The 144,179-nt window shown below is 35.8% G+C and overlaps 9 protein-coding genes across 12 annotated transcripts in view; 5 read left to right on the forward strand and 4 right to left on the reverse strand.

Moving 5' to 3' along the window:
* Positions 1-2,290: 2,290 nt before the first annotated feature.
* Positions 2,291-30,253, forward strand: LOC144438558 (la-related protein 1B-like). Its single transcript, XM_078127638.1, has 20 exons — positions 2,291-3,183; positions 7,278-7,348; positions 9,288-9,359; positions 10,183-10,357; positions 15,336-15,530; positions 16,391-16,522; positions 17,518-17,671; positions 17,900-17,954; positions 19,094-19,183; positions 19,701-19,884; positions 20,499-20,680; positions 21,124-21,248; positions 21,676-21,898; positions 22,470-22,626; positions 23,107-23,294; positions 23,478-23,584; positions 24,020-24,168; positions 24,515-24,769; positions 25,408-25,535; positions 26,171-30,253. Exons 1-20 carry the CDS (start codon positions 2,943-2,945, stop codon positions 26,444-26,446), a joined length of 3,159 nt encoding a protein of 1,052 aa, XP_077983764.1. The 5' UTR covers positions 2,291-2,942; the 3' UTR covers positions 26,447-30,253.
* Positions 30,254-32,402: 2,149 nt separating this feature from the next.
* On the reverse strand, positions 32,403-39,624 carry LOC144438579 (A-kinase anchor protein 17A-like). The gene is made up of 4 exons (XM_078127664.1): positions 38,570-39,624; positions 37,692-37,840; positions 36,444-36,684; positions 32,403-34,579 (listed from the first exon to the last, which is right to left on the reverse strand). Exons 1-4 carry the CDS (start codon positions 39,338-39,340, stop codon positions 34,280-34,282), a joined length of 1,461 nt encoding a protein of 486 aa, XP_077983790.1. The 5' UTR covers positions 39,341-39,624; the 3' UTR covers positions 32,403-34,279.
* A 274-nt stretch (positions 39,625-39,898) lies between these two features.
* On the forward strand, positions 39,899-54,077 carry LOC144439513 (arginine--tRNA ligase, cytoplasmic-like). Of its 2 annotated transcripts, XM_078128808.1 has the most exons (15): positions 39,899-39,942; positions 41,376-41,528; positions 42,074-42,262; positions 43,635-43,724; positions 44,733-44,958; positions 45,288-45,424; positions 46,043-46,172; positions 46,625-46,729; positions 47,444-47,622; positions 48,134-48,243; positions 49,650-49,755; positions 50,467-50,580; positions 51,225-51,283; positions 51,700-51,947; positions 52,485-54,077. In XM_078128808.1, exons 1-15 carry the CDS (start codon positions 39,901-39,903, stop codon positions 52,592-52,594), a joined length of 1,998 nt encoding a protein of 665 aa, XP_077984934.1. In that variant the 5' UTR covers positions 39,899-39,900; the 3' UTR covers positions 52,595-54,077. The 2 variants fall into 2 exon arrangements, with proteins under 2 accessions (XP_077984934.1, XP_077984935.1); XM_078128809.1 differs by lacking the exons at positions 39,899-39,942; positions 41,376-41,528 and adding an exon at positions 41,208-41,328 and having other exon boundaries at positions 52,485-54,075.
* Positions 54,078-55,663: 1,586 nt separating this feature from the next.
* On the forward strand, positions 55,664-61,142 carry LOC144438999 (uncharacterized). Its single transcript, XM_078128238.1, has 7 exons — positions 55,664-55,777; positions 56,726-57,727; positions 58,296-58,455; positions 58,646-58,873; positions 59,313-59,414; positions 60,002-60,217; positions 60,577-61,142. The coding sequence occupies exons 2-7, from the start codon at positions 56,828-56,830 to the stop codon at positions 60,858-60,860; spliced, it is 1,890 nt and encodes a 629-aa protein (XP_077984364.1). The 5' UTR covers positions 55,664-55,777; positions 56,726-56,827; the 3' UTR covers positions 60,861-61,142.
* Positions 61,143-62,292: 1,150 nt separating this feature from the next.
* Positions 62,293-66,770, forward strand: LOC144439125 (uncharacterized). 2 transcript variants are annotated; one of them, XM_078128391.1, is made up of 5 exons: positions 62,293-62,445; positions 63,220-63,382; positions 64,523-64,612; positions 65,078-65,269; positions 66,390-66,770. In XM_078128391.1, the coding sequence occupies exons 1-5, from the start codon at positions 62,434-62,436 to the stop codon at positions 66,500-66,502; spliced, it is 570 nt and encodes a 189-aa protein (XP_077984517.1). In that variant the 5' UTR covers positions 62,293-62,433; the 3' UTR covers positions 66,503-66,770. The 2 variants fall into 2 exon arrangements, with proteins under 2 accessions (XP_077984517.1, XP_077984518.1); XM_078128392.1 differs by having other exon boundaries at positions 63,300-63,382.
* Positions 66,771-75,600: 8,830 nt separating this feature from the next.
* LOC144438904 (CWF19-like protein 2) lies at positions 75,601-87,867 on the reverse strand. The gene is made up of 15 exons (XM_078128130.1): positions 87,778-87,867; positions 87,153-87,257; positions 86,261-86,377; positions 85,352-85,480; positions 84,052-84,171; positions 83,264-83,473; positions 81,759-82,715; positions 81,061-81,285; positions 80,337-80,477; positions 79,210-79,422; positions 78,619-78,735; positions 77,928-78,083; positions 77,425-77,505; positions 76,408-76,509; positions 75,601-75,837 (listed from the first exon to the last, which is right to left on the reverse strand). The coding sequence occupies exons 1-15, from the start codon at positions 87,865-87,867 to the stop codon at positions 75,691-75,693; spliced, it is 2,910 nt and encodes a 969-aa protein (XP_077984256.1). The 3' UTR covers positions 75,601-75,690.
* Positions 87,868-87,945: 78 nt separating this feature from the next.
* On the forward strand, positions 87,946-95,530 carry LOC144438638 (malignant T-cell-amplified sequence 1-like). Of its 2 annotated transcripts, none has more exons than XM_078127751.1 (6): positions 87,946-87,999; positions 89,107-89,259; positions 90,043-90,140; positions 90,503-90,636; positions 91,305-91,372; positions 94,137-95,530. In XM_078127751.1, exons 1-6 carry the CDS (start codon positions 87,989-87,991, stop codon positions 94,210-94,212), a joined length of 540 nt encoding a protein of 179 aa, XP_077983877.1. In that variant the 5' UTR covers positions 87,946-87,988; the 3' UTR covers positions 94,213-95,530. The 2 variants fall into 2 exon arrangements, with proteins under 2 accessions (XP_077983877.1, XP_077983879.1); XM_078127753.1 differs by having other exon boundaries at positions 87,968-88,011.
* Positions 95,531-96,052: 522 nt separating this feature from the next.
* On the reverse strand, positions 96,053-109,734 carry LOC144438406 (ATP-binding cassette sub-family E member 1-like). Its single transcript, XM_078127424.1, has 16 exons — positions 109,610-109,734; positions 107,661-107,779; positions 107,144-107,229; positions 106,614-106,711; positions 105,298-105,415; positions 104,815-104,952; positions 104,312-104,381; positions 103,717-103,813; positions 102,436-102,525; positions 101,894-102,015; positions 101,311-101,460; positions 100,605-100,739; positions 100,167-100,336; positions 99,425-99,567; positions 98,266-98,388; positions 96,053-97,788 (listed from the first exon to the last, which is right to left on the reverse strand). Exons 2-16 carry the CDS (start codon positions 107,767-107,769, stop codon positions 97,629-97,631), a joined length of 1,809 nt encoding a protein of 602 aa, XP_077983550.1. The 5' UTR covers positions 107,770-107,779; positions 109,610-109,734; the 3' UTR covers positions 96,053-97,628.
* A 10,056-nt stretch (positions 109,735-119,790) lies between these two features.
* Positions 119,791-144,179, reverse strand: part of LOC144438520 (cyclic nucleotide-gated channel alpha-3-like) — a 44,296-nt gene continuing 19,907 nt past the window's right edge. Inside the window, exons 3-4 of the mRNA XM_078127580.1 lie at positions 123,125-123,351; positions 119,791-122,576 (exon numbers count right to left, since the gene is read on the reverse strand). Of these exons, the coding sequence (XP_077983706.1) occupies positions 121,162-122,576; positions 123,125-123,351 (1,642 nt within the window). The 3' untranslated portion in view covers positions 119,791-121,161. The remainder of the gene's footprint in view (positions 122,577-123,124; positions 123,352-144,179) is intronic.

Below are 144,179 nucleotides of genomic sequence, written 5' to 3' on the forward strand. Positions count from 1 at the left end.
CAGTACAACTTCTGACTGTCTATGGCCCTTAAGGAGAGATATCACGATGGATAAATTAAGTCAAAGGTGAATCTTCGTCAAATACTACATTTACACAGCCTATGCACAAGTTTTACACCTCATGGAAAGATGTGGTCAAACAAGAATTTTTGTACAGTGTGATAAAGGTAGGGTTGGTATGGCTAAATGATATGTTCCTCGTCAATTTTTTTTTTTTCAGTATTTCCAAACCCTTTTTATTACTAACCTTAATTTTACGTTCTATTTTACATCACTGATATCAAAGAAGAAATTTTTTTTAACATAGTGAAAGCTGATGTTGTATTTACAGCATGTTAAAAGGTACTTGCGCATTATTGTAGCACACACTAGTAACCACCACTTGCAATTGACTGAACTCAGACCTGGTATTAAGATATAACTTATAAATGATATGATGACGTAATTTAGGATACGTATCAAGAAATGTTCCCTACAATGCAGTCAACTGTTCTAACAATGCCAGAAGACAAGTGTAATGTCATCGAAGGCATGCATCGCCATTAACATTATAACATATACAAATATTAGTTTAATCAAGGGTAAGTATTTTCACTTGAGTAAAAAGTTTATAAACTCAGCTTGCCACTTTAAGACCTATGGCCCTAGAAATCACCTCCGTCTATCAACAAGAACAACTTTTGAATATTGTCATTAAACTACCCATCATTGTTGCTATCTTTGCAACAGCTGTTGCTATGGAGATGGCTGTGGTTACTCTACACATTTGCATTTTTTGCAATATTCATTCACTTGACTACCCCTCACCTTTGTTATCTTTGCAGAAGATTCTAGAATTTGGTTATTGCTACTCTAGAATTTGGTCATTGCTATGGGTGTGTCCATGGTTGCTTGGTATATTTGAATCCATCTCATTAAGTTGACTTTACCCATCAGTTTTGTTATCTCATAATGCAATAAACACTTTGATTTTGCTGTTGCTATGGCTGTGGTCCTTAGGTTTCTAGGCAAACTGTTTCTTTTTGAATCCTTACTATCTACCACTGCTGTCATCTTTGCAACTGTCATTTGGTTGTTGCCAAGGGCAATGGTAATTCTGTCAATATGTCTTGAAAATGCCTTCAACTAGATACTGAGCCTATCAAAATACAAATTAAATCTAGTGCATATGTAATAGAAACATGAAAAGTAAATTTATTTGATCACATTTACTGAGAAACTGTAAAATATGTTGTGTCACTCAGCCCTCAATAGCCTAGTTCTTAAAGAGGTTGGTCTAGGTGTGAGGGCTGCATCACATATTGTACCTTCCAGACTATTTACTACAGTGACTGGTTTTCAGTTGGCCTAGGTGTGAGGGCTGCATCATATGTTGTACCTTCCAGACTATTTACTGATTGTCTGTGACTGTGATTTTCCAGTGATACTTCTGGTCATAATCATCTGATATAACCTTTGTACACAGTGTATAACCTTTGTTAAATTTTTGTGTTATTTTAATTAAACTTTGTTTAATTCTGTATTTGTAAATTAATTCATCTTCGCCCTCTGAAAAGAAGTCCTTTTACCTATCAAAAGGTTGTATTTTATAGCCTACATGTAGAATTAGAATTTAACGACTATCGCTACTGCACTATTCTGCTATATCCTAACTAACTCACATTGTTTTGTTTTTGTTTTTTTCACTATCACTGCGAACGACAGCAAAAAATCAAAATTTAAGTTTGGATAGCAGACTCAGTGTAGTAGCAAAAGTCGTTCAAGTCTACAGGTAGGCTATATTATAAATAAAAGATTTTTTTTAAATTGCCTGTTATCAAAATAAATTTAGATTATGCGAAATTAAATAAAACACGCCATGTACAATTTGGACTTACATTTTCCGTGATTTTATGATCGATGACATTTTAAACCTAATTGCTAATACAATGTACATAATTACTGATAATATGATATATAATTACTTGACAAGATAAAAATCGCTGAGTAAACTGACGTCTGTTATATCCCTCAAATATATTATATATTGTTCGCACCGAAATGTGTCCTTTATATAATTTGCGTCCATCCCATGGACCTCGACGTAGAATTCCATGAGATACGACATTTCCCTCCCCCTTAATATGAACAAAACTTCAAAAGCAGACCCAGCAAAGAAGCCCTACGAATCATGACAATGCTAATCAGCTGTTCGGGTCAGCGTGACTTTAACCCGCATGGCGTCACACAAATCACGTGATACTATCATTGCGCATGTACACCACGATTTCTTCTTGCAGTGTGCTATCAATGGCGACATGTGCGTGGCCTCACCGTGCTGAAATCAACGCCTTGTCTTGCCGCTTGACTGTCTGCCAACGTAACACAAGTTTGTCTTCCATGTTATCGTTACAGTAACTGCCAGTATATCTTTGGACATTTCGTCGTATTGCCTTGTTTCCGAGAAGCAGTCTCGCATTTACACGTGGTAAAACTCGCATATTTTATTTGCATAGGATACTGAATGTCTAGCGGCATATTGTTGAGTGTGTGTTTCGTATTTTCGTCAATTTATCATTCTCTTGAGATGTAAATGTGATCACAATATAATACGTCACAGAGGTTGGGAAATTCGTTGCAATCCGTGGAGAATATCTCCAGCCAAACACTTTTAACAAACAGCCGGCGTGGTACTTTAGTGTGGCCCTTTACGTGTACATCGATATCGTATGACCTTTCGTACCTTCACACATCACTGCGAGAACATGAACAGCATATCTGTCCATATGGAAGCACATAGCTGCTTCGTATCACATTAAGTGGTCGTAGTTCACTAGTTAAACGTTAGTGAAAAAGAAAGCTGCTAGTTTCGGGGAAGTTGTGCCTTCTTACGCTTCTCCCGGCTTGTACATAGCGTGCACGCGCTGAAGGCGAACGCGAGAAAGGGAAGAACGTTGAACAACATGGCGACCGAAGTGGCTCAACCGCCAAGTCGGATGTCAGATAGAGACGAGGGATCTCGAATTGAGCACACGGGTCAAAATGACACCGTAAGGACCAAAGATACTACAAACTCATTACGGGAACAAAATACTGATGTAGACAATAAAACCAAACTTGCAGAAAAGAGGAAATTTGAAGAAGCACCATTACCAAAGACAAACCCATGGACTAAAAATGGAAACTTTCCCACAACAAATGAAGGTTTGTACATATTAATTTTTATTATTGAAATCATTTTACTCTACATCCTGTCTGAAAGGTGTTTTAGTAGTAGTGGTAGTTGGAAGAGTAACATCTTATATATTTTTGAGAGATACAGTGAGAAAGGACAAATCACTGATAAGAATCAATGGATGATAAATTCAACGAATTTCTTTCGCATTGAATTCGTACTCTTATCACCTAAGTAAAGAAACTAAAGGCTGCATATAAATTTATAAAACTGGACTAAATAGTGTCATCATTTTGGGGTGGAGGTGTCAGTCTTTTGTACTGAAGGTAAACTTGTGCTTTCCATCCACCACATGCATACACCAAGACTAAATATGGACACTCAACTTTAACAGGTGCAATACGAACTTTAGCTGGGGGTTTGATATGTGATTAATATTCATGAGATAATGTTTGAATGAACTAAATAAAAGCACAGTATTGCCTCTAGTACTAAAAAGAAAGTCCACAAAGCTTACAAGAAACCGTTAATTAACCCACATAACCATATCTTCTCATAAAACATTGTTTCCTACTGATATCTGAAACCAAAATCATAGTTTCAATGCATAAGACATTGCCCTGTGTAATTTCTAATTAGCACTTTATAAGTGATTAGTAAAATTACTATTTCCAGTTATTCCAAATAATACAATTTTAATACAATCAGTCACCATATGTCAATTACCACTCACCTGTCCATCTGTCGTGTCTGCTAAAAACGTGCATGCAAGTGATGCTTTCAATAATAAGTATGGCCTTGGTACTTTCCATTAGGTAGTTATAGTGTGCAGAGCAAGACTGCAGCACTGCTTTGTAGCCTGTCTACTGGTTGAATCTGTGACTTACTAGTACACTAGTTCACTTCTAGTTTATAAGAAAGAGGGCAGGAGAGTCACAGATTCAGTTATATATACCTAGGCAAGCTGATTTTACAAGGGCCAGGTCGAAATTTAATTTGTCTGCAATCTCATCTGTGATTTCATCATAGGCTCTATTCATTTAATATCTTTGTAGATAGTCCCATAACATGTTCTTTGGTAAAAGAATTTGCCAGTAATTTGTCATTGTTGTAAGTGAATATTTCAAACGTTCAGTGATGCAAATGATAGGATATAAAGTAATGAGCACTATATGAAGTGCGTAAGGGTACAAAGTTGTGAATTTGTTTAATAAATGACAAATGTGTGTGGGGTGGGGGTGTCATTTTTTGGCAAATCTGCCATTTCTTGCACTTCCTGCATTCCAGGAATTTGACACAAGGACCCTCCCCATTCGGAAAAAAACAAGGAAACACTTGATAAAAGTCTGGCTATTCAGTGTTTACAATTGAAATATTATGGTATTTGTGTCCATCTGTTCAGTAAAAAATACTGCAGTGAAATTAGCTGTACAATTAATGCAAATTTAGTGACTATTTTTGTTCTGAGGGAGGTCATCATTCCTGGTTTAGAAACAATCATTATGTAACTCCACTTAGTCCACTGTGAACCTCAAGTCATTTAGGCCTCACCAAATAGTATTGTTGCCAAGGCAGGTCAACTCACTGTCCTTTGTTAGTTTACAATGAAGAAAGGTCAATGTTATTGGTGAACTGAACTATTATTGTTTCACAAACTGGGTCATTGTCAACTACAGCCAGTCATGGGCAGCCATTTTGAATATATTCACCTGATTTTCATTCACTGTTTTGTTATCAAAAGAGTGTTTGTTGTCAGATATTAACTTTAATCATGATATGAAGGTGGAGGGAAATCTGATGCACATCTAATGGCTATGATCCAGTGTGGCAGTGTTTGCACCATTGAACCAACAACAGGAAGTAGAAAACAAATTACAACAAACAAAACACTGCACTGCAATGAAGGCCTGGTTAGAGATAGCCAACACTGCTATCTTTTGCTGCCCTGCCTACTAATGTTTGCACTGAGATTGACACCCACCACCACCACCACCACCACCATAGATAGCTTACTTGGACATAAAGTCCTGTGCTGTAGCAGTTATTTAGTGTTTTTGCAACATTATTGAATCCTGGTAACACAGATGGACTATGTACACCTGGTAAACCTGCAGTTTGATTTGTCATACCACCAGTCTTGTGTGGAGTCAATATGAAATGACAGAGATAAATGGGTGAAACTTTGGTCTATTTTACCTTGTTACTGTTTTTGGTAACAAAACAGTGTTATTGATTACTCTGTAAAAAATATCTGCCGCATGTTTAACAAGGCCATTTAATTACCAGTAGTTTAATTATGTTGAACTAGGGTGGAGAGAAACGTCTTTATGCTAATGATTTCAATCTTATGCTAATGATTTCAATCTATTTAATGACATACCTTCTAATTCAAAAAGATAATTCGGATTGACCTTTTGTACATATTGTCATGGTCACTTGGTGCCACTAGTTTAGAAGATGTCTAGTTTTATGCATTGCGTATACCAATAAATGCCTGTTAGTCCTGGGGGTTGATAATAAGCAATTTTATTAACTTTAGATTGTGCATTTAACATTAAAAATGTAATCATAAAGTGAAGATTATTAAATTTCAATTTGTGGCTATTACTTGACACAGTGAATTGTTTTCCCATCATGCATTACAACATTTATCTTTGTGTCAGTCGGGAATATGACAAGTTTTATTCTCCCAACCGAGGTGAGAAATGAATATGTACCACAGCCCTCACACAATTTACATAAAATTATGTTCCTCTTGATCAATCCTACAACAACCATATGCAGCAACTAGTTTATAGACACATTACTTTTGGTAGTTGTAAATTTCAGTCACACTTGCATGTAAAATTGAATGGCTCAAAAAGTCCATAAAATTGTATAGTGCTATCCTTTATTTGTTTTCATTGCTTGTGTAGTCCATGATTCTATTCATATAAAAAACTACAACAGGTGAAGTAAATATGGGTCAGGATTTTTGACAAACACACCATATGGTTGCAGAGATGATGATGATAGTCAAAAGTCTTCCCATGATACATTGCAATGTATGCAGGATGTACAACCCATAACACCAAAGTAAAGTGTTTTGTGTGTATATACCACAATTGTTTATAGCATCCATATCAAGACATGTAAAAGTATACTGTTTCATTTGCTAATTGACCACATTAGAAAGGCCACTGCTGTCGTTGCTAGTAAAGAAACCAATCGATACAGAATACTTTTACACTTGATATGAATGCTATAAATGAGTGTAGCACATAGAGAAAGTGCTTTACTTCAGTATTACATTTTGTACTTGTATAATAGTTTTAAGTAATTCATGAACTTTATTTGATTGTATTTTTTATTCCTGTTCAGTGCATTTTCTCATTTTATTCAGTGAATTGTCAAAAAAAGCAAATTTTGAATGGAAACCTGTAATATCCATATTGACTGCAACTCAATATTGAGTTTGCTTTGAGTCTAATAATAAAGAGAATCCAAATTTGAAATGGATGAGGAGACTGGTGTAACATATGCCCACAATAAATATTCTAACAATGATTTGACAATTGTTACCATACTGGCCTGTGCTGCAACAGATTGTCTGGCTGATGTTCATAGAAAGTTGTTTATATTATTTATGCAGTATTTTTTGTATAATATCACCACCCACTTGTTAGCCTAATTATTATCATTGTTGTTGTCAAGTGATGGGCCATAATCAGTGTATGTAGCCATTTCCTGTGGTCTAGATTCCAATAAACTATCGAAATGTCATTTGATAGAGCCCAACAGAGGTATTTTTAACGAGGTGACAGGTCTAATTATTCAGTGTAAATTCATACAAGGAAGGTGTTAGTTACAATTTAATAAGCTATTACCATGAATAAGGGCAGTCATAATTATGGATGTTTTTGTCAAAATATTACAATTTGTGTGTGGTTTGACACCCATGGTATAATATACACGTATGGATACTGTTCAATAGTTATTCAGATTTTTTACCAGTTCCATTCAACATGTATCTATTGTAACCTCACACAATTGACCTTTAGAGTTACTCTGCAACCTTTTTTTGAGAGACTGTATGCAAATTTATTTCACTCAATTTAATATTAATTTTATCATTTCGTTTTAGTTCCAGAGCACACACCGGCACCAGTAACAACAGCAACAGTTATACGAGCCAGTGAGAAGAAACCAGCAAAAGTAAGTTTGTTAAAAAATGACTCGTCGAATTGATAATTATGAAGTGAAGGTTTAGCTAAGAAATGAAATGCATTACACTATTTCGGTATTTTTTTAATTCATGACCTTATCGGATAGTCATTCAGCAGAATTCAAAAAATAACTATAAACCATGAATCAGGCAGTGTACAAAATGCTGGACATCTTTCACCTCGTGTGTTAATTTTAGTAAAACTACAAATGGTTGTCTCACTAAGGTGACATTGTACAAATAGACAGTGTTTAAATTCTGTGAACCTAGTCAGATCTTTTCTTTGCTTTGACGAGGCCAGGTCAAAGTGTAACGATAGCATTGCATCGCTACTGTACAGTATTCCATATATCATGCCAGCATACTATTGGTCCACCCATGGATGTATTAGTGAGACATCTCACTAATACATCCATGGTCCACCCAACTGTTGACTGTAAACTAAACAAGACACAACTTTGCTAACCTTGTTGTTTGTTTGCAGTTTAGTATGAGATCATGAATTAGAATAACAATAAGACAAGTGTTGCCAGATTGTTGACTACATAAAGCCATGTGGTATTGACATCATCCAGAGATGGACTGAGACTGTGTGTGCCCTAGTAATAAAAAGCATTGATTATTCAATTACTTGTCCTTGATAGATGTAGCCATTGAATAGCAAATTTAAACAGATCCAATGGAATTGTCTGTACCTACCAACCCAACTTTGTATTACTTCTACTAGTACTATACCCCATTCTAAATAGTGAAATGACAAACTCTGTGAGTGCAACTAATGGTTTTGAAATTTATACTTTAAATGCAGCCTTTTACAGTATTCACTTCCTAAACCAGTGATTTTAAGTTAAGTGAGGGTCAGCTGGAGTCTTATATAACCATTCACAGTATTGAGTCCAGTCAGTAGAGGGTTTCTAACTGTCTGACTATTTTGTTGTATTCTCCGACTGTATTAAGCATTGCCGCATAACTTCCTCAAATTTCAACGCAAGGTCAAATTCTTCAGATTGTTGATTCCTTCAAATACTCCCTCCCATTCATGTGTCCAACAACTGCTCTCCTGCCACAAAAATATTTGCTGCCAACATTTAAAGTGAAGTGATCAGGAAACAATGCTAGGGGGGGAAACACGATGACCTATCAGCTGATAAGGGGTCAAGGTGGGTGAGAGACTAGAAAACAACTTGTAATACAATGCTCATGAATTTCATTCCCCTTAAAATATATATTACCCCAAAGGAGAGTGGAAAATTTAAAAAGCACTCGATGAAATGTGCTAGGAAAAGCATGGTTTGTTAGGCATTGGTGAAGTTTTACAGTAAGGGAAAATGCAAAACAATATGTACACATAACTATCTCTCAAGTAAATAATTTAATTGTATCATAGAGCACAATAGGAGCTGGTATAGATAGAACCATAGGGACTGTGTACACAATACAGGACAAAAACACCTATAGCAATATTCAAGTAAGCACAAAATGCAATCAGGAAATCTCAGACTTCATCAATACCTACACAGTGAGTGAAACTATTCAAAACATTTATCAAAAGTGATTTAATGTGTAGAGAAGAAAAGGCAAATGTGTAAGGGTTTGAAAATGGCGATGGTTTTACCTGCTAAATTTTGACCATGTACAAATCATGATATTACAGATTTCATGATAAACTTTTGTATATAACTCAGTCTCACATGATTATTTCATATCCCCATTGTCCCATTATCGTCAACTTTTATTTACCATTAGGACATCAGTCCATGACACACAGTTTAAGTTAAGGTGAAGGCTCCTGTAACTTGTTGTGATACTTTGTGTAACATTAGCTTTTCTGCAGGGTTGTGTATATTTGTATTATTACCAAATTTAGCTTCTTGATGGAAACTGAGTTAATTTCGCCCACTATATATGTATTTGTGTTTCTATTGTCAGGTGGCAGATTTTAGTGATGTTACTAATTGGCCAACACCCAGTGAACTTCAACAAGAAGTTAAAGACAAAGACGTAAGTATTCTCACTTGTTTGATTTGAAGTTTGTAAAGTTTGATATCTGGGATTTTGAGACTGCACTCTTTTCGGAGATGTAGGATGAGTCACCAAGGAGTGCCTGAAGTCGTAACAAAAGGATGTCAAATAAATCCTCATTTGTACACATTTAGATTCAATAGAGAACATGGTATTACAGTCCCATATTCAGTCATCTTGAAATGACGTAATGTACATAGGAAGGGTTTGAATAGATAGTTGTGGTCTGACAGCAGACAAGGGTGTAGAGTCACAACACAGGGACCAATTATAGTTACCAATGTTCTTGGATAAAAACCCTAGTGAGATTGTTTGTAGCTGCTCTAACTTTCAGTTTTCTTATTGTGTTGCCCTTATCCTCCTGATAACCAGAAATGTTGGCGTGTACATAACAGAAGTTTTGTGTCTTTGATGTGCATGGTTTACTTGTACCCAGCATTCAGCTGTCATATTGTTGAGCCTTTACTTTGTGCTGAGTGCAAGGAAGTTGTACAAAATATGACGGATTTTCATGTCCAAGTTTCATAATGGATATACACAGACCAGAATTGCATCATAACTAACTCATATTTTAGTGCATGTTTCAATACGTTTTTTCATCACAACATGATATTTGGCTCAGATGAACTGTGTTTAGTTCGGTGGAAAATTCACCCTACCTAATTATTTCTATAGTGACTTGGTCAGATAAAATAAAGAAATTTGTGAGCCATGTTACATTGCCAATATTATAATAACAACCATGAGACAGACAAGATGGAACTCATCACTGATGTCATGACACTTGTCTTCCTCTCCCCAGGTGATGCTGTCACCCAAGGCATCACATATCACGGTGGTAGTAGATGATGATGCTGGCAAAGAAAACAAAAATACTACCCTACCACCATCACCCCCACCACCGCCACCACCACCACCACCAGTGACACCCCCAAGCAATAAAGAAGACAGTTACCATCTGAAGAATAAAAAGAAAGGTAAGTCTGCCCGTGACAACAAACATTTTATCCGGTCCTACTAAACAGTTAACCCTCTTCAGTGTAAGTTCATGTAAAACAAAATTGCTGTGGTGGGATTAGGGTTAATCTGGATGCATTGCAGTATGGGGGTCTGTGTATAACACAAGCATTTCATCTAATTGTTGTATAAAGTTAATTCAGATGCATTGCAGTATGATTACTTTATAACAGGTATACAAAGTATATAATAGATACATTCAGATAATGTAAATATAGCCTTTCTTTTCTCCTGCGAGTATGTGTATTCAGTATAATCTTTTGAAAGCAAGGATGAGGATAAGTGATGCTCCCCCCCCCCCCACAAATAAACTAGTTAGGTAACAGACAACCAATTTGACATCCTGATGTAACATGATCAGTGAAGAGTCCAGCCCATTTTTATGTCTTTTCTCCTGACAGTCGTTAATTTTGTCAGTGAATGGACAAAACCATACCTGCATCTATGTTACATGTCTGCATCCCTACTATTTAACTACCACCCACTCCTTGTGTAATTATTGTGCCATCTTTAAAAGCTGCCTCCCACACACTATCAATTCCACACACACTGCCATTCATCTTTTTTGTCATGATGTGTTGCCTTCATGATATCCTGACATCTTTCCATATGGATAGCAATTATTGGATGTGCTACATATTATAGATAATTTCTTGCTTTGGCAAATGTATCAGTGACTTAGTGGAGTCAAATTTGGGCAGATTGAATTTTTTTAATTTTTTTTTTGACAGCTGTTTTAGATTATTACATCATCCATTTCATGATGTTGATGACATTTTCATGACAGTAATTACAATATAGCTCTGAAATTCATTTCACAGTACAAATGAAAATTGCTAAAACTAAAAAATATTTCTTGGCTGTGAAGACTCGACTACAGGAGTGTATATCAGTTTGATAACTTTTAGTTCTTGGTTTTTCCATCATATGTTTGATCAGCTGCAAGATAACCTGTGTAACAGAAGTAGGACATGGCTTTGTGGGGTTTTATGAGTAGCTGGAGGGAGGCGGTGGGGAGGCATACTTCTGCTGTTTGACAGGACACTTTTTAGTTGTGCACGAAAGCTTTCTCGGAGACAGAATTGTTTATCGTGTTATTTCCCATTTTGATGACATTCTCTGTTTTTAATTGTCCATTTCTCAAGTATTTTAATCAGGATGTTTTTGATATAGTTACACTTCCGATCAGTGTATAAGTTTGGGAAAATTAACAGATGTACACAGATAAAGGCGTGCCAAGTCTTATCTAATTTGTGATTGAGAGGTAGATAGGTACAAATCAACTTTGCTTTGTATAGTATTATCAATTCCCATTCATCGCTGGGTTCTCTTATCTTTAAATGAAGAAAGAGAGAGACATGCCACGCCACGTCCATGCCAAATGAAATATATAGAATTAGAGCTTAACAGAAAACTGGATTATCGCAACAATTTCATCTTTATAGGTATTTAGTAATTTCTGACTGACTTTCAACTCGTTCACAGAGCATCATCATCAGGTCAGCAATGAAAAAGATTTTAAGTATTCGAGTCGGTTAGCTATCTAATTGTTAGTGCTGTTTTTGTGTGTAGGAGTGCACTGAGTGTTATCTCTGACAATACAAGTAGGGAATACTTAATTACACATTCAGGTGACATACCAACGTGTAGATCATGAGACGATGACTTGGCAAACTAATAGCCCAGAAGTCTATTTCAGAATTGAAAAGGCTTTTTGGATATTTTTAATAGACAGGAAATTACCTGTTCAGGCAACCAAATGTGTCAGTTTTTCTCCCCTTTAATGACTATTTTAGTATTTACTCAAAATATTGCTTGCTGTTTGTACTTTGTAGCTTTTGGGGTCATAGGTAAATCGTCCAGCTGTAGTGTGAATTATTTACCCAAGTGTGAACTTTGACCTCTTAAAGAAAACAAAATGGCAGCTATTGTCTTTTTAATTTGATACAAAATAAAGTATCATGTCTTTTCTATATGTAAAATGATAGAAACACTGCAATCAACCAAAAAAAGAGGATGTATTTAGCGGCTTCCTTTGAACCTTTTTATCAGCATTTTGAATGGTCTTCATATTTTTATATTATTGATTTATGTGATAAATTAACAGATGTGTATTGAAATTTAGTATTAGTATAATAGTCAGATCAGGTCAGGAAGCCCAACATATCGAATACCAAATTGTATACAAATCTCCTCAAACTAACTAATGCGTTTTATCACCATATTGTAACCATTTCTAAATTTCAAAACATTACTTTCCCTATTTTCATAGTAATTATCAACAGTTGGCGTGACACGTTGAATGATTAATTACCTCCATTGACATTTTTTACAAGCACAGATTGCCATGACAACAAAAGTACATAGCGGATTTTTGTCACAGAGAGCACTGCTTCAAATTTGACTTTTATTCATATGTGATGTGAAATGGGTTTTAGTGTGCGTGTCTACATCATAAGTATTTTGTCATCACGTTCAATGCGAAGAGCATAGAAAGTGGGTTTTAGTATGTGTGTCTATGAGTTAAGTATTTTGTCACCACGTTCAATGCGAAGAGCATAGAAAAGTGGGTGTTAGTGTGTGTGTCTACGAGTTAAGTATTTTGTCATCACGTTCAATGCCAAGAGCATAGAAAGTGGGTGTTAGTGTGTGTCTATGAGTTACATATTTTGTCATCACGTTCAATGCAAAGAGCATAGAAAGTGGGTGTTAGTGTGTGTCTATGAGTTACATATTTTGTCATCACATTCAATGCCAAGAGCATAGAAAGTGGGTGTTAGTGTGTGTCTATGAGTTAAGTATTTTGTCGTCACGTTCAATACAAAGACCATAGAAACCAACTATTAAGTCAAACAATAATGGTGATTTTATGTCAGATTTGACGTCAGTGTACTTGGTGATACAGTTCATGATGTAGAAAACTTTAAATGAGTTGAATAGATAATTCCCGTAGTTGTTGTACAATGGCTGATATTGTACAATTTTCTCTACTTGTCAACCAGAACTATAGCTACGGTAGGTTGTCATAGCTATCTGATTACCTGATGTAAAGTGTTATGTGATGTTGTAAAGGCAGATTTATAATCCCAAGAGTAACTCTGTGTACCACCTTTTTGTAAGCATGTGTGTCAGTGAATATTACTAAATGTTCTGTTTATTTTGTGTGGACACGTTTATCACTCCTCTTCAAGTTAAGTTGATGGAAAAGAGAATGGCTGTGTCTGGATTAGGGTTAATCCTGTAGTATGGATTTTGTCCATAGTCAGTCATCACAAATTACTCTGTGTAATAGTGTACATATATAGCAAACCCAATTGTTACCAAAAATTACTCTCATGTAAAATGACTAGAAATAATAAAACATATTTAGTTGGGAGATATTTTGACTTGCGTGAATTTTCAAAACAGAAGTTGTATGAATGTTGATTTCTAACACGTACGTATTCACGGATGATAGCCTTCAAACCCGTACCATTTGATTTGATGTATGTAATTGGGAGGTAAATAAAACTTCAAGATCTTAATATGGCCAGCAGTGTCATTTCTCCTGAGTGTTTAACCAGACAGCAAATACTATACTCAAACAAAATAAAATAGTGTTGATAAAAGTTCTTTCATAGAAAAAGGAAATTGATCTATAGAATTTGATGAGGGGGAAAAATATATCATTTTTCTTTTCAGAAGTAGTAATTTGATATGAACTGATAACTAGTGTAATAAATATGAGGTCGACCAGTCAGTTGTCGTAAAAACATTAAAAAAATACACTTTGTGTTATCATATACATCTGTAGCAATATTAATCTACTGGTTTTCTTTGTAGCAGTTGCTGAATACACACTTTCAAACTGCTTTCATAATTCCAACCATATGGAGAGTCGGTCAGGATATGTAAAGTATCCATACTGTGTGACCTCTTTACATATATTTTTAATATTCCATACTGCATTGTTGTCCCGTATATTGCTGTTCCTATATTCCACTGTGTGACCTCAAAAGCATTGCCACCGGGTACTCGTTTGGTGAACCCATGATAAAAATTGTGAGCTAAATAATTATTAAGAAAGGTAGTGTTTCAGTATTAGTGACGCGTCTAATTTATTCTATTGAAATACACAAGATGAAAATTAGGTTCTCGACTGAGCTATACAAGATGACATTTCAGTGAAGGAGTAAATTGTAGGTGTACTACCATCATAATTTGTTTTCATTATGTGACATCTAGAAATAGTGTGGAGTTAAATGTCACACTGTCAAGGATTGATGAGTTGGTGTGTAGCAGAGGAAACTAAACAAATGAAATACTTCCCGGTTTAAACTGCCCATATTGTTTTCTTACACGCATTGATATTTCTACAGGGTCTTTAATATTACAAACTTGTTTAAACAAATTTATAATAGCTAGCCCATAAACATATGAGCTTTGGGATATAAATAGAAAGTCAGCTATTTGATTGTGACAAGCATGAAAAAGTCTTGTTGTATGGATCAAAATGAATTTTGTTTGGACATGATGCAGTCTTGTTGTCATAAAATAAATGTATTATGGCTGTACCCAGTGATATTACAGTGGATCAATTTGTCCTCTGATAAGAGACCATGTTGGTCAAAGTGATGAAAACTTCTTTTTGTGCGCATCACACAGTAAGGGATAGGGAACATCAAATTTTAGTGCATCAAATGTAATTGCTGTGTGTCAGCGGTGTGTCAAATTGGCTATGAGGGCACACTACAGTGGATTCAAAACTTCCACTTACACACACATTATGCACGCATGCACACACACACACACACACACACACACACACACACACACACACACACACTGATAAAGCATTTCAATTTTGTTGCCTGCGTGTCCAGTAAGTATAATTTACCCATTATAGTGACAGTATGTTAAAGTAGTAACTGAAATTATGTTCATTATTCATGGCTCCAGGTGGAAGACAAAAGTGGGTACCTTTGGCATTAGACCCTGAACCAAGTAGAAAAGATGATCGGAGGCATCGGTCACCCAAATATGACAGAGATCGAGAATTTGACAGTAGGGATAGGAGAGACAACAGGTTAATTAGGGACCGGAAACCAAGCCACGAATATAATGATAGAGGGAGTCGTGATGATTCGTACAAAGGTAAGCTTGTGTCAAATAGTAAATGGATATATTATGAACGACATGTGTGTGGTTTGTGTTTATTGAAAATTTCATCAATGAATGAACTTGGTATTGAAAAGCCTGTACATGAATCGAATGAATAGAAAAGTGAATGCGTTCAAATTTAGACTTATTTTTATGGCCATTACGTAATGAAATGTAATAACATGTATACATCACCTTTCACTAATCTCACATTCTGATTGGCCGAGAGTCCTGCAGATACATGTAATGACATGTAATAATATTTCTAAGTCTGAAGAGTGGATTAGGGTATTGGAGAACAGAGTTAGGGTCATTGACATAGCAAGCATCAACTAGAGACTAATATAGTGGTTAGCTGTAGCTTGTAAGTTGATATTCTGGAGAAAATAGTCAACCAGAACACACTGAATGTTTAGTGGTATTCTAGTAAGTCGAGCTGCTTTATAACTACCAAGCTGATCAAGTGTGTTTTTGTTGAGATATATAGTGGATGTTTGTTTAATTAACGCAATGTAACATACAAAGTGGTCTGTCGGTGTGGCCACATTTACTAAGTGTTAAGTTCAGAGAATAGTAATGCAATTCAAAAACACTTTGAGAAATGGCCACTGACTTTACAAGTAACTGAAGTGTAAATCCTATAAACTCCTCATGTGTAGACTCTTAGTAGTACAGGATACAAGTGATTGTTTTGAATAGATGCACAATGTAACTTGTTTTTTTGTATTAAAGGCATCCTTAGTATACCTAATTTTGATGTTTTTTCCTAAAGATTGTTATGGAAACTTTACTTGAAATATTGCAATTTTAAAAAAAAATGTAAAGATTTCTAACGTCAAAATGTATCTTCACAGGATCGAATTCTCTTAACTGGAGGCAGGGTTCAGATGTCCGGAGTGGATTCCGGGGTAGAGGACGGGGACGCGGAAGGGGGAGAGGAAGAGGCAGGGGTAACGTTCTTCCCATCAGACAAGAAGTTTGGCAAGGTAAGTTGTGTCAACACTTCGCAGAAAATTGTGATCAACAAATTTAATATGTCATTCTAATTGTCTGTACCTGCAGTAGCATTTTACCTCATGCTAGTGGATCAAAATAGAACGAGAAGGTCAACTTATTCTAATCTCACATGTGTCAATAGTTACGTATATGAAGCCCGTGGAGCAGAAGTTATGATGTTGACCAGGAAACAGAATGTTTGTTGTTTTTATGATGTACCTAGGCAGTAATATTCTATTTCAGGTACCAAGAATTGTCAGAATTTGACAAATAGAATTGTGTATTATTTCATGAAAAAGAGAATTTATTGTTTGGTTTTTGACCAGAATTGAGAGCTGGAATAGTTTTAGAAGGACAGAAAGATATACAGTTGGCATCCCATTTTTCAGTTTTACCCAGCATGCAGTGTTTTAATGATATCTCAGTCTTATATTTTGATCTTGAAGAAAGAATGTATGGTATTGGTAGAAGATAGATATACACTCAGATTATAACAATCTGAGATGGTACTCTAGTGCAGGATATATAACAATGAGAAAATGTTGGCAAATTGGTTGTCTTCTCATCATACATATACTATTACTAGACATGGATTCTTTGAGAAATGTGACAACCCTTACAATGCCATGTCTGCATATATGCAAACAGTCCCAGGCCAAGTTGGCATATATACAGAGTTTACTCATTTGCATAAGCCCTATTTTCACCTCTTCACCTCATATCTGGGTAACTTAATATTCATTTGACAATATATATGTAATGAGTGGATAAAGAAAAAATAGGATTGATTGTATGTTTTATTATTCCTATCAAGTTAAAGTTGATAATTTTAGAGTAGGTAAGATTCTCCTCTGTAGTGGAAAAAAGTCCTTGGCCTAGGGAGTCTTTTGTATGAAAAGTCCTTGGCCTAGGGAGTCTTTCACATGAAAAGTCTATGGCATTATAAAGATTAATGTTGATACTGTTTATTTTAATGTGTTGACAGCACCCCCAGATGTGGCCCACTTCACTCCATACCCTCAGTACTATGACTTTGAGTTCGAATCCTATGGTAACCAGTCTTCTGGTGGGTTTGTCGATAACAATCTCTTCTACCATGTTGATGAAGACACACTCAAGGACTATGTTCGAAAACAAATGTAAGTGACATTTATATGTCATTGGCTTTGAACACTTTGTTTTTTTCTCTGCTTGAAATGATGAATGAATCTTTTTTCCCCATCTTATCGACAAATGAAGAGACTTTCTGTCATGTTTACATGACAAGCCAAACCAAATCTGAACAAGCAGTACTTTACTTGACAAAAATTTCGTTTTTCAAATATGCAGTTTGATTACAACAATTTTGTGAATGTTCTGCATTTCAGCGAATACTATTTCAGTGTGGAAAACCTGGTCAAAGACGTGTTCCTTAGAAAAAAGGTGAGTTGAGATTTCAAAATATGAAGACAGTAAATTTTGTTAGGATGTCAGTAGCCGATGATTATTGTTCATATTTGCTGTTCACATACTTTAAAGGTGTCTTGTACACTTTGAAGAAAATTGAACCTATCATGTATGAGGCTACATGTGGATTTCATAGTTGTGAGATAAAATCTACTTGAATGACACATGAATGAATGTTCATGGGCTCTGGAATCATACAGCTAAAATGCTATTGCCTTGCTGTTTCACTCATGCAATATGACATTTAATACACATCCTCGGACAACTTCTAATGCAAAATAAACAATTACATAGGTGCCACCACAGTGGGGATGTAGTAGTCAAGTTGAAATGGTGATTATCAGTTAGCAGCTAAACAATTGCAGCCATTAAAATCATCAAGTCCATGGGTAATGTTTTCATTAGAAGCCTGTAATGACTGCACTGTGAAAGAGAATAGCAATGCTTATCAGTGTTCAATATGATTGGGCAAAGGATTCTGCTGTGTTTATTGTGTCTCTGTTATTGTTAGTCTAGAGTTGAAATATATCTAGCTGTGTGTCAAAAAACGTAATGTCCCATGAGTGAAACACCTTAGTTATAAATAATCTTAGTTATAAATCAAAATTTCTACTCTCAGAGTCAAAATTTTTTTAGAAGCAAATGTTGATGATGAACCATTGTTGTTGTTGATGAACCATCAGGAGTGATAACAACCCATTGTAGTACACCCCTGATGACACGTGACATCTCTTCAATTTGATTCACATAATCTTCAGTGAGACACACACAACATCCACCCATTGCAGTACGCCCCTGATAATGCTGACAAGATGTTAACAAAAATGGGGGATTCTACTACAAATAATTGTGTTTGACACGAGTAATTTTCATTCATAATTATAATTATACTTGTACCATTCCATATTCATATTTGTTTAGTACAGTGGCATACCTTATGAAGTGATGCCAAAGTATAATCCCTTGCCATCTTATGTACCACCACATTGCAGTTTACAAGTTTTTGGTTGGTTATTGAAAATAACGATAGTACATGTTTGAGGATTTAGATTGGGTTTGATCTAAAAGCAGTGTAGTAATTTGATAAATGACTGGATGGGATTTTACTTTTCTAGATGGACAAGGAAGGTTTCCTACCGTTAAACTTAATTGCTGGTTTTCAGCGAGTACAGACTCTGACGACAGAAATGGATGTCATTCTAGAGGTAAGTTTTATCATTGGGGAAGGCTCATGTGTGTTAGAATTCATGTAAGTGGAAAGTGGAATTCTTCAAATACAAATTGAATTTGGATCAATGGCATCATTCAAAATAACCACATGAAGATGTACATCGATATGTACAAAGGGAATAGTTAACATTGGTTGTATATTTTGTACAACTGAACGACACAAAGTATACCAAATTTTAAACGGCGATTTGTACTTGAGAAATGCAGGCTTCTGCTATACCTTCAAGTGGGACACTGCTGTGGTGTAACTATGTCAGTACACCTATGTATCTGCATTTAAATGTAGAGGAATAAGGCCTCAGGCAGAAACCTGATAGGAAATTTTTAAAAATGTATTAGTATTGCATAGAAACTAGTCGAACGTTCCATCTGTTGTCCATATTTACTACTTATGGCATTGCGTAACTGACGATGGCATACTGCTAGTTTCAATAATATTGCCTATACCATAGGTATTAATCTCCTGTATTGTTTCTTTTTTTCATCATTCAGAGTCTGAAGAACAGTACAGAGGTAGAGTTGTCTGAATGTAAAACAAAAATTAGACCCTTCGTCAATCCACTGGCTTGGCCAATAACAGTACCAGAACCAACTATAGTTGAGCAAAGCACACTGCAAGCAGACTGTCCTGAGTTTGTTCCTGGCAAGCCATATTACCCAACTATCCATGAAACAGGTAGGACCAATGTTCATCCCTGATTTCTGATATTTAGCCCCCAACAGGCATTGGGTTCTGTCTGTCTGTGTGTTCACCCACATATCTCTTTCATGCACCAACTGATTTCAACCAAACCTGGCACAAAGGTAAAATGCTATGCGAGACATATGCTCATCACTTTTGTATTGCAACCAAATCAAATATGGCGGAATGGCAGCCATATTTGTTGTATGTGCATTCATCCTCGTATATCTGGCATGCACCAACCAATTTCAACCAAACCTGGTACAAAGGTATTATGCTATGTGAGACATGTGCATGTCACTTTGTTTTGTGACTGAATCAAATATGGCCGAATTGTGGCCATATTTGTTGTTAAATTTCACAATATGCATCATAACATTGGAGATGTAATACAGTGTCTCCAATCAAGTATTTAAATTGTTTTTGTTTGTGCATGAAGTTTGTCTAGTAGGGTTACATGGCTGTCACTTCCCTGACTAGTTGGCAACTGATAAATCCTTAATCAGAGGTAAGACAGTGAATGAAACTTGACAGTGTATCATTTAGATTTCTAGAGCTCCTGCTAGTTTTCCAAACTGTAATAAATGTATTATGTATTTTGGCTGTAGAATCCGCACCCACCTCGCCGACACAAGTTCAAGTGAATGAAGCCGACAGGAAACAGACAGGTGGTGGCTCTCAAGATGGCTACTTGTCAACCATTAGTGTCGGACTTTCCACCAGTGCACCAGAATTTGATACTGGAGACTGGACAGAAGTTAAAAAGAGACACCGAAGTTCTTCAAGAAAGGTATTTATGCTAATTCATAAAAACAGTATCATTTCTAATATGCATAGACCCTGATAGCTAAAAAGTCTATACTCCACATTGTTTTCAATATTGGCAGATAGGTTGTAGTTATTGTGTGCACATACTTGTTTGAACTTTCAGTCTTAGTTTTGATATAAATCTGTCCTCTTGTGTCTGCCTAGACAGAAAAAAAAGTTGAAACTGATGTTGAGTATGTCATGTTTATGAGAAATATGCTCCCTTGCATTGTATCATCTTGATGTCATGTACTACAGCGCCCTCAGTCAGTATCTGTGCATGAATATTATTTGTGTGTTGAAAATTCATTTCTCAAAAATTTTCTAAAATTTTCGAATCTGTCACTCTAGAATGGTTGTAAAAGTTCTTTACTTGCTATGCTCAAACAAAATGTCTAATCCGTAATAAATGGATCGTTATTTCAGCGTCAGGTGTCAACATCTTCATCACAGCATGATTCTTTTATGGAAAGAGAGCAAGAAGAATTAGATTTTCAGTTTGATGAAGAACTAAAACGAAGCGGTAAAAAACATGTATACAATGAAGATTGGTAAGTGCTGTACATAAAATATTTCCCTGTCAAAAATTCATGAAGGAACTACGTTTTATATGTAAGGTAAAAGTGTAATACATCATGTCAGTGCAGTAAGGTTGAATTTGGCATCATAAATCATGTGTCAGTTTTAATCTTATTGTACTGACACAACTAATACTGTGTACAAATTGTCTTTTGAGTCGTATCAGCCCAAGTTACATGAATCGGTGTATCGTATTTAAAATAAAATTACTTGCCATTATTTTGTTTTCCTTTGTCAAGCCATACAAATGTAAGATTTTAAAAACCTGACTGGATTTCTCTTGAAATAAAAAATGAGAAATGATCGTCTGATGCTTGCAATTTGCTGGTTGTAAAAGAGATTGGATGATAAGACGTAGTATTACTGTAAATCTAACACCTTGCACTTTCCATCTGACAGGTCTGATGATTCGGACTATGAGATGTCGGATACTGAAATCGACAAGATCATCATCGTAACACAGACACCTCCTGCGGTAAACAAAAAGCATGACAGAACGGGATACCATGAAACCAGGAGCAGGATGACTCAGGAACTGGCCAAGATGATTAACGATGGATTACACTATTATGAACAAGATATGGGAGAAGAGTTTTTTGACCTGAGCTATGTCTATCGTATGGTAAGTTTTTTTTGGTTGTTACAATCAGCAGGAAATGAACAACATATCTTACTTTTATTGTAGGTGTCTGTGGTATAACAGACTGCTTACAGAATATTGCAAATCTTGTCGCTCACAATCAGTTTTTGCTTTATTACTTATATTTTAGAGCACCAATTGATTTAGTTATTTAAAAGTCATCTAGTGTAGTGGTAAACCTGCAATGTACAACAGTAGCAAATCATGACTGACACGACCCAAAACTATTATTTTGGCATAAATTTGTGATGTCACTGGAAGTGTAAAAAATTAAAACACTGCATGCCATGTCCTTCCCACAGACTAAAACTACTGTGTGACAGTTGGTGAAACTGTAAATTTCGCCTGTCTAAATGCATGTGGTGAGCTGTCAGTTGTTCCGTCTTACTGTGAGTGTATTTAGGAATGGCCTTTGAGAAGTACATGTTAACATGTTGGTTTTGTTGTGTCAGTATTAACTCAACAAAACTAACCTCACAGCTGTAATGAGTTTTCCACATGTTGGTAACAATTGTACAAGTTGTGCTGACTGATCTTTTTCGTTCTTTATTAGGACAAGTTTAATTACAACAAGATACAGACAATAAGTAAAGAGGAATTTTCTTCATTGGCACCAGTCCCAGTCCATGAGAGGCAGAAAGTACCTCCGGGACCACCTGTGAAAAAGACTGAAGAGCCAGCTGAGAGCATAGACACTGAGACAGAAACAGGTAAACAAGATTGTTTGTTGCCGAGTTTGACGGCTGTTGCCTTTGATTTTGAAAATAGATTATTATGGCCTAAAATTTTTGTAGCATCATCGAGGTGAATGCGTTTTGACATCTTTGAAAATGAAACTCTTGGATTCCGGAATTGTTCAAAGTAAATTCCCAAAATACAGTACTACGAATGTATTGTAGAACAGTGGACCCAACTGTATGATACATACAGATTTGTATTCAAGCTAGGGAGTTTGGATTAGTTAGATTAGAAATAGCAGTAGAGATAGACTTTGATATATCTGACTTGTATTGCCTGCCATGAGTAGACCTTCTATCTATGTGACCAAAATATTGGAATAGTTTCTCCCCCCCCCCTTTTTTTTTCAGGGTATATAAAGTTTGTTTACTCTTCATTATGTCACTAACTGATCAAAACTGGCCAGAACTGACACAGTCACTAACTCTCCACGTGTATTTGTCTGCCATCAGTTGCTGTTCCCCAAACCAAGGTGCCTGACACTTCAGTGGGTGTAGCAAGGTCCTTGCCAGCTAAGGTTCCAGATGTTGGACAGAGAACACCTGGCGCTAGCTCAAGGACACCTAAATCAAGGAAAGACACACAGACAACTCCAAGGTTTTATCCTGTCGTCAAAGAAGGCATACCATTGGATGCTAAGGTATTTATGGAATGTCAAGTTCAAGTAATTCTGTTTGTTGAGGGATATTCTAAAATTTGAAGTTGGTACCAGTTTAAAGTGCACTTCATGAGAGTCACTCAACATTCTTTAAAATTGAGAGGAAAATGATAAATTGTAAAGAAATTAATCAACACTTTTCTTGTGATTTTGTTACATGAACAGAGCCCAAGAAAACAGAAGACTAAACACAGTAAGAATCCTCCAGTCGAACACCACGTTGGTTGGGTGTTAGGAAACAGAGAACACAGACCCAGGACAGCTTCCACCAGGTATTACCCCTGTAGTGTGATTGACATTAGTGGTAGATTTTATGTCAACAAGAGATACCAGTTTGTTTGATTTCAGAGACACCACGAGAACATCTATGGCTGAATAAAGCATGCAGAGAATAGTCATTTATGACATACCTTGAAATCAGATTGTTAATTGATTATAGACAAAAGCATAGTTTAGTTATAGACTACGGTATATCTAAGGTCTATGATTTAGTGTAGTCACATCAGGAGAACCCCCTGAAGGCCTAAGAGCATTCAGATTTCCAGTCTTTGGAAGGAACTGATGTCTTACTATGATGTGCTGTACATCAGTTTGCTAAGACTTAAATATTCTATTACACTGCACTGAAAAAAAAAGTTACTTTGAAATGACACCAGCAATTAAACGTGCAATGTTTCAATTTTTTTTTCTTCCTCTCATGTACACAGCTCGCCATCTGAAGGTGCTCCAATTTCCAGTAGCTATGGCAGCACTCCACAATCCTTCCCTAAATTTGAACATCCATCACATGAACTCCTAAAAGATAACAATTTTACTCAGCATGTCTACCACAAGTACCACCAGAAATGCCTCAAAGGTAAGAGTGATTGGCAACTAATTGTATTCATATGTGATACTCGGGATAGGTCACTGGTGCATCTAAAATGAACATTAACAACCCTTGAAATGATTTCTCTTTGCATAGTATCTGTAGATGTAGATTCCCACTGCACCTGTCAAATAACTGTATATACTCTTTTTACCAAGAAAATGTTATGTACCTTGTTCCATTCATCCACTGAACTTTCTGAATAATTTTGTCCATTTACGGCAAAGAAGTCACTTGGCTTCATTTGTTCATTGTGTAAAACCTGCCATGAATTGCCATGAGTTAGATGTGGTTCCATAAAGTTGTGATTTTACACTCGTCTCTTTTCATGCAGACCGCAAAAAGCTTGGTATCGGGCAGTCACAAGAAATGAACACACTCTTCAGGTTTTGGTCTTTCTTTCTGCGAACCAACTTCAACCGGAAAATGTACCAAGAGTTCAAACAGTTGTCCGTGGAAGATGGCAAGGCCGGATACAGATATGGCCTGGAATGTCTGTTCAGGTTCTACAGCTACGGACTGGAAAAGAAATTCCGGCCGGATATTTTCAAAGATTTTCAGGAAGAGACGAAAAGAGATTATGAGAGTGGTATGTAGTGTCTGGTGTTATTTTATAGATAGTGTATTCAGTGTAATGAAAAGGCAGAATGTTTGTTTTATTAGCACAACTGAACTTCTTAGGTTCAGTAGTGCTATAGGCATGGAAAAGTAAATGTGTGTGTGTGTGTGTGTGTGTGTGTGTGTTTGTTGGTGTGTGTGTGCGTGCGTGCGTGCGTTCATGCACAACTTAAAGTGAAAACCGCAGGACCCCAATTGCCACGATATTTGGTTGGTATATTACCCGTAGTTGGGAAATTGTTCAAATTAAAATAATCTTATCACCAGTGTGTGAATCGGTAAAAAAAAGTGATTTTTGGTCAAAATAACTCCAAAAATGTACATGACAAATATTAACCACATCAGAAAATGTACAAGATGACGAGTTTTTGGAAATTGTGGTCATTCTTCTATACTTTGTCAATATGCCAAGAGGCCAGACTTGCTGACTTGCCTACAAGTCTGTTGTTGTGCAAACTTGTCCTAAATATTGCAAAGTAATCTTTCGGTCTAAACTGTATTTGATGCATCAAAACAAATGCGGTTATTTTCATCCAATCAGGATGCTATGTTTTACCAGTAACCATTCTTAAATATTGAGTGATATAACACGATTATTAATCATTACAGGTGAACTTTATGGTTTGGAGAAATTCTGGGCTTACCTAAAGTACTCCAGAACAAGGTCTGGAGATGTAGATCCCAAACTGAAAGAAGTCCTTAGTAAATTTAAAAGACTTGAAGATTTCAGAGTTATGGTGAGTTATCATATGCGTCAGGTGGGGGTGGGGGGTCATATTTTTATGTCCATCTCATGGCTTCTTGCTTTGAATGTAGTATTGTTGAATGACATCCTCAATGTGGTTTCCTTAACCCCTAACCTTTGTAGAATGTACACATTTTGTTAATTTCAGCAAACATTGCATTATACACCTGATTCCTGTCAATATCACTTGATGGTATAGAACACACAAAAGTGCACATGTTCTATTAGCTACTGTACACATTTCTGGCAGACTTTGTCACATTGCTATTCATTCATTCATTGTACTTAGTTTAACATGTGTTGGTGGAGAGTGTCAACAAATGTATAATGCAAACAGAATTGTAAATTTACGTACAATTATATATATTCTCAGTGGATGTCACGAAAGAGCTGGTCAGTATTTCGTATATGGAGCAAATAGTGAAATGGAATTTTAGCACTTAAAGAAGCTTGTTGAACTGGATTTTGCTGACCTGATACATTGCTATTCTGTGAACATGATACAGGTTTTTAAAAACGTATAGAACTTTGATTAGTTGAAAATGCTTAGATTCCTGTTTGTTCAGAATATTGGATTTGTTATCTCGCATAGTTTCTTATTTTACTTTTTTTTTAAATCCAATGAAGCCCCCGAAGGAGGAGGAAGAGCAAGCGCAAGGAGCAGAAGGAGGAGCAAGTCAGAGGCCAAGGGAAAGACAAAGGTCTGGTGGTATGAGGCACGAGAAAAGAGGATCTGGCGATACCAAACAGAAATCTGACAGCAAAGATGTCAAAACATTGCCAAAGACTGAGAAAGCATCAGCTGATTCCATTGCAGAAGAGAAGTCAAAGGCAAAGAGTGCCCCTGCTGTCAAAGAAGAGGAAAGTAGCAGCAGTCAAACAAACAGCTCTGAAGCATCATGATATTTGTGAAAAAACAACATCAGCCTTGTTTATAGAATCCATAGCTGGTATTGTGATTACCATGGATACGGCAAATCTATAACAGGGCATTTATTTTACTGACCATGCAAAGTCAAATATCATTCTCCCAAATTTGTCATAGTGGATATTTTGTGGATTTTGATTAACTAGGTGGGTTTTTTTCAAATTCCTCTGCTGTTCATGAATTCAGCAATTGTGTTGGTACCGGTATTCCACAAATATTCCACAAATTTGAAACATTGTTGTATCAGATTCATTCCAGTGAAACTTTTCGATGTTTTCAACAAATAGATGTTTGGAAAATGTGCTGCAACACCATACAATTTTTTGCATGGTCAGTTTTCACACTTACGGTGCTTAGCCAGTAAAAATTTAATGAAAACTGAGAACTCTGAAATGAGACGACAAGAATCTGACAAAGCATAATGTCAGTGTCCTGAACTGTGTATATATATACCTGCTAAGGTTTGTCTGGATGCAATAGGTCAGATCATTGGAAAAAGATTGACATACGACAAACTTAGGACAAAGCAGGGTAACCCTTGAGTTCCAAATTATACTAAAAAGTAAAGCCATTGTTTTTAAAAAGGAAAAAACTGAAAACTTACAAGCAAATTGTCAGAGTAATGATTATAGGATGTGAAAACTTACAGCAACTTTCAGAACGATTATAAGTTGTTGTACATGAAGCTGCAATTTGATTTACCCTAAATGATCAGCATACCATGGTTATGTTACTGCCCGATGAATTTTCCAATTGACAGCCAAATATTACAATGATTGTCTTGAGATTATATTTACATTATTGACACATTGATGCCACCACACACGTCATCACACAGGGAAATAATACTCTTTCTCTCGATGACTACCAAGTACAGTTTCCATATTCTGCTTTCGATATTTTGTTATATATTTTAAAAAGTGAAAAAAAAAAGTTTAAAGGGATACTGACACATATTAGAAATCGTTCTAGATTTGAGAATTGTCGTTTCTCAATTTTTTTTTCTCCTTTTAAAATGTTTCCATCCTCATCTCCCAAAGTAGAACTCTAAAATCCCGAAAAAAATTCTTTTTTTTTTTTTTTTTTGAAATAATGAAATCTTTCAGGGAGAATAGAGGTGATAAGGTTGAAAGCACACATTCCTGACGAACATAATATCAGAAATTTCTCTTGTATTTAGTTTTTAATCAATAGGTTATATGATTATGAAATCGTTTGGGGTTTTTAAGCTATACACAGAGGTTAAAATTGTTTTATAAGATAGATGTTCTTTTAGTATTCCGTTTTGAGGAGCCCAGGCATTAGTTGCAGTTTTCCCGCTCTCAGCATTTTTATGTTTTGCCAACTTGCATCACTCAAGAGAAGAAAAAAATATTAAAATGAATTCAGTATATTTCAATGTTCAATGTTTTCAATTTCAATATTGTTGGTACGATGACAAGTAATGGTTTGTGCTAATAATAATTAAGTATTATATTTTGATGGCATTTATTTGCCCAAGAGATTTCTGTACGTGGTTGACTCGCAAACGGGATTGCCATTTTTGTACACGCGTTCTGTTTCATACATACTAATAATTTCTCTCTGTGCCAGATGGTCACATTTTTTTCCAGCTGGGTTTTGTCAACTGATTATGCTGCCTGGTGATTTGGTTCACGCACACAAGCACGTCTATGGAGATGACAGTATCTCCCAATAATCAGATATAAGACCACCAGTTCAAAATGACTACATTCCTTCATGGCTGTTACAGAGAATAGTATCTGATTTATTTGCAAATCACCAAGCTGTCAAATAGTGTGTACAAATTATCATCTATTGAAACGTATCGTCTCTTCCATATGATATCATCTTGACTCTGGAAAGGATTTCTTTACAGATCACTTTTCGCAAGACATTTATTCTATGACTTAAATTTCATTAATGAATGTCAATAAGTCCCTTACTTTCTATGATCATTTTTCCAGTCCTATTTGATTATTGTGTACTAGTATTTAAAAGTCAGTACAAAAAAATACAACTTAATCGTTGCACCAAAAAAAGAAGAGAAATGATTGCACATGTAAATATTGAATATGTAAGGTAACGCTTGACCATTTACTTCCTACAAAGTCTGATACTAAGAGCTATATACATGGTTGTGGCTACGTTCTTACCTGTCAAGGTAGTAGTGAACTTGAAAATTTGGCAAGTTATGCCAGCCAGCAAACGTGTGGCCGTGGCCATGGCCAAGGTCTTGGTTGCCACTGATAAAAAAAATGAATTTCTAGGAGTGTGTCGATGACTTACGCACTTGACAATGGCTAGATTCACGGTAGAGTTCTAATGAACTTGAAAAGTTCTAGCAATGAGCAAACATGTAGCCGTGACTAGGTTCTTGCTTTTCAGAGCTATAATGAACCTATCTCAAGAAGTTCTTGAGATGCAATGGTTGAATAGCTCATCATGAGATTCAGATGAAAAAATTGCCCTAAATTATTCTATGAATAGAATAGAATAGGCCATGAAGTACCACAACACTTGGAGCTTGTGCAGAATACAGCTCATTGTGTTTGGCAATACAGGCTTGCAATCGATGGTTGCCAGGGTATGTTGTCATGGAAACATGACAACCAACTAAGCATGGCTGCATGGCAATTTCTGTTCATATTGTGGACTATTTTCCCCGCCCAAAGGGATGAGGAACCATGTCTTGTAGGAAACCGTGTGTGATGTTTGGTACATGAATTATGTTATAGCACAGTTAATGGTCAAAAAAGTACCCCCAAAAATTTAAAAAGTAATAACATCTGAAATATTAAATATCAATATTTTTCTCATGAACTTGCTATTTGCAATATATGTGTGTATTTTATTGTTACGTTTGAGTTTTACTTTTTGTCTAGTCCATAGACGGACTTACATTGTAATTATGAATTGATGTAGCTCAGATTACAGAATATATTCAATTTTTTTGTTTCTTATTTCCATAAAGTTATTTTAAGATCTGTCAAATTAGTTTTTAAGCTGGTCTTAGATTATTTAGCTGTAAGACTGTTTTTGGTTTCATTTCATTTACTATTTCAATGAGAATATTGACCAAAAAAAGGAATTATAAAAAAGATTACATATTTTATCATAAAAAAAAAAGTCTTTGAATTCAGTGTAAACTCTCGTCTTTACAGCTTAGTTAACTTTTCTTTGTGTAATTATCATTCTGAATATTATTTCTTTAAATACAATAATATTTTCAGATAATCACTTTCAGTGGTCAGGGGTTGCCATAGATGGTTATATAGGTTACATTTTGCTGTTTTCTGGGTTGGGGTATATATGTTCTTGATTTTTTGCTGCATACATTCAGAGCAGATATATAGGCAGTAGCTTTAAAAATGTTTTTTTGGTCTTTTTGAATAATTGAAGAAAAAAAAAATAGCTTACATACTGTGGGTCTGTACTTCAAAGTGCAACAAAGATGCATCGGATTGGTGCATTTCAATGTTGACTTCAGCCAATCAATGTTCAGCATGGTACACTGCTTGCCAATCACAGTGAAAGATGGACACAGTGCAGTGATAACATTCAACAGGAAGTGAAATGTACATGTGTATTAAAGTGTACAGAATTTAGGTCACAGGTCATAGGTTAGAAGTTCACACCTACAGTGTATTGATTGATCATGTCAGAGAATGATTTTATTGTAAAGCACCTTTGCATTTGTTTTCTTGTTGCTGTTTTTAGTGACTTTTAAAAACCTACTGTAGTTCTCATAGTTATAAAGAGTGGATTAAAAAAAGTCAAAAAGACCAAATATTTATGTGTTGTGTTTTGTTTTTTTTCCAGTCTAGCATTGATTATCAATCTGTCACTTTTAAAGACATGTACTCGTTACAGACGCCATTTGATGTTATTCCCCAATATTTTTCATTGTTCAACCAAGGAAAATACAAGTGAACTAAGGGGCCTTTATCTAGCAACTCATAGTGACAACCCTTAGGTCACTAGTATTTTCTGGATGAATGAAGAAAAATATTGGAGAATAACATAATTATACCAGTGGTAGTAATATCAAAGAAAAATTGGGGGGGGGGGGGGTAATGGCAATTTTGAACGTTTTGACTTATTTCGAATACAGCAGAACCAGTGACACAGACATTCATTGTGACATAGAACGACCCAAGTATATATTATATTCCATATTTTTTGTTGAACTTGGCTTGTGCATGGTACAAAGCAAAATGTCAAGATATGTAAGAGTTTAGAGTAAATAGCTTAGATGTTAAAACTAGTAGTTCAATGCAAATGTACTGTACTGTTCATGGTGGACTGCGTTGCTGTGTATGACAAAATTGGTAGCATCGCAATGGAAAATATTTTCTGAATGATAACAAATGATGCATCATGCAAGTAGTTACTATATCAATGGAATGTTATACTGACAGTTTCTACGTAAAGCAATTTGAAAACAGTTAAAGGAACACGATAAATGCTTTAATTCTAAGCTAATAAATATTGCAAGATTTTGTATGGTACATATAGGATTCTGAATGTTACAATGAATGGAATATTACTTGCAAATGCTCAAATAATTTTACAGGTTTGACAAGCACTACCTTTGTTACCCCAGCTCTGGGTACAGGTTCTATGCATTAACAGGCAGCCATATTTGATAAAATGGAAATTAAAATATGGATTGGTAAAAAATTACGTCCAAATATGATACAATTAGAATCAAATCATGTGCTCCAGAGATATTTTTGAATTCTATCTCATTCAATCTTACATATAACTTGTTATTCAACATTCTTGCAAACTAGAGCTGTTATTTCTTCCGCGACACCACAAAATAACTGTGTGTCTTGGACGGTGCCGTAGAAGAAGATGTTGTTTATGATGATGGTTATTCAATAGTTGTATATAACCAGTATATGTGTATTTTAATTTGATCAAAAACAATGTAGCATATGGGTATATTAGAATCAAATATGAAAGGTGGTTGCATACCTTTGAATTGTTATACCATTTTATAGTTAACACTGCTGGAGCAGAGAACATTGGATTACAAAAGCCTGTTAAAAGTTATTGTGGCACAAACTGAGTTTTCAAGCTATTTGAGTCGAGTGAAATACTTGCATAAAACAGTAATTACATGAGAACTATACTTAGTATAATGTTAGTGTTGAGGAATACCTTTGATGGCACTGAAAATAGTTTTCTGGTGTTCTTAGCACACTTAGTAGCATGTTAGCAGATTCCTCAACATTTTAGTATACACATATCATGAATTATGTCACCAAATCGTTGTTATATTCCTAAATATCAAGTTTGAGTTCCGACAATAGCAAGTGATGGTTGGATATGCATCAGTTATTAGAATACAATAGATATCAATCAATCAGGAAATTTATAGAGCACCTGTATTCAATACGAAGTAGAGTTCAGAGGCACTGTATAGTTAAATATTGAAAACTTTCGCAAACAAGTATGTTTTAAGGTTCTTCCTGAAGGCATTGACTGTGGGTGTCTGTCGAACCTCCAGTGGCAATTTGTTCCAAAGACGCAGTGCAGCACACGAGAAAGCACGGCCACCAAAGGAATGATGTCTGTACTTGAGTTCAAACAATAAGTATTTGTCCGATGACCAAAGTGTGCGGATATTACGGATATCGTTTAAAAAAAAAAAAACTACACCTCAAAAAGTCTACTTGTGTCCCATTGACACGTAAAGACATAGCAAACTGGAAAAGTCATGATGTACAGGGCATTCTATTCTACCATGTCTGTGACTGGGTTACAGTATACAAGGTCACTCTATTCATATATATCTCCTGTCAAAGGAATAAATAAACTGAAAGTTTATAAGTAAAAAGGAACACTTTTATTGTCCTATGATAAAATAAATACAACAGTATCAGAAATAAGAAAACGACATTGAAATTTGGTGACGGTTGCACAAAATCTTGCACATAACTTGAAATTCAAATCTTCAAAAATATTCTTTGTACGTCAAAATCTAAAATAAATGACCACATGTTGAAGGAGAACGCCAGTCCAGGAAATAGAGACATTTTCATAAAACATGGGTTCTGGCAAATCATTTCTTATCATTATTTCAGTGTTCAACCATTGAATAATGTGCTTCTGCTATCTCCCATGATGCAATAGCCCAGAGCAAAGATACCCTATAAATACACAAGATCAACTTAATGTTTCTGTGAAATTGCAAGTAATTGTAGGTGATGTAAAACTGTGAAATGACTATCCAGAACCTATTGTTTATGAAAATGTCTCTTTTTCCTGGAGTTAGTTCCCCCTTTTTAAAAGCAACATTCAATCATTAGACTAGGTAAGATTTTGGCTTACAAAGATTGACACAAACTAAAGCTATGTTTGTGACATGTTGGTATAAGTTACTGAAAGCTGAAGTACTTGTTTACTAGTCATTGATGGTACCATATACACACAATTGATGTCTGTGTGTAAACAATCATGAAAGAGGTATGGACCACTTACTTGTATTGTGTACAGTGTCTTCATGTCAGTGTGTAAACAATCATGGAAGCAGTACGGACCGTTGTGTATACAGTCTTGATGTCTGTGTGTAAACAATCATGAAAGAGGTATGGACCATCTACTTGTATTGTGTACACTGTCTTGATGTCTGTGTGTAAACAATCATGAAAGCGGTATGGATGGACCATTTACTTATTTTGCCAACTCAGAATACACCAAAACTTTACAAGAAACGCTTCAATTATTCTAATTGGTAGAATGACTTGTTTACGATGGTAGTAACAAACAATCTGGATCTTTCACTCGTTTGCCAACAAACTGTAAATTTGTGTGATGCTGGTTTGATCACCCAAGTAATCATACATGCTTCAACACATTGACTATGTGAACACAAAGTTTGAAAACACTATTTGTGCAGTTGCAGCACCTGGTCTTTAAATCAAAGTCTGGGCATTTGTAGATCATGATTGTAGTTAATTTTTATCACATGTGTTCTCTGTCTGTCTGTCTGTCTGTCTGTCTGTCTGTCTGTCTGTTTGTCTGTCTGTCTGTCTGTCTGTCTGTCTCTGCATTTTGGTACCTTACAATATACTGCTAATAAAAATAGAGGCACCATTCCTATACAAACATGCATAGTACCTCAGTCATTGATTTCACTTTGAAATATTGTAAAGAAGCCCTGGTCTACAAAGAGAATAGGGTATTTGTGATGTCATCACCAGGTTTTCCCATAAACCCTTGCAGGAAGTCCCCTGAATGGCAGAACACACGTGTCACAAAGTAGGGCTTCATTACAGGATTTCAAAGTCAAATACGTTACCAAAATGCTATGTTGTCACACAAAATCATATGGAGGTTGATAACAGTAATCAATACAAGTGTACTAAAGGCAGAAGTAAGTCTGAATGGACTTTACCTTTACCGTAATCCATAGTGGTGTTCACACCCTAAAGCAATGATCTATGATGACTGACTACTAACACTACATAGAAACTCATTTCCTTAGTTAGCACTTGCATTGTGTCTGACTTCTTTTTCTTACTTCTTGCTTCTTGCTTTGAAATGGAAGGCACTTGAGAGGGGTGAATAAAAACATATTTGATCTGGAGAAAAATGTTGTTCTTACATGACACAACCTGGGATGGCCTTGCCTTGGCCTTGGCAATGTGTTGATACAATAATATCATACACACAACAACCAAACAAACTGTCTGACACATTACCATTCACTTCATCATACTTGTTGACATGACAACATCTGATTTCACAATTCACTTTGTAATGCTTGTTGGCATGACAACGGCTGATGTCACTCTTCACTTTGTGGTGCTTGATGGCATGACAACGGCTGATTTCAGTGACTTGCCTTTCAACTGTTGTCTCAAAAGTTCTCTCTGCTTCAAGTCCTCATTTTCCTGTTTCATTTTATAGCTTTTTAAAATTTTCCTCCTCAGATCATCTTCCTGCCTTTTAAGCCGTTCTACTTTTTTCTTTTCTTTAAGTTGCTTTCTTTTTTCTTGTGCCAGGATCCTCCTACGTTCAGCTTCTAGCTGTCTTTTCTTCTCCTCCTCTACTTCCTGTAGCCTCCTTTCAACTTCTTGTTGCTGTTTTATCACCTAGAAAGAGGCAAGTATTGTTTTAACCTTTGTTCAATAATGTTAAGGGGTTCAGTTAGCATTGGAAATGAACAGGATTAAAATAAGACCCCTTAACTTGTACCTGATTTGCAACCACAGACAGACAGACACTTTTTATTTGCCTCCAATCCCATGACAATGATATGATATGATATGATATGATATGTGTTTTATTGTCATATATATACTGATACATATATAATGAAATGTGCATTGATTTTGCGTGTAATGAAAAATTTACAAAAACAATATTCTGTAGAGGACTCCTAACACGAAATTGATGCGTCAATAGAGAACTTAAATTGATTCATTAAGAGTGCGGACTGCAGTTGGGTAAAAGCTAAACAATGTGCGATTAGAACCTGATTTGATCGAACGGTACCGCTCGCCTGAGCGCATAAGTTGGAATAAATTACGTGCTGGATGGAAATCGTCTTTTACAATTGACTGAGCTCTTTTCTTTACTTGAGCGTTGTACAACTCATTAAGAAAAGGAAGTTGACATCCAATGATGCTACTGGCAGTGTTAACGATTCGATTGAGACGTTTCCGGTCATCAACTGTGGCATTGCCCCACCAAACGATGATTGACAGTGTCAGGACACTCTCAATCACCGCTCGGTAGAACTTAATCAACAGTCCCTGGCTGACACGGAAACTTCTCAATCGTCTTAAGAAGAACAGTCTTTTCTGTGCTTTCTTCACAATATGATCAGTATTGATTTCCCATTTCAGATCGGCTGAGAGGTAAACACCGAGAAACTTAAAATACTGCACTATTTCAACCTCTGAGTTGTTGATGACTAGAGGAACGATATCAGATGGATTCCTTCGAAAGTCCACAATAATCTCTTTGGTCTTTTTGACATTCAGTTCAAGATTGTTTTCAGAGCACCATGTTATGATAGAGTTCACTTCATTACGATATGATGTTTCATCGTTTTTTATTAATCCGCCCACGGTGGTGTCATCAGCAAATTTGATGATAAAATTATTATCAGACACAGTAACGCAATCATGGGTAAATAATGAGTATAACATTGGCGACAAATTACAACCTTGAGGTGTACCAGTATTAAGAACTAGAGATTTCGAATAATTATTTCCAATTTTAACAACTTGTGATCGATCTAATAAAAAATGTAACACCCATTTACATATACTAGCAGTAAGTCCTAGCGATATTAGTTTGTCATATAATCTAAAGGGTGAAATTGTATTGAAAGCTGAGCTGTAATCGATGAATAAAAGTCTGGAATAGTTAGGTATTTTCTGGTCAAGGAAGCTCGTTACATTGAATAATGCTAATGAAATTGCATCCTCAACTGATCTGTTCTTTCTATAAGCAAATTGGTATGGATCAAGAGACGGTGGGAGTTTAGATCTAATGTACTGACTTACTAGAGTCTCTAAACATTTCATAACTATCGATGTTAACGCAACTGGACGGTAGTCGTTCAAACATGTAACCGGTGAACGCTTTGGCACAGGAATGATGATCGCTTGACAATAATGATTATATCATAACTGAGTTCATACTTTTCATAAAATCACTCATATTTTCTGGCTTTTCACAAATTTTTATGATTAACTAAGTTACTATGAAATCACTTTCCGAGTTTTTATGATATATTTCACTTTAAAGACATCTATTTGATTTGTTACAACAACGGGTATACTTATTAATTGATGCAAAGATCCATCATTTTATACCTGTTTATTTTATAAATTTTTTTTACATCCCAGATTTTCCTGGGGTGGTGTCAAATTCAAGGACTTTAAAATGATTTTAGAAGTCCAAAATTTAGGAAATCCAGTACAAAATAAAAGTAAGACAATTCACCTTTGCTCTCTCTAGAAGTTCTGTCAGTAATCGCATGGATTCTAATTTTCTCTGAGCCAAAAGTATTTTCCTTTCTTCAAGGGCTATCTTTCGATGTAATTCACGTTCAGCTGCAAGTCTTTTCTTTTCTTGTTTTCTGAGTCTTCTTGCTTCCTCTCTGGCTTTCCGTCTTTCTTCTCTCCTTTGCAACTTTTCTAGTCGTTTCCTTTCCCTTTCTTTCTCCTCATCTTCAATTTTCTTTCTGTAACAAAATGACAACAACCACATAATCCTTACAATTCATATGTTTTGTAAACTATCAAGGGTTGGTAGAAGTTATAACGAAAGTTGAATATCACATAGCTAATATACATTAACGCCATCCCATCCATTCTTACTGTGTGAAGACTTTTACAGGAATCACCTAGTGTAAAACCTTAGTGGATTCCAACCTATGGACCCTTCAAAAATGATGTCTGCATAACAAGGAATTTATGTTTCATGTATATTTCTTATGAAGCTATCACTACATGTAATTTCAGTTCAGAACACTGCTTTGTATAAACTTGAATAAATGTAGCATTTCCCTTTCTTTTCACACTTAAAGTACACTCTACATAGTTTACACAATTTTGCATTTTGCATGATTAACGAAAACTGAAATAACATAGAATAGAAATTGATACCAGATGCCATTAAATGTCTATTTTAGTTAGAGATAAAGTTGAACTTTTGGAATTGAGTTTGATGTGAATATGTACAAATGTAGCTTTCATCCAAACCACTCGGACATCATCAACATAAAAATAATTAAGCCATCTGTTCAATTAGTGATCGCCTAGTGGAGTCACCTGACAGTAGAGTTTTGAAACTGGTGGAAGGTTGTAGCCACAGTCACGGTTAAGTGACAGACGATGTTCTCAACTTTCAATGGATTCACATATTTCCTAAATATCATTAGGGATGATTGCACAATGGTCACACAAGCTCAATAAACAAACTTTGTTAATTTACGGGGAGGGGGGGGGGGGGTCTTGTGACAGTGTGATTGCTGAACTTCATTTTCACACGACTAAATTTCGCAAACATTGTTTGTCTTAAATGAACAAAGTTCATTTATTGAGCTTGTGTGACACTGTGCAATTGTCCCTTACACTGATAACATCTGAATGTTTGTTTGAGCAAAAACTTACATAGTTGCTTCAAACTAGATTGTACAAAGATAACTTTATCTCCATCAACTGACTACATGGAGTTGCCAAATCATACCTTTCTTCATCTTTAATTCTTTCCTCTTCCTCTCTTTCTTTACGGATCCTCTCCTCTTTCTGTTTTTCAAGTTCCATCAATTTCTCTCTCTCAATAGTTCTCTTCTTGATGTTTTTATCACTGAGATGTTTTGTCTTATCAAAATCCACCTGATGACAGAATATTCATTAAACTTTTACTAAAATTTCTCAAATGTAAATATGATGTTGAGCCAGCATGATTTAATATATTGAAAGACAGACAACCATGAAATGCTATTTAAAAAAAACACTTTATGGTAGTGTTTCAAGAAAGCTTTTCTGGCTTACCATCCTAAGTAGGTGAATGTGAGAAAATGACAGAACCCCATGATACATGATTTAAAGTCAAAGAGTGGTGTGCTCGTGGTATTTGCATGAGTGCTTGCACTGTTCTCTGTGGCCATACTTTCACAACGCAAAGCAAGGGATAGTGCTGCAGAAAACAGAGCACAGGCATGAGTGCAAACACCATAGAGTACCCATACTGGCACCATAGACCCTCCACCAACGGTTGCTGGAGGGTTTATGCAGGCAATTAGGCATCATAGGGTTCTATTATAATATTATGTATGCTAATCCAAAACAGCAAATTACCATGAACATCACACCCTAAAATCACATGATTCCTAATACAGAAAATGACTGCACCCTCATTTGCATACACGTATGCAATACTGTAGTGCAAATACCACTAGTATGCACCTGCACTGGTGCAAGTAATAACTGGTACTAATTATGTTGTCCTTCTTGTTCACTTTCTCCTCATGGTAAAATGATACCACTTGTGCCAAAAATAAAAATATAATTTTCAAACCAAGAAACAGTATGTCTTATGCATCTAGATAGAATATTACTAACCTTTATGGTGGTAGTGTATGCCTTGCCATCATCTGCTTGATACAACAGTTTCATACCCTTGAAAGAAGTCATAGCCTTAACGAAACCAATATACTCTGTAAACTGTACATATGCATCAAAGTTAAGATGTCCACCAAAAGTGAAAGTTTGAAAATTACTGGCACCACCGATATAGTTTTCCCTTCGATATGGATCCAACATCGGAATGTCTACTTGGCGTACATCTCCATACTGTTCAAACACTTTCTTCACAATAAACTCACTGGGTTTTTCCGGGTCTTTCTTGGTTGCAAACCATCTACAAGGAAGGTTTTCCAAGTGAATTGTGTCTGGTCTCTCTCCTGGTTTATTTTCATTCATGTTCTTTGCATCACGGAAGAAACTATCCCAGAGATGTCTGGTAGGGAAGGCTGTCTTTGCTTCAGCTGCACGAACCCGAAGAATTTCAGAGAATCCACTTAGCTTGATGTTTTTGCCATCGAGGCGTGCAATCAAAGTTTTTATTAAGGACTTGGCTTCCACCTCACCTTCAAAGCGAATAAACTCTAGTGAACTTTTTGAAACTTTGAGTACTGAGAACTGGTCGGGTTTGATCATTTGTTTGATCTTCTCCATCACCTCCCAATTACTAATAGATTTACCTGGAATCTTCAGTTGCGGTAAAGTCACAGAAATATTTAATTTGGCTACAGGTTTCAGGAACAGTCCTTGTTCTGCTAGCAGTTCTTCTGCTTCTGAAGTGTCCGAACACAACTGAGTTGCGACAGACATATTGGAGGTCTGTCAGTGAATGGAACAACTTCAAGAGCTGAATCAGGTACCTTAACGTTTACCTTACGTTCTGTGGCTGATCACGTTGTAAACAACACTGAACACACATGATGCAGAGCCCGATCGTGAATCATTGCAACATCCAATTGTTATGGGGGTTCTTGAAGACGTACAAAGAATCTAATAAAGACAAGCCTCTTAGTTTGAGTTGAACTTTTAAGACGTACAATATCTATCCGAATAAAGCCACCATTTCATAAAAAATTACATCAAAACAGACACTCTCTTCACTTCTCGTACAACGACAGCGACATGTTGACTCTAGCATTCTGGGAAAATTGTGCAGAAAGTTTCTTTTTTTTTACCAATGTGCATATTTGTACTAGAAAATTAGATGTCATACACACCAAAGGAAAGTTCCAACAGAAAATTAAAATATGTAAGTGTAGACATTCATCTAAAATAAAGAATTATGCGGTGCAATGTCTGAAATTTGAGTATGGCCATACTATAATAATCCTCGAACGAGTGTGAGGTCAACCTTGAGGTCAAAGACTATCATGGAGGCCGTTGGAGAATATACAAGGCGCTGTCAACAGCAGGTAAAATTCAAATATGTATTTCTTTATTGATATTAAATGAATGACATGTGGAGGATTTACAGTGGAGATATTTGTACATTTCTTATAAGAAAGGAGAAGGCGGGCGTCGTTTATAAAACGTATCTTTCACGAACCAGACGGCTTCATGCTTACACGTGGTAAAGTGTGTGAATGTGCATGCCATTGCCGGTGGACACAGAACAGACTGAACATCGAGAAAATTTAACAAATGCTGGGCTCCATCCTTTTAATGCTTTGAAAAGGGAGAGGGGGAGAACAGGAATTTATTTTTAGTGAAATTTTATAATTTTGGATACACTGCATGATGCAAGAAGAGGCTAGCTAGCTGTGACTTCATGAAATCATCAGCCACTCAGTGCGCCCTCAGTTTCTGAGCTGAGTATAAAAAAACTGATGACTGATGTGAAACTGAAAGCGACTTCACGTCTTGAAATTCCATGGAATCTGATGTGTATTACTTGGTAGACTATAAATTGTATGCCAACAATCAGTCAATAGACTTTTGTTGTTGTTTTTAAGTTAATTACACATATGGAAGATATTTTGGCACTTGTTTGGAGTACTTTGAGAAAATATTCTAGTTCAGCAGTAGCCAAAAAATGTTGAACCAAAAGTCTATCAAAAATCTATCTCTGTGGTGTTTTACTTTTTCACATTTTCTAACAAATTTTTTTTGCATACATATTTTTCATATACAAATATGTATTTATAGAACAGGTAATACTCGTCTTCATTGTCAGAAAGTGAAAGACCCTCTTTGTTTTATGTGCATGTGTTCAAGTGTCTCTAGTGATAATCTATGCTTCTGTATATGTGAGCATGTATGCGTGTGTATGTTCATGTACTCTGTTACTGCAGCTGTCAGTGTATGTGTGTTTTGGTCCACATTGTGTATTAAACCACACTTGAAATACTGGAATGGGTACGTGAGAGATAGAATGTACTGAAACTGATTTGTCAGTTTATTAAGAGGACTGTGAACCCAAACACCCACTACTACTGTGCAGTGTGTAAAGTACTGGTACTAATGATCAGCATACAATGGTGACCTTTGACCTCTGCAACCTTTCAGAATCTGAGCCCTAGTTTCTCTTTCAGTGATGTATTGTTTATAAGTTGTAATTCCTCGAACTCTACCATGTGATACTAGTATTTATAGGACATTACTCATACCAAGGACCAATAGCAATCACGGCAGCAAAGTATTGCCTGCGCAACTCTTGATGTTGCATCATTTTATTTCCACTCGTGGTCAGAGTGGAGTTGACATCAATATAATTCAGCTCCATATAGCTAAGGAAGGCAGATCTTTCTTGTTGTGTTCGTGTAACATACATCAAACTCACAATGGCAGAAATTTTTGAGGTATGTTTGGTTTTCCTATCCTTATGAATAATATTTTTTACACACAGGAATTTGAGATCAAGTCACTGACTGAAGATATCGAGTGTCTGAAGAATGGTGAACTTCCACCCGATATCAGTCTTGAAGCTGTCTCTCCCAATTTAGCCAAGCTACGATCAGAAAATGAAAAACTGAAATACCGGCTTAATATCTTACAGAGGGTGAGAACAAATCTGTCTTGTAGGGCTTAGAAGCAAGAAGGAAATAGAAAATGAAAACAGTTACATGTAATTGTGTCATTTGTACAGTTAGACAAAATTTTAGTCAAAGGGTGCTGATAATGAATTTTTTTATCAGTTGTACAGAAAACTTGGTAAATGATTCATGTTATAAAACATGATCATAACATTTCTAAAAAAAAATATTTTCTAGGTTTTACAATGTACATTATGACAATGAAACCACAGTTGAATAATTGTGTCTGATTGCATACTAAGCATTTTTATGTTGATAAGCAGGCTCACTTAAAGTCCAAAGAAACTTCCTTTGATTAGTAACTTTTCTCTCTCAACTTCTCTTTCACCTTCACGAGACTGTGGTATGTAACCTTTGACCTGAAAGCCCTGTAAATCATGCTAAAATAAATGCTCCAAGTTTGTGAGAACTGAAGAATTTCCATTAAAAGTGTTTGATAGTTTGATGTAATTTGCACCATGAATGGGTGTTTTTAAATGTCCACAATATTTTCTGTTCTGTTATAAATTAGAGTGTAGCCGAGCAAGAAGCCAGGCAAGAAGAAAGGATGCCTAGTTTGGTAAAGATTCTGAATGAAATCTTTGAGACAGCCATCAAGAAAGCTGTACCAGAAATGGAAAATCCACCAATAACAATCACACAGAGTACAGGGGAGAGGTTTGGTGATTATCAATGCAATAGTGCTATGAATATTTCACAGGTAAGAAAAGGTCATGTCACAATATTTGGGGCATTTTTTTTCAAAAATTATTATAAGAACAAAGGAAACACAGAAATTTATGAAAATAATGAAAAAGGATTTCAACAAAATCGTAGAACAAATATAAAAAAAAGGAAAATGATTGATTTCAACAAAACTGTGGTTTTGTAGTTGTCACCCACGTCACCTACAGCCTCACCAGGTCAGCAAAGGTGGTGGAATTGTGTTACTAATTATTTCAACTATTGCATCATTCTTTGTTCTATGTTTATCTTCATAGTTAGGATCAGTGTAGAATAGTATCCAATAACCATTGTTCAGAAGTAAATCTTTAAAATCTAGATGTTAGCAGTAACTTACTAGTATATAATTTGTTTGAGAATGAAACAGGTGTAAATTTGAAGTGAAAAGCAAATTAAACAATAAGAAAGGAAGTACAAGTACAGGTGTTTGTTTGACCACTTGATACCGACAGAGGTTGGCAACACAATAATGTATATGGATTTTTATAGTGGGCAGGTCATTTAGTCGTGTCAGGTGGTGGTGGTGGTGTCAGACAACAATTATCAGAATTACAATGCACTGATTCATTACATATTATCAACCTATTATATACCCAGTATCGATTCCAATGCAATTCAATGGAGAGCACACATGTTGAATCTGGGCAATGATTTTCTGTATCAATAATTTACCAGCACGCTTTGCCCAAATATGGCAAGTGGTGCGCTCACCATTATCCATTCATTCAGTGATTTGACTTTGTTCACTATTTTCACAATTTTGCAAATAAAATTTCACTGCCAATTTATGTGATTATCTGATTGAAATGATGTTTCCCTGCCACTACATAGGGTATATGATAAAACCTTTACTGGCTGGATATGGGTTTTACGGACCTTGGTAGTACAGCTTACAGGCCCTTCTGCCATACACCCTCAGTCCACAAAACTCATATCAGGGCCGTAAAGATTACTAGGTCTCAGAAAAGTTTCAATTTCTTAGTATTCACTCATAATAACTTGCATGCTATTTTGTGCATTATCTCTGAAGAGATCTGGTCTGCAGATAACCCAAATGTCATGAAGACAATGTTGTACACTACTACCTGTATTTATTGTGAAATGTTTTATCAGTAATGGTATCACCAAGCCCATATAGAGTAGTAGAATCGACCAGTGATTTATTTTAAAATGTCACATGTTATATAATGTTTAATATGCAAATTAGCAAAAACTCTGCCAATCATACGAGAACAATGTTGACCTGAATTATACATTTTACATTTTTTTTTACCAAGGAATGAATTCAATGAATTCTTGTAGTAAAATCATTATCATGTAAACTGTTCACTTTTCTTGAATGTTAACAGTTCTTGAAGTCCAAGGACATTAAGAAGAATCCCAGGGAAGTTGCAGATGCCATTGTCAAGTCACTACCAGAATCAGCAGTGATTGAAAAGGTAGATAGAAAATATATAATAGACTAAAAAAAATATCAAAAACATCAAACAATGAGGTTTTGACTAGGGATGGTTTTTTTACATAGCTTTTACACAGTAATCTACTTTCACTTTCAATATATGATATGTAGTTATTTCTTTGTAGAAAGTCTATATAGATCAATGACTAAGGGAAAAATTCCCACCCACATTCTACATATATCAATGACTAAGGGAAAATTCCTACCCATGTTGTGATATTGGTACAGAGTGTCTGCAATTCAGAAAGCAAGATTCATACTTAGGTATTGACTCATATTAGCTTTGTTAAAGTTTTACTGAGAAATGTAGGGGACTTTCCATCAACCCACCCACAATGTTAATATATGCAAAGTGTCAGAGTATCTGTAATTGACAGATATACATACAGAGTTAACTTGGCAACCTTCCTACTTACAGTGTTGATTCTGATTATATGATATATGGCTTAGTCACTGCATATGCCTTAGTCACAGTCATGCCAAAGAACTTTCACTTTTACTGAATTAGGTGTGGAAATACTGTATAGAATTCAGACTAGTTTTAATTTGAATGTCTGTGTAGTAAAAAGAATACATGTAGTATGAAATGGAAGAAATATGTATGTTAAAACTTTGATTTAATAATTTCCTTTATCTCATGAACGGATGAATCTGATATATTTAGGATGTAAGATTCCTAAGAATAATGTCTACTTGCTAGTAGGTACAAAATATGAATATTTGATTTCAATTATACAAAGGTATATACCCTGTAACAGTGTCTGCCTTTCTCCAAAACAGAGAAATGGACAATTTGATAAAACTTGCATAGTTTCATGTATGTTGTACCTTTAGTTTGGAAACGAACCCCCTAATTTGCATAGGAAAGTGATTTGGCTGGCTGGTTGCCCTTTGGGCTTCAACAAAAAGTTTGCTGTTTCCTGGCTGCTTACAACATTGAGAGTTATACCTGGTTTTAACTCTGCATAAACTTTTATCACATTTTTAGACTGAAATAGCAGGACCTGGCTTCATCAATATCTATCTGAAGAAGTCATTTGTTGGAAAGACTTTGAATGACCTGTTAGTGAAGGGTGTACGACCTCCACCGGTTGGGAAAAAACTACGATATGTTGTTGATCTTTCTTCTCCTAATATCGCCAAGGAGATGCATGTTGGTCATCTGAGGTCAACCATCATTGGAGACAGTATTTGTCGTCTCTTGGAATACCTAGGTAAGAATCGATGGCCGAAATACTTCAAATGTTGTAGAACTATATCTCTTTAATATTAACTGGACCACAGTCAAATGATACTGGAAGGTTACTTGAATACTGCCCTCTTAATATCAGTGTTGTATCCTCTAATGAAGGATAATATTTTTCATTGTGGGTCCAAATTATAGAAATTCTGTTTTCTTCTGAGTCACCCCAGAATAAATTATAGGGGAATCATACATTCAATTTTGGTAGGTTACAAGAAGTTGCTGAGCGTCAGTGATATGTCAAATTGGTATACATTAGAGGACATAGTCCTCACAATGTTCTGTTCTTGTTTTCTGCAGGTCATGATGTACTGCGTCTGAATCATGTTGGAGATTGGGGCACTCAGTTTGGTATGTTGATTGCCAATTTAACCGATAAATTCCCCAACTACCTTGAAGTGTCGCCACCCATTGGTGATTTACAAGCCTTCTACAAGGTAATCTGATATTTTGTTATGATAAATATACTGTTCTCACTGCTGTACAAACTTCTGTCAGATTTGTTTGGAATTCATTTGCAATGAAAATAGTTGACCATCTTGATACTTAAAATTGTGTTTTTTTAAATTAAGTTTCATTTCTATTACATGTTGTGTTCTTTACTTTTTACATTCATAGAACAGAAAAATCTGAAAAAGATTAGGAATCTGAGAAAGATTTTTGTAACATTTTTTCAGTACCCAAACATAATTTCTTCCATAAAACTGAAGACAAATATAAGTTAGTAGATGAACATGTTGTGCAGACTGTATTGTTATAGTAAAAAAAGACCTGGTTTCCTTTCTGGAATACGATTTTAAAACAAAGTGACAACAATGAGGCAAAGGTATGAAGATGTACACGGAAATAGAAGTAAATTGTTGCCATTTTACATTTTTGCAAGCAAAAAAATGTTTAGGGTTGGGGGACTTACTCAGGGTTGGTTGGGTTATTGGAAACACACTATTTATTTTATTTGGCGTATGAAAATTTTGAACATAGTTCTGGATTCATTGTTAATTTTGGCAAATGGGGAAGCCAATTTGTTCATTCATTCTATATGCTGTACTCTACAGGATTCTAAAGTACGATTTGATCAAGATGAAGATTTTAAACGTCGTGCCTATCAATATGTAGTCAAACTACAAGGTGGAGAACCTAATGTAAGGAAGGCTTGGAACCTTATCTGTGAAGAATCTCGTAAAGGTATGTGTAGGGATGCTAGTGTGCTTCATACATTTGACCTTTGACCCTGTAGATGTGATTTCAGATAGATTACCTGGTATATAAAAGTAATATTAACCTCAAAATTCGCCTGAAAACCATCTACAACTTTCGACTGCATAGCAGGTACAAACGGAACTCGTTATAGACAGGAAAAGTAAGCAAATGAATGGGATTAATAACCCTTGGCACAACATGCTAAAAGCACAGAGACATTGAGATTTGATAGGAACAGTTTTATAGCCTCTTGAAATAGCAGTTAGATTTAGAATGAATGTCAAGTGTTCGCCGTGACCATGCATTGTCAAATTTTATTTCAATCACCAATACTGTGAGGATTGTTTTGGTCCAACTTAAAAATTATTACAGGGAAGGACATAAATTGAGGTGTTTATGATAACCAATTGAGATTCAAATCTTACATTTTGTTGCAGAATTTCAGAAGATCTATGATGCACTTGATATCAAGCTTATAGAGAGAGGTGAATCATTCTACAATGACATGATGCCTGGTATTGTCAAACAGCTAGAAGATGGAAGTAAGTATCAGTTGTGATACATCAGGTATCATGACATGGCATTTATGCACCAGAGGTATTGTCATCCTCGGCTTTTGATTGGCGACCTTCTGCACGCAGATCCAAGTCTTACTACAAGACTAAATCAAGAGTAGAAACAGCCCAAGTTCAAAGTCACTAAAGTTCTTTCTTGAATGTATCATGTACCAAAATATATTGCCAACTTTCCCTGTTACGTAAACAATAAGTATGCTTGAATAAAAGGATAAAAAAAAATGAGCTGCATATTTGCATCAAGCATGCATTATAACTGGGTTACTGTGACCTCTGATCGATCAACCAGTATTGAAAGGGGAATGCCATTCCAGGAAATAGAGACATTTTCATAAACTATGGGTTCTGGAGAGTCATTTCATAATTTCTATCATGACATTTTTTCTGCTGAAGTGTATATCATTTTGTACTCATGAATATTCATTGAATATTTTTTTTCTGCCGACTCCCTTGATGCAATAAGTCTATAGCAAAGATACCCTATAAAAGAACAAGATCAACTTGATCAACTTTAAATCATAAGTAATTTTAAGTGATGTGAAATCATGAAATGACTCTCCAGAACCCATATTTCATGAAAATGTCTCTATTTCCTGGAGTGGAGCTTCCCTATAAAGTGTTTTAAAATGTTGTTTTAGTGATACAATACAATACAATACGTCAATCTTCTGTTCCTAATAGATCATATTAAATTGGATGAAGGCAGGAAGGTGATGTTTGTTCCCGGCACTGACGTCCCAATGACAGTTGTCAAGTCAGACGGAGGCTTCACCTATGACACCTCAGATTTAGCAGCTATCAATCATCGACTCAAAGAAGAAAAAGCTGATGGTATTCTGTATGTTGTTGACGCTGGACAGGTGAGTTGTGAAACAGTTCCTTGAACTGGTAAATCACCCTGACTAGTTTAGATCAAGGGATGGAGAACAGTGTGCCCTCTAATGATAGCCAAATTTTGTTGTTGTGAGTCAAAGTGATAAAAACTGGTATTTATTGTGAGTCACCACATAGTAATAGAGAGGGGTAAACCAAATTTTGGTCCGTCCCTAGAAATTGTGTGCAATAGTGGCATGTCAAATTGGCTTAGAGGGTACACTGATGGAGAATGATGCATGTAAGAGAAGGCAGGTGATATGGTCATGGAGTTACAAGGCTACTACCCACTTCTGAGCCTTACTTGTATACCAGAATACCAGGCTGTAGTTGAGTAAAAGTCACTCAGTGTTTAAATTTTTGTAAGAGATGATGGCAGCTTCACCATACTTTAGTTTTAGAAAATGTTTCTTTCATACACAGTGACATCATGTCAGTGTCACTCAGTGGTTGCTATGGTAACTGATCTGACAGTATTTACACCCATTGTCGTTTCAGGCTCTCCATTTTAAACAGATATTTGCTGCTGCAGAGAAGGCTGGCTGGTATGACCCATCAGCTGTACGTGTTGAACATATTGGTTTTGGAGTAGTGCTTGGTGAAGACAAGTGAGTAGACCGTCTTATTTACTCTGAATATTTACTTCATATAGTTTAATATTTGTATATACGAATCCCAAAATATATGTATATATATGTTAAAGTTGATTTTATATGTCCATACATACATCAGGTTTTACAACTGCCGACATCAGACCGTGGACGAATGGAACCTGTTACAAACAGGGAAAGTAAACATATGAATTGGATTAATAACACTTGGCACAGCTTGTTGGAAATACAGAGACTTGTATTACATTCCATCATTTGATAAGCACAGGTTTATGGTCACTTTACATAATAGTTCATTTTCACAAACAGATTTTCAGTTCCCCTGGCATTTCCTGTACACATACAGAGGCCATAAAACTGTCTGTATCAAGCCACCTGTGTAATACAAGTCTCTGCCGTTCCAACATGCTGTGCCAAGTGTTGTTAATCCAATTCAGTTGTTTACTTTCCCTGTTTGTAACAGGTTTCGTTTGTCCATGGTCTGATGTCTTAAGTTGTAGATTGATGTCTTATCACAAGCCTATCTAGTAGACTATTTTTGTCAAAGTATGAATATTATACTAAATCAGAGAGGAAGCCTTCTAAGGAACAACATAGCACCCTCTATGTTACAGCTTAGAGAGGGAAACCTGGTAAATCTTGCATAGCACACTTTATCATACACCATGGGCACGTTCGGTAGACAAAACGCCCGCGGACGTTTCAAAACGTTTAGTTCCCGAACGACCAATTGTCATAGTTTTTCGCGGGTGACCTGGGACGAAGGAAGGCGGAAGAGTGAGGTGACGCGCCAAAAGCCAAGATGGCGGCCATGAATTCTAAATTCATCAGCGAACTTGAGTTTTTGTGTAGGATTACTAAGTGTACACTAGTTTTGATTCAGCACTGCACAAAAGTTCATGGAATTGGTCATTTACAATTGGCAACGGTATTTAGAAATACGAATACCGGCATAATGGTACGATCGATTTGACGTACATTGAGCAATGCAAGATAAACTTGGGGTCAGGTCACAGGTCAAAGATCACTTCGTTAGCGTAAGAATAGTGTATGCATAAATAACAGGCCTTTTTTAGGCATTCTAGCATCCTGACAGTACTGCAAAGGAGTGATTTAACTATGTGCATCGTCTTTTCAGTGATGAGTGCTGAATGTACACAAAATGCGACAATCTTCTGTTTGAATGTGCCGCCATCTATTGTTTTTCACGCACAACATGCGATATACAATTTGGCGCAGGGCCAGGGCACCCTGGCCAAACGATGACAAAATGTTTTGACTACCGAACACGCCCCATGATTTTATTGGAACCAAAGCAAAATGGTTACCACTTCAGAAAATTTGAACTTTGACTTCATCACCACTCTTTTTTAGCCACCAATTTTTCTTATCCTAAAACGCAGGAAAAAATTCAAGACCCGTTCTGGTGCCACTATCAGGTTGGTTGATCTATTAGAAGAAGGATTGAAACGATCAGAACAAAAATTGAAAGACAAAGAACGAGATAAGGTAATAATTGCAATTTTATTGCCACTCTCAAGATTACCTAGTTTGCCAAGAAAATTTATGACAGAACAAATGCAGACATGGAGTTTCTTTTGTGTGAAACAAGATATTTCAGATATACAGTGAAACTTGTTATTGTACACGTATCAATGGAGAGACACAGTGACAAAACCCAACTTCTGTTGTACATACTATCACATTATCGTACATGACATGCTTTCTTAAATGAACTTAGTAATAAAACACGGGCCAATTTATATTTAATTGGACACCAAGACATGTTATAAATGATTTCATCTAAATTTATAGATGGTCATTTGTTGATTTTATGACCATTCACACCATTCTTTATACACAAAATATTGTGTAAACTGAGGAAGAGAAATAAACGACATTCGTGATTTGTTTTTAAAAAGTTTAAGTTTTTACGTATACAGCAATATGTAAGTTGCATTTTTATTAAACATATGAAAGATATGCAACATTATGATTTGTTTACGAAAACAAGAATGACTAACAGTCATAAAGTTTGTTTGTTTGTGACAACTAGTATAGTCAAAAGAATAGTAGAAATAACCTAGGTACAAGAGTGTTGCCAAACTTATCTATCATGATGTACCGAGTTACAAGATGACTAGGGTGAACTCCCAGGGCACACTCGCCAGGCTAAAGTCATATAGTTTTAAAGTAAAAATCAACCAATTTGTATTTCAGCATTTGACACCAGAAGAATTGAAGGCTGCTCAAGAATCTGTTGCATTTGGTTGTATCAAGTACAGTGACTTGAGTCATAACAGAGTGAATGACTATGTCTTCTCTTTCGACAAGGTAAAGTTGGACGACATTGAATTTCACCTAAGTATAAGTACACTCATTAGAATGACACCCATGGTGTTGATTTACTATCATAGATACACTAGGTTCATATGGCAGTGGAAAGTCTTGAAAGATGTTAAATTACTTAAAAACTCCAGAAATTCAAGAAACGAATTGTAGCCATAGAGATGAAATCACCTACTATGAGTGAAAATTTAAACCTTACTTTGCTAAGAGTTAAATGACAATCTGTTGGTATCACAACAAATACAACTCTGGTAATCCAGCCATCAGTTTACTAAGATAGGCCCAAACTAAATCAATTGTTCTTCAATGTGGTAGATTACACAAGTGGGAGATAGTGGTTCTGTTCCTCTGTTGTGCGATTCTAACCACCCTGTGATATTGTAAACATTGGAAGTCCTAAAACAGTACACTAAGTTCATAGAACTCTGCAACACCTCCCTTCTGAGACTTTAATTAAACCAACATCCAATCAATAGCTTATCACTGTTGTATCAACATGTTGTGACAATAGTTTTAGTTTGTCCTATCTTAGTAAGCAGGAGGCTCAACTACCAGAGTAACACCTCCTGTCGTCATCACATGGCATTTATTTTATATATACTAATGTCAAATTTCATATTTATTGATAGATGTTGGATGACAAAGGCAACACGGCAGCATATCTACTATATGCATACACCAGGATAAGGTGAGTGGATTTAATATCTACTACTATGGTCATTGGTTTATCAGAAGGTATTACATGTAACATATTGGAAGGAAGGAATGGAAGAGCTGTTACTCAGAACAGAACTGGATTATGAAGTATGAGATTTATTGATTCGTATGTTTCGTTCATTGTTGAAAATTTAACGTTATCTCGGAACAATAATAGGAAAAGTAAATCTGTATGCGTGTGTTTATGCATTTGTTTTTTTGTTTGTTTGAATATATATGTGGTGTGTGTGTGTGTGTGTGTGTGTGTGTGTAGAGTAAAGAGTCCTACCTGTGTATGTAAACATAAAATTGAATATGCCACTGTCAGTTTACTTCAAGTTTTCTATGAGAAAGCCTAACTGACTACCATAGAAAGCTTACTCCATGTTGGATTTTGTTGTTGGACAGGTCCATTGCTCGTCTTGCTAAGATTGACCGGGAAACCCTCAAGAAAGAAGCTGAGACAACACCAATAGCACTTGACCATCCCAAGGAATGGAAACTTGGCAAATGTTTACTACGTCTTCCAGAGATTGTGCTGCGTATTTTTGATGAACTGTACATGCACTCTTTGTGTGAATACCTCTTTGAAGTGGCCACAACATTTACAGAGTTCTATGACAACTGTTATTGTGTTGAGAAGGACCGACAAACAGGTAAGGATATAATACAAATTATGACAACTGTTATTGTCTTGAGAAGGACCGATAGACAGGTAAGGATATAATACAAGGTGGACAAATATGTACATGATGTGTAGGCAGTATGATCCTCTTTTGTTCATGATGTTCTTTTGTTCGGTAAAAGTTTATCAATAGTTCTTTCTAAACTTCAGCATAAATGTAGGGTAGATATATATTTTATTTTTATCAATTTAATAATCATCATTTAGGATGAATTTAGTACACTACTGTATCACTTGCATGTTTCAATAGTTAACAACCCAGATACCTTGGAAAGGATTTAAAACTTATACTTCATGGGTTTTTACGTAAAAATAAAATCTCTTACGTAAGTATCAAATATATTGAGTATTTCGGGAAAGAAGACAAGAGGACAAAAACTGGCTTCATAACTTTGTAGTTTCTGTCTAAACTTCAGCTGAATAAAAGCAGTTGAATTTTTACATTTTGTCGTTCAAAATCCTAAAATCTCTCAATTTTATAATTCATATTTCTCCCCTTCTAATATAGGAGAAGTAGTGAAGGTGAATATGGATCGTCTGTTGATGTGTGAGGCGACAGCTAATGTGATTGAAACAGGGTTCCAAATCCTTGGTATCAAACCTGTTGAAAAGATGTAAATAGAGTAAACTACAGACATAACGATTTGCCAGTACCTAGATAACATACATGAACCACCTTATCAAAGTTTTCCTCATGTCCAACAATATGTCACACAGATTGTAATCCTGATTGGTTGGAAACAAATGATGTCATGCAAATACACTATCATGATTGGTTCAAACACAGTGATGTCATACAGATACTGTAAATCTGATTGGTTCAATACCAATGATGCTCTACAGAAACAACAATAAACCTGATTGGGTTACTTGAAACCAATGAAAACTGTGATGTCATACAGATAGAACTGTAAAGCTTTTTGGTTGGAAAGCAATGATGATTATTTTCATTCATGATGGGTCTATCTCTTCCCAACGTGTAGTTACAAATAAATTAAATTTTTCAGATGCCAGTTTGCTAGACTGAGTTGTAATATTGCACTTGACACCTGTATCCATCCATTTTATGTTTCACTTTACCTAGCAATGCATTCCATTAATTAAATGCATCATACAGTGACCAGCATAAAAGTAGTAGACACAACTGTGATTTTCAAGATAAACTCAATTGATAAGACCCCTGTATACAAACAATTACAATCAATGCCAAGTGTGGTATCTTGAAAATCTCAGTTGTGTCTATTCCTTTCACGCTGGTCAGGTGAAGTTCACTGTAATTTGCATATTAAACTACACACACCTGTCCTGTGCATGACACATTAACTACCAAGTTTTAGTTCATTATCCCATACCATATACTCTGTGTTAGTGTATGCAAACCAGATGTGTGTCGTTATCCCCATACAAATCCATTTCATATATTCTAACTGGCCAATAAAATGCCAAATTACTATTATGTTTAGTTGTAAATTTACTCACTTACTTTACTGATGAATTCTAAATATAGGTAGCCATCTTTCAGAGCACATAACTAGTCTCTATCATGGTTTATGTATGAAAGAGGAAAACAGGTGTACTCCCAAAAAAGTGGAAAATATACCAAGCAGTATAACAGCTAGCCTGTACTAGATCCAACATACGTAACACATTATCAACTATCACTCAGAAGTCTGATAGGGTTGAACGACACTACATATCGTAAAGTTTATATAAAACAAAATCTTTTTATTGAGTGTACCTGTACTGATACTGGTATATCACTCAAGAGCCTGATGGAGCTGAACAACATGACGCATCTTACAGTTTATATAAAAACGAGATCTTTTATTTAGTGTATTGGTGTCAAGGGTGCAATCCAAGATGGCTGCCTTAAATCTTGTATTCACTTTTTCACAAACCATGTAATGATATCAATACAATATCTTAGAAATGTTGGTATACTAAGAAAAACTTACAGTATGCCACTGTATAATACTATAGTTTGAACTGAGCTTCCATACTATCAATTATTGTAATTCTCTTATCTTTAGCAAAGAAATAGATGTGAAAGTAACTATTTACATAGATTTTTCCATGTATCTCAGAATTTAATAACTGAAAATAAAATACAATACACAACCAAGATATGTTTTCGCTATGTTTTTTGTTGTAAATATTTGTAGAGTAAATTTGGAATTATTATATGTACAGATTCAATTCAAAAGTTGTAACTGTACTATCAAATATTGTATCTTCCTGCTTGTACTATTTGATGTGATTTTGACCTTTGAGTTTGAGGTCATATGTCAGCATTTGGCCATACTTCTTATTTCTCACCTTTCGTTTATGCCACTCCAGAAAATAGAGACATTTTCATGAAGAGTCATTTCATGATTTTACATCACCTACAATTACTTGCAATTTCAAAGAAACATCAATTTGATCATTTATAGGGTATCTTTGCCATGGGTTATTGCATCGTGGGAGTCTACGGACATAATGTATTCAATGGTTGCACACTGAATATTCATAAGTTCAAATTGCCTGTACCCATCAGTGTAAAAAAATCTCATGAATATTCAGTGTGCAACTTGAATACATTATTTCTGCTGACTCCCATAATGCAGTGTCCCACAGCAAAGAAGACACAAGATCAACTTGATGTTTCTCTGAAATCACAAGTAATTGTAAGTGAGTTGAAATCATGAAATTACTCCAGAACCCATAATTTATAAAAATTACTTCTTTTCCTGGAGTAGTGGAAACTTTCTGGTACTTGCATTTAAACTCATAATAAGTGCACTATATAAAGAGGATTATGGGAAATCCATTCAAATGCGAGAAGTTCAAACTAAAATAAAGAGCATCGACTTCGAGCTCCTGTGCTCATCTGCTTTTGTGTCAAAAAAGAGCAATGGGTGTCATATTTCATATATATTATATCATCGTTATCATCTATAAAGATGGAAATGTACATTGCATTGTCCTCACATCACTATGCATGCGTTACAGATGTTACCTTTCTTATTATATTCAGTAACAACAATACAAGGACGACTTTGGCATTGTTATAAACAATTCCATTACCGGGATGCAAACTACAGTGTACGGTAGTTCTCATGTTTAAGTCAACAGGGCAATATGCTTGCACCAGTGTTTCAATACAGATTCTACCTTGCTTATTCTATTCGGTACAAACAATGATATCTCAACAAAGACGACCCTGACATTGCTATAAATAATTTCATTACCAGGATGTAAACCACACCAGAGTTCTCGTTTGTTTCAAGTCATCGAATTGTTATATTGAAAGTGTTTCTATCTATTTACTATTGTTTTATTGTCATTGATACCTTCATTAATTATACCTGGCTAAATCACAATCGCGACACTTCTATGAAGACTTGGAATCATTAGTCTCGAAAACAAAATAGTTTTACAGAGTAGAAATGTTAAACCAGTTTGCCAAATTTACCAAACTTGAGATTATGGAGAGTGGAGACGTGTAGAGCCATTCTATTTTGATAAATACACGTGTATGGGAATGCGTACCACGTATAGCAAACATTGCAGACCTGACACTACAAAGATACAATAGAATAGAGTGCTGTGACAATAATTCGATGCCGTTGTGGTGACCTCAATAACACCGTCTTGACAACACAGCATATGTACCTGTCGCTACAACACAACCCAACCACATCAACAGTCTTTACTATGAGCACAGCCTACGGTGGCCCCTCGTTGCATTGCTTTCTGGTGAACAGATCTATGCTCACTGCAACTCCGAATGTCATAACCAGGTATAAGGAGATATTACAGGCAAGTACAGGATGCTTGACACCACTAGGTTGAATGGTAGCATACATGTACCTTGGAGTAATTATACTGACGTATTATGACCCAGTGCTCTCAACTGATTACGACAGTGTCAACATTTATGAAAATGTCTATGGATAGTCTTACGAACATGTGATTTCTACAATTAGAGATATAGGCAAATAAGTAACAAACTGGTGTAATATGTGACCTCAATTTCGCCGATATGATGATATGCTATCACATCCTTAGGGTGACTTGTATACAAACCAGACCTGTAAACTTTACAACCGTCTGTAAGGGACGAGATGAATAGTTCAATATAGGATAAAAAAAACCTAAATTCTTACAATTGTTTCAGACAGGGTAAATTCACTTTCACATCAGTATGTAGTAGTACTATGTTGCGCTATGAATACAAAGCAAGCGCGTAGTGAAGAAAAATACAACGTGGTTCTCTGTCAACACGTTAATGTATTTAAGTGCCATACATTTACTATAGCGAAAATTCTTCTTCCATTTCTCAATTTGACGACATTTTAAAAATAAATATTTGTATTTAGGGTACAAAACATTCCATTAAAAGTAAAATCGTTCTTGTAGGATGAGAATAACATGGTTCAACTCCCCCACCCCACCCCGTCTTTTATCTTTCATTGAACTATTGATCTCGGCCCTAAGTTCCATGAACCGTATATATGAGAGACTAATTTTTTTTATTTGACCATCGACCTTATAAAATAGTATCCATTTATTTAATATCCATAATACCCATATGCCCAGAAAGTAGTTGTTCTTCTTATTCGTGCATTCCCTTTCGATCACCCATCTGTCAATCAGATACCAATGTTATATGCTTACAGATTTCTTATATTATCTACTATTTATTGATAATGTAAATACATATTATATTATGTTCATGACAACCGAGTCATTATTTACCTCGAACAGGCTGTTGAAAAGAAATGCGGAAGGCTTAGTAAATTGGAAAGATTGGAGGGAGATGTCGCCAGGTCGATTTGAAGGTGTTACGTCGTAAAATCACGTTGAAATATGGGGTGTTCTCCAAGTTCGACAAAGTCACTGAATATCACCACACTGAGCGCCGAGGAATTAGAAAAACCTGTTGCAAAGATGGAGGAAGAAAACGAAACTAAGGTGTTTGATTACAGCTTAATAAAAGACGACATTGACAAGATTAATGACGTCATGAATTTTCTCAGAACTCAGACAGATTTTACAAATGACGTCACCGAATATGAAACAGCGAGTAAGTTGATCCAGCTGCTCAATGACTACGATTCGAGTATTGGCCGGGAGAAATATGAACAATTCTCGAATTATTTAGCAGAACAAAATTACCAAGATTTGTATATCAAAATGCATCACCAATTACATGCATCCGTACATGGCGATCGTCAAAGTCAGATCACTTTCCTTACTGTTGTCGGAGCTCTGGACACCGCCGCAGCTCTCCTTGGAAACACGTGTGACTCGTCTCCGGAAATGTGTAAAAGGGTTGGAAAGGCGGGAGTGATTGGTCTCTTGGTTGACGAATTAGAAGAACTGAAAGAGTACGCCGCTACATCAAAAGAACGAGATGATCGCAAAGACAACTATATCGAAACAGTGCTGTCAATCTTGCATAATAGCATACGTCTCTATGACAACAATCGGCCTTACTTTCGCACTGATGGGGTCGTTGAACTATTTCAGTACTATTTGGGTCTTGAAACTATCATCTTTAGAGCCCTAGCCTTGTTGATTTTACCCTACATTGTTGACGAAGAAGAAAATGACAAAATTAATACTGGTAACGAAAATATAGAATTTCTCGTCACTTTATTAATGTCAGCTGTTGATACAGAGAACCACAGGGAAACGGATTATCAATTTCACGTAACAGAATTAGTTGATGGAATGACGAAGCTGGCTGTCAATGATGCCAATAAGGTAGAAGTACATTGTATACAAATTCAGCCAATTCGCTGATCCTGTCTGTCTGTTTGTCTGTCTGTCTGTCTGTCTGTCTGTCTGTCTGTCTGTCTGTCTGTATGTCTGTCTGTCTGTCTGTATGTAGTATGTATGTATGTATGTATGTATGTATGTATGTATGTATGTATGTATGTATGTATGTCTGTCTGTCTGTCTGTCTGTCTGTCTGTCTGTCTGTCTGTCTGTCTCTATACTGTATATATATATATATATATACACACGTATATACATACATATATATACATACCTTTCTAGTTCATCTATATTTATTTTATTTATCTGTGTTGTATTTCTATCTCTCTATCTCCTCTTCTTACCGCTCACGTCTTTCACATTTTACTCGTGACAAAATAATTTAACGACCTTCAATACAGTGACTGGGAATGTTTTCTTCAATTCATTTGTAGACAACATTTGGAAATGTATTAACTTTAATTATACAACAAGTGTGTCGTTTTTTCAAGAAATCAAATTTGCACGTTTTTGTGCCTTGAAGTTCTATTTCTGTTGTTCCTCCGACTTTCAGGTAAAATTCGTGGAGTTAGGCGTTCTACCAGCCCTTGTTAAGTTACTACAAGCAGACTGCAGTCTCGAAGAACAGCGTCTCGCTGCCACGGCACTTTGGACATTGGCTTTCCACAAAGATAACAAGGAAACGATAAGGAACGAAGCAGGCTGCCTCCAAGGTACATTAAACATACATCTTTCACTCGGTCACTACGTTACTGAAGCAAGTTGACACCCTGGGTTTCTAAGAAATTGATGAGGAACTCGTGAAATTGTTTCACGTGGTACAAATATCCAGTTTAACAACTTGCTACTAATTTTATCTCTGTTGTCAGTTTGATCAAATATCATGTTATTCTTTAATTTCAGCGCTTGGAAAGCTCCAAAAATCTTCGGACAAGACTCTGAGAAAGGCATGTAATGGTGCATTGTGGGAACTGAGAGGAGCGGAAAATGACGAACTAAAGTCACATCAGATAGGTCGTAAAGGTCACGTGATGATAAGTTACAGTTGGAATGTCCAGGGACGAATGATTCAACTTAAAAGGAAACTTACAACGGCTGGATACGACGTTTGGATGGATATCGAGAAAATGGGTATGTATCAAAACAAGGTTGAATATTTTAGGGTAACTCACTTATGCTATTATGATTATGGTGCCACAGTTATGAATATCCAAATCCCCCGACCCTCTCCTCAATAAGCTTATGATTAAAATCTGGCTAGTAATTATTTATCTATTTCACTTCTACTATACTGTACTGTACTGTACTGTACTGTACTGTACTGTACTGTACTGTACTGTACTGTACTGTACTGTACTGTACTGTACTGTACTGTACTGTACTTTCATTTGAGTTTCTTTTGTTGGATACAGCGGGAATTTGCATCATCCTTTTCTAAGTAATGCGTATAGAGAGCTTACTCCATGATTGTAAATTATCGTTTCATATTTATCGTTTTTCTTCATATTCATGTTGTAGATCACATGATGTTACAAACGTTCACATATATACATCTCATTTTACGCAACAGGTGGTTCTACGTTAGAAGCAATGGCCGACGCTGTACAAAACGCAGATGCGGTACTTGTCTGTATGTCGGACAAATACAAATACAGTAACCCGTGTAGATCAGGTAAGGTCACTAAACGTAGTCATTTTAATGACCCAGTTCCGATTAGCATTCACGGTATGAAAACAGTTGCCTGGTATATAACTGTTTGAAAAATTTGTTCCCGAACATAAATGACCCAATATGTAATCCTTATGGCTCCTCTGATAAAAAAAAATATCCCTTATGCGAGAACCTGGGACTGAAACCCTGGCCTTTAAGTGGGGTCTATAATGGATAGCACCTTTGACTAATCCAATCAGAACGCGGCTCAAAACCAGCTTATGAGTGTTACGACTACAGTTGACTCTGGTCCTCGTGAAGTGAGCGTAGTACATGCATTTAAAATTTATATTCTGAATCAGTAAAAGTCATCAATTCTTACGTAGCCAGTTTGAATATTATGATCAATTACAATTTCCTATCCTGTTTTTAATCGATAAGAGCTGACGTTGCAATAGTATGTGAGGTACGACACGACGAATCTCATAGACTAACGTTGTAAATGTTCTTACAATCTGTTTTATGAAAACGTCATTCTATATATTGTCAGATCGCGTACGCTCTTGTGTCAGTTTGCTGATATTCAAGTTGCGTTGTTTTAATTTCAGAGGCTGAGTACACATACAAGTTACAGAAACCATACATTCCTATACGAGTCGAACCGAACTATTCTCCAGACGGATGGTTGGGGATACTGGTCGGAACAAGGTTATATTTCGATTTCAGCTCTGATGAATTATTAGAGAAGAACTTCGATAATTTAGTCCGAGAGCTCGGTGAAAAGGGGAGACTTGGCGATTCTGTCGCCGTGGCAAAGAGTTATGGTAAGTCACCAAAGTAATTGATGATGACCTTAAAACGTTTGGTTTGACAGGCACTATGTGGGCGACCTAAAATATTTTGATATCATAGAAGTATCATCCACGTGATACCCACGTGATACTTCCATGATGGCATCATCATGCATTTGGCTATCATTGTTGGATTATGGATTCAAGCAACACGCACTCACATACTTTTCCAGTCCTGACAATTTATAAATATTAAAGCAAAAGTGTGACCCAAAAAAACAAGAAATCAATAAAAATAAATCGACAATATAGCTTTCAACGTCGAATTTAAGAGAATATCAGATGATGTAAGATATTCGATGTTTACAAAAGTGTTAATTTCATGTTTACAGATGTAGAAGTTGGTGCCACGCCACCTAGTACTAGTACCAAATCTCGGAGTAAGCGATCTGTTGCATCATGGGAGAATGGTGACGTCATAGCTTGGTTGCAAGAGAAAGGGCTGGTCCATTTGTCTTCTAAATTTAAAAGATACTCAGGTCGTCAGATCTTGTCTTTACGGAAAATATCTGTTGAAGCACCCGAGTTTTTCTATGCATTTCTGAGAAAGGATCTTGGTTTAAAGGATTTGTATGACATTATCATTTTCAAAGAAGCTTTAGAGAATCTTGAATGAACCAGTTTCGATGAAACAAGTAATATAGATACCGTTCGAAGACACATATTGGTAAACAACAATCAAAAATGGTCATAAGAGAGGAGCTAACGGCTGGTTAGAATTTCGGCCCAAAGTACATTAACAAAACTGTACAATGATTATTCACGTGACGTCTGACAAAGTCGTAAGAATTTCAATGAACATTTATTATGTACTTCGTAACGCGCGAGAGATGAAATCCATGTATGTATACATCCATCCATCCATCCATCCATCCATCCATCCACACACACACGCACGCACGCACGCACACATACATACATACATACATACATACATACATACATACATACATACATACATACATACATACATACATACATACATACATACATACATACATACATACATACATACATATGTACACGCACTCAGTTATGTTGTGTATCCTTAGTATAGACCCCCAGCAAAGTGCCCTATGGTGTATTACAACTTATATGACAGTGACACATCATTACAAATTTGTCTAATTTATAACACTGATATTTACAAATGTAATACAACTATATTACAAATTACTCCATTATTATCAATTACTGCAATAAACATCCTCGTTGATACCAATCTTCTTTTTTCATCATTAAGAAGCAAGTGCAATATGAAATAATATGACATAAACCTATAACAATATAAACACAACCCACATGATACTATGGATGTGGACACAAGACTAGGGGAATACCCAAATGGCGGCACAAAACAAGTAGAATTGGTGTAACTGTACTGTATGGCCCAAACTGGAAATTCCGACAATATATTTTATCAAGTCTCACCTCATGTAACTTTATATAGGAGCCATTCGTGTATTGAGTCTGATTTGGTAAACAGGTCAATAAATAAAATATCATTGATTAACCACCCCACCCCCACCCCCGATATAATGAAATCGTTTGACTTGTCAGTCAAAAACACAGCTCAAATGTTACCCGTACAATATATATATATATATATATATATATATATATATATATATATATATATATATATATATATATATATATATAACTCGGTGAGTATCAATCTGCTAAGACAGTGCTCTATACTGCAGTGGCAGAGCGCAATAGTTATATATATATATATATATATATATATATATATATATATATATATATATATATATATATATATACATATATATATATATATATATATATATATATATATATATATATATATATATATATATATATATATATATGGCATGAGTGTGCATATATGCATTATTGAGAGTGAAATTGTTGTCATGCTAGATTCAAGTACTTTACGAAGACTCAATAGGCCTTGTAGCATTACTTTTTGTGTGCTGTCACTATGTCACCTTGTGTGACCTTGTTTGAACATATTACAATGTAATGGCATGCTTGGCAGAATATAAAAGAAGTACCTCCATGACAACAGTGAATCAATACATGAAACCCTTCCACGTACATTTACAATCAGATTACGGACACCATGCAAATTATGTGTTCCAGATTTTGAACTATAGAATAAGTTGAAGAGTTCTGGATCCAAGATTTCCGTGGATACTGATATGGCCTCCACGGTTTGTACATTTCTATCAAATCAGCATGCATAAGTGTGTATATATTTTTATGTTATGCCGGATTCCTTAGCCTTGTATTATCACGTAAAATCCGCCATCTTGTTTCGCCAAAAAATCGATATACTTTATAAGAGCTACCCTGACCGATCTTCAAAACGAAGACGTTTGCATAGAATTTGGCACAGTAAAATGTTTCAAGTCAAGTTGCCATGCCAACATATATGCCCTTCATTTAAAAAAAAAATCTGTGTAATTTCCCGTTCAAAATTGACGAAAAGACCATCACAAAATATCTGCCTCATACCCTTTTCCGGCAGTACATGATGTATACCTTGATACGTGAATACAACCCAATGTCTTCTCTACGTGTTTGATATTATTTAGCTGTTCAGTACAACTTGGTGTTATCAGAGATAATTTTCTGCAGACATGAAGAATGTTGTTACTGTTCGCTTTCGTTTAAAGACCACTCTCTTTCAATGATATCCTCATAGTGGTTTTTGCTAAGATTCTAGAACCTCGGTAATTAAACAGGGAAGGGAAATTTTGTAATATTTCTGTCATGTTCCATCATTTTGATTGGGAAACACTTTTTTACATTGTAAATTCCTGGGAAACTCATCTAGATTGACCTCTTTTCCACCGACTCTTATTTGCCACTCATTAAGTGGGGAAGTTTTACAACTTTAAACAATATATTTTCTTTCCAACCTTTTGAAGAGGTTTAACAATTAACTATCCTTTCTCCTGCATTGACAATTTACAACCATATAGTATAACACTTCGGAACCTGGTCCCTTTGGATTCCAATCCCAACGTAGCGGAGAAAGTAACATCGCCATATTATATTCCAGGGAGTACATAGACAAAATTTCCAATTTGAAAGATGGTCTTAAAAGGGAAGGTTTCAATGTCTGGATGGATACCTCGGAAGCTGGTAGGTAAACTCTGGGTAAACTAAGATGAAATAGTATAGACAAAATGTTTATATAAAAATAAACTTCTTCTTTATTTTTGTGTGCTTATTTTTAATGATAGTCAACACAGTTGTACATGCAAGATGGATTTCTGGGAAATATGACTTTGAAGTTGTTCTCCGATTGAAACCTTCTGAAATCATCTGAAACTGTCGTCCGATCCCGACCTACCAATAGCCCAGGCACTTATCGTTGGATTTATAATGCAGCCTGTTGGGTATCTGGGCAATGGCTAGACTGGCACCACTCTCATGGACGTTTTGTTGTTGTAAAGTGTCATATTCTTCAACTGTTTCGAGTTTATCATTCGTTGTTAGTTTTGGAAAAGTCATTTTTTTAAAATTAAGCCTGTTACTAGCAGTCTCAGGGGGCCTCTACCCATTCACCCGACTGTTTCACAATCAGACAGTCAGTCATTAAATCGATCAACCAATCAATCAATCAATCAATCAATCAATCAATCAATCAATCAATCAATCAATCAATCAATCAATCAATCAATCAATCAATCAATCAATCAATCAATCAATCAATCAATCAATCAATCAATCAAATCAATCAATCAAATCAATCTGCTCAAGCTTATCGTTGCACACAATAGAATACAGTTGTCTTTTTAAAAAACATTATTCAAAATATTAAATAATGAAAAAAAGCCTAGAGACTTTGACAAGTCTAAGACCCCCCCCCCCCCCCCCCGTAATAAAAGTAGTCTGGGTCAGCAGGCAAATCTCCCGTCCACAGTTTGTCTTTATGTCGGCCAAAGCTATATTCTTGTTATGTACTTGGCTAATCAGAACTAGCCTGTCTACGTACGTAGCCCTGCTTGCACGGCGTGGTGGGTCACTCGACCCCCTCACCCCCTCCCATTAGTTTGAGTGCAACGTACGCTATACCCATACAAGCAGGGCTACCTATCCACGTTGCTGGGTCACGAGTGACTACTCTAGCACTTTTCTACCTAATGTGACGTGCTAGTATAGTGACATACCCAAAGACATAGACCGGCTAGATCGAAAGCGTTCATATATGAAATACTATCACACGCGTACGGTATCATCGTTTAAAACACACCAACTATTATCTGTTTCGTTCCCCAGTGGACGTAATGGCAAATGCTGTAGAAATGGCGGATATCGTCCTCGTGTGTTACTCAGAAAGCTTCTACAAGAGCCACTCGTGTAGAACAGGTACAGTAATGTTAAGCTATATAATTTCCAAATATTACGACAAAGTCCAAAATTAGACAATGCATTGTTTTTGTCACTTACAAGTATCATTATCTGTACGTACTAGCTGCTTTGCTATGAGTCGTCCATTTATAAGACACAAACCTATTACGAACTTTGGTTTTCCATTCATTTCAACGACATGACACGATGTTGCAACCGCGAGATGAATACTGAAGTAACTGAACCATGTTACGACACCAAAAAAAAATGATTCATTAAAATTAATCAAAATAGAGTGTAGTAGCGCCTCCTTCCAATTCCTGCAACTAATATAGGGGTGGTGACCAAGACCAACACGTGAACATATCAATTATAATGAAGAGGCAGTATTCAAACAAAAAAATAGTCACCCACTACATTGAAGTTTGGTCAGATTGGAGACGACGAATTGATTATTTTGTTGTTTCATCTTCTCTGCTTTAGGTGCTGAATATGCTTACAAAATGAAGAAAACAATTATACCTGTTAAAATGCAGCAAAACTATGAACAAGTGGGTTGGCTTGGAATACTTATCGGCACCAAACTCTACTTTGATTTCACTACAAACGATGCGATGCAAAGAAATTTCAGTGAACTGGTACGAGAAATCAGGCGTCTAGGAAAGAAAGGAACAGGTGAGAAATTTTGGATCATGGGAAGACAGGAAAATGGAAAATTATATATAGGGATCATAGAAAGACAGGAAAAGTGAGAAATTATGTCTCTCGGAAATAAAGGAACAGGTGAGAAATTTTGGATAACGGAAAGACATGAAAAGTGAGAAATTATGGCTCTCGGAAATAAAGGAACAGGTGAGAAATTTTGGATCATGGGAAGACAGGAAAATTGGAAATTTTGGATCATGGAAAGACAGGAAAAGTGAGAAATTATGGCTCTCGGAAATAAAGGAACAGGTGGGAAATTTTGGATCATGGGAAGACAGAAAAATGGGAAATTTTGGATCATGGAAAGACAAGAAAAGTGAGAAATTATGGCTCTCGGAAATAAAGGAATAGGTGAGAAATTTTGGATCATGGGAAGACACGAAAATGAGAAATTTTGGATCATGGAAAGACATGAAAATGTGAGAACTTCGAGGTCATAGAAAGAAAGGATAAGTGAGAAATTTTGGATCATGGAAAGACAGGAAAAGGCAGAACATTGAAAATAATATATGATCCTAATTTCACGTTGATGTGGTAGTTGGTAGAAATTTGTACAACAAGGTGCATTAAGCTCTCGAAGAATGTTATGTCACATTGCTCTAATGGGCATTTTGTGAAACTACAAAGACAAAAATATGTTCTGAGCACCTACAAAGTTATTAAAGGGATACGGACAATTGGTTTCCGATAACATGACTTCAGAATATATATATATATAATGAAAAATCTACCCATCCCACCTATTCTAAAATTGAGCGTAATCGGAACCTCGCAATTTTTTTGATTTTTTTGTTAGACGTTACCTGTGTGCTTGCAAAAAATGTTTAGGGTCGGGGGCTTAAACTAGGGTCGGTCGGGTTGTCGTAATTTGAACGTTTTTCTGTGTTATTTGTTTACATTTTTTTGGTGAAGAATTATCTTTGTTATTGCACTAATGTAATTATGTAATCATAACTAGGATTACTACTGGTTATATTTGTTTTCGTAAACATTACTTAGTAACTATAAACCAAGCCCACTGTAGTTTAAATTGCTCTGGTCTATTGCCAGTAGAGATGAGTCATAACTGTATTTCCTTTCACGATTTCAGGCACTCCGACTTTGACGAAGGTCACCACAAAAACAACTAAACCTGACAACAGACCACGTGCTAAAATAGACAAGAGAATTGTTTACAGTTTATGGGGAACCTTTCTGTACTAGTATTGGATGCAGGAGTTAGGTTTCGTGTTTGGGGTCAAAGGTTTTTGACATCGACAGTGACATCGAAAAGAGCATTGGCCCATGGTGAAGTGTTGCTTGCTACTGATTACTATGCATTCGACAGTTTGATAGCATGGATGAAAGTAGCGCATTGTTATTAGATATAAGATGGAGAGCCCAATTGAAGATTGCCATCAGTGCAAACATAGAATCTATAACACTATACCTAGTTTCACTTATTAAGAGTCAATTGAGTATGTGCAATTTACGAGCATTTTAACTTTGAATAAAATCATCAAGTTTTCGATTTCTTAAACGAGAGTACATCTTTTGATATACATGAATGATATTGCAGCTAAATTATAAAAACATTACCACCACCACCACCACCACCACCACCACCACCACCACCACCACCACCACCACCACCACCACCAAAGGTATATTTGCCGTTTGTTCTGAGTTATATGTAAATCCGAAAATCATCACTAAAAGTACTGCTTAGAAACACTTTCACAGTATTAGAATAAAATAGGTTGACCAGATGATTTTTCATGACAATAGGATTGTTTAGACTTGAGTCACACAACCCCGTTTCAAAATGAACCCCCCCCCCCCCCCCCCGGTACATGTGGTAGTCTATTTGACGAAGAGATATGTATCATTACACTTCAACAAACTAAATGAACTGATGACTTGGTTTCACAGTTTTTGTATGCATCCAGAATTTGTCACTGACACCAGGATCGTGGAGAAATTGTACATGTGTCGATTTGTATAGTCTAACGAAACTATAGCATGCCACGTTCAAAACACGACAAGTTGCACCGCCCTATCAGATATATCACTTAATATATCTTACACAATATTATACTTTATAAGTTATGGTTTTAAGTTTACGTTTTTAAGATCATCGACTAGATCTATTTTGATAAAGAAAACGACTTATTCTCAAGTTAAACTATATGTGGTTATGTACATCTTGCCTACAGGGTAGCCTGGGAGAACAGTATTTGTACTAAACACTGAAGTGTTACTCTATATTTAGCAGATGAATGAATAAATAAATCATAGATATATACGATGAAATTCAATGAATACATAAATAAAGTGACTAAAACTGTAATCTAAAAAAGGTAAAATTGTCTGATTATTTGAACAATCCCAGCAGCTATGCAGAATCCTTCAGTTTTTCCGAGAGATTACATTCTCGCAAACCAGAGCTGTTACAATTGTAATAGCGCTGCCAAATAACGAATTGGAGGTGCCGTAAAAGAGGCTGTGGTTTACGACGATATGTTATTACTACGTGTACATGTAATAACATGTGTGCAAGTAACCAGGACAGGATCGTAACAATAGGTCTTTGTTCAAACTTGCACGTCACTATACATAGCCATACTGACAGGTAAACAGTGTATGACCTTTGACCGTGGAAGCAGAATCAAGGTATGTATACAGACCAATGTCTTGCATAGCAACATGAGAAAATCACAACTGTCATTTAATCGACATCTTTTATAAAGGTACATAAACAAACTGATGTGTAAATGAAGTGACTTGTAGAGAAATAATCATTGTGTTAGTTTCAAGGGAATGGGAAGAATTGTGTCCGTCAGAGCTTATACAGGATTTAGCGTCGTAGAAAGTGACGAACATGTTGAAATTATTTCGGGTGTAGTAATGATCCGTACACTGTAATGGAACTCGCACCGTCACTTCTTTCGGTAACTATGTAGTTGTCCGGCTTTCAGTTTTGTTCTTGTTCCTGATTTTTCACCTAAAGAGTTAATTGATCGTACAGTAACACAGAGAGTAAATGTGTCCGAAATTTTAATATGAATGAACAACGCCAGCCTCCATAGCGGGACGCATGTGTAAAAGTAGTGTTACGCATGGTCAGTTCAGTCCTAAACGGTGGCACCGGACCATATGTTGTAATTGCTGTCTATGGCTTTAGATGATTACATTGGTGTGTAATAACATAATATGACTGAAAATACAATACTTGTTGATCTAAACTCGTTTGTTTTACATGTAAACAAATTTTAAAAAATCACATAAACCCCAGGACTTTATATTCACAGTATGCGATATTTGTAGGTTATTACTGTATGACTTATTGTAAAAAAACGTAAAGGATCTAAACATTGCTCCGTTCTGCGTTCTGTTAGCTTTACACGGGTTGAAAATAAATTTCTGGTATTTTATGACAAATAGTTTTTTTGCTATTCAGCGATTTACTCAGTGGTCCGTTACGGACTTACAGCAATGCCATCGAACAAATAACAATAGAATAATAGTTATGAGGTTAAACACAGATATTAACGGAAATATATATATATATTCTGCTTTTTAAAGTGTTTACATTTCCCAAAGTTTCGTACACGTGTACCCACGTATCCTTAGACATAGGGAATTCACTTCAAATGCAATAATAACATTTTCTTCATTTCCAGGGTCTAGGTACGTGACAGATAGCCCAGCGCTTCTCATCAAGGTATAAACTGAATATGGCTAAAGATCTCGGCAAGGACAGAGGTTTATAGTTTTCCATAGTTTTATTTTCGTCATGGGTAATGTTTGTGGTCTGGGTTGTACTGCCACCCGGGTAGGTGTACTTGATGAATACGATGGTGACTTGTTTGGGAGTCCCGGGCTCAGTTTGGAGTCGTTGTCCAGTGTGGACTACGGCGTTGTCGTCGACATCATCAATGATTTAGAATCGGAAAGCGATTATGCCTCCAAGGATGTTATCAATGATGAGTTGATGCAACTGTCTTTTTTCTTTAACCCGGATAAAGAAACGAAAAAGGCGTGTCAACTCGGGGATAAGTTAGCTGATCGTTATCCGAAGGTGTATAAGAAAATTTACCACCAATTACACGACACGTATGACATACTAGATCCTAAAACACGGACAGACAATGATGGACTGGAAGCGGCTTACAGGTCAACACACTTTCTAAGGACAATGTGTGGCGTCTCTGCCGAAATGTGCCGAGGAGTATGCGAGTTTGGACTTATCAGTTTGATAGTCAGCGATTTGGAGAAGTTGACTAGCACTGTCGGAACGGCTTTGATTGGTAAACGTAAGCACTACAAAGATCTATATATACGAACTTTGCTTAGCACTTTACACAACGTAGTCCGATTACATTTTCCTGGCCGTGGGTACTTACGAGAAGCGAATGCCGTAAAGATTCTACAAGAGTACACGGAAGGCGAAGAACATTACCGGTTTTACGCAACAATAATCTTGACTTTTATAATGAACGATGAAGAAATCGAGAAGGTCGTCGCACAGGTGGAAAATATACAATTCCTTATGGTAAAGTTGGAGAGTGCAATGCTAAGAAAACAACACATGGTATCAACGCCGGAGATTTCGTTTCGTGCTACTGAAGTACTTGAAAGCATAAACATGTTGATTGTGAATGATACCGCTAAGGTAAGCTATAAGACTTAATATTGAGTCCAATATTTCATGAAAATAGCAGAGTATGTAAGTGTGGTCACACTTATCAGTAAAGTCAGCAATATAAAGTGTACGTGTATAACACATTCAGCAGCAAAAATAGCATTTGAGACACGAAGAACCGGTTTCAAGTTGAGGACGAAAACATGAAATTCAGAAGATGACATAAATATTTAGTGGATATATACGGAGATTGAATTTTACTTACCAGTCTGTTACCGAAATCGTGAAGAAGCCAAACTAGATTACTATCTGCAAACGCTCATGAACGTACAGCGCCCACGACATGACTCTTCTCACAACAAAAGCCCAGAATGAGAATATTAATTGGACATGTGTTGCACAAGTGTAAGGTGACTGAAATAAACTGACCAATCACTGGCCTGCTGCTCACAATGACTTGCTGATTTGTGAGCATGTCCTCAAACCCAATTGGTCAATTTGTTACCAAACACGGGTGTGTTTGATATCCATTCAAATCTTCTAAATTCTTTCAGTGGTGTGAGGTTTAAGCTTCACAACAGGGGTATTCAGCTGCTTTTACAAAATGAAACTATATTGGCCCGAAAAAATGTATCTTTACTCCGAGATACTTCACAGGTAGGGCTCAGAACTGGGGCTCAGCTAGAACTGCCTAATGAATCTGGAAACGATGAAAATCCATGACGTAATGTAAACCTCATAAAGATTACCATCAGTAGAAATAATTTATTTATATTTTTTGACAGGGGAAAGTTATGGAACATGGTTTTCTAGTATATCTAGTGAAACTACTTCAATCAGATTCAACTGAAAGAGAAAACATATTAGCAGCTACATCGTTGTGGACACTGGCGTTCAATACTGAGAATAGGGATATGATTCGTGGAGATAAACGCTGTATGAAGGGTACGTAGGGTTATGTCAATCACGAACGAATTTTGCAACGAGTCGTTTCAAATTTGTCATTTTCAAACTTATTTATTACGATCGACATCATATCTACTATAATTAATGTTTGAAATACATACCACGAAGGTAATCCAAGTAGAATCGTGGCGAAGGACAGCACTAGTAATTTTGCTTATTTTCATATGGCACTGCACGTAGTGATACATGGTCAACATTATATGATGCAAACAAGTTTATCATGCGTTTATTTAGCTTGGCAGATAAACATGCACAAGAAAAACGAGAACACATTTTATACACACTACACTCCCCCAGAAAATAAGGCTTATGGTATTCTGTGAAACGAAACGAAACGACAGAAATACTGAAAATAACACTCATTTTATCGCATAGTCGCGCACTTGTACACAGAGCCATGCGCACCAACTACACTGAGAGTGCCAGGGAGTGATACTATAATAATAGATAGTCTATATCATTACAGCACTCGGAAAACTTAAACACTCGTCAAGGAGAGAACTGAGTGAAGCGTGTATCGGGGCATTATGGGAACTGGGAGTGAAAGATGAACAAAATCTAGTTGTGACGTCATCGAAAGCGACCAGCAGTCGTCATGTGATGATAAGCTACCAATGGGATGACGAGAAATCAGTTATGAAGTTGAAAGAAGAGCTTGAGGCTGCAGGTTACAACGTATGGATGGATATGAACAACACAAGTAAGTCAGGATGAAGTAGGGTAAAAAAAGGAGATACTTTATATAAAAAACAAAAGTCTGTTTTCATTTTGTCGTACTCTGAATGTAACATTTTCAGGTCGAAGTAATTCTGCTTCTAAATGATATGATACTGTAAAAGGCTCAAAGTAATTGTCACCACCTAATTTAGTTCTACGTCATCTAAATTCAGTTGGAAATGTTTATTTTTAGGTAGGTCATTTTCGACACTGAAAGCTATACCAGACACCCTCCAAGAAGCTGTTATTGCTGCTGACGTCATCATCATTTGCATATCTGAAGGATACAAGTTCAGCAACCGTTGCCGATCAGGTGAACATTTTTTTTTCTCATCACTTTTATCGATTGTAAAAATTTGTTTTGTTTAGCCATGTGCTGTTTGACAAATTAATGCCAGAACCCGTCAGTGCCAGGAGTATGGAAGTGTCAATCCAACCAAACATGCACCTATACTCCATACAAACAATGATTGAAAATAGCTGTTGCACATCTATTGCGTAGAGCGAAGAGTTGACAAACAAACCAGTTTCCCAATAGTATCATATCATATCAAATTACAGCTAAAAAAGGCTAATAGTCTATGAGCACTGAAAGTGTCCAAAAATCAGTCAATCGCCAAAAAATACATTTAGTAACAAAGTGTGTGTGTGTGAAAAAGTTCATGGTCTGAGTGTTCATCACAAAGTCCAAGTTTTTCCTTTGCAGAGTTCAAGATAATAATCACTTGTAAAGTTCAGATTGACAATAATAACATATACAATTTTGAACTGGGAGTTGGTAAATAAGATAAAAAAACACTGGGTCCGTTAAATATTGATTGGTTTAGAATTTACACGCCTATTTTATTAAAGTCAAAGAAACGCACTGAAATATACTATATCGTGTCTCCACCACCCGGACATCTAACTGTGTATGTTTCAATTCTGATCACAGAAGCTGAATACATTTCAAGGTCCAAAAAAGAGAGTGTAGCAGTCAGATTCCAATCAAACTATTCCCCGGATGGTTGGCTAAAACGAGTGGCTGGGGAAGAAGTCACAGATTTAAGGTTTGAAAAGGACTTCGAAAAGAATTTTACAGAGTTGGTTAAAAAACTTGGTGAGCAGGGCAAGCAGATTAAAAAAGGTAAAAATGTATTTATATGATAATAATGGCGATTAAGATTTAATATCATGAGATTGATTTACATTAACACAAGTTTAGATACGAATATTATTACTTACAGCGCATGCCCCGCTATTTACTGTGCACAACTGTGCTGTTTGGCTGATTTTGTACGTATGTTTTGAGTTTTACATGTAAAAGAGCGCCAACAACGATGAATCTTTGACTAGTCGCCAAATCAGAGGTACACGTATGTCAAATATACATAAACCACCCTGCCTATCCGTTTCTTGGAGTGCCGTCACAACTATCCAAAATCAGTCCCATTGATATGCAAATAAGAAGTACTTCCTTGAAGAAATTATTTTGAATACATGGCCGATAAAGCTATCCAATTATTAAACCTTGGACCACCACACGTCTGAGTCCAATGCAATCCTCATTTTTTCTTACAATAAATTTTACTCAACAACTTCTGACTCAATCTTATTAAAAAGCCTGAATTAAAGGAACCAAGTGTTCATTATTTCTTTTTTATAAATATTAATAAGGATATTTTTATATACAATTTTGAAAAAAAAAATAGATACGATCGAAGACACAGGCTCGAGTCCACCAGGAAGAACATTGAATAAACCTGTTGAATCATGGGATACAGCTGACGTCACTAATTGGTTGAAAGACTCGAAATTGGACCATCTCGCTGAAAAATTCGAGAAATACAGTGGTAAAGATTTATTGAATCTTCGGAAAATGTTAAACAGGGCTGCCCAGTTCTACTACGATTCACTAAAAAATGACCTTGGACTCCATCAAACACATGATATCGTGTCCTTTACTTCTGCTTTGGAATCCCTGTCCGATACTCAAACAAATGGGTGAACCACTAATAGTCCATTTATGCGGGCGTTCGGTTATTTTGTTGCGCCTCCAAACTAATATCTGGACATTTGTGGGTTTCATTCTTCTGCGCGATCCACAGGACAATACCACTATGCATGAAACATATTATAGCTTGTGTCTGTCTCTTGCAAGATGGTGATTTATATATATATCGTAATACAATACTTACTATGTGTCTGTCTCATACAATTACCACCACAAACCCGACATAAGCATGGTTTCTCATATACTCTATGTACAATCATGATGTGATGTATTTATTACAGGAGATGTGTAGGTCTTTCATGTTTTTAAATCCTCGTCAAAGAGAGACACATACAACTATTGTATTGTGATGTATATGCAAGAGACAGACAATTGTACCTTTAGTGAGCTGACTGTCGATTCTGCACAGCTTAGTTTCTTCTGCTGTATAGTTGTACATCAACATAGTGCATTCCTGTGCAATCCAGACTGAGCATGCTCAGACGCAAAGGACTATGGGATTATCTGTGGTTATCGTAATATCTAATCTGGAGCTACCGAAAAAATAAACCTCCCACAATGGTCAGGGTAACTATGAATTGATCATTCGTGGTTTCAAACAATGTAGCATATTGTTTACAATACCAATTCATTAGTATTTATTATCATATTTCCCATGATGCAACATTCAACATGGCGGGTTTGCAAGTTCCCTATTTGCCAAGTTTTTTTTCCATGATATAGAAATTTTGCCAAAAAAGAGAACAATTCTTCAAAATTGTTTCATTTATGCATTTAACTTCAGATATAAGTGCTATGTTTAAGATTATAAATTAACTACCATGTATGTACCTGCACGTGTCAACATTAATGTTCTATCAATCAATTACCATCGCTGTCAATATTTTAGACCACCTTCAGCTTGTACGAATATTGTAAAATTATTCTTTTTATCTAGGACTGCATCATTTTTTTAATACTCTAAGTGATTTCAAGGATATTGATATGTTTGGTGATTTTAATATTTTCAGAAACACTTTATGTAACTACTTATTCATTTTACCAGTACTTTCCTGTTATTATGCAAGTGTAATTATCTCAGACTTTTATGTGTATTGTAAATAATTTCATTTTTAATTTTTATTATCATTACTTTTATTTCAATGAACCTATAATTGGTGCAACCAGTTGGTTCATGAGTAACTAACTAAATAAATAAGTAAAAATAAATTAATTTTTTTTTTCCCCCCATATAATTTGTATCTGAACTCTACAGTCTTACGGCTAATTCAATATGGCTGCTGGTGATAGTAGAGTTGTCATGTGTAGTTATCCTGGAAGCTGTGAGGGTTGACAGCTGTAGCTGCTTGGGATTGAAGTTTATACACTTGGTAGTGATGTGCTCTCTTGTTCTGGATGTTTGCATTATTATCATTCATCTAACTTCTTTAACTGACTATCATATACATTTCAACAAATATTGTAAATCACAGGTCTGTAGTCTCTCTCTATAAAATAAAACCTTTCCTTTATATTCTTGTGTAATATTATCAAATCAAGTGTTTTGGCAATCTTGTGGTTATGACTGGCAGAAAATTAAAAAAAAAAGTTTCCTGTTTTAAGATGAATACAGTAGTCATGTTGAAACTCAGAATAACTGATTTCTTTATTCATATATAAACTGACCAATATTTATTGAAATATTAGAATCCTGAAAGGGAGGGGCCTGAAATTAACCATTTTTATGATCTAGTTTTCTAACTAATCAATGTGACAGGGACAGTATGGGGGTGGGGGTGGGGTGGGGGTGGGGGTGGGAAAGGAGGTAATATCCAGACTCAGAGTAACTGATTCCTTTATTCAGTTAATTTGACCCAAATTTATTTTTGAAATACCAAAATCTTGAAAAGGGGGTTTGGAATTAACAACTCTCACCATTGAGTTTTATCTGCCAATCCAATTCTTTTATAACTTTGTAGTGAAAATTAGACTGATGATAACTATCATTACAAACTATCCTTTATTTAACTTTGTCATTTTTTAAAGAGTTTCAACTGAAAAAAAATAAGAACATTGTAAAATGTATCAATATTCTGATAATTTTCATTCTCTTTAGTCCCTTTCTATTTTCTGTGTCCAGTCGTACGGTTTCCACCATTCTGCAAACTTCAGTACTTTTTGTCTGTGATCTTCAAAACTTTGTTTTGGTGGATTCCTCCACCGCCTTGGTTCCAGGTCTAATATTCCACCAATAACTTCCTACAAGAACAGAAAATTAAAAAATTTACCTACCTTTGGGATGTCAAATTACAAGTATTTGACGGATGTCATTCCGTTGTTTGTAACAACTGGCAAGTCCACTGGCTCAGACTCATGGCTGCTGGAGGAACTGTGTTTGCAATCGCGAGAAGAACCAAGCCGGTTGACTTGTATTGCCAATTGTTACAGACAATGCAATGACACCAATGAACAATTTTAATGACTTGTATTTTTTTAAAATAGCACCAACTTTTATAAGCTTGCCCTTTGAGAATATAATTTTCAGTGTTTGACTTAAAATTGAGAGGACATGTGCATACTTTAAATCCCCCCTAGATTGTAAGATTCACTGTTGTTGATGTCTCCTGATAATCATCAAGTACACACGGGCAGTGAATGTAGTAAGTAATTTACAAAGGAAAGTACTAATATCTGCCATCAATTTCACAATATCTCCATACACTACAACCTCACAAACAACAAAGAAAAGTACACACAACAAAAAAACATTCAATGGTTGAAACTACATCAAAGTCAAATAGTTGTAAGCAAGTTTATCTTTGGACCTACCTTGCCAAAATAATGTGGAAAGAGTTGATCATCTTCAATAACATGAGCAAAGCCACCTTCAAGTCCAAAGTCAACACTGAAATATGGGAGGCCTTTAGGTACCTGTTTACAACAAACACAACAACAAGAAAGTTAAAGTCTGCCATTCAGTAATCTACATTTTGTGATTTTGTAATTATTAACCTTCTCATGAAATGAATTATACCAATCAGTATTAACTGACAGTCAGTACAATCACAGAGTTTCTCATACAATGTTCCCACTCAGGGTTAGTTGTATGTTAAAATACAGTCACATTAAGCCTGTCCATACTTCAAAATCTGATCCGGATCCAATTCGATTTACCTGTCCACACTTGTGGTTAATTCATATCTAATTCAAATTAACTGATCCAAATCAAAGCCTACTCTGGATGGTGGTTTCGATCCAGATCAAAGTAATTTGAATCAGATCATGATCAGTTCAGCATCGTGTGGACAGGTGCGTACTTCAGTGAATTAATTTGATAAGTAAGCTGGTACGTGTGTGAAAAGCTATGCTAATGTAATTGGAATTGAATCCACCTTTCAATTTTTTAGTGTACACGGAAAGTGGATCAGTTTACTTCAGATTGGATCTGGATCAGATATTACAGGGTTGGCTATTATCTACTATCACAATAAAATTGTGTGTTTTGTGCAACATAATAATTTAGTGTTAATATTTGCTGGTGAAATTATGGCTACTGGTAACTACAAATAAAGATAACAGGGCCAGACAAATAATTGACTTTGACTCAGTCATACAAGAATCTATCGTCATTTTTCAGCTAAAATTAATAAATTAGTATTGGAAATTACATAAAAAAGAAAACTGGACTACCCATCTTCTAGAACTAAACACGATCATGTCAACCATCAGCCATCATATATTCCTCAGTTCTTACTGTGCTCTACCCCCAAAAAACTATAGAAGGAACTCTGTTTTAAATGGCTTACAACCTGAAGTATATGTAAGATTGGTTCTATATTGACTTACAGATCTCCTGATGTCTTTCTGTCTTGTATCAACCAATTTCTTGTTTTGTGACCATTCACTCTCACTCTCCATTATTGCTTTCTGGAATAAATGAGAAATGTTACTATGACAACTGACAGAATGAAACAACAGCTTCACAGATGCATTATCAAAAGACGGACTGTGTTGATCACTGAAAATAACTCTTTTGGACATAACTTGAAACCACTGATTGGATCACTTTCAATTCAACAATTTTTCATCTAGACACCCAAAGTAATGGCTCCACCAACAGCCGGTTTTTGACTTTAAGTCATTTACACATACACACACACACACGCATACACGCACACACACACACACACACACACGCACGCACGCACGCACGCACGCACGCACGCACGCACGCACGCACGCACACACATTTTGTGATGGCTATAGCCCTATTGAATTACTTTAATTTTCAGTTGTGCTAAAAAAAAAATTGTAATTGATAAAGGAAATCTGGTTCTGATGATTCCAACCTTGAAGTAAATATCTGCCATGCCACCTTCTTCTTTAGGAACTGGAATGCAGTCTATCAACATATGTCGTTGTTTTTTGGGATTCATACACGTTTCAAGGAAGATTGTGTCCATTTCTAGCTCTTCAAACATCTTGGTTAGACCTTTACGAAATATCTACAAGATGAATCAAACGACATTCACTAAAATTATTCCTAAAGTCAGACAAACACAGAAACTGATGACATCATAGGTAGATGTAAGCTTAACTTCACAAAATTATTACTAAAGTCATACAACACAGAAACTGATGACATCATAGGCAGACATAATCTTAACTTGACTACATTATTCTTAGACAGACAACACTGAAATTGATGACATCACAGTTGAATGCACACTTGACTACATTATCCTAAAATCAGACTACACAGAAACTGATGACATCATAGATAGATGCAAGCTTAACTTGACTAAATGATGACATCATAGGTATGTGTAGTCTTAACTTGAGCTATTGATGAGATAGTACCAGAAGATAAAGCATCCAATCTGTAACATCACAGAAAGACACAAAGTGACAATTGACATTGTTACAGAGATGTCCGGCTGTATTCTTGTCTGTTTGTGTCATTAAAGTTTATAGTTTATCTATTTTCAAAAGCACCTTTCTAACTATATCTAATGGATTTGTATTCTATTTTATATTCACCTTGATTTCATTCCAGACATCCTCATCAATCATGGTACTGGATACACAGTGCTGCATTGGGATAATCTGGCAGTGACCGTCAGTCAATGATTGGTGGGATGGAAGACATAGGTACACCTGGCAAAGAAAAATAATCCAAAGTTTGTGTTCTGCAATGGCTATATTTTTATCACTCTCTTCAGTGTGAGTCTGATCACATATGTGTATGCATATGGTATACATACACATGCACACACACACACACACACACACACACACACACACACACACACACACACACACACACACACACACACACACACACACGCACACACACGCACGCACACACACGCACACACATACACACACATGCACGCACACACACATACATACATACACACACAGACAGACACATATACAGACAGACAGACAAATACTGACACAGACACAGACACAGACACAGAAACAGACACAGACATACACAGACACACACACAGTCACAGACACAGACACATACACACACAATATAATATAAACATATATATAATACCTCAGATTTTAACAAGACATTCAAATCATGCACTCATCCGGAGACAAACACATAAATTATACCTGTAGACCAATTGCAGCTATGAGGTGTTTGGGCATATCCTTGTTTCCAAAACAATAAATACACTTGTCCAGTTGTTTTGTTTGTCTTCTGTGTTCTGCAATGGCTTTAGCTCTATCTCTTTCTTCAATCTCAGCCTGTGACATCTCCTTGGTTGCCCTGGATACAAACATGTCATCTAAAGTGTAATTATCTTGGTCTGTCTTTTCAACAGCCTGTAAAAAACAAAGAAAACAATATACTGTATGATAGATTACAGTTCATTTGTAGTCTTAACAACAAACGTAAAGTATATACAGCAAATTTTAGCGATTTTACAGTCTTCAGCTAGTTCGCAAAGACTAATTTTGTACTAATTACCAGACTGGAACATTGTGTTCATGTACAAGATGGCATTTTCGTCACTACTTATTTTTGCGTTTTAGTGAAAATAAGTTTTTGTTGAAAATTTCCAGGTCTACAGTATTCTACAATATAATTAGTAGTACTTCCTTTTTATGTCATATTTCTAAGAAGCTAACTATGTGTACATGTACAAACCATACACATTATACCATGCACAAGCCAAGTTATAGTCTTTGATCAGAAAATATGGTTTATATACCCGGTCATTCTACATGGTGAAAACCTGTGTCTATGTTTCTGGTTCTGCATTCTAAATCGTCGTTATTTTTCTCAATTTCTCCTAAACTATGCTTGAGGAGGTATAATTATATCATTCCCTAATGTTTTTCTATTATTCAGTCAGAAAATACTGGTGACCAGCAATTTGTCACTACTTGTCTAGTGACTTGTACTGACAAGGCCCCTTAGGTCACTCATATTTTCTTTGACTGAACAACGACAAATTTTGGAGAATAATATTTATTTACCAAAATCACAACACGTGCACCTTACAAACTAATTTTGCAGTCTCATCCACATGTACACAGCCCATGCACATCAACACATGGACAAACACAGACAGACACACACACACATGCGTACCTAAACAGAAAGATACCTGTGCCTGGGCGCTTTGTCAAATATTTACCAAAAAAACAAAGCTTGGTAAAATGAAAGTATTAGGCCCTTGCTTGTGTGAGGGCGCTAACATAGATAAGTACGGTATATATCATAGAGTACATACTCTGCCAGCTAGTCTTGCAAACATAGCATTTTGATCTTCAGCTGTACTCATTCGTTCTCTCTGAACCATTGATTTCAAATCATATCTGTCATCATCAGCAAAGTACCGTTCTCGTTTGCCTCCAGTATCGTGGGTAGCAACCTGAAATTCAACGTAAGTAATATGACAACGGAATAATGGCAATAATTTGGTAACTTCATTATGTTTGGTAACTTAAGACAGTGCAAAAGTTGCATCAAAAGACCTGAACTCAAATGTGACTTATTGGTGTGTCTCTATTGTCAATATACTGTGACCTAACATGTGACCTGACCCCACAATGACCTCAGTGACACAATTCTCGGTACCTGCAATAGGATTTTACCTCATGCTAGAGGGTCAAAGTAGAACAAGACAGTCAACCTATTCTCACACACATCTATAGTAATGCATGTGTAGCATGTGGAGTGGAAGTTATGGGGTCGACCAGGAAATCGAAAAGTCATTCTTTGTATGACAAACCTAGGTGGTAGAATTCTATTGCAGATACTGAGAATTCATAGTGATCTGACCCCATCATGACCTGAGGATCACCTCATATGTGAGCACAATTGAAGAGTTTATTTTATTATCAATTTAAATATTGAATTATTATTCTGATTTCACATCTCAAGAACCACTTTTACAAAGCAATACATAAAGAAGAATTGAATTCAGAGGTCGTCATCATAATCCATTGTTTTACCTTCTTTTTCCTGCGTTTCTTTCCTCTCCCTTCTTCCCTTTCCATTGTCTGTTGTATGGGCCAACTTTGTCCAGTCCTATCAGTCCTTGTCAGTATCACTTCTGACTCTTCCTCCTCTTCATCGTGATCACCATCATTTCTGTCAGTTCTCCGTGGTATCACTGCCTGAGTTTCTTTAGCCTTCCGTGATGCTTCGAGCTGAGATTTGATCCTTGCTGCTGTTTCCTATCATCATAGAAGTAGAGAATACTGTCATGGAAATTTTTATTTCCACTTAGACATGAATTTCAATTTTTTTTTTATCTCTGGTGTCTTTTATTTTTACAATCTAACTTAGTAAAAGTACCCCTTTACCTATAACTACTATGTGTCTTGTCTTGAATCAGGGAATATTGAATAAAGTACATGATATGAACTGTATTTTGAGAGAAATAATATTCTTTGTGAATGAAATGCCAAGAAGTATCAACAATTAATGACTAACTAAGTCAGCAGGGAGTTGTACCACAAACTTACACTGAGTCATTGAACAATTTCATCCAAATCACTTCTACAATCACAAAATTTAAACATGTTTACATGCCAACCAACCAATCATATCCTATGTACCAACCTTGTACCAACCACATCCCACGTACCATAGTTAACCAATCGTATTCTATGTACCACAGTTAATCAACCACATCACATGTACTAACCTCGTCTCCCATGATTTCTGCTTTCACAAGTTTTGCTCCTAATTCATTCATTTCTTTCTCTGTCAAGATCATGACTGGTGAGGGCGCTCTTTCCTCTTCAGACCCAGAGCTCTCAGAACTATCTGCTGACTCATCACTGTGTTGACTATCATTGTCTTTCTCAGGTGATTTCGACACCTCTGAGGTAGGTTTTAAAAATGATTTATTTTTCCATGCTGGGGCATGATCAGATTTTGTGCTTGTAGTGGGTGTAGCTGACGATTCCATGTCCTCAGATGGTTTCATAAATGTTTTACTTTTCCATCGTGGGGCGTCAGTGTCTCTTGAAAAAGTGTCCCTACTGGATGACTTCTTTGATGATGTAGTACTCTCTTGAACTGAGTCTGATGGTCTCATGAATTTTGTACCAGTGAGAGAACTGAGAAGTCCTTTTCTTCTGTATGAATCACTAGGTTTGTTAGAATCACTTTCACCTTTGGATGAATCTTGCTCTGTTTCCCTTTCTGATCTTGTATATCTATCTTGCCTTTCATGTCTATCCCTTCTCTCATGTTCTCTGGAGTCTCTCCTGTCTCTGTCTCTATCACTGTATCTATCCCTTTCTCTGTAACTGAGTCTGTCTTTATGGCTGTCACTCTCTTTGTTCCCATATCTGTCAGCATCTCGGTCCCTGTAGCTGCCACTGTCCTTATCAATCTCACGATGATCAGTTCTTGGTCTGTCTCTGTTTCGATCTCTATCTCTATCTCTGTCTCTGTCTATGTTGCTATGTCTGTCCATATCTCTATCTCTGTCCCTGTATCTATCTCTGTCTCTGCGTCTGTCCATATCTCTGTCTCTGCGATCCGTCCTCCACTTATCATCTCCCTGTTTGTACCTCATGGCACTATCCCTTTGTTTCTGTTTACCAGACATTTCTTCTGCTTCCTTCATCATCCTTTCAAATTTTTCCATGGACTGAAAAACGAAAAGAGAATACAGTTTCTTTAAACTACAAAACAAAATATCAACGACATTACATGTACCTGCATAAATTTAATCCAATTACACACATCACATCAGAGGACTATTATAGTATTACTGTTAGAATTTGAGTGAACCCCCCCCCCCCCCAAATTCATTTCAATATTGTTTCAATTTGTTCTTGAATAATAGGGATACCAAAGAGACAGCTATCAGTCTTTAATAAACAAGTCCAGAGAAAAGCATGTTCAATATAGCCATTCAGAGTCGTGTTTTATCACCTAAATTTGATACGCTTCGATCTGGCCCTTTACATTGGTAGCGTACAGATCAAAACCAAACCAACAAACCAAGTTTTCTTTTATTCCCACTGCAGTGTGGGTTTTCAGAGATCTGTCCTAATCCTAATTTTAATTGTGTGCTATGAATGTGTCTTGTATGTTATATGTCACTGTGTTTTTTATTTGAATTCTTTGTTTGATGGGATGAATAATAGTTACATATTGACACTAACATTGATATTATTTGAGTAGAATTCTCACCTCATATCTATCAGCTATCACATCTTCTACAGGTCGATTTGTATCCTCAGCTTCCTGGCATGCTCTGTCATATGCCTTCTTCAACCACGACAGACCACCATCTCCTACAGAGACTGGTGCTGATGAAGATGTCCGGTCCGGTTTGTCTTCAGGCATCCCAGTACCACCATCCTTCCAGAATGGATTCAGTTCCCTTGCACTTTGACCTGGCTTTAGAAGTAAAACAGACACATTTATTTCCTCCCTGGAGTCCAACATCTTTAAAGGTGAAAGAACTCAAAATTCTGTATTAAAAAATAACTGTTAGCTGTATCCTACTCCAAGGAAAAAATTCAGATGAAAACCGAACAACTTGATAGACTCTCATACATTTTATTATCAGGCCTTGCAACAGTCTTATAGTTATCATACATACAACTGCCGACATCAGACCATGGTGTATAAAAGTCTCTGCTGTTCCAACATGCTGAGTCAAGTGTTATTAATCAAATTCATTTGTTTACTTTCCCTGTTTGTAACAGATGCCGTTTGTCCATGGCCTGATGTCAGCAGTTGTAGATGTCATTGTTTCAGAACATATTAGTTGGTAAAAATAGTCATTTTTCATTTTCATAGTGGAATGGAAAACCAATGCTGGAATGAAAGTATACTTAAAATATAGAATGGCCCTAAAGCTAAGCAATGTAGGAAATGATGATACAAAGAAGAAACAAAGAATCAAATCTCCTTTTTCTTGCTTGGTTTTTACATCCATAATAAGAATACGCTTACATCATATATATACTTACTTTATCGAGGGACACTTTTTCTTGTTCAAGTTTCTCTTTTTCTTCTTTCTTTTGTTTTCTAAGGTCATCTCGTGTGTACGTGGCAAAGGAAAATGGGTCGTTTTCCATCCAATTTTCTCTCTGCAGAAAACAACCAACAAGAAATGACAGTGAAGATTTTGATGAATGGGTTACTTTACAGAGTTGGTTGTCGAAGAAATGTCTCTGAAAAGATAACATGAACAGTTGGTGCATTGCAATGAATACTACGGTTTAAATAAATCCATTCACTGACAAGTAAGAAACACAACTTGACCTATCCTCAGATTTTGTCAGACAGTGTGTAACTTGTTCCATATTTCTGCATTTTTCAATCAAATATGCTCATTATATATTCATAATTTTGACCATCTCAAACAAGCATGTTTTAAAAGGCAATAACTCAGCTAAATCTCACTCGATTTTCAAGCTGTTTCTGTAGACATTGTCGGCTTCCGATTGAAAATTATGCTATTGGACTTTTGACCCTTACCGATGATGCAGTGTTGTTTAAACAACAAAAAATGATAGTAACGGAAGCGGGACTTCAGCAACTTTCAGTGTAATGTTGAAATGCAAGAGATCCTTGCAGCGTACCCAAGGTTAGGATCGAGCTGGTAATTCCCAAATTAACACCTCGAACAATACTAATCTGTTTCTTACTTGTCTGTGATCCATCATAGAAAATTTGTATTGTCACAGTCCTTCTGATAGAGGGACTGTGTACTGGTGTCAATATTTTAAAGTGGCATATGGATGACAAAGAGGTATTTATTTTGGATTTTTTAATTCAGAAACAACTCTACTATGTTTTACAGTTGAAAAAACAATGTGTAATAACTTATACTAAATCCTTGTTTGTAACTGAAAAAAATTACAAAACATTAAAAATGTTTAAAATATTTGATATTGTACGTACAATAACAATCTTTTTACTTTTTAGCTTTTTGCAATTTATTGATTTACAAACACGGATTTGAGGGAAATGCAATAGAGTTGTCTGAAGAATTAAAAATCCAAATTTTTTAATAAATAAATACCCATTTGTCATCCATATGTTCACTTTATGAACCAATTTTACTGTGAGTGGTATCTCCATGTAAATAACCCTCAAAATAGATGCAGTCTTTCTTTTTTCAGTAACAAAATCAAACTTCATTTCAAGAGAATATGGTATACTAGTAGACATAAACAGGACATAATAAATACAAGAAAACTTTGGAGTCATAAAAGTACTTTGTAAAATAATCCTGAAGTAAATCCCTCTACTTCGGTACTTCACCTGTGGCCCTTTTAGTAGTGCTCCAGGAGGAGGTAGCTGAGGTCCTTTGACTGGGGGTCCTGTAGGAGGGGTATCCTCCTCAATCTTTGTATCAGTTTTAACGACCCATTCCACTTCATCTTCAGAACCCTACCAGATATGAACAATAACATTCATTGTCATAAATATCATTATTTATTTTAATTGTCTCCGTTATAGCAAGTTTTTGTGAGGTCAATTTTCTAAACATTCTACATGTAACATTTGACTTGTCATAATATGGATACAAGGATATGGTGAAAATACTAGGTTAGTTAAAACACCAGGACTGACCCTACCATGCAATATCATAATCTATTTTCTTGTAGTTTGGTTTTCAACACTGTTGTGGGGGTGGTGGTGGTGGTGGTGGTGGTGGGGGGAGGTTAAGCAAACTATGTAATTACACAATCTTCATTCATTTTGATAACCAATGTTGTACATGTAAACATTCCACTAATTTCTGGTTTTGACAAAAAGTGTACTCTGTTGTGACAGAGCTGATAAGTGTGATGTCATTTCCTGCAAGTTTTTCCCACAAACCATTGCAGGATATCCTCAAAATGGCCAAATACAGAAAAGTGCAGTAGGGCTTCTTTACAAGCTTTTGAAGTTAAGTAAGTTACCAAGGTGTTATTTTATCACCCAAAATCATATGACTTATGTTATGTAAGTTGATAGCAGTAATCAGCAGAAGTGTACTAAACCCAGAAATAAGTCTGACTGGAGTTTGCCTTTATGATAATTGCATATAGGTGACTCTTGATATTAAACTTGCATCAACCAACACAAGCTACAATGGTTCTTTTTCTCTACTGAGTGTCTAATCCCACTTGTACTAGACTAAACAAACGTAAGTGTTCTATCAGTATATATATTAAAGAGACTTACAGAACTTGAATTTCCATCATCTCCAAGACTGGATTTCTCTTTCTTGTGTTTCTTTTGTTTTTTATGTTTTTTGTGTTTCTTCTCTTTTTTATGTTTCTTTCCTTTTGTTCTTTCTTTCTGTAATTGGACAATATGACAAGTAGGTGAGGTTGGTGTGACATTAAAGAAAAATATATGACTTATCACATGACTGACATACACAAAATAGGTACTTAAAGAATAAATGTTGGTGAGCAAAAGTCTAGAATATGCCACATAGTGTGTCTTCTACTAAAGTCAATTTGACACACCACTCACAGAAAGCGTTTTCTTGTGTTGTACCAAAAGTTGGTATTCCCTATTCCTTACTACGTGGCAAGCATGACTATATGTTGTTTTCCCCCCTCTCTCTTACTGATTTCAAATTCCTAACCAATAAACTAGATACAGATACTGGAAGTTGAAGATACAGATACAGGTACAGATACAGATACAGATACAGATACAGATACAGATACAGATACAGATACAGATACAGATACAGATGCAGATACAGATACAGATACAGATACAGATACAGATACAGATACAGATACAGATACACTACAGGTACAGGTACAGGTACTGGTACAGGTACAGATACACATCATAAAGAAAACCACACAACCTGGCATGAACCACAGACTCCATGATAACAAATATTCCTATAATGTACCTTAGTTATGAACTTACCATACTTATCCAGGAGAAAATAATCACATCTAGTAGTTCATAAAAATGTCATTGCCTAGTCTTGTGCCTAGTACCACTTTTGCTCATTTGATTGAAAACATATGTACCTATTTCTGTCAAATATTATAATTCCACCAAGGCAATAAAGAACATACACTGAAAATTAAATCTTATACTTCACCTCCGACTCTATCCTTTTATTCACAGATGGCAGCATCCAAACATCATCTCCTCTCTGTCGAGCTTCTTCTTTTCTGCGTTCTCGTTTCTCAAACTTTTCCTTTGCCTAAAATAAATAGCACGCAGTTATATATCTGTACGAATATTTGACTTAACACATACATGTACTAACTTTTGGCTGCAGGTAACACACCACACACACACACTTCACCATGCCCCTCATCATCACTCTACTGGTGAGTTTGTTGTAATTACTATTTCCCTTAGCTGAAATAATTGTTATTTGCAGCTGGTGTCGTTGTTTAGGAATACAATCCCAAATGTAATCCTTTTTTCCATTTTATTTTGTGTGTTTAACATTTTTCTTTTCTTTTCTCGTTTTATTTTCTCTCAGGATGTGCAAAAATAATCCCCACAGTTACTGCAGTTATAATTCCCTGCGATTATTTTGCCGTGCGAGTTTTGTTTTATTGAACGTGAAAAAAAATACATGTATCCAGAAACATCACAATATCTACCGTTCTACGACGTTTTCTGAGGTAAAATGACTAAATGACTAGACGGCAGTGTTCATCTTACAGGATTTATTCTCACCTCTTTCTCCGACTTTTCAATAATGTGCTTACCTTTTCTAGTACATGTTCCCTGGCTTCTCTCAATTCTTGACGCTGTTTTGCTTTCTTCCACGAACTTTCAAATTCTATGGGGGCTGCCATTTTGAATCTCTTGCCGTAAAGTGAACCTATTAGTATTGCGACGATTTGCGACTGTCTCTGTCTACCGAAAAAAGGTACGTCCATCAGTTCATGTTGCAACCCACGAGGAAAACACAACAAAATGTTTAAGAAGTAAGTATGCCGGTACGAGTTGAACAATTTGCGTTTGATTTTCGAGCAAAATGTGTCAATTTATACTGTATTGAATTGCGATTTTGTGACAAGCGTTTTGGTGAATTGGAATGTTTATTTTTCAACTGCTAGACATGATAACCGCTGACGTCTGGCATCAATCGAGTGACATATTGATGAATGTGTCGCAGGTCATTCAAGGTAGTGAATTGTTCTATACGAACAGCAATACATATACATCTACGAAAACTTATATGTTTCATTCCAGGATTGGGCGGCTAATTTTTTGATTGACCCATTGGTTTATTTGTTGGTTGGTGTAAGGATATATGTTTGTTTATATGTTTGTTGAATGAATATTTCGTTTGAATGTTGAAGGATTGGCTATGGAATAGTTGTCCTGCTTACAGATTGAATGAGGCAGGACTTGATGGTGTCTGTCGTCTCTTACACGTGATTCTGCAAGCAGGTCTGTTTAAGTGATCGGTAGCTCTTAATTATCCAAACAAGACAATATAAACTTATATATATATAGTGGCGTGCAATGATGTCAGCAGAATGTCTTAGAGTGACTGAATTTGCAACTCTTCTGTACTCATTCGCTGTCATCAAAAATAGTGAACGAGTTGGACAACAGTACATGTACATGTTTTAATCCTTACAGAATTTCTGTAACTTTAAGTTATTTTCATCAACAACTGAGGGTGGGGTGGGAAATCTGATAAAATTGAAAAGATTTCCATACCTTGTATGATAATTTGATGGGGAACCGTGATAAAATATCTGTCAATTCTGGCAAATTCATTGTCATAAACCACAGCACTGTCCAAGACACACTGTCAAGACACATTGTCTTGATATTTCGCAGTCTCGCAGAAGAAAGCTCTGGTTCGCGGGAATTGGTAGATTTGATGTATTATATGTACTGCCACTGAGTCAAGTAACACACAGAATAAAATAAAAAACATTCTGGCTCTCCAGTGTCTATGTTGAAATAAGTTATTTCGATCTCTATCTACATATTCTTCATTTTAGTTATGATCAAGACTACTGGTATGAGGGTTATCATATAACTGATATCATTTCATTGTACTTTCTTTTTTGTAGATTTGACCCCCAGGAGCATGTCTCCGGAGTGACACCATTGAAGTCTTCCATTCAGAAACACTTGAAACACAAACTAGTGGACATGTATCCAAACATAGAACCATACATTACACAGATATTGCCAAAAAAAGAGACTCTTAAACTCATCAAATGGTAAGTTACACTTTCTGAATAGTCAAATTATGTGTATTTGAATTTTGTTTTGAGTCAAGGCATAGCTGATGTGATGTAATATGCACACACAAAAGTACGTACGTACGTATGTACATACATACATACATACATACATACATACATACATACATACATACATACATACATACATACATACATACATACATACATACATACATACATACATACATACATACATACATACATACATACATACATACATACATACATACATACATACATACATACATACATACATACATACATACATACATACATACATACATACATACATACATACATACATTACATACATACATACATACATACATACATACATACATACATACAATAACATACATACATACATACACACACACACACACACACATACACACATACATACATACATACATACATACATACATACATACATACATACATACATACATACATACATATAAACATACATACATACATACATACATACATACATACAATACACACAATACACACAATACAGGCAGACAGGCAGACAAAAAATTACCAGGAGCTGAGGTTGTAATGGACATAATAAAGTGGATAAACATAGGAAAGTGTGTGTCTGTATGTTTTATAATGGAAGGGAAGGGGGGGGGGCGATGAGGGAGGGGGAGAAGTGGGTGTGTGTGTGGGGGGGGGGGGGGGGCTATGAATCTCCTCATTTCTAATGAATGATTCAAGCTTCCCATAACAATGTCTTGTTTCACTTTTTATCAACAGCCATGAACACATAGAAGTGTATTGCGTTGGAAATGAAGTGTTGTTCTTTAGACAAAGAGATGGGCCTTACTTCCCTTCACTTAAACTTCTACACAAATGTAAGTTTGGTAAATATTCACTGTCTTGAAAACAGACATACATGGTTAATATTTCAATATATTCCATAAATTTGAAGGTAACAAACACTTAGGAGTCATGAATATGTAATAAGTAATAATATTCTGCTATTACATATTCATTTCTGCTGACTACCATGAAGACAATGCATGTCCATTTCAAGGACCTCCACTGAAAACTAAAGAAGGAACAAGATTCAACTCAGTGTTTTTTTGGTGTAACGAATCTCCAGAACCGAAATTTACGAAAATAGCATCCTACATATACAGTTAGTGCTTTCGATACTGCATGCAAATAATCACTGGTACACATGTAAAACTTGTAATTATGGTTTTGTTTTCAGATCCTATTATTTTACCTCAACAAAGAGTAGACAGAGGTGCAATACGTTTTATACTAAGTGGTGCCAATGTTATGTGTCCTGGCTTGACTTCAGCTGGGGCTACGCTTATACCAGCAGAAAAAGACACAGCAGTTGTATCCTTATAGATATCATCACCATGGTAACTTTTAATCATCAAAACATAAGTACATGTACATGCATGTGATAACCTGTATTTATCCTTACAGTTATCGTCACTGTGGTAATTTGTATTTTTCCTATACATGTAGTTATCACCATGGTAACTTGTATTTGACCTTGTAGTTATCATCACCATGGTAACTTTAATCATCAAAACATAAGTACATGCATGTGCATTTCCTTTTTGGATGATTTTGAATATTAGTTACATCTTGACAAAGCTGCTCCTACATGGGGGTGGGTTAAATATAAAGATACAAAATATGGAAGAAAATGAATAATCTGTGACAGAAAGATGCAGGACCTGTTGTTGAATTAAAAACACAAAACTAAACACATCTGCACATATAATTTCAATTTTAGTCAGAGAAAGAAAAACGTACATGAAGGGTTAAATTTCATATAATGATTCCATATATAACATACTCTAAACATAGCCTTAACTATTGGTACTCAAAGTGTTTTCAACTTGAAGCAGATGCTTAAATCCTTGGAGTCCCAAAAAATGGTTTAACTTTTGGGTCCTTTCCAATTAGAGTGTATGGTTTGCAAGCAGTGAGCCCTTTAGAAACGTAGATAATATTTCACACAGTCGTTGAAGTTCCTTGACCATTATACTCAGGCAATTATGGCTGAAGGTAAAGAACATGCACTAGCAGTAGGAGTTATGAAGAAATCAACAAATGATATGTAAGTATACATGTATGCCTGATATAAATTGGACAATGTTACAATATCAAGTGTTATTTATACATGACTTTGTACACTTGATACAAACCATTTTTATGTGCATGCTGAACAGTCTTCACCTTTCTGTGTTGGTTTCAAAATTTCAAGTTGGCAATGTTAACATCTTTCCATGAGATGATAACATTTTATATCATTCATTCTGGTCACTTTATTGTACTTAATGGCCATCGGCCCAAAATACAAAGAAAATTAGTACATAGTCAGACAAAAACGTCACAATCTCAGCAAATAGTGTTTGCTTCTTTTCTCAAAGATAGTGCATGATAAAGAAAAAGAGCAAGTTTTTGGATTGTATCACTGTCTTCAGAACGCATGATTTCAATGAATTTTGTATAGGAAGGAGGAGAGTAAAAGTAATGTGGTATGTACTTATTCCGGTATTGATTGAAAAATGCACATTTAAGTAGGAAATGAAATTCGTCCTCGACCTCATGAAGGTCACAGAGAGTACATATTCTGTCATCACGGTGTACATTATTTCTCCTCCCCAATTCAATTTGTAGCCAATGTGCTGAACACCTAAAGCGTGCAACCATCATGCGATGTTGGCCAAACTTGATTTCAGACAAGTACTTTTCACGGTGTAATGACAATTTAAAATTTCTGTAATGTAAAAGTTTATCAAAAGTTGATACATCACTCTGCCATTTCAAAAATAAAAATATTTTAAATCTACTTACAAAAGTATTTACAAATAAATCAATGTTTTCAACATGTTGCGCATTCCAAACATCTTTCAGGTTACAGATTTCTAGTAAACTTTTAATTTCTCTAACCCAAGTACCCCTAGTACGTACACCAGAGTTCTCTATCTGAAGGAGCATGTCGTAACATTTCCTGGGATATCTTTGACTTGGCATGTTTAAAAGTTTCGCCCAGTATTTGATACATCTTTTTGCTGTTAACAAATAAATAGGGTATCTTCCACAATCCCCTAGTACAGCGCAGTTCGGGGCACTTTTTGATACGCCAAGAAACATTCTACATGCCAACAGCTGCACCCTTTCCAATAATACATAACTCTGGAAACCCCAGATTTCAGAACCATATGTTAAAATTGGTACAATGAAAGTGTCAAAAATTTTAAAGAATGTTTTACATGACAATGTTCCTACTTTTCCACACTTACGCCACATGTACATAAATGATTTTCTACCTTGTTGTGAAAGTATTTTTGTCGCATAAGACCACTTCAAATGACAGGAGAAAAGAACCCCTAAATACTTGTAATACGATACAACATCAAGTCTCTGCCCTCTGAAAAACCATTTTTCTTTTTTCGATATACATCCGCCGTTTTTAAAAACCATTACTTTCGTCTTTGACAGATTTACTTTCATGTTCCACCTTTCACAATAGTTACTCAAAGTGTGTAATAAATTCTGCAGACCAAAGATACTGTCAGAAAACATAACAATGTCGTCAGCAAATAACAAGCATAAAATTTCTATTAGGTCAGGTGCAAGTTGAACCCCCCTTTGGCCAGTACGTTGCACTTCCCTTACTAGCTCGTTGATGAAAAATGAAAAGAGGAAAGGGCTAAGCATGCAACCTTGTCTCACTCCAATCGGACACTCGAAATACTCGGTTTTTCCCTTGTCAGTTCTCACACACGATTTGACACCACAGTACATACTATGAAGTATGCGGAACATTTTTCCCTTGACGCCACCCTTTAAAAGAATATACCAAAGTCGTTGTCGTTCCACAGTGTCAAATGCTTTTGAAAAGTCAACAAAAACGCAATAAAATTTTCCCTTATTCAATGTCAAGTATTTTTGGATTATGGACTGTAAGATGAAAATGTTGTCAACTGTTGAGTAACCTCTCCTAAAACCAGCCTGGGCTTCGTCAATCTTTGTGAAAGCATCTGCCCAAAATGTAAGTCTACGGTTGAGGATACCTGTGAATATTTTACTGAAGATACTTAACAATGAGATTCCTCTGTAATTGTCTGGTACATTGGTGGCACCCTTTTTATGAATTGGAACAATTACCGCTTTTGCCCACTCTGTTGGAAAAATACCCGTATCCATAATTCTATTGAATAAAGCTTTCAGATATGGAAGTAAAACTTGTGGTGATGATTTAAAAAATTCTCCCAAGATGTTGTCTGGACCAGCTGACTTCCCATTTTTAAGACTTGAGATACTAGCAAGTATTTCTTCATCTGTTATTGGACAATTAAGTATATCATAATCTATATCCTCGACTGCTGCTGGTATAACATCATCAACAGCTGACTGAAATAGATGTGTATATTCTTCTGACATATGGAAAGGAACATTATCACTTTGCTCTTTGTAGAGACTACTAAAATATTTGTACCAAGCCTCGGGTTGTATACAAGGTATATGTGGTTTAGAAATAGTAAGTCTACGGAGAGTGTGCCAAAAACGTTTGGGATCTTCAATACATATGGACAATTCATTTCTATAAGTTTCCATAACATTTTATATCAATACAATTCAATTCAATACAATACAATACAATATCGCACAATACATGCAGTACAATGCAGTACAATGAGATACAATACTGTACAATAAAATACAACACAATGCAATATTGCACAGTACAATGCAATACATGTATAACAGTGATTTGGCCAATGCTCTTCCCAGTCTATCTCATCTCCAATTTCATCAATCGAAACAAACCATTGCATATTTTTATTATTTTTCTCGATCTGTTTCTTCTACAGTAAAGAAATTAACAAAGGTATTGGTGTGGAGACAATTCATTATCTGAATGATGGTCTATGGCATGTCAAGGCATAATTATTGTATATCATCAACAACGTAACCCGTCAGAAGTATCTGTGCATATCTCTATTCTCCTCACACCAATTCTGGAACATCACTACACACCAGTCTTAGTTAAGAGTATGTCTGGTCATGGTGTAGTTTGATGGAACAATCATTTCTGTACTTAAGAGTATCTTGTATTTAAACCAGGGTTTTTAATTCCGTAAGAAACACTTGAATGAACACAGCTGTTTTTTGTGTGTAGCACGCCCTCACATGGCTAATGGCAGTCAATGTATTACCCCCTATGCTGATTTGTTATTGGCTAAAATTTAAAAGGTAGTTGTGCCAATATATTAAATATTTATAAAACTGCTCAGAAGTGGTGACATTTATAAGGATTTGATTCTGTTTGGTCAGAAAATTTGAAGATGGATGGTGGCAATTTATGGTCATGTGGGGTGCAGTGTACTACATACTTGAAATATAACCCAATTAATTTAAGAGTGGGGGTGGGTGGTTGTGTTACAGAAGTGAATTTAAGAATTAATAGGGTGTGATAATTCAAGAGGTCTTTAGCAATTTGAAGAGTCTAGTGAGCTGATGTCTTAGAAAGGCTTGCATGTTGTGAGAAAACTTAATATGTAGTCTATGTATTTCCCATCATGTAATGCCAATCTACACAAGGGTAGTGATAAATTTGCATATGTTGCCTTGTGTGATGTCATGCTGATAGTTTGTATTTCTTTACTCGTAGTTTCCAACCCCACTCACAGAATCTGTCTCTTGACATACCACAAAAGTGTGTATTTGTTTACTCATAGTTGCCCCCCCCCTCCCCCGTAGAATCTGAGTGTATATCTCATCATACCACATAAGTATGTATTTCTTTACTCATAGTCCCCCCTCCCCATAGAATCTGATGGTGTACATCTCTTGTGATGTCATACCACAAAATAGTTTGTTTTTCTTTACTCACATGATGTCCATCCCCTTGCCATAGAATTCAACTATATGTATTTCTCTCATATATCATGCAACAAAATACTTGTTTTACTCCATGATGTCACAGTGATGTTGGAACACTGAAGTGGGTATTTCTTTTTACTTCTATGACACTCCATTCAGTGGGACAAATATTTAAATTTTAGTTTTCCTGTGATGTCATATCATATCACACATTTGTAGTAATAGGAATTTCTCTACTAAAATTTACCATAGTGGTATCTGATTAACGCATGGTAATCTTCTGTTATGCATGTAACATTGTTGAACTTCTAGGCTATGGAAAATAGGTGTCATTTTTGTCAGAAACAGACCTTTTTTTTTCTCAATATCGTACAAGAACTTGGCTATGTATTTATGTACAAAACTCTGTATTGTATGAAATTTGAATATTAAAAATGCACATAGAAATGTTACAATTCTCTGCCTGTAAATTACTGTAGAAGAGTTAGTATTCACACGGATGCTGAAAAGAAAATATTATCTTTATTTAATACTATGTTGCCCTGACAACTGATCACTGAGCTGGTCTGAATGTAAATGTGGGTGTATATGTGAAAATAAAAGATGAGGTACAGGGGTGGCCATCACAGGATACAGTTGTAAAATGAACACTGTCACGTCATCACCACAAGAGAAGCTGTGGTATTAGTAGGAAATACAACTTGGTGCTAACTTGTCTCACCCCATCCATGGAAATGGACTTGCAGATAAACTATAAATGAACATCAAGTCATCACCGACAGATGTCATATTAGTTGGAAATACAACTTGGCGTTAACTTGCCCATCCATGAAGGACACAACTCCTGGATATATACGTATCACAAAACTGACAAAAAGTTGACACATTGAATGATTTCATTGGGTTTTTATTTCAGGGTACTTGTAAAATACACTGTAGGGTTTTTGTCAACATTTCTTGCGTACATCAGAACTTTCTATGATACACAGATCAATTGAAAAATTCACATAAAAGACTTTGATTCTACAACAAAATCACAATTATGACACTAAAAATAAAGAAAATGATCTCTTGCAGAATTTAGTTCTGAGGGGTGAGTGTCATTCCTTCTACAGACTTTCTGGGGAGGGTGACATCTTTCTCCAGATGTCTGGGGGTGTGACATTCTTTCAATTTATTCTATCATACACTTTTTCACTTAAACATGATTTGATTACACACTTTTATGAAAATGAATCCCAAGGACTACCAGATATGATCTGCATGTTTGTTTGTTTGCTACATCTTTCCTATGTACAGTTATCCATCGAATGCCTATTTCGTGATGTGTGCAACTGAAAATATTTCAGTTCGTATTTTCGTGAAAAAGTGCTCCCAAAATAAGTTTTTTGAAAAATTTAAAAATGGGGTCTGTCAAATGAAATATTAACATTCACATTTATGAAGAAATTCCATCAGAAATAAGACATCCTGTTTGAATTTGGCAATAAAATTTGATAAGCACTGGTAAACAATTTGATTTTATTGATTACATTATATTACAATATTGGTTCCTTCATCAATTTCATTTCATTTTTTTCTGTTCATGTCATTTGTACACCGTTCTGAAAACTAATATGAGGATTTCGTTCTGTGGTTTCTATTCATGTTTGCAACTGAACCCCCACTCCTCCCCTCCAGTGTACCCTCTAAGCCAATTTGACGCACACAGTTTCTAGTGACACCAAATTTGGTGTTCCCCTATCTCTTAATATGTGGTGACTCACAAGAAATGCCAGTTTTTGTCATTTTGACTCACAACAACAAAATTTGGCTACCACTAGAGGGCACACTGTCCCCCCTCCCTCAGTATATATTGTTTTGCAGTCATGCAACAATACAAATATTTCACCAGTCACCATATTTGCATACCTACAGTGATGTCATCCATCCATCCATGCATAAATTACACAATGTTCTTTATATTAGATTCATAGATTTCATTCTGACTTTAGGCTTGTCTGGCCTCTAATGTTAGTTCTGTGCTAACTTAGTCATGAGGTTCCTGCGTACTACAGTCTCTATATAGTGAAGTTTCAATAGTGTTTTCCTTATAATCACAATACAAGGGCTGGTTTTCCCCAAGTTTACCTAGACAACTTTCAAACATCCATACAGTTGATGATGACACATTGTATGGTATGGTATGTGTCTGTATGTTAGGAACAATGTACAAAAAAATACTGCAAGAAATCATCTTCAATGATAACAATGACAAAAAAAAAAAAAAAAATTCCACCTCTAATTCAATGTTTGAGTGATCTTGTCATCTTGTGATGCTACAACATCGTAAAGATACAACGAGGGCTGATGAAATGTTCAAATATGGAGACGCACAATGAAATGTCCCTACTGCCTGCACAGACGATGTCTAAAAGACCTCTTATAAATCAATAGGTTCGCCTATCCAAGAACTGGATAAGGATACGTATGCTGGTGGTTTAATCTTCCAAGAAGAAATACTGGCCGCTCTTTTTCTGCTCGGAGTCTTTGACCGAGTGCAGTTTGTTGATACGGGGTCTGAAGTTGTGTGGATCTCTCCTGAATGTGATTGCCAGACTCTGCAGGAATTTGTTCATACCAGACAATAGTGTTTGTGGCCTAGAATAATACAAATACAGAACTACTGTAAGTTTCACTTGAAATAACATTATATAGACAATACCTTGGAATTCAAATTTTCATTCAAAACATGATATTGACTACTTTGAATTCAAATTTTCATTGAAAACATGATATTGACTACCTTGAATTCAAATTTTCATTCAAAACATGATACTGACTACCTTGAATTCAAATTTTCATTCAAAACATGATATTGACTACTTTGAATTCAAATTTTCATTCAAAACATGATATTGACAATCCCTTGGAATTCAAATTTTCATTCTTAACATATTGACAATCCCTTGGAATTCAATTTGCTGAAAACAACCAGTTAGTTAGTACCTTTTACCACCCCCACCTCCACCCCCATCCCCCCAATCTGGTACTGAAGTGAGTTCAGGGATATAAAACAACTGTACTCTACACTGAAGTGTCATTATGAGTTACAGGAAAGACATTGGTTGTACTTACGTGTTAGCTTTTGTGTCAACGGAGGGATTGCCTTCAAACACTATGACCCTGTCTGCCAAATATGTAGCCATAATAAAGTCATGTTCCACCACAAAACCAGTCTTCTTGGCATGTAAGATGAACCTGTATATGAGGACAATTTATCATGAAGTCCATCTATCGTGCTGGATTTATATACATGTATACTGTTATGCTGAAATCTGTACATAATTTATCACACATACACAGAACAGTATGTAAATGCATGCACATAGAGAGAGAGAGAGAGAGAGAGAGAGAGAGAGAGAGAGAGAGAGAGAGAGAGAGAGAGAGAGAGAGAGAGAGAGAGAGAGAGAGAGAGAGAGAGAGAGAGAGAGAGAGAGAGAGAGAGAGAGAGAGAGAGAGAGAGAGAGAGAGAGAGAGAGAGAGACACACACACACACACACACACACACACAGAACGACACTAAGACACTTATATACATGCACTTGAAAACAATTGCCATGAACAATACATGTACATAATACACCAAACATTCAAAATGTACATGTTTACTAGTTTCTTCTACTTGCACACTAAATCTCATCAAAGCCTATTCAGCAACTGGACGAAGGTTTTACCAACTAAATACGTCTACATACATCTATATTCTACTATATGAACAAATTATTTTCGTTTGATGTCATCCTTGAATATGCTGTAATCTTACAAGTTCGATTATGGAATCGGGTAGTTTACACAATACATACATTTCACGATTTGTGACAACCATTTGCAACAAATTAATATACAACAACTCTCAATGCTCTATCAGGCTTTTCACTGAAGGATAATGAGACTTCAAAATACAACACTGTTAATCCAGCCTTCGGTTTACTGAGATACACGCAAACTAAATCTATTGTTCTGTCATGTGGTAGATTATCAAGTGGATGATAGCAGTTACTCTGTTGTGTGATTCTAATCATCAACATAGTGTAAACATTGGAAGTCCCAAAACAGCACTGTAAGTTCATGGAACTCTAAACAGACTAGTTTTCAGAGACGCCTCCCTACTGAGACTATAATTAAACCAACGTCAATTCAATAGCTTCTCACTGTTGTACATGTTGTGACAATAGTTTGTCTGTGTCTATCTTAGAAAACCGAAGGCTCAACTAGTACCAGGGTAATACCTACCGTTTTATAACCTTGGCAGCAACAAGACGTTGCTCGGAGTCCAAGTAAGCTGATGGTTCATCTATAAGATACACATCTGCAGGTTTACCCAAACACAGTGTCAAAGCCACACGCTGCAACTCACCACCAGACAGATTCTGGACCTAAAAATGTTTAAACAATTGACACTCAATTAAAGAACAACTGGACTGACTGATGGTGGTAATCCATGAACCCCTTCATTTGATAGCAATGACCATTCCCTTGTATACATCTAGAAGTTTTGAGATTTAAAAGTTGGACGACTATTTTATTTATGCATTCTCAGTCCTGCCCACTGTTTTCCAAATTCTCCAGATCCCTCCTCTTTTGACCTCCCTTTGCTTGGCCTTTGAAATCAATTTACAGGTGATTTCTTTCCTTGTATAAAGACATTTGCATTTCTATTAGGTCATGTTTTTGCTAATGTTTGTGAACTGAGGTAACACTGTAGCAGATATCTTTGTAAAACTTACGTAGATTTCCATACATTGTACCATAAATTTGGTTGCGAACCCCAGTAAAACATGGTGACCTTGCATAGATTTCACCCACTTCCAACCTTAACAAACAATGAAGATCATCAAGATGTACACAAATCATGGTGTTTAACATCCTTTCACCCCTATGCAGTGGTTTAACCCTATTGTCCACTATGAGAAGGTTGCACTTTTAAAAGAGCACGGAAAAGGGGCGACAAGTGAAAGTTTGCATGATTTCTCACCTCTTGATCATAGATTTGTTCGATCAGAAGTGGTTTGATGACATCCGATATAAACTGTGGATGAATGTAGGAATCTCGTATCTTGCTGTGAAGTAACATTCTAACAGTTCCCTGTGACTTAGGGCTGATTTTCTGCGGCTTGTAACTGATATTTAACTGTGGAACATCATCTGAAAGAAATTTATAATAAAGAATTTTTGGCAGCAATTCTACAAGACTTAATTATTACAGAAAAGCCTTACACACGACAATGCTGCTGTGCCAAGTGTTATTAATCCAATTCAGTTGTTTACTTTCCCTGTTTGTAACAGGTTCTGTCCATTCACGGTCTAATGTCGGCAGTTGTAAGTACACACTGTCTTGTGGCCAGCAATTTTGTCCTACAATATAGAACATACTTTTTCTCTTTCTCATGTTTTGATGTGTGAGCTTACAAACCTGATCCCTCATCTGGAGAAAGTCTTCCAGCCAACATTCTTATGAAAGTGGTTTTTCCAGTGCCATTTTCACCCAACATCACCAGGATTTCAGAATCGGTGAATTCTCCACTCTTGATGTCCAAATGGAAAGAACCTGACGATATGAAAAGTTAACAGAGTCAGTGTTAAAATAGCCGGGATTTGTTACTTTGTATCAAATGCATTATATACTATGAATGTATATACCACAATTTGAACAGATATACTAACTTTCACATTTTTTACTTTAATTTATTTTGGCTGATAAACAATTTTTTTTGATCCATGTTGTTTTTGTAGTTAGTTAATTTACTGATCGACAACAAATAAATCTGCCTTTAATACATGTAGTTACTAAACATTTACCAGTGAAGGCGTGCCAATTTTATGCTGATCCTTTTAATAATGCAAACATTGTTTCACTACTTTAATAGCTACAGAAAGTTTAGATCCAAAATTTATCTATTCACAGTGTCTCATGTGTACACTTGTTTGGCATATCATTAATTCTTTAAGGGGTTTTGAGAACCACATCGAAATCACAGTTCTGATGTTTTTGCAAGTGTTTTCTGCATGTCAGTATATTTGATGAAAGGGATTCTACCAAAATCATCGTTCATATTTTACCTAGTGTTTTCTGCATGTCAGGGTATTTGATTCTACCAAAATCATTGTTCATATTTTACCTAGTGTTTTCTGCATGTCAGGGTATTTGTAACGTAACATCTTCTTAACTTCTTCCTCCTCAGCTGTTTCAGCCACTTTGAAGATGAGTGATGTTTCACGGAAACGAAGGTTCTCAGTTGGAACAAATCCATCCAAGAATATATTGATACCTGCAATAAACCATAAACTGTGCAGACTATTGCTCACTGAAATTGTACACAAATGTTATTTTACTATCAGAAAGTTGCATACGAATACAGACTTCACTTGTACAGGGCAATGGTGTAAAGAAGTGAGAATAAGAAAATCTAAATTTTTCTTACAAGTAGTGTAACACCCCCCAGCCCTGGACTGCAAAATTAAATGTAAGGAATACCTTTATCATCAGTAGAAAGGGATGAGAAAAGCCGTCCACAATGACAGATCTATCAGTCTACCTCAGCCCCTTTTCATAACTGAATCTGTTTCATAAATAAAAGTTGTTTTTTTGGCAGATGTACATTATTTTACTAAGGTTGGTAGAATAAAACTGGGTACCATTGGTTACTAAGAATCTTTGATCTTTAAGAAGTGTCACCTTTACAATATCAAGAGATGACTTACCCTCCCTTACAGAGAACGGCATAGTAACAACACCATAGGCACCAGGTACTCCGTACAAACAACATATGAAGTCAGATAAATAATCTAATACACTCAAATCATGCTCCACTACTATCACATAACTGAAAAAAAAATAGAAAAGAGAAAACAGGAATGTCAGCTCTGTTTGTACCTCTCATCAATTTAAGCAACAAGTGACTTATTTGCATGATCAAATTTATAAATTTCATATTCTATGCGTTATTCAAAGTAACACTGAAGCATTCAAGGTAAAGTTGTACTTGACAGGCCCCTACAGTGGTAAAAGGAACACACATGACCTATCAATAACCAATGACCTAGGGTGTATTTTCAACGCCTGTTTAGTTGATTTTTTGGTAACCTAGGGTGTCTTAGATGAAGACCAGGAACCTTTACATGAATTCCAATGTGACTTATATGTATGCTGTCAATGCTAGTTTAGGATGTATCAAGGAGATTACATCATTGATAAGTTTGTAATGTCAAAGTGCAAAGTTTAAAGGTCACAGAATTGTACTTACTTATCTGAAGCTACAAGTCTTCTGACTTGAACTGCACATTTCAATCTCTGTTTGACATCTAGGTAACTGGATGGCTCATCAAACATAAAACTGAAATCAGAAATGTGAAATATTATCAGAACCGTGTTCTGTGTTTTCTGCAGACCAACTTTGTCATTGTCACATGTCACTGAGGTTAACCGTACATACATAGACTGAATGATTTATCATTGTGGGAACTACCTTTAAAGGGGCACAAGCTGTGAGTTTACACGAGATACTACCTTTGAAGGGGCACAAGCTGTGAGTTTACACGAGATACTACCTTTAAAGGGGCACAAGCTGTGAGTTTACACGAGATACTACCTTTAAAGGGGCACAAGCTGTGAGTTTACACGAGATACTACCTTTAAAGGGGCACAAGCTGTGAGTTTACATGTGATATACTACCTTTAAAGGGGCACAAGCTGTGAGTTTACACATGATTGGGCGTAGTTTTTGCTACATATTTAAAAGGTACTCACAGTATTGTATTTACTGAAGCACACTTAGCCATCACTTACAATTAACTGAACTCAAACCTGGTATGAAGATGTAACTCATAAAAATCCAATGATGTAATTTACGATACGTATAAAAAATGTTCAGGAACTCCCTATTATGCAATCGACTGTTCTAACAATGACAGAAGACAATAGCAATGTTATAGAAGACATGCATCAATATTAACAATGTTCTTGAATAATGTTTTATTTAAGTATTTTCACTGGAGTAAAAGCTTATAAATTCAGCTTGTGCCACTTAATAGACCTGTTGCTGGTTCCAAGATGCATCACGTGTCTCCCCATATAATTCCATATTTTTGAAGGGGGAGGGGGAGGGGGAGGGTTGTATGTGCTACTCAGGGGATGGTTGTCACCAGACCATATCCTGGGTTTAACAGTAAAATCTATCTCTGTTATTGATAGTGTTTAGTCTTTCTTCTATCAAATCACTACTAAATTAAGACGGGTCAACATGTCAAAAGTCTTTCCATCACTTCATCATAAAAATGTTACTTCAAATATACCAAAGTCTATGAAAGCCAAAACGTAACAACTACAACACAAACATCTTGAAATTGGAAAATCGACTGTCACTTGTTATGAGCATTCACTCGTTATGAGCATTCACCCACTATCAGCATTCACTTGCTATCAACATCCAAAATCTTTTTGTCTGTGACTTGTTCACATTCCTGCAAAAAAATATTCTATGATGTATAGAAATATTGAAAGACATAGTAATGATTTGTCTCCTTACATGTCAGCATTCTGAATACATACAACAGCACACGCAAACCGTTGAAGCTCCCCGCCAGATAAATCTTCAACATTATGACCACGCAAATGAAGTAAATCTGTGAAAGTTAAAAAAATTTGGAGTAAAAACTGGTTGCATCTACACTATGTCCTGCTATATTCTTGTTTATGCAAATAGTTGTGATTAAAAAAAAGTAATGCCAATGGTGCCGAAATATGTTTGTTAAACTTTGTTGTGAGTACATGCAAGTACATACATGTAGTTCTAAAAGTATAACGTATTAAAGCAATAGTAATTGTGCTGGGGAATGCCACTCGAGGAAGGAAATATTGGCATTTTCATACATTTTGGGTTTTGGATAGTCATTTCGTAATGTTCAACTGGTAGTACTAGTCCTATGGTCATAATTATGTGGAATGGGGTGGATACACTGATGAAGGCAGCCAACCGTGGAAGTGTTTGTTTGCTGCATTGACATTCTGTGAATGAATCCCCATTATGAAATGTCATTGTAAGTACAAGTAACTCTCAATCCTTTCATTTCCAAGTGAAAACTACATCATCTTATTTAGGCATACGTGAACGATTTACTCACCTAGCTGTTCACACACTGAATCTTGTGAGTTCGTTTCATCTTTTCTATTTAAGAGATCCTGAACTTTACCCTGAAAACAGCCATTACAAGAAAGACGAATTTAGTAGTGTTTGTATATTTGTAATAAATGAGGAAAGAAAAGTGACACATGTAGGAATTGAACCAACGTCCCCTAAACATTAGTCAGATTGCTGTAACCAGCTGAGTTACATGTAACATGCCAACTGGTAGATACTGTGAATTGTTCCTGATGTGTATTTTCTTTCCCCGAGGTGGTAATAATAATAATAATAATAATAATAATAATATTAGGACCTCAAATAGATTCACAGGTCTCCCTCCCTAAATGAAGGCCAATTAAGGAATTGGTTACTAAAACAATGAGGATCATGTAATGATAAAAATTTATAAAAAAACTTCTGATTTAGTAATTTTGAGTATTAATGCTATCAAAGTTCTTGAACTTTCCACCATGGTAAAACTTGTAGTTTCTGTTTGCTTACCTTGACAGCTTTTGGTATTTGGTCAACATACTGGGGTTTGATAATGGCTTTTAAATCATCTTCTAAAATCTTGATAAAATAATTCTGCAGTTCTGAACCTCGGAAATGTGTCAGGATTTCCTTCCAGTCTGGGGGTTCCTGAAAATTGACAGTATCAAGGAAAGATGTAATTATTGTCATGGTAGAGAAGCCAGTATAGCAAAAAAATAACTGAAAGTGTGCCTCTAGGGAAGATCAAATTTTATTGTCCAGTTGCATGGTTCCTACTCATGACATTAACAATGTGTTATGCTACATGTATGAATTGATTCAATATCTGTCAAGTTAGGGGGTTCCTGTAAAATAGCATACTCATGTCATGCTACATGTATGAATTGATTCAATATCTGTCAAGTTAGGGGGTTAGTGTACTTAAAAGGGTAAAAGAATATATCATCAACCTGATAAGGTTTAGAAAAAACAAAAAGAATACTTTTGACTCACATTGAATTTTCCAAGGTTTGGTTTTTGTTTTCCAGCCAAGATTTTCAGTGCTGTTGATTTTCCTATACCATTTGTCCCAACCAAACCTAGGACTTCACCTGGCCTTGGCATTGGAAGCCTGTAAACAACAGTCTCATCAGATACGACACTGGTAAACCAGCCTTTGGGTTTTCAAAGATAGATGCAAACTAAATCTATTGTTCTTCAATGTGGTAGATTACACAAGTGGGTGATAGTGGTCCCTCTGTTGTGTGATTCTAATCACCCTGTGATCAAGATAGTGTAAACATTGGAAGTCCCAAAACACTACACTGCAAGTTCATGGAACTTGAACTCCCTACTGAGACTGTAATTAAACCACTGGCCATTCAATCATTTAATAGCTTACCACTGTTGTATATCAACATGTTGCGACAATAGTTTTACTTTGTGTCTATCTTAGAAAACCAAAAGCTCAAATACCAGAGTAATATTTTCTATATATTGCATGGCTAGACTGCCATTATATCAATGTTCCAAGTTCAGTGGTCATTCACTATGCTCGTGCTATGAAGTGCTTTTTGTTGACAAACTATGACACACTTCATTGCAGTGAGTCACTATACAAGTTCTTGCTAGCCAAAGATCTGACCATTGCATTGACTTTTTCTTATTTGCATGATGTCAAAGTTCATACTTTTTGTGGGCTTTGACTGGAGCTAGCCCAGGGAAATAATGTATCCCTCCTATTCTTAGAGGGGATGCCACTCCATGAAATACAGCATTCACATAATCACCCCATTCATACTTTTTGTGGGCTTTGACTGGAGCTAGCCCAGGGAAATAATGTATCCCTCCTATTCTTAGAGGGGATGCCACTCCACGAAATACAGGCATTCACATAAACACCCCATCAATGTTGTGCAATTGTCATGAAACACCAAACTCAAATCTCTTTCACCTTCATAATCCTTAGCAATGGTTCAACATTGCCTCATCTGAGTTAGCATACATGCATATACATTAGATGAACGATAAATATTCATGATTTTTAATTGGGGATAATAAGCACGTAGGAGTCAGGAATACCTATTGTTCATGTAATACACATGTATCGGTAGTGATTCCGGTGAGGCAACACTGGATCAGTCTCAAGACAGTTATAGAGCAATGAATATGAAACAAGATTCAATTTAGTGTTTCAAAATTTATGTGTTGTAAAATCATGAACTGACTCTCCAGGACCCAAAGTTTATGAAAATACCTTTTATTCCTGGAGCAGTGTTCCCCTTCAATGTGTTTGACTCCTGGAGTGAGGCGACATTTGACTGACTTACCTATGAAGTTTGAAAGAATTGGCACTGTATCGATGTGTGGTGTCCTTCTCTAAATTACTAGGCAGGTTGATGATTGAAATGGCTTCAAATGGACATTTCTGATGGAAAAACAAATAGTTACGACAAGTTAGAGTCAGACGGGATATTGTTGAGTGCAATATGAGAAATGATCAGTTATAACACAACCAATCATTTAATCCATACTATCTTGACACAACTACTGGTACAACCAATGAAATTATCTGTCTTATATTTAGACATCACAACCAATGAGATTTTTTGTCTTACTTGGCACATTCATCACGACCAATGAAATGACTCTTCACACATATCATAAACAACTGAATATATTGATATGTCTCCCATTGGCATATGTACCTCAACCAATAGAACAATCTCTCTTATTCTTGCTCATTCCAAACAACCAATCACATAAACTGACTTATAATGAATTTAATATTCCACACAGCCAATGAAATAACCTGACTTATGATGACATTCCAAACAACCAATGAAATAGGCTGTCTTACCTTGGCACATATACCACAACCAATGCACAATTCTTCCGATATGAAGGCTATTTTATCTGCAGCCGTTACTTCAATACAAAGTTTACCTACATAAATGAAAATAGTGTTATAACTTCTTGTTGAACACTAAATTGTCAAACATTTTAGAGTCAAAGTAGTCCAGAAAAACTAACAATCATACAGCTTAAGAGAATAGACTCCTCTTTTTAACTTTTCAACTTTTTCAACTTTCAACATGACCACAAATAATTCTCATTTCACTACTAAGTTAAACTGTTATTTTGTAAATGGTCATTTATCAATAATATTTATGGAGCTAATAAAGCAAACCTATCTAAAAGAGGAACAAAGTGAGTCTGATTTTACTTTGGGTAAACTACTAGTACTTTATGGTAAAGTGGATCCAGAATTTCACCAATGTCTGTTCTGGGTCCCCCAAGCATAAAGAAACACAGCAAAAATCAGTCTCGCCTTTGATAAGATACACTATGAGTTTTCATCTGTAGATTAGACTTACCCATTCTGACGACAGGACACGATTTCTTGCATTCTTGCCGACATCTCTTGGGTTTACACTTGTCAGAACTGACAATAGCAATACGTGTAAGTTTATCTTGAGAAGACATCTTGCTGTCCCTTGAATACAGTAGTAAAAAACAATGCAACAGGTCATTATTTACAATCACATGTCTGTAGTCCTGTTGAGGTGTGACGCCATTTTTGTTGTAATCTCATTTGTTGACTTATCAGAGAAACTAGCACAAAGCATATGCAAGGCTACTCCAAAGTGAATCATTCTGCAAGAACGTCAAATTTATTCTCTAAACATCTAAGAATTGGTAAAATTAATCACCATATATGACAAGAAAACTGACTGGTTTCACAGTGTTTCGCTGATGATGATTATTTGCCTGATTTTGTAATTTGTTGACTGGAAAAGATGACATAAAATTAGTTGGGTGATATGTCAGGCCAAGGAATCACAGCATACATAATCTATGTTGGTCTCATGTTAGTTTCAGATCCAGAAATTCATGATTATACCCGATAATAATTAGTAATAAAGGAAGCATGTGTTGGCCTTCTTGCATTTTCAAATGTCTTGATGTGCATAAAAGCCTTTCAAGTTTTGAATTTTGCATGTTCTGACTATAAATAGGAAAACAATGTTGTTTCAATGACTTCTTTGGATACTTGCCGAGGTACATTACTGGAAATATGTGTCAACCAACAAACATACACAAATTTAACTTATTCTCTATTTTAGGTAATTTTCCCAAATAAAAACTGTAAAAGCAGAGATATTCTCTCTCCCATTAAGTCAGGACCATCCCCCTGGAGTTTCAATGGTACTACTTTCTTGTTTGATTTAATTTGTCGTCGTCGTCGTCGTCGTCGTCGTCGTCGTCGTCGTCGTCGTCGTCGTCGTCGTCGTCGTCGTCATCATCATATTCCCAATCTGAGACTAATGTGATACTGAATATGAGACTAAGTCTTCAATGTGATTCTGGATTTGATTCTGAGATGATGTTATAACAAATAACACAATCAGATAAATTCAAGTTGTTGATAGTATTAATACTAGATGTGGATTCAAAGCAACAGTGATCAATACATCGACTGTCTGCAACTATAATGGTGCCAATAGCAGACATCAATCTTAACTTGAAGGGTTGAAAGCAAGAATGTAGAATAGTAGACAGACTGATATGTACATCATACTAGTCACGTTGAGAGTTACACTTGGGACAGGAATGCGGCTAGATTCCACTGCACAAATCTAATCAATATTGTTGTAAACAAGTGGTCACTGTTCCAAATGTTCAAAAGTGTCAATGTTGTGATAATGGGCACGCAATCATTATAACTGTGATGCTGTATCCCTGTAAATCATCTCAATATATACACTTTACTTTTAGATAAATCACTGAGATCAGGGACTCCTAGAGCCTAAGAGATGTCATTGTCTAGACAACGCTAGACACATTCATTGTCAAGTCTCCAAAGACATACAGGAAATTGTCCAAATAAAAGTGTACTGCTTGTTCACACTGAATAACCTTCTGAATTATTGATTATGTGATAATTTTATTGATAACCTTGAACTTCAATGCTAACTTTACGAATGAATCGTTGAATATTTGGCAAGTTTCTAGTTTCAAATTCACTACACTCGAAGTTTTCAAATTTCATCTTATATGAATGACTTGCCAGAAATGATTGGAGTTTGAAGACATCTAATCAGGAAGATTATACTTACTGAGGTCATAGTAATTGTACAATTATAACTTGTGAATCATCTGGTGAACCATTAACACATTTATGAATGGAGTATGTACGGGTCACGGTGAAATGGAAGCAGTGTTCAGTCACCGATTCGATGTCACATGCCGTACACAATATGGGACGGCAACATCGCTCCCTAAAACGAGTATACCCTCGCGTCATACAAGAACTACAACTTACCGTATGAACAGCTAACTGTCTTAGCTTCGTCCACTCGTAAGTTTCCGATATATTGTAAGAAAATTGTGACTCTTTGACACTTCCTTTCGTGTCTGGTTCGTTCGGATTCCTGTAATGGCGACTGCCACACGTGTGCGCATGATCTTGCGCGAAGTGGTGCAATCGAACCAATCAACATAGAGGGCGCACTACGAGTAGGAATTTTGCTGTGACAACCCGATACAACTTTATTTGGCAATATCTTTTCACCTTGTGCGGCTGTTTCACAATCAATGCTTCACTTTAAAATGTTGCGCCTAGGGACACCCATAGAAAGTTCCGTAACAGCTTTTAAGTTAATCAGTAAGTCTCAATTGCTTTACTCTTCAATATGTAGAGATAATGAATTTTGTACTTTGTGTCAATTTGTTACGGACACCACATGTTACAGACACTTCACACCAGCACATTCCATTAGATACTGGGACACACAAACTAACAAATTAAAGTAGGTATTAGCACACAACATTCTCTAATATATCAAAGCGACTTCACAACAGTAATGCTGCTCTGCCAAACTTACTGTATTAATGTACAAAAATATCTCTAAATGGTTTCTATATCTGACATCAATAAACTTCATATATTGGCAATGAAACCATCAACTGAACCCATTTTTATGCATACTAGATGATTCTTGTCTTGCTAACGCTAAGATGTTATCACCAAAAAATTCAAATGAGACAGCATTGACAGCAAGTATATTGTTTATTTGTTGCAAAGATGTCTAATAGTGCATGAATATCATTACTAATAGATTTATTGTTACATGTAAGATCATAGACTCTTCATCGTGGGTGGAGGGTCAATGACCTGGGGGCGGTACCAGTGGCCAGCTCTGGTAGGGGTGTGTGGCCAGTGCTTGAAACCCCAGGCCCCATTTTAGACCATTACAGATTTTTAAAAGCTGAAAGTTTAGACCTAAATACATTTTTCTTAGGAGGCAACATTTTGGGGCAACTAATGGCAGTTATGATTTGGTAAAGGACAAGACCACGTTTTAGACCAAGCAAAATCGAAAATAATGCAAAGTGGGCCCCGTTCTAGACTCTTGAGCTCGAAAAAAACAGACCCCATTTTAGACCAAAGAACTAGAAAACGCACCCCAAAGGGTGGCACATATACGTATACTCAAATAAGGGGAGTTGCCACCCCGGTCTATGGTCGTCTATGCATAGGGGATATATTCTGTCTTTTGGAGGAATTCCATGCGTATCTTAACTAGATAGAAGATTGCGATCTTAGTAATAAAGTTAAACGTGTTATGTATTTCGAATTCATAATTTTATTTGAATTTCTTATTGATACAGAGTGTTCTAAGTTGCAGTTTCTTTTTCAACTGACCGCAAAGATTTATTTCACTAGCATCACTGAGCTCAGTGAGTTCATGTGATTTATTCAGTCCATGTTACCATACATTTTAATTTCTGATGATATGACAGCATACTGTAAGAGAGATTTCTGCATTCCCTAATTTTTTTTACATACTCGGTAGTTTGCTGCACAATTTCAAGGCTAATATTTTGTTCGTGACTACCATACACATTCTTTGTTTTTTGCTCTCTCGTTTTTATTTATTAACTGTTTCCCCTTCTTTCCTTCCATTTCTAAACAAATAATACCTATGTTAATAATTTGAATACTTACATAATTTCATGTCCTGCGTCATCTCTCATGCACTACTCTGAAAAGAGTTGTGAAGAGTCGGACTTGGAGAATGCAATCGTCATCTGATTATCTACAGCGCCATCTAGTGTTGAACGAATGAAAAAAAACTCCCGTAAACGTAGCAGTAGCTGTTCGTATATCTGCACATCTCTATTGCTAAATTAGCAAATTGAACATATCTGTTAGGAAGAGAATGCCATGATAATATAGTTACCATTATATTGACAATGACAGATGCTTCGTTGTTGTAAAAATGAGAAACTGAATAATCCTGTTAAAGTTCGATCTCCAATCTCTGTTCAGCCTTCAAGCTTCTTTCACAAAATATGAAATGAAACAAGCCAATTTTACGTATATAAAGTCATTATTGAAGGTCCGCAATTATCATATATACGCAATTGATATTTTCATGCGTCATCTACATTTGATACATGTGTATCAAATTACTGGTCATTGATAATTTAATTTTTGGTGTGCTAAACCTATTGAAACAGATGTACGATCACACATTCTTCGGTCAAATTGCAATTACAAGCATATTGAATGTTACATATCGTTATAACTGCGGTTGATATTCCCAATATGGAAGTCTTAGAAGTGAAGCAAATTAATATCATTCTTGTTGTTTTTGATTCACATATTTTACAGAAATATAAGCCATCACCAATGATTGATAAACCTGTACTGCGACCGTAACTTGATACCGGCTACATTGATTGAAAATGTCGTGACAGATGACACGTCAAAAAAAGCAACCCACTTTTAAGTTGTCAGCGATGAACTCCACCCGGTGGCATAAATAAACCTTGAATATGGATTAGCAGGATATTTGATAGCGAGACCTTGAATGGGAGTACTAATAAGTATCATTACATGTCATATCTATAATGTATACTACTGATTTATTGACAATGCACGGAAACATATTGGGACTGACTGTTGGTGTTTTCTTTACTCTCCATACCACATGTTCAGACTTTTATTGACGTCGACTGCCCAACAGATAATGACAATTTGTGCGTTTAAGAATAATAACTGGTTGGAGCCTCCAAATACAGACACCTTACTTTGTTGCACGCCATTTCCAATTATATTATTCATAACTAATCCTGTCTCCTCACAACAAACCGATCGACTTTACATGACTTACTCTTACGGCCAATTTAAAGTGGCCATATATGGAGTGGAGGATTGTGTATTTATTTTTTAACTTTTGATTTATGAAATAATTTTATCATGGCTTCCTACTTGAAAAAAATGAACGTGAAACAACAAAGACCAAGTCTGTGCTTGTAATGTATTGTAAAAAGTCAAAAAAATGTCTACAAAAATAGTCGTCATTTCACGTACATTAACAAATACTTACACGTTTATTAAATATTTTGTAATATGTTTAGTTACAAACAAGGACTTGGCATACATGTATGTTGTTTGGCATTGATTTTTCAAGTAGGAAACCATGATAAATTTATTAAAAAATCCAAAATAAACACGAATTTTCATCCATATGGCCACTTCAACGTTAAAATTAAAAAACATTACACGTTCCCAATACTCTATATGTAGAAATATTACATGGAACTCCTGACTGCCCTGATAGTTATCTACGGATCATTATACAATTGCAACGCATGAGGCGAGTTGAACCAAAAAATATGGACAATATATTCTGGTCGTTCTACGTCACGACAACGCGTGTCTACGTCATTGGTTCTGCTGTGTTCGAAATATGAATCAAACGTTCAAAATTGCCATTACTTTCACCGATTTTTCTTTAATATTACTGGCGCTGGCATAATCATATCATTCTCCAAAAAGAGTGTCATATATTGCTTTAGTCAGAGTCTACATTGGTATATCAATACACTTTCCAATTAAAATTATCATATATTTTATTTCATTTGGTATTAATTTCAGGTAAAATTATGATATATCAACGAAGTACAAATGAGAAAAAATAAACTCACGTGATGGTGAATACTATGGTTATATTAAAATGGCACATATGAAACCGTATGTATGTATGTATGTATGTATGTATGTATGTATGTATGTATGTATGTATGTATGTATGTATGTATGTATGTATGTATCTTTGTATGATACATATCTAGTACAAACTTGAAACTACATGTATGTCCCTCTACAAAATATACAGCCTGAACAAAAAACAATTATCAAGAGGTATTACAACAATAGTTCAACCTTATGTGTCAAACAGACGTTGGTTGCCGGGGAGAGTCACATGCTGTCACACCGGCGACCGTTACTATGGTAACAAACATATACCAGCCTGTCCTGTTGTGGCGAATAACATAATAAATTTGATTTATGTTTCTATGTACCGAACAACTTAAAATAAAAACACGCCATGTTTGCCTCATTGCTCCATATGCAAGTTATAGGTGATTGATCATAATAGTTGTACACTTTCCCTTTACAAAGTGTGTCATGCATCTCACTAAAGTACAAGAGATTCAGGGTTAATGTGTTTGTTTTAGATTTTTTATTATTCTTGGGGGTGACAGTTCTTAATCACACTGCAGAACTCCCTGTCAAATTTAGACCGAATTCATACGTGTTGAATTGCTGCATGACTGCGTGAGAGAAGAGAATGGTGGTCTATAAGGGTGATCATCGATATTCAATCATTTTGGATGATTAAAATTGCATGTTTAGGAAAGATCTTTGCAAATGAATGATAGTTTGATTGAAACTGACATCAATGTTACATAAATACACGGGATGACGTAAAAGGGACAGTTGTGGATTCATCTGTATTGTGTGTCGGCAAAGCCAATATTCGTCCTACACTCATTAGTAAAGAAGTGTGTTTGTAAAGATGCTGTACAGGCATTCCTACGTCTTAAAACGGCAATCTTCTTGGGATCTTCAATGGAATATTAATGAACTAGGGATCGTCTCAAAACTTAACTTCTCACAAGGAGAAAGGGAACCCAATATTCTGTTTTAGATTCTAAGGTACTATACTGGCTCATATAGCAAGGTTTCTCCATAGTGAAGAGGAAATGAAAACGTTACCCCACTCACCAAGCACGTTTTATTCTTGTTAATACATACACGTTCACCTTTGTAGCCCTAAGGACGATCAACAAACAAGTAATACATATATGAACTTACCCCCCCCCCCCGGCTGTAGTGCTATTGCTGTATTTGGTATTCTGCAACATGTGTGTCTACTGTATCACAAACACACGGGTTTGAAGGTGTCATCGTTAATAAAACACAAGCTGCTTGATGACTGACCGATAACACACGTTTCATCACCCAGAACAATAAATGCTAAATTATTTTACACAACATGGACACTGCTACGTGTTAACAATTACAGCAAAATGTGGGTTTCATGATGAAAATCGCATCTGATTTAGGAGCGAAGAGGAGACAAACAAATGAGCGGAACTCCCAGACTTTTATCTATGTGTACTACAGTAGAGTAATTTGTTACAGAGACTTAACACCGGTAGCACAATTCATCACGCAGTGATATATTGCAGTAAAAGGAGACACGGCTTTCTCGGGGCATTGCAAAGACAAAATATATTTGTGATGATGTCGTGAAGCTTATCGGAGTGAGCGAGTTATAAGTTCTTGTTTGTGGCGATAGGCACAGTTTATAATAGAAGCCTACATCCACGAATGCTTTCAGAGAGTGAACACGCCATTTATAGCGATAGCGATTAATTTGGCTTAGCAAAGACGTATATTCAACGACCCCGGGAATCTTTAAAAGGGAGATCTGTCATCTATTCGGGTGTTTTATATAGCTCCCCGCTGTATTCATCAGCACACACACAGATACTCCTGAGATTTCTATTCATCGTGATTTATAGACTACTATGGATATGAATATTATGTAGATGACATTGGTGATAAATAAAAGAAGCGGTTTGCAAAATAAATGGTGTCCCTATATACAGGGAGTGTGGTTGGAAATAAAAAAAACACAGAAATAACCACAGGGAGCCATGAACCGCGTTACAAATGAATAAATAAATAAATAAATAAATATATAAATAAACAAACAAATAAACAAACAAACAAACAAACAAACAAACAAACAAACAAACAAACAAACAAACAAACAAAATATGTATGGGTAAATGAAATATCACAAATCCATGGATAACTAACTAACTATAAACTAACTAACCAACTAACCAACTAACTAACTATAACTAACTAACTAACTAACTAACTAACTAACTAACTGACTAACTATATATATATATATATATATATTGATGTCTGATATATAGTCCTACAATCTTATCAGAAAGGTTACTCATTGTAATAGTAATGAAGAAAATTTGAATGGTGACCATATCAAAAACATTTCTGATTTAGCAAGGTTACCCCTTATAATATGAATGTAGGCAATTTGAATTGAGATCCTAATAACAAAAATTTCAAAGGTATTGAGCAAATTTTAAATTTGACCTTGAAGAAGTAGTCTTTCAAAATAACATGCTTAACTCTGACAATGAGCAGGGAAAAATTACCTTTGATAATATGGGGTAGAGACCTAGATGGAGTGGGCCTGTGTATTCCACTTCTAGAGTTATGGAAGAAAGATAAAATTTCAATTCGGCTATTAGACTTTGAATATGTTGGTCAGGTCAAAGCTAAAGGTCTCATTAGAAAGCTAATTATTGATAATGTTGGGGTAGGCACTTGAATTGTGTCTGTATATATTAGATTTTTGGAGGTAAAGGGCAAAATGAGAGGTGTTATGACAAATATGGGCGTCATTTTGGCATAAAGGTCAAGGTCGCAAAAGTAAGTGACGTGCATATGCAAACTATATATTGTTTGACATTTGTGCCAGGTTTGGTCGAAATGGAGTCATGGGTGTCAGAGATAAGGCTGACCATGGACGGACGGACGGATTGACATAGATCATTTCTGTAGCCCCCTTCTGGGCTGTGCCTGTTGGGGCTAATAATAATATCAATCTTTAAGAGGTCAGTTTGTGAAACTTGTGGGTTTTTATGCTAAACACGCGTCTCGTCATATGATGCAGATTAAGTGACAAAAAAGACAGGACGACCATTCCAACAATCTATGACGTTTTGCTGCTAAAATCATTTGCAGAAAAAGACGAATTCATAAGTTTAAATGTGTATGTACATGTATGCTACTATCAAATTCCCCCCTTGTTATCGTTCAGATATGAAATCACGTGATTAACCTCTGAATTATATAGATGAGACCTCACTGTAAACATCAAAGGGGCACGTATTATTGCTTAGATTGCCTATTACGAATTCTGTTACTAAAATGTATTTATCTCTATACCAGTAGATATAATACACGTGCTATTACCTCACAGGTAGGAAGTCGTAGACAACACCTTGTTATATATAGCCAGTAGACAAGGAAAATAACAGTCTAAGAAATACTACACGCCCCTTTGGTAAAATGTCTGTATGCTAATTAATTGAGGGTACTACACACATATGTTCACCCACAGGTGATTCCATACTGTTCAGGGTGTACGATATTACGAGTATGTCATTATAGCTAACAAAACAGTTTCAAAAAACCCGTTCTAGTTGCAGTTAGTGCAGATTTAATGAATATACCGTGTTCCTACATCACAGTATAATATTTTACCCACAACTCCATCTGATTTAGAGTCTCACACGTCAGCTTCCTCAATTAAGACAAATCTCACCAGTATACAGGGTTTTGTGAAAACAGAATTGTCATTTTTCGAATCGTACTTTTGTAACTCATGAGTTTTTGAATACCCATTTTCATTGGTTCAAATATCTATTATCTTTTGTAGAAGGAGATGGCAATTTTATAAATATTTAAATAGACTTTCTTGAAAGGCATGCAGAATATTTCCAAGGAAACTAAGGAAAATATTTGCACCTGTTATCACTTCACCAAAGATATTGATTTCTCTGAATAGGTATAACAAAAGAAAATTTACATGTTAAAACTCTCTATACAGACCGGCTACCTAAGGTGGTGATTACTTGATGTTGAAAGTATTTTATTCAAAGCACGTGTTTCTACTTAGATTTTGGTATATTTGTATTCAAGATTTGCAACTTTCTTTTTTTTATTCCCAATCGCACTTTTGGTGGATATTATTCAAACGTAATGGTTATGTTTAAATGTCAAGAAATTTTGCTTATCTCAGAAGTTACAAAATAAGGAACATCCAAGCATACAAATCAGAGAGGGTTATGGGTAAAATACTGTAAGTAGCTGCATTGGCAATGAAAAGGGTATAGTTACAAAGAAAATGTATATCAGTAAACAGACACTTCCTCTTTTAGGCAACAGTATTTCATTTTGAACAAGTGTTAGCAACATACGTACCTACAGCATCTACGTTTTCTGTTATTTGCGTACATCGCAACACCAGGACGCCATGACTATTTCCCAAATTTCAAAGGTCAGTGGAGTGAGACTCTTTGGCATAATGAATTTTCAAATCCGTTATCTTCAGTGGTACGGTAACATCGGGTAAAATATATTACCATTCCATTGAAAACATAAATGAATTACTATTATTGTAAACTATCTGTCGCACTGTTTATAACCATATATAACGTTGTGATTTTGGTTTATTTATTTATTATATTATTCGTTCGTTCATTCATTCATCTATCTATCTATCTATCTATCTATCTATCTATCTATCTATCTATCTATCTATCTATCTATCTATCTATCTATCTATCTATCTATCTATCTATCTATCTATCTATCTATCTATCTATCTATCTATCTATCTATCTATCTATCTTTCTACCTACCTACCTACCTACCTACCTACCTACCTACCTACCTACCTACCTACCTACCTACCTACCTACCTACCTACCTATCTATCTATCTATTTATTTATTTATTTATTTATTCATTTATTATATTATTCATTTATTTATTCATTCATTTATCAATTTGCGAATAAAAAGACCGAAATCTCGCGTGACCGTGAAATTTCGCGTGATTGCATAACATTATTTTAACGAGAATCACGATGTTATACAATCACGCGAGATTTTTCAGTCACGTGAAGTTTAATTTGTTTTATTCGCAAACTGCTAAAATACATCACAAATAAATAAATAACCCAAATCATGACTTCACCAGTCTACCTAGATCCCTTGCGAGGGCTCTTCCTTTGGTTAAACCCGGGCAAGGTATTATTGCAACTACTAATAATCAAATTTTTTGTGTCTCACCACTTTCCCCTTCACTGTCTGTGGACTATGGTCTAAACATGGACAGTAAGCTGGCTATCAAAAAAGTGTTTCACTGTGACACGCACCGGTTCATCTTTGACCATGCGCAAGTATTCGTAAATAAACATCTAATCTGAAATCAAGTTGTAATATGTTGGAATCGGATGTGTTTTTAAGAATCCATTTTTGTCGAATAATTTTTTTTGAAAAGAGATTATCCGCGACTTTTTAGTAGGCCTAACCAACCATTAGAAATACTACTAGACAAAATGAGTGTAAATTCAAGTATGTGTCATTATTTAAACTTTCTCGTTGAATGCATTTCCTGAGCACTTCTATTTTTTTGACAGTGGTTATTGAACCGTAACTGGCCCTTCTTGTGAAATCGTGCTCTCTTACTTGTCTGTCGCAAGACGACGTATTGAAATTCCCCGGACCTCGCCAATGGTAAGGAGTTATGGCGTCTACACTGTGCGATTTCAATGCAGTGAATGGCATACTGTGTTGAAGTGTTGCTTCATTTCGATCTGTCACTCACTTGTACATTGTAATCACGATGTCGTATACATTCCGTCCATTCTATTCGCATGTCACAAGTAATCTCCCGTCACAATTAATCGGGATTGCGAATAATCATCTCATCTTTTTTGAAAACTTAAAACCGTTTCTTGCCATGGAAACATGATTAGCGAAGACTATTAAAAATGTACTACTACAAGTAAGAAATGAACAAGCATTTCTTTCAATAATCCGACAGCCCTCAGAGTTTTTTCAAAGACGTCTGACTGCCCTTCAAACAATATAAATGACTTTACCTTCTCTGAGGCAAATCAATGACCCTCATAAGTTTAGAAGATGCGAATTGGCAAATTACAATTGCATGATGTTGTCATAGCAACCGCTCATCACTTTTGAATCTAATCAGGATTGTTGCTATCATTCTGCGATGAATGCAGTCTCTTTTTTTTATAAAGTCACACTGATTTGATTTGGTAAGCGCTGTGTGCATCCTAATGCCATTACTACTACCAAATATTAGATATTCAACAACAACCAAAACGAAGTAGCTCTTACTCAGTCAGAGAACGAAATAACACATTCATTCGCCATGAGAATAGCATCTCGACATGATTAAAAACACGTAAAGTCTGATGAAATGATGGGAAAGCTTTCAAGAGGAGAATGCATTATGTGATAAAATCGTACCAAACAAATCTTGATTTAAAATGTGAATTTATTTCTCTTTCTAAGGACGTTTTTTAACCAGACTAGAATTTAACATTATAAATAACACTCTATATACAGACAAAAGTGTTGAAATATACATGTACATGTAGGCTCCCTAAGGAGATACAACAGTGTGCTAGATATGTGTACATTTCTTATATATTGTGATATATATATACAACCAATCAGTGAAATTTAATTTACATACTGTACACAATTCAAAATACAGAAATGTGATTGGCAATGAAATAGATGCACCTCCCCTCCCCTTTCTTCTCCCCCACACATTTGGTTGTGTTATCCCACGCATGCGTATCGTAAAATCCTTTACCCTTGCACATAAAACAATACATTCATACTGAACGAAATAAGGTCCATCTTAAAATTATACATTAAAAACTCAATAGAATAAATTGCGCAACTGATCATGAAGAATTCAATTATATACAATACACGAGAATAAAGTTATTTGTTGTCATGGTTTTTTTTTATAATAATAAATTAAAAATTATGCTGTAAGTCGAACGTGTTATTTAGTATTGTACATTCTATTACTGCAGCGGTGTGACTTTTTAAATGTGTCTAAGGAATGTAAGACAAATCCTCATCATTAAGTTGAATACAAGATAGACTTGCATTTTGATTTGTGGAATGGATATATTTTGTCATCGTCAGTGATTCATACTCATGAATATCACCATGGCAACTATACTGCTAACGTTTTCATCTTGTATATTTCACAAACCCAACAAAATCCGCGGTTTAGTTTTCATTTGAACAACGAATTTAACCCCGTTCTCTCTCCGTTCTCAGAGTTTTGATAGCTGCCGTATTACCAGGAGGTATTTGCTGTTTAATTTGCAGCCAAATCCGAGGCTATTATAAGACTGATTAGTTGTATAAAAGCAAGCGAAATTGTAAAGGATCATACACAAAGAAGATGCATTTGTATGTTGAAATTGACGAGTAGACATGGTGTCCAAAACTAACGAGTAAATGCTTCGATGGAATGTTGTATATTCATAACCTAAAATAACCACAACCAGACAATAGATGATGACGTCATTGTAACACTCAATTTGTACTTATTTGGTGATACCTTCCAGTTTTATAGTAATTTGCATACATTTCAGACTTTTTTTCTACTGTCTGTTTTCTTCGAAATCTCATCAGCAGGTCTGTCTATTTACCATCGTTGAAATAAGTACATACTTTGCGGTAGAGATTCCAGATTGAGTAGATTGCTAAAAGTCTGAGATGATCTATACCCTGCTTGTCTATTAAAACGTAATATTTTATGTGCTGACGATTGGCCGACGCATTATATTTGAACAGAGTGTGACGTCACACAATAGATGTTAGTACAATTATATCTTTCTGTGTGGCTTATCAATTTGAACCACCCATGTCCAAACTTGACGGACAAAGTTCATCTTCTAAGTCTTTATCTTTAAGTCGCCTCATTCGTTTCTCTAGTTTTGTGATACGTTGTTTCATCTTCATCTGGGCATTACTGTATTCGTTGATCAATCGACCAAATTTTGTCTGTAAGTTGTCAAATGCTGATTCCAAACGATCTATTTTCTCTTCCTGTTCAAACTGTTCTTTCGATTTCGTTCCTCTCTTGGCGGCTTCCTCATCAATTAGACCATCCTTCATCAAGATCGTCTTCCCCCTTTCTTCCAAGATCCTTTTCGCATCCGGGTATTCTTTTAAAGCATCCAGGAGGTCATCTTTCGAGAGACAGAACAGATCCGAGTAGCCCACGCTTCGTACATTAGCAGTCCTTCTATTTCCCGATAAACTACCCGGAACATTGAGTATGCTAATTTCGCCAAAATAGCTACCGTCACTCAGCGTGGCGTAAATTGTTTTTCCGTCTTCTCCAACAACACTAAGTTTTCCCGTCTTCACAATATACATTTCACGGCCAATATCACCCTTTCGACAAATGTAATCGCCGGGACTGAACACCTGGGGGCGAAGTTTCAGCACTAGTTCAACTAAAAGACCCGGATCACAATCTTTGAATATCGTAACCCGTTTTAAAGTGTCTAAGTGTACATGGATGGCGATTTCAGCCCGTAGTTTATCCGGAAGTGTTTTTAAAATGACTTCCTCGTCAAGAGTTTTCTTGTTGGACCATATGTAGTCAAACCACTTTATGACTCTTTGTTCTAAGTCTTTGCTGACCTTTCGTAAGTGCATGTATTGTTTAATTCCATCCATTCGAGTTTGGAACTCGGCTCTTGTGGCGTTCATGTTGCTAATCATAGTACCGACGTTACCGACGATGGTAGCGAAGATTAATACACCAACTAAGAAATCGAAGATAACGAATGCATACTCAACATCTTTCTCCGGAGGTGGCGTCTCTCCGATTGTGGTCAGAGTCAAAGTTGACCAGTACAAACTGTAAACGTATTTTCTGGTCAGACTGTTATGGGGAGGTACTGTAATGTTCGGATAAACCCAATCATCGGTGCCAAAGCCTATGCTATCCGAGATGGCAAAGAACACACAGGCATTCCAATGGATGATAATCATGATGTAGAGAATGAGGTTGACTATACGAAACAAATTGGGAAAGTTGCTTCGTGTTTCTGTGCGGTCGAAGAACTCCAACGCTCGGGGTGCCTTGAACAGGCGATTCAGTCGTAACCATGGCGAATTAAGACCGGTGACAATGTAAAAGATGTCAGTTGGCAAGATAGAGAGTAAATCAATTTTGAAGTCAGGTTGTCTAAAATACTTCATACGAAGCTTCTTCTTGTCTCCCACGAGAAGCCCCTGCTCAAGGTAACCTGTCAGAAAATAACCGAAACACTCATGGTGGTTACTAAATTCTTTGCTTAAATTTCAATTATACTAGGTGTTATATATGCAGTACAGGGCGTCAGTTATAATTGATATCTCTATTCAGGAAATGGTACAATGAAACATTCAAAGAAATAAACAGAACAAATCGAAAAAATACTTGTATATCACTCCCAAAGTCACAGGCGTTATTGATGGATTTCTTTGTATGAAGCCTCATACATATAGAACTTTATATCCTAGCAACTTCATGAGCACCTGTACCCAACACGGTTTCAACAACTACAACAATCCCCCTCCCTACAATTTAGCCTAGAATCCAGGTCATTGGGGATTTTGAATTTTGAAGTTTAAAAAAAAAAAGAATTTGAGAGGGGAAAACAAAATTCAAAATCCCCAATCGCCTGGATTGTAGGCAAAATACAATTTTACTTTCTTCGAATAACTTCCCTTTTTGTCACCATGACGACCAGGGATAAAAGCAAGCTAGGCACGTCTACGCATGCGTGGTAGAAGAGCAATGTGATTGGCCTACCTGTTCTTGACTTGACAACCATGTCCAGTAGGTAAATAAAATCAGACAAATAATCTAATATCAGCCACATTGTTAGGTTTTCAGATTGTAAGTCTTTGAATACTGCTCTAGCTATGATGAGGTAGAGATTATATAAAACAGCTACAGAGATGACAAACAGCCAACGGTAGTAGAAACTTTCAGTCGGGTCTATCACAAAAGTAAACGGTCGTCTATGCTTCTTAGCACTGTGGAGGAAAGGAAAACAAACACACAAATTGTCAAATTTTGAATGTATGTAAATTGGAACTATAAAACATATTAGTATCTGGATTTTAGGTTGATACTGAATATAATATTTATGCTGTTCAATTCAGAAGAGAAGAATCTCGAGCTATATAATTTGAACAGTCTTTTAATTCTGGCTCCAAATGAAAGCTAATCGTAAAACAGTCAAGTCCTGGGTACAAGTATGTAATTTTAAATAAAGAACATTCAACAGTTTGCGAAACAATTATAGCATTTGTTGTGATGGTGGTTCCAGTAACAGTTATTGTTGTTGTTGTTGTTGTTGTTGTTGTTGTTGTTGTTGTTGTTGTTGGTGGTGGTGGTTGTGGTGGTGGTGGTGGTGATCATTTCATTTTTAAACGTTCAATGTTCATCACTGGCTAAACTTTATTTTGTCGACAATGTTGGACAATGAGAACTGTAAGTTGTACATTTTTCTATACTTTATGATTTTCTAATGCGAGTATTTTTTTTTTTTTTATCTCAAAATCCCTTAAAGGATACTGAACCTCCAGCGGAAGTAATTTTCCTTCTTTTTACGCGCTACCGGCATTTATTAAATCAAGTCCTTGACTTCCTCGAAATTTGTCAACTTGTTTTCCTAATTCATGATGTACCGATCGTACGAAGAAATTAGATAAACTACCTGTTCATGTCAATGACCTATACCGAGAAAAAAAAAACCAGCCAGATATTGCTATTGCATTTATTGCACGGTTATTTACGATGGAGTTCTAGCATTGCTCGGTCACAGGTTAACGGCAATTTATAGTTTGCAATTAATTTGACTCTGTTAGATTTTGATTGGAAAGAGAAATATTACGATGCATGAGATTCATTATCACTACCGGCATGTTGGTTATTATAAGTATACATATAAAAACAAGATGTACAAGTAAATATTCACAGTATTAAAAATACTCGTGATGTTTTCTCGACGTGGTGGAGTTTTGATTTAATAAAAATTCAAATACACTTCTCAGTGAAGTACTTTGATTTAACAGAAAATCACTCCTAAGTATTACCACATATGGAAAGTACGCTCGTAGCATTGTCCTTGATCACTACAAATGCATATTTTAAGACTAACGGGCAGGTCAGATCGATGTACCCCAGAGGTTCAGTTATATGTTAGTCTAATAAAAAGAGGTTTCCGTGACAACAATAAACAGTGCATGGCGGCATAAGGTGGTTAAAAAAAAGATTAAAAGATTATAATATTTCTCTGCGGAGAAAGAACTCTTGAAGGGCAGTATAGTACAATGATATACACCAGCTAACATAGAACAATGTACGTCACTCGTATAGAGTGCCGCAGGAACATATGGCTTACCATGCCACAGTAGGAGCGATATAGTTATTGGCAATAGTTGAATGAATTTGAACAATTGATCTTGAAATGATGCATTTGAAAACGCTGCAGTTAGTATATATTAGTGATATCAATAAGAATGTAATAGGATATGGCGAAATGACTCGATATTAAAAGTTATGTGGCAGCAACGAGTTAGCAAATAACAAACAAAGATGACATGCAGAAACATTAACTCCAATCAACTAGTTGGGAAATTAAGGTAAAAATCAGAGGAAATATAGGGAAGAAACGGGGGGGGGGGGGTAGACAACTCGAAAGACAGTCCAGTTATCACACTCTCGACTCATGCCAAATGGAAATCTCGTACGTCCTGATAAATCGTTCTTGCCAGTTAAAACAAACAAACGAGCATGTATAGGTGGATGGATGGCTGGATAGACAGACAGACAGACACATACATACATACATACATACATACATACATACATACATACGTACATGTACATACATACATACATACATACATACATACATACATACATACGGTTTCATATGTGCCATTTTAATATAACCATTGGCATTACCCATCACATGAGTTTATTTTTTCTCATTTGTACTTTGATGATATATCATAATTTTACCTGAAATTAATACCAACTGAAATAAAATATCTGATGATTTTAATTGGAAAGTGTATTAATATACCAGTGTAGACTCTGACTAAAGCAATATATTACAATCTTGCCCCAGGATTTACGTTCTAATATTACTAATGATAAAATACCCCATTGCAATTAATAACGTTCAGGTAATGAAATTGTCAGACAGTTGTTTTCAACCAAACACAGAAAACGCTCTAAAATATGATTCATAAGCCACGTACAGTGTACACTAATATGTCGATACAACGAAAGTCCAGTAAAAGCTTATAACTGAAACCTTGATAAATTTGGAATGACTGTCATAAGTATCATTTACATATATCCTTTCACCCTACAAAGGATAGTTCTGTACGCCTTATTTCGATTTCCGATGGGGTAATTTTATGAAAGTGTCTTTTAATGAATAATAACCGTTTTTCTAAGTATTATATCCTTGTACACCACCGCTGAATAATGTTTTAATGCAGTATATAAACGGCCTACTCGTGCCATGTCAAGACAAATTGGGCTTTTATCGTTCAACAAATTGAAATGATGTCACGTGATCACTTCATCAAACGTACCTTAACCCTTCTGCTCATATATACACAATATTAATAATGTTCTGTCTCTACCAAAAAGAAAAAGAAAATCTTCTATCAGCACATGAAATACGATTTATAATATTTCCATTTTCGAAATCAGACTTTTATTATCATATCATGTGCATTTACGCAGACACATCAAATAAGAGCTGTCCGCCATTTTGAACGCTATCGGTGCTGTCCAGATTCTCTATCGACGCCATCTAAGCCACATCTTTAAGTAAAAACAGATTCATGGCTACTCGTTTTTTGCAAGTATTTTGCTTATTCAGGGGCAAGGACATGATGCTCATCTACAAGGAATAGACATTTGCCAGTCATTTATTCAAGTTTAATTTCTAGTCTGCATGTGAAGTCGATGCATCAATATAATCACGTTGTAAGTGAAATTCTAATATCTCAGTAATACCCCAATTTGAATTTCTACCCGAGTGCCCACAGTAATAAGATTCCTCGTCGTAAATTGCAACATTTCACATTTCATGGATTGAGTCGTGCCGTGATGTTTTATTCATATTCAGATGTCAATATCTGAACGCATCTCACAAAAACAATGCAATGTGTCATGGAATGTGTAGCGAACTGTAACTTGAAGTGTAAGGAATAGGATGATCGCTTTACTTCGTTTAGATCAATGTTTTAAATGAACTAGAAAAGGAAGAAAGGTCGGGCCGTTATAAATGTGTAAACAAGTCTTTTATTTACCAATATATGCATGCCTTGTTTATTTAATTGCCATGTATTAATTTTGTTTGGATACAACAAGGTATATAACATGCCACCACTGACTATTCACGTGGTAGATGCTGGGGTTAGGTATTGGGAATTTATTTTAGTGCCGCGTTGCATTTCCTATTAATGCCATGGAGCATAATATTGTGGGGATGAGTTGATGATATTCCGTTATATCAGTCTATGCTCATCTATTAATTTCAGATATACACCCACATTCTCACCCAAACCTGGTCACATTGGTCGCACCATTGCATTAGACTGCTTTGCTTCAATCATATGTAAAAGAACCAAAATACACACACACAAAGATGTATATACATCCTTATAAGGTTCAACCTTATATAAGGTTCTCAACTAAAACTGAGACATATAGCGTGTTTAAAAACGTGGGTAAATGAATAATGGACCAATCAAACATTAATGACTAGAAATGATGTAGTTTACATGACCTTAGAACATGTAGGTTATCACAAGAAAACGTAAAGCAATGTATAGTCCCAAGGCAACATATTCTACGTTGTATGGTTAATTCATGGAATGAACTTCCACTCAGTGTAAGTGTCTAATCTACGATTTACTTCACATTTGGCTAAACGTCTTCATCATTAGTTGGGCTCCATCATGGCGCCTGTACCTCCAAAACTACTGTTTTTCCTCTCATAATTTGACTGAACCCGTATACAGTTTGCATGCGGGGATCCTTTTAGATTCTGTATGCTCTTACAGTTTGTCTCAAATAATCTCTTTTCAGACCTCCATTTCGTTTCGTTGTATTACAGTATACTGTAGTCATATTAACGATAATAAGACCACGAGAATTATCGTCAATGTTTTTTGTATTGACTATGCATCCCTGATTCTAATGGCGCTACCCTGCGGTGTATGACTCATATCGTGCAGTTTTCCTCGAAGTCTAAGAAAGCCAAAAACAAGGCCTACACGTTACATTACAATATGTTTGACAGTAATATCAATTTGTATTCTAATGAAATGTCGAAATGGCAAATTTTGGCAAAATCACGAGGATTACGGCAGGCGTCTACAAAAGATCTATACACCCATTCTCAGATTTTGTATCAACACAAACATAACAAGTAATGTCATACAAGACATCTCTTTACTCAAAGGACAAAGTTCACAGTGCTTTATATAAGGTGGTGATTATAGTTATTACTTGGTCCAATGCTATAATGGTGACTTGCGTTTTGTATTCATTCATTCATTGAGTTCAGTGCAACGCTCACGTGGACGTGATCATACAAAACGTGATGAAGGGAACTTCTGACGTTCGTGCGAAAAAAGTGAAAGGTGCGTTTACTAAAGGTTACATTACTGTAATTCAGTCATTTGATGGCAGGGTAGTACCTAAGGAAATTGTAAAATAACAACATGGACAAGAATAAACGACAACACAGACAATACAGGAACCACCACCACCACCACCACCACCACCACCACCACCACCACCACCACCACCAACAACAACAACAACAACAACAACAACAACAACAACAACGCCAACGATGAAAAACAGCAGCTGCAGGAAAAAAAATTGATTTTAAAACAATTTTAAGAGCAAGGACTATTTCTGTTAGTAAATATAACAACCAAATACACGGCACTGTTTTCCCTATAAAAGCAATTTACTTCTAGTACTTTGACAAGTGTAATCCAACCCCTAGTAATAGATACATTTATATTCCCAGAACGTACAGATTCTAATAAATCTCAACGAACACAAGATAATGGGAGATATTATCTCCATCTATACTAATGATCTTCATTGTCTATGCATTCATTCAAATATATATGTGAATTGTATATGTACAGTATTGTCACCTATCATCAAGATAAATCAGTCTCCGCAATGTCAACATACAAAAACTGTCAAATAAGAAAGTCTAATTACATTTGTAATTGATGTCGAAATTTTGTAACGACCTTTCATGAATGTTGATCGATGTAAAAGAAATCAATACACCAAAGACCCAAATATATGAATGATCTGAAACCATTCGCTATACGATGTCATAGACCATCTCTCTGTTTAGTACCGATTACGTTGCAGTTTAAACATTACAGCTATTCTAGGTTTTGTAGGATCGTAGAATGGCAGCATGAACGACTCTGCGACTGTCGTTCTGGATGATATGACGACAATTGTGGTGTCCAGTCGCCGCAATGCTGAATATTCAAGTATTATGATGGCTTACATCATATACGTTGGAGAGTAGAGACTAAGGCAAACGCCTATACTTTTAAAATGAAGGAGTTGTGGTTGTTCTAAGTATTGGCACACGATCTAATGTCACGAGATGGTATTGTCAGCATTGTATCTGCATTGTGTAACGAATTTGATATTACAGAATTAGTTTTGTCTCTTCGATCTCTTCAGCCTACCTATAGCCTTGACGGAAGACTGACACTATTATTTCAGCTATCCTAACTGCCATTCAGATTTTTCTTGAAAGCTGAAACAGTAGCGTCAGCCGTCTGTACAGACTATAGCTAGGCTACACTCTCTTCAACAAGGACCATGATACGTGGGCGTTTGAAGATCTTGATATTTACTAGGGACTGATTTAAGGAGTAACGGTAGAATAAAATTACAATGTATTACATTCAATAAATTATAATAATACTGTAAACTAAAGGATGTTCAACCGCCTATTTCCTTCCTTTTGCCTTATAAGTCTCAACGTCTGAAACGTTCCAGATGTCCACCATCTTGCTTTCTGAGTTTGAGTCTGTAAAATCTGTCTCATGAAATCTATACTACATATAAGAAGTAATCTTTCACAGATCAAACGTGATGAGTGGAAGATACAGATTGACATTTTGATAAATCTGATTTTTCGTCTGCTATGCAGATTTAGAGAACATATGATTAGTAAGACGTATTTCTATTACATAACAACATGAAATAATTCGAAATTTAAAATATATTTAAAAAAATGTTCAGCGCATGACTGATGACAGGATTGTTATTTTCACAGATCGAAGCGATCAAAACGTAGAAAAAGTTGAAGTCCTTGGCAGGGTGATAGATGTAGTTAATAAATCATGTGATAAGTTTGTTGTGACAGTTTTGAATGACGTCAACTCCACGTCAACTGAAGCAACCAAGAAATCTTGCACAGAAAAGGAAAATCATACAAGTATATGTCCATGAAGGATGAATTGTGCCTGTAGAAACAACCCAAACTGTCAATCAAAATCCTTTGAGGACTTCACAATCATTTTGATACATCATGACTCTGTAGTTGCTATGGTGACCATAATCAATGATAAGAGTTCTATGAATTATGAGTTGATGAGATCATGTAACTCTTTACAAAACAGAATGTTAACTCTTAGTTAAGTCACGACCTAGAGCATACACAATTGATTATACTGCCAATAGACCACGCACGGGTATTCATTCCTGTCGATTTGTAATTGTAAGTGTGCTAGAACTTATGCTTGGTTTATTGTGTCTTTTATTTGATTATATGCATGCGAATTGCAAAGTTTATGTGGTCCAATATTAAGAACAGCTCAGAGGGAAACTTTTTCCTACAACGTATAAATCACACAAAGGGAAACAGCATGGTTTATACAAAGTAGATTGTAGGTTCTTCCACTTTCCAATTTCATACGATACAATAATTGCAGGGTAAATGTTAAATTGAAATTTTCATCGCCATAAAAGTAAAAAGTAAAAAAAAAAAATTTTGTCTTAGATTTCTCTTGGGGGACTTATTCGTACTGTATTGCTGTTCTTTATAATGGCAATGTCTGATTCTAGGTTACTTTGAAATGTCTAAAAAAAATAATCAAAATGTTATTAACTAGTCCAGACATAAACTATACATTAGTAGATGAAGCTTTAGATACATTTCATACACTCGGCGAGTAGTGACGCTAACGAATCAGCTTGGGTAATCACTAAACGTTCCTTTCGATGTAAAATACGTGAGGTTTAATAAATTTCTAATGTATACCTAGACCTTAGAGGGTTAAAATGTCATTGGGTTAGGTCGGCGAACCCGTGGGATGGAACTTACAAACTAATGATTGTTACAACGTACGTGACCTCAGCTTAGATATTTTCTCCATTTCAAAAGTAGGATTCGTTGACATCAAAGATGCGTTTGGTAGCATTAACCATGAATTTATTATCAACGAAATGAGACAGTTGGGATGTCCTGATTTATTTGACGTTATAACAATTTATTTCAGTTTTTGCGAAAGATATGTTTGGGGGATTTAGCACTTGCGCTTTATAGTTTGTTGGTAGACTTGAGAATAGGCAGTGTTGACCAGACTCGAGACTACAGGTAGGCTACGACTCTGATGGCTCCATGACTAGTCAGACATCAGCATTTGTAGATCTGTATGTTTCACCCTTTAATACAAAATCGTAACATTCACTCGCTGATTGACATCCTTACCACAGAGAAGTCAGTCATTATGCCCTCGTAATATCAATGGCTTCCAGCTTTATAATCTTCAATCTGTGCAGAATGCAGCTGCCCGCATCATTACCCAGATAAAGATATTTGAACAAATCACACCTCTTTTATTCGATCTTCATTGGCTACCAATACAGCAGAGATTCAAGATCAAAATTACCCTTTCCATAATCAAAATTCTTCGGGGTGAATACCCACATTATTACATGCGTGTCAATGGTAGAGGTTTACGTGCCACAGCGCACACGTCCATCTTCTTATAAAGTCATTTTACCTAAACGCGCAAATTCCCTACAGCGTAACTCTACATGTACTATTGTGTAACTTTGGTGTTACTGATATTGGTGATAGACAAGATACAACTAGTACTACAAAAATATAGTTTCCGAGCTTTTTCAGTTATGGCTCCTCTAGAACAAGTTTCCTTTTAACATTCCCTCGATAGTACAACTTAATCTTTTAAACTCAATCTTAAAACTTATCTGTTTAAGCAATACTGCAGGATGTGATTTTTTATGCAATTTTATCCTCATTTTAGCCGCATCATTTTTTAATGAAATTCTTCTTATTGTAGTCACCTAATTTCATGTCTTATTGTCCTTTTTAGTTTTGTAAATTTTGTACTCTTCATCATTTTAGCCTAGTAAATTGCTGTAATTGCTATTGTCATCCTAAGCATGTATCTACATTTTAACGTTATTTTTAAGGGTACTGAGACGTAGAGACGCTTTTTAAAGACTTCAATTATTATCATTACTAATTTACTGTGTAAACGGGAAAATATATCTTTGCTGAAAGTGGATGACATCTACACATTGGAACTGATCCTCGACAAAGAAATTTCTAAACCATTCAAATCAGCTAGTTCGTTCTACTCTACATACAAACAAAATGGATGACAATAACGAACAGCCGATGTCAATACAAAGACGTCACCAGGGGCGAGTACCTTGGGATGTGGGAAAGATTAACAACTCCATGTCAGCCGCGCAAGTGAATAATCACAACATCGTCGCCGACAATGTAAAATCCTTTATAGCGAGAGGTCGATTGCAACTACCCCAGTGTGAAAGCCTTTGGATTATGTACTATCCAACTACATATACAAAACCATGCATAATTTGTCGACATCCATCTGAAACAGCATTCCCAATGGTTGTACACGATTACATGAACTGTATCAACAAAACACAACTGGATAGTCGATATAATTTATAAGAAAATCCAAGACAACAATGTTAATAATGAGACATACATAGGCATTCTGTTTTAAGCCACATTGTTAGATTCAAATATTAAAAAATGAAAAAATTTCATCAATAACAAACACGTCAAAACTTTGTTGTCGACAAACAGATCAAACGGACTAGGTGAATAGAAACCATTATTCCATACGATGCACACATTTCGAAATGTTATGTCACCAAGTTTCAGAAATACTTCCCAGTGACGCATAGATATCTATAGGTTTCGTTCTGACCTTATCGTATTATTCTTTACAGATTTGTGAGTGGCTCATGAGAACCGGTTTCAACATTCGTTCCATAATGGTTCTACAACGTTGTAGTAATATTTGGAGAAAAAGACCAGGTATTATAACGACAACTAAGACACAATATTTGTTGATTTGGATAACATGTTTAAATGCGATTTAAAATATTTCTTATCAGATGCAGTGTGAACTAATGATATTTATACCTGTACAAGCTACTTGTCATTTATTTTGGAAAAAACACCTTGGCCTAAAACCGAATTTTAAAATGCTGACAATTTCAACACTCTATTTACATGTAAATAGGGTAGATGTTAAATTTCTAGGCACCCAGATCTCAGGCTGAACACACTTTGTCATAGCGTACCAATACTGAGCCCTTTGTAAAGGAAGCTCATTAACGTCTTTATTTTTTTAGACGCCTGAAAAAATTCGGTATGGACCACGATATTCATCATTCAACCATTGAAATTATCTTAGCTAACTCTATTATCGTCTGGTTCGGGAACAGTACGCTCAGGAGGAGTTAGCTTCACTCGAAATGTCGTCCGTACTGCAGATAGAACCACTGGCACCGATCTGTAATCACTTGACTACATATATCGCTTGAGGACTGTCTGCAAGGCAACATCTATTACGCAAACTTCAAGTCATCCCGGATGCTCATGTTTTTTTTTCTTTTACGCCCTGGTCGACGTTATCGTAGTATAAAGGCACCCTCTTAACGTTTTTAGGAAAATCTTTTACCCTTCTGCAATTCGAATTTAAATACATCCTGATATTCGCTTTTTTCTTAGTCGTTTTCCGTCATTTTGTCCTCATTTTATTCTGTGTATTTATCTGCAACTTTACTGTGGAGCGCTGTGAATAGTCAAATTCCAATGTTTTTAATATACATATGGCATTAAAGTATCTGAATCTGGATCTGAATATGAATCTGAATATCACAGGAGAAATTGGTGACTACATCATGACGTATCCATACCAACCCTTAGGTATTACCACAATGAGTGTCCTATTAGATGCGCAAGTTGATAAATGACTTGTTTTGTTCAGAAAATGGAAAGGCGATATGAATAACGTCAATTAATGTTCCATCACCCACAGTAAATACTTAATTTCCTACAACTGCGACAGTCACATCTGGGATAGTTCAATCGAACGTCTATGCTATTATCTTCATTTCCTCACGTTTGCCGGACATTTTGGTTTAACACAAAATGGTAACCTTATTTTTGTAACGGGGAATATCGCCCATGTTAAAGATGAATATATATTGAATTTACACTGCTTCGCCAGGCATTTCGCTATATTTTCTCCTTAGCCACTACGTGACACCACACCTACGATGTTAGTTCGGGAACTTTGATCGATATGTTTTGTCTGCTCAAAAGTATCCTGTAGGTCTAGTGGCTGACTTTTAACTGTTCCATTCTCCGTATAGACGTATCATTAAGGAAGGAAATATTTAATTTGAATGTCTAGAAACAAGATGGTTATTCCCCAAGTATTGAGACAACTTGATCTACATGAAATTAACCAGATATTCAAATAGGTCATACACTTAATAAGCGAGTTACACAAGTATCAAATAATGCATTTTCGAGTCTACTGTCAATGCTATTTTAGAACAACAATAACAACGGACTGACTGACAATACTTCCTCTATAATCGACAAATTCGCTTACTACTTTTCAAGCAAGATTAACGTAGTCAGTAAACCAGAAGACTTAATTAGGCTACACAACGTCAAAATACCCATTTGTGCAAATTCAATACTCTATTAATATTGCAATATGTCAATACTCTAACCTAATCTTGACCAGAAAATCTTCAATTAATGAACTATGTCGATGGCGTACAAACATTTTAAAATGCATCCATTTGGTTCAAATGATATGTTAAATCTACACAATGCCATGCCATTATATCGTGCACGGGGTTATGCTCATTCAATAGTGATATCTAATGGCTTAGATGAATTGTCAGATACTGACTGTTTTCCACATAGAAACCTATCGAGAGCGTAATGTCGGTCTTTTCTCTTTTAACCTGATTCAAGTTGCATAATTGGGTTTCACTTACATAGAAGGAAAGTGTGATTGAATCTCGGGTAGTATTTTGAACTCTTCGGCCGAGTGTTCAATGTAGTCATTGAGTAAATGTAGTTAATGAGTTAAACCCTGAAATATTCTACTTTAACTGGGAAGATTTCACGATTCGTACAATTTAAAAGACGTGACGTCGTCATGCAATGTTTGTCAAGACTCCAAAAGATATTGAAACTTAGGTGTATATAAACTTACACACCCTTTAAATACAGCTTTGAAAACGTTAGTCTTAATCTTAGTGGAGGTAATTTCACAGCAATATTAAGAGCTCGCGATTAACATTTTCTGGGTTGTTTTCATTATATTTCAGTCATTATTTCACTACATTATTGATAAGTTACAAACTAAAATGAAGGCCTGGTACGAGTCTTGTAATGTCGAAGTTGAATTTATTCATTGTTATTGTTACCCATGCTTTTGGATTTAGAGTGAGTAAGACAGAAAACGTAAACATCAATGGGGGGGGGGGGGTTCAGGTAAAAGGTGGTTAGGTCGAAAATAACATCTTGTGTGTGTGTGTGTATGTATGTATGTATGTATGTATGTATGTATGTGGATATCATGTCTAGAAGGATAGACTATGTTAAGGAGCGGGAGAGGGGGGGGGGCTTAATCTTGATCACCTTTGTCAGTTGTACGTTTCACTTTTCCCAGGACATCAGTATAAGATAATATAAAAAATAACCTTTGATACAAACTAAAATGTATGTTTCATTACTCCCACTTCAGTATCAAAAAGAAAATAAGTTACAATATGTTCTAGAGGATACAAAGAGCAGCACTTGTGTTCTATTTAGGTTGGTGATGTATGGGTACATCATCGCAATCATTGAGACCATTAGTTAGGGAGATCGCGTATTGAATAGCAACCAGCCATTTCATTGTGTATGCCATATTGCCTTAACAGTCTCTTTCAAAGACGATATATAAATTTAATGTCATTTTTAGTTCTTGTCAGCCACGTGTGATATTTACATCACCTACGCTCCATCGTCACGCCTGAATTAATGATATTCAGTCCGAGAACATGATGAGAACCTATGACGAGAATACTAATCAAATTAGTCAAGTGTGAAAATGATCGAATAACGTTGTCATAATAATGTGCTACAATTTTATCACATTGCTCGCCCTGATGCATTACAAAAGTTAACATGCATTTATCCCAGGCAGCCATCTTGGATTGTACATGTTTATTTGACCCCAATCCGTGAGAAATGGTGTCCATATTAAAGTTAGACGACATCTCTGCTTTCCCCTCTTGGCAGTGCCTTTAAAAATACACAAGTAGCAATTATCGGAATTATTGAGTGTTGTTACGTTCATTAAAGCGCAAGCAACAGGAACCTTTTGCTATTTAAAATAATTAATTTGCCAGCTGAAATAAAAAATTAATCTTCCCCTTGAAAATGTACAATCTGATTAATCTGCTGGATTACATTTCTACTCGTCATTAAAGTGGCACAAGCTGAGGTTATAAACCTTTTACTCAAGTAAAAATACTTACACAAAACCTCGATTAAACTATTTGTAATACAATATCATTGTCGATGCAGGCCTTCTATGACATTACAATTGCCTTCTAATTTGTTGACTGCCTAGTATCGACATTTTTTGATACGTATAAGAAATTACGTCATCGGATCAGTTATATGCTATATCTTAATACCAAGTTTTAGTTCAGTTAATAACAAGTGATAATGACGTTTGCTTCGGTTAGTAGAATACTACGAGTGGCTTTTAAATACGCAGTATAGAGTCTAGCCCCAAAACGTATAAACTCAGATTATGCCCCTTTAATGTTAGAGTGTACATTAGCTTGATGTCATCAGTCGTGAAAGAAGTACTGACCATTTATTTGTTGTTCAACAAAAGTAGAAATTCACAAGATTATCGCTATGTTCATCATACAAATAGTATAGCAACATGTAAATCAGGAAAAAATGAAATGAAATTACAGCTATTGTGGCTTTTTGTAATATATATATCAAAGAGGGACATGTATAGTTATATTTACAAGCCTAAAACCCCGACGTTAATGAGTCTCTTGGATAAAGCTTTATTCATTTGCAGTACACTTGTAGAAGGGTGTGACTCGACTTACCACGAATTCGCCTTTTGAAAGCGAAAACAATCTCAATATCAATTTCTGCAGTAAAGTTTGCGATTGAGTGAATGTATCACATACTAAAATTGTATAATTCCCGATACTAGCTGTATTATATAAAAGAAACAAATATACCAGACTAGTCAAAATTTAATTATCGTATTTCTGCTTGCACTCTCGTATCGTATTTCTTCCATTGGAAAGATTGAGGATGGTTTCACTTTCCGGGTTAGGTCATGAAAATTGGATTTCACCACAGGAGCTCGAAGACTAAGTAGGAAAGAAATTCGTTTCAATATGAATGTAGAATCGTCCTGATGGAATTTTCCGCTTATTTGGTTATTAATAAATCAAACATTTGCATGCAAATGTGCCTCCTTTTCAGCATAAAACCCATACATTTTCTGTAGTACTGTTGGTGGTAATGAGGTTCCATGAAAACGGAACTGAAACGTACTTATCTGAAGATAAATGCATTGGCTGATTGAGGAGAGATAAACTACTCCTTTTTATGTTAAGGTGGCATGCACTGACATAAGGTGGTGATCATTTTTCCATTGTTCAAACTTTCAAGCCACACGTGTTCATAAAAAAAAATCGTGATTCAAAACAAAGCGATGTCACCGTATTTCATATATGTCGTGTGACCAAAGTCTGCAACGGTGAATATTGTTTTCTGAAATTCATAATTCGTATACATTCATCTTCCAATAAAAAAATAGGCAATAAAAATGAAATACAAATGTGGACACAATGACGAGCACATCATATTAATAAGGTTATAAATTGCAACCACATGTGTTTCTAGGTCTATTGGAAATTATATGATATTTGTTTAGTTTGTTAATTGGTAGTTTAACAAGTCTTCGTCGGAATCATAAATTATTCATAATTATTTTATGGTATTAAGTTTCGGACAAAATTATGGCTGTCATTCAGTCAAGAGTGATATGTGTGTCAACATAATTCATCGGTATATGGATCAAACACACCGACATATTGCAAAGAGTGCGATATGCATGTAATCTTTAAGATTGAATTCAAATCTTTTGGTAAAAGATGAGGGTTAGTATCTGATAAAATGGGGTGAGGCACTTGAGTATCTGTATATTATAGTGTGATCAGTTATGAAAATGGCGGGCTTATAAATAAATATTACAGCCATGTCTGGAAATTTCAAAAGGTTGTAAAAATAAAGAACGTACTTATGCCCTATGTTATATCACCTTTGCGCCAAATTTGAATGAAACTGGCTTGTGTATGTTAGTTATATAGCTGGCTACACACGGACGGACGGATTGAATACATTTCGTCCGTGTCTGTTGGTGTAAAAGTACTTTAAATCCCTCTAGGACATAACTCAGAATTATTTATAGCACGTTCCAAATTACCGTTCAGCGGCTGTAGTTGATGCTACCATGAAGAAATTCTATGTGCTACAGCTTAAGATAAAAAGATCGCAATTTCTTGCTTTGTTTTGTCTAAATGAAATAAACCATTTAAACGTAAAGCACCTAGACACAGACACGTGGGCGCCAATGTTTTCACATCTGAATTTGATGTCTGCATGATAGCATATTACGAGTATATTTCATTTATACACAAATTTAAATCAATCAAATTTAAACTGAATGCCTCCCGCAAGGGCAATACCATAGAGTTTTGGGCCTACACATATTGTTAGAATGCAAAATTCTAAACTATATATAGCCAGTATACATTATGTATCACTTAATTGGAAAATTGATTATATGAGAATCTATATGAAATGTGAAGCTTGCATAGTTAACACATTGCCTAATTATTAAATCGTTGATTATACAAATTAACCATATAGCTTATAAGTTACAACATCAAGCTTTAAATGACACATGCACTTCTTCACCATCAATACATGTACTAAATTATCTGAAATTTGAAGCTTGCATCAAAAGATATTGCCTCAAAAATATTATCATAATGAGTATGGTTACAAATTACATATCACAATTAAAAAGCTACATAAACAACTAAATTAAACATGTATGATATGTTATTGTTGACAGTTAAGAAATAGCCTAATTGCCGATAATTATTATTTGTACAAATTAGTCATTAAAATTAAAAGCTTTAGAGGATATGTGTTATGGTTGATGTATGTGCCAAATTATATGGAAGTTGAAGCATGCATTAGAAAGATATAGCTTAATTACCGAAATTCATTATTCAAATTACTTATTAAAAGTAACGGCTATAGCAACAAACTTCACCGGGCAGGTATGCATTATTTAGGGTTAATATATGTACCAAACTCTATGAAATTTGAAGCTTGCATTCTTAAGATAAAACCTAATTACCGAAAGTCATTAATTATGCAAATTATTCATTAAAACTGTAAGCGACATCAACAAACTTTGTAGGACGTATACGTTTTATTATGGTTAACTTTAATATGTACTAAATTATATTTAAATTGATTTATGCATTTTTTAAGATATAGCCTAATTACGGAAATTGATTAATTATGCAATTTATTCATAAAAGCTTTAAGCTAAATCAACAGAATTTATAGGACACATTCGCTTTGTTATGGTTATCGCCCTAATTACTAAAATTGGATGTTTACCAAAATCTAATCAGTTCTTGCCATTAGTATATGGAAGATGTGTACCAAGTTTCATCAGAATCGATAATGTAGCTTTTGAGATATTGTGTACACAGACAGACAGACAGACAGACAGACAGACAGACAGACAGACAGACAGACAGTCAGACAGACAGACAGACAGACAGACAAACAAACAAACACACGCACACAGACACACACGCGGACACATAGACAGACAACAGCATAACTCCCTTACGGGAGATAAAAATGTCACAAGAAACTGTATTCATTCAATCTAGCTATCTTAAAATGTATCATGTTTCTTATTGGTTTCTGTGAGGGTGTATCAAACAAGGCCGGTGAACGCCGGCAGACTGAACGGTAATTTGAAACGGGCGGTACTTTATAGTGTCTGAAAACAAATGATGCCAGAAATTTTATCTACAGTAACTGTAAACGAGAAAATCTGGATGATTATTTAGTCCGATTAAAACTGTCGTACACAGGTTGACTTCATTTTAACTGTATCGTGTAGGCAATTTAAAATAACAGTCAGTTCTAAAACAGATTGTAATCCAATTAGATGACAATACGAAAATGTTTATAAGGTTTCATCAGTGTTTCCAAGAAATATGAAGTAATGCAGGCGGTGTAGTTTTTAAAATATTCACCAAAGATAGTTTTAAAATGAACGAACATATAACAATTATGAAAGACGACAGTCTCCTGTTCTTGTTGGGGTCGTGTCTGTTTAATATCACCTTTGTGCCAGATTTGTATGACATTGGCTTGTGTTTCATAATAACTGTTAATTTCATCCCACTCAACACCTTTTATTATAGCCATACTCCCTCTTGTCAACAGACGTAAGTTACAAAATACTGAGATGCCAATTATTATCATTTTATATATAATAGTTAGACGTGGTCTCAAGGTGGCACGGGGATAATCATCTCCCATGTCAGTTTGCTGGAAGATAATGACTTGATGATCACAGGTATCAAGAGATGACATTTTTAGACAATAATTGGTTTGACGTCTAGATTCCATTGAACTAAATGTATTTTCTCATCCCATATGGGTGCTTAGATAAATGTCCCTTTAAAACATAACAATTACTAGTTTGTATACCTAACACACTTGCAGGAAAATGCCACTACAGGAACTGGAGGCATTTTCTTTTTGATGTTTTGGATTCTTGGGAGTCCTTTCATAATTTACACCAGTGTTCACATAAATTTCACGTGATTGCCAATAAACGCAAAATTAAAACTTGTTTCACATGGATTGTCCTAGCAGTGGTCCAGCTTTGCATCATGGGCGTCGAAGTTTTCTAAACACTAAATGAAAGAGTCTATCTACCAGCACCATTTGAGAATTTCAAATGCTGACGATTTATTTGCAGATTATCTAGAAATAATGAAAACGTGAAGTTTCACCACATCACATCAAAACATACGCCTGTAATAATGGATTATGCAAATATTCCTGCTCCTGTCCTTTCATTCTCCATATTGGCTGGCTTTCCCTCAGTGCCATGTGTTTTGTTTTCGTCAAATACGTCAAATTTCATTTATACAATTAAAACTAGGATAATTTGTAGGGGAATGAAGTAACACTAATCCACTAAAAAGACTAACTATGAATTGTTTCCATAGTATTGTGGTACAGTTTGCTGTATGTGCCATTTAGAATGATTATGGTATACTCACTAAAATACGTTTTATTAGCATGTTGATTTACTTGTCTGCATTCTTTAATATATTAAATGGATTGGTATGGTATAATAGTAATCAAATTAAGTAAGGCATTCATTATTTATGATCATCGACTATCATCTGAATATTGTAGGTGCAGTCACTATAGCTGCTCTTGCAAGAAGCTGTTCTTACACATTTTTTCAGTGGGCGGGCAATTTTTTTTGCGATCGGTAGCGGGAATCAAACAAGGACGAATTGCGGCGTGGCAATCTCGATTTTGATACAGTGGAAGGGGAAAACATGAACTTAATTGTGTGTGAGGGGGGGGGAGGGGCGCACATTGTGTACGTCAAAATGAATTGTTGGGATAGTGGATAGCACAAACGTTTTCCTGGTGGGGAGTGGGTAAATCATTTACAATATTGGGTGAGCAGTGGGATGGCGGACAGGTTGAAACCCAGTGGGAGGGAGGGCAGATATCCTTCACCGCCAGTGGGAGGGCACACGAGAACAGCTACATCTCCCCCCGCCACACACACACGCACACACACACACACACACACACACACACAATGGGGGGGGGGCGATAAAAACATAATTTTTGGTCTGAAACAATGCATGATTAATGAAAACCACAAATCTGCCCTTTGGCTGCACCTGATATTGTGTACAACCATAACACCAAAATATTACACTCTGTGCTACGCTTGTCTATACAGTTCATATCAAGTATAAACACTAAACACAATATTACTGTTGCTAGACGATCTAACAACAGTAAGGTCTGCATATTTATGGCTTGTTGCACTTAAATTTTACCTCTAACTTTACGAACCATAAAACAGAAATGACTATTTTGTTTATATAATATTATTTTAACTACCACCAGCGGGTTTTATAATGAAATGCCACCACCAACAACATTTCATAAATTGATATCTACTTTTTACAATGTCAAGAAAGTCGTTGCACCCTGGTTTACAAACAACACGATTCAAAGTACACGTATGGCGATATTTAGCTATTGTAGAATAAGAAATGTAATAAACTTGTAATAAATTCTAAAGAAATATTCTTATGTATGAGCCCTTACAACAGTGTCTGATCATCATGTGAGAAATTGTCAAAAAAGTATAACGAATGAATTTCTGAATTTCTTTGTTCGTGTTTCAGAGTAACATTGAGATACACTCTTGGGTGTATAGTCGTGTATGTGCAGTCTGTCTTTTTTGGACAATTAGGCAAACCCGGAAAGTGTACACTACAGGTATAGTAAAGAAATGACAAACGCCCAAACATTACTCAACAAAACACAAAATAATGAATAAGGTTTGTATCGTAAATGGAGGTTGCATACCGCCAGGTTAGCTGCTAAAAGAATAATGGACTTATTCTGGTATATAGTGTAGAATGTCATAAAACAAGTAAAAACATCCAATTATAAAAGTTAAGGGAGAATAAAAAACAAGAGAATTAATAAAATAAAATATAAAATAAAAGCTATACCGTTTTCGGCGTCTATTCCATTAGCAGGAAAGGCATAGAAAAAAAAAACACATAGCAGAAGAAAGTTGATATGAAAGAGAAAATAATAAATGCATTGTTAGTAATAAACGACAGAAAGAAATAGAAAAGAAAAATTTACAAAGAATTAGTAAAAAAACATGCTAAAGAAAAAAATGTGAAACGAAGATAGCATAGCGAACACATTCATCACGACCTGGCAATTTTGCATTGTAACGATGTCATCACCAATGAACAGCATGATAATCATGAAATATTTGCACTTTAAAAAAAATGTATATCCATTGCTTGGTAGGTAGCGTCACCATTTTTGCATACACGTTGCCATAACACTGTAGGTTCGTAAAATGTTAATGCTATACACAACTGTAACATATTGACATCAACGACAGTGTTATCGTTTTTCTATCTCTTCACGTTTCTTCCGAGTTTTTTTTTTTTTTTTTATCATTTGGTGTGTGAGGAAGTATCTCATTTCGACAGAGCACGGACTGATTGATCGTTGTTAATTTCCACCGTAATACCAATCACAACCCGCTGCGAAACTAATTGAAAACTCGTATTTTATATCGAAAAAAACAAACAAATTGTTACATGAAAAAGAGAGGTCGGCGAATATTAAATTTTTACATTGACTTGACAATTCTCTTAAATTACGCAAATGTAAATGTCTCCAGTGTTTTTTTTTAAACAGCGACAGTGAGATTGTGACTGGGTGCGTCAAGATATCAATAATCATATCCATTCTTGTACGTCTATTTATTTGAGTGGGTGTAATCATCAAAAGTAATTTTCTCTTATATGCTTCCGTGATCACCGGCCATATTTGTTCGAAGTATGTGACGATGAACGGTTGCTAGGGAAATAAACGGTTGGTGATTTGGATACAGGGTGATGACATAGAGTCGGAGAGATGAGCCTGTTGTCTTGACATGTGTCATTTACAGTATCAATTTCACGCTCTTATCTGACGTGATTGGCTGAAATATCTCATATTGAAACTGACAACATAACGTTGGCATGGCAACAAGAAACAAACAATGCATCCACAAAGCTGAAGAAGACGCATGAGAACACAGACATACTTATTTAATAAATAACCGATTTGTTCATTGTCTTGAGAGACCGTCCATTAGAGCTGGGTACAGTTGAGATTAAAATATTTTGCTATGCATTAGCCAAAGAACAAGTATAAACTAAGTGAACACTGAAAATACATAAGGGCTAAAATGAACAATATTTACTCGTAAAACAAACAAAAAAATGCAATGAAAACGTAAAAGGAATGGTGGCATTGTGACTCAGACTGGGAAGCAATAAAAATGGAAACAGATGACATTATTCCAAATCGTTGGATTTAAGTTACATCTAATGCAAAGAGATATGTCACGAAATCACAGTATGAAAAAATGACGTCACATGACAGTATGGAATGATACATAGAAAGAACACGACACAAATCAACAAAATCCACGTACATATTTTGTTTAGGCGACAAAATAATTGCGTGTTGCCG

The sequence above is a fragment of the Glandiceps talaboti genome, chromosome 8 (assembly GCF_964340395.1).
Source record: "Glandiceps talaboti chromosome 8, keGlaTala1.1, whole genome shotgun sequence".
Classification (NCBI taxonomy): Eukaryota; Metazoa; Hemichordata; class Enteropneusta; family Spengelidae; genus Glandiceps; species Glandiceps talaboti.

What these genes read in the sequence shown, in the direction of transcription:
- LOC144438406 (XM_078127424.1), bottom strand. Translation starts at nt 107,769, where the DNA reads ATGTCTTCTCAAGATAAACTTACACGTATTGCTATTGTCAGTTCTGAC. An exon ending in AGACTTGTAGCTTCAGATAA is followed by an intron (nt 102,016 to 102,435) that starts GTAAGTACAATT and finishes TTTTTTTTTCAG; the next exon opens with TTATGTGATAGTAGTGGAGC. An exon ending in TTCTCCAGATGAGGGATCAG is followed by an intron (nt 100,337 to 100,604) that starts GTTTGTAAGCTC and finishes AATTTCTTTCAG; the next exon opens with ATGATGTTCCACAGTTAAAT.
- LOC144438904 (XM_078128130.1), bottom strand. Translation starts at nt 87,867, where the DNA reads ATGGCAGCCCCCATAGAATTTGAAAGTTCGTGGAAGAAAGCAAAACAG. An exon ending in TTGCAAGACTAGCTGGCAGA is followed by an intron (nt 79,423 to 80,336) that starts GTATGTACTCTA and finishes TGTTTTTTACAG; the next exon opens with GCTGTTGAAAAGACAGACCA. An exon ending in TAGCTGCAATTGGTCTACAG is followed by an intron (nt 78,736 to 79,209) that starts GTATAATTTATG and finishes TTTCTTTGCCAG; the next exon opens with GTGTACCTATGTCTTCCATC.
- LOC144438579 (XM_078127664.1), bottom strand. Translation starts at nt 39,340, where the DNA reads ATGTCTGTCGCAACTCAGTTGTGTTCGGACACTTCAGAAGCAGAAGAA. An exon ending in CATACACTACCACCATAAAG is followed by an intron (nt 37,841 to 38,569) that starts GTTAGTAATATT and finishes TTCTGTCATCAG; the next exon opens with GTGGATTTTGATAAGACAAA. An exon ending in AACTTCTAGAGAGAGCAAAG is followed by an intron (nt 34,580 to 36,443) that starts GTGAATTGTCTT and finishes GCCTCTTTCTAG; the next exon opens with GTGATAAAACAGCAACAAGA.
- LOC144438999 (XM_078128238.1), top strand. Translation starts at nt 56,828, where the DNA reads ATGGGGTGTTCTCCAAGTTCGACAAAGTCACTGAATATCACCACACTG. An exon ending in CTGTCAATGATGCCAATAAG is followed by an intron (nt 57,728 to 58,295) that starts GTAGAAGTACAT and finishes TCCGACTTTCAG; the next exon opens with GTAAAATTCGTGGAGTTAGG. An exon ending in CGCCGTGGCAAAGAGTTATG is followed by an intron (nt 60,218 to 60,576) that starts GTAAGTCACCAA and finishes TCATGTTTACAG; the next exon opens with ATGTAGAAGTTGGTGCCACG.
- LOC144439513 (XM_078128808.1), top strand. Translation starts at nt 39,901, where the DNA reads ATGGAGGCCGTTGGAGAATATACAAGGCGCTGTCAACAGCAG. An exon ending in TCGTCTCTTGGAATACCTAG is followed by an intron (nt 44,959 to 45,287) that starts GTAAGAATCGAT and finishes TGTTTTCTGCAG; the next exon opens with GTCATGATGTACTGCGTCTG. An exon ending in ATGTTGTTGACGCTGGACAG is followed by an intron (nt 47,623 to 48,133) that starts GTGAGTTGTGAA and finishes TTGTCGTTTCAG; the next exon opens with GCTCTCCATTTTAAACAGAT.
- LOC144439125 (XM_078128391.1), top strand. An exon ending in GATGGATACCTCGGAAGCTG is followed by an intron (nt 63,383 to 64,522) that starts GTAGGTAAACTC and finishes TTCGTTCCCCAG; the next exon opens with TGGACGTAATGGCAAATGCT. An exon ending in GAGCCACTCGTGTAGAACAG is followed by an intron (nt 64,613 to 65,077) that starts GTACAGTAATGT and finishes TCTCTGCTTTAG; the next exon opens with GTGCTGAATATGCTTACAAA.
- LOC144438638 (XM_078127751.1), top strand. An exon ending in ACTCTTAAACTCATCAAATG is followed by an intron (nt 89,260 to 90,042) that starts GTAAGTTACACT and finishes TTTTATCAACAG; the next exon opens with CCATGAACACATAGAAGTGT. An exon ending in ACTTAAACTTCTACACAAAT is followed by an intron (nt 90,141 to 90,502) that starts GTAAGTTTGGTA and finishes TTTTGTTTTCAG; the next exon opens with ATCCTATTATTTTACCTCAA.
- LOC144438558 (XM_078127638.1), top strand. Translation starts at nt 2,943, where the DNA reads ATGGCGACCGAAGTGGCTCAACCGCCAAGTCGGATGTCAGATAGAGAC. An exon ending in TCGTGATGATTCGTACAAAG is followed by an intron (nt 15,531 to 16,390) that starts GTAAGCTTGTGT and finishes GTATCTTCACAG; the next exon opens with GATCGAATTCTCTTAACTGG. An exon ending in AAATGGATGTCATTCTAGAG is followed by an intron (nt 19,184 to 19,700) that starts GTAAGTTTTATC and finishes TTCATCATTCAG; the next exon opens with AGTCTGAAGAACAGTACAGA.